Source organism: Bactrocera neohumeralis, chromosome 4 (genome assembly GCF_024586455.1).
Source record: "Bactrocera neohumeralis isolate Rockhampton chromosome 4, APGP_CSIRO_Bneo_wtdbg2-racon-allhic-juicebox.fasta_v2, whole genome shotgun sequence".
Lineage (NCBI taxonomy): Eukaryota > Metazoa > Arthropoda > Insecta > Diptera > Tephritidae > Bactrocera > Bactrocera neohumeralis.
In genome coordinates this window covers 51,532,879-51,644,009 of record NC_065921.1, presented here as the reverse complement: position 1 = coordinate 51,644,009, position 111,131 = coordinate 51,532,879, and the positions used below count along the sequence as shown (strand labels likewise).

The following is a 111,131-nucleotide window of genomic DNA, read 5'->3' as shown; positions in this document are numbered from 1 at the left end:
GGATGGCATACCAAACAAAGCTCTGAAGGAAGCCATAAGCTCAAAACCTCGAGTATTCGCTAAAATGTACAACGCTTGTACAAAGGAAGAGGTATTCCCCGACTCTTGGAAAGTACAGCGTTTGGTTCTGCTCTCAAACCACCTGAAGAACCTTCATCGTACCGGTCTCTGTGTATTCTCGACACAATGGGTAAAGTGTACGAAAATATAATAACCGCTTGGAGATAGCAATCCAGAAAGCCGGTGGATTATCAGAGAGACAATACGGCTTTAAAAAAAAGAGATCCACTATTGACGCACTACGAGAAGTCGTCGGCAAGTCGGCACAAAAAGGTACTGCGCGCAGATTACCCTGGATGTCAAGAATGCGTTCAACTCGGCAAGATGGGCAGACATAATCAAAGCCCTGGGTGAAATACGGGCCCCTGAATACCCCATAAACATAATAACTAGTTATTTGAAAAACAGAAGGCTGATTTTTGATACGGACGAAGGCACCAAGAGCTACTCTATCTCGAGTGGTGTACCCCAAGGCTTAGTGTTAGGCCACTATTATGGAACCTTATGTACGACGGGGTGCTAAGAAGACAGCAACCAATAGACGTGAAACTAGTAGCTTATGCAGATGATCTCATGGTGGTAGCAGTGGCCAAACATTTAGCCGACTTGAGAAATAAATGTAATGAGTGCTTATATGGTCTACGCCAATGGTTCTCTTCTGTGAATCTGAAACTGCCGGGGAGAGTGCGAGATAACCTCGCAGCCACAACTGAAGTATCTGGGAGTAATATTGGATTCTAAATTAAAATTTAAAGAACATCTGGAGTATTCTTTCGCGAAGGCAAACAAAATGTATAATACCCTATCGAGAATGATGACCAATAGAGGCTGTGTGCGTTCTAGCTGGCGATTCTTAATAGCGAAAGCAATGAGTATGGATACAGGCAATGGATATAAAAGCGTATGCTAAACAAATAATTGCAGTGCATAGGCTTTTTGCAATTCGAGTAATAAGTGCTTTCCGGACTATATCAACCGACGCTGCTGAAGTATTAGCCAGCATGCTGCCCATTGACATCCAGGGAGACGAACTCGAGCGTTTATATCAGATATCAAAGCCTAAAATAGTATCGGCAAGGACAGAGGAGAGCAACAAGAGCACTAAAAAGTGGCAGAAGCGGTGGAATTCCTCATCCAAAAGGCACAGGACTCACTATATCGGATATCCACTCGTGGATAGACAGACGACAGGGGGACTTAGACTTTTATCTGACCCAAATACTTAGTGGACATGGATGCTTCAGAAGCTACCTTTTAGATTCCACAACGACATTAGTCCGAACTGTCCGACGTGTGCAGAGCATATAGAAGACTCTGAACATGGATTATTTTACTGCCCTCGATTTTCGAATACGAAGTGTGTTCAAAAAGTATCGCGACAGTTTGCTGACAGTTTTCTTCGATTGCAGGGGTGTGGTGCATCATGAGTTCTTGCCACAGGGAAGAACGGCCAATAAGGAATATCACCTGCAAGTTATGCGCAATAACAAAACAAAAATTGGCTTTTGAACCACGATAACGCCCCTGCTCACACATCGTTGCTTGTGCGTGACTTTTTGGCCAAAAACGACACACTAATGATGCCGCAGCCACCGTATTCCCCAGATCTGGCCCCCTGTGACTTTTTCTTGTTCCCTAAACTGAAGAGGCCCATGACGACGTTACGCTTCTCTTGACGAGATAAAGACGGCATCGAAGGAGGAGCTGAAGAAGATAAAAAAATGATTTTTTGAAGTGCTTCGAAGATTGGAAAAACCGTTCGCACAAGTGTATAATATCTCATGGGAATTACTTTGAAGGGGACAAACTAGTTATTCATGAATAAACAAATAATTTTTGAAAAAACACAAAATTCGCGATAACTTTTGAACACACCTCGTACAAGGGAAAAGCTAAAAACCTCACTCGGTGGTAGTTTTACGGTAGTTAATTTAACGACACTCATGTGTCAGTCGACTGATAAATGGAAAGCTGTCAGCGAAGCGTCAGTATTCATAATGACCAAACTGAGATCTTTTCAACAGACTAGGTGTCCGCCAGTCCGCGTAATAGAGGAGACTTAACTGTCTTGTCCCTCCCACGAAGTAATACTTAGCCGGTGGTTCCGTGGGTGAGTCTTGAGCGTGGAGTAGGTTAGATTTAGCAGATTAAAGTTCCGCACTCCGGCTTTCGATGCTTCCCCCTACTATAAACAGAAATGTGCTGTCGTGGGACACCAGGTAGGAACTTCGGATAATGTAGAATCGATACAATTTGCAAAAAAAATTGTGCTTAATTTTATGTAGGTTGTCCTGATTTTTCTCTCAAATTTCGCTGATTAGTTTTTATTTAAGTACAGATAAGTATTAAGAAAACTCTACTGTCGTCCTACTGCCGTCGGCAAATATAGGAAATATTCAAGTTAGCGGGAACGACAACTGTCGGCCTGCAGTCGTGTAGTCGTGCAGCTGTCAAAATAACAGTGTCCATAAGAACGTCTGTATTTTAATATTTGACAGATGTAGTTTGCAGTCTGTCGCGCTTTATGTGTTCCGCACTTCACTCAAAACTAATTTGCATACACAATAATGTTACAGATTTTCATGCCTAATTATTTTGCAAAACCTAAAGGTAGGCTATAACTAGCGATCTTACAGTCTTTTTCTTACGGTTATTTCGTACAGTCTTTTTCTTACGGGTTATTTCCTCAAAGCCTTCTCCAAAAAATATGCAACAATTCAACTCCCCATAAACGTACTTAGTGCAAGCACAATTCTCAAGTGGTGAACACAATGACTGCGACAGCATGGCCGGCATGTACACAAGACAACACAGCTGTCCACAATATCGTTGTGGCCATACTAATACCTTTCACTTCAATGAAATTTTAATATTTTGTTCAAAGTGAAATTTTTTATGCAAAAAATAAGTAAAAATAGGCAGTGGCATAGCTACCACTGCGGGCGCCCGGGGCCAAGGATGTTCTGCCGCCCCCCTTTATCTACTTACCTACAAGTTTCATGAGGTGGTTCGAACAAAAGTGAATTTTTACAAAATTTCTTCGATATTAAGTATATAAAAATTAGGAACTAGAAGCCACGCAAATTCTGAAGTTCCAAAATTCTCACAATACGGGTTTTGAGGAAATTGATAGTAAATTTACAAGACATATTATTAAAAGCTATAAAAAAACCCCATTTTTGCCCTATATCTTGTACACTTTTAACACAATTTGCAGGAATTTTCGCCCGAATTGGAGTTTTTAAATACCATTTTTGAAAATTTGGAGAAATAAAAGTATTTGTTACATTCAAAGCATAGGGTAACTGTGAGAGTGACACGTCGCTAGACAAAACTAGAAAAGTGCATCTTTAAGTTCTATGACTATTTTTAAGAAAGATACATATATGTAAACCAAAAGATATAAGACAAATTCAAAGACTGAAGAGTATTCGAGTAACAATTAATATTTTTCATTGTTATTCAGATTATTACATTGTGAGTGTACAACTCTTTATCTTTTATAATAAATTTTGTAAAAAAATGTGTTGAAGTATTTTTATGAATATTAAAAAACAGCGAAGATCGTTTTGCCGCCCCCAAGACATTGCGCCCGGGGCGACGGCCCCCTTCGCCCCCCCTAGCTACGCCACTGAAAATAGGAAAATATTTTTTTGTTTTAAATTATCAATTGTTATTACCAATGATATAATAGAGCTATTTTATGCTTTTATTTGTAAAATAACGTCAAGTTTGTTAGAGCTGTGAATAATTTTACATTTTAAATATTAGTGGCATCACCACTCTACCTCCTCTTTCTATCTTCCATTCTACTGTCAACTCTACTGTCGTCCTACTGCCGTTGGCAAATATAGGAAATATTTAAGTTAGCGGGAACGACAACTGTCGGCCTGCAGTCGTGTAGTCGTGCAGCTGTCGAAATAACAGTGTCCATAAAAACGTCTGTATTTTAATATTTGACAGATGTAGTTTGCAGTCTGTCGCGCTCTATGTGTTCCGCACTTCACTTAAAACTAATATGCATACACAATTATGTTACAGATTTTCATGCCTAATTATTTTGCAATTCCTAAAGGTTGGCTAGCGATAACTAGCGTTCTTACAGTCTTTTTCTAACGGGTTATTTCTTACGGGTTATTTCTTACGGGTTTTTTCTTACGGTTTTACTATCACTTTTTTCAGTTAGGTCCCGCAGCAAAATTCCTATCTTCTCCAAGCCTGCCGTAAGGAACTTCGTTCCAAAAAAAAATCTATGTATGTGTATGAGAGTGCATACATATCGCCGCAGATTTTTGCCAGCCACGGAAAAATATTTTAGAATTGATAAATATTATAAATCGACAACAGCTATGTTGCCACTTTTCTCACTTCTTTCTGTGAAGAAACATCAGAAAGTTGCTTAATTTGTGATATTTAGCTTTTGCCCCCGTCGCGAAAAGAAGATTGTAGGCAAAGGCAAGCTCTGGGAGATGTAATGGTGATTGCTTTTATGAATGAAGCGAGTTTGCCGTTGAAAATACGTTTGCGATCATGAATGAAAATGTTGTTATTGTGTGTTTTTCTACAAATTTGTGGCTCAGCTGATGCTATTTGAGACAATTGTTGTTTTTGTAGAACAATGTTTGTAATTTTTGCTGGTGACATATCTACATGTGTACGCATATCTGTATGTAAGTTTGTATATGCATTATTTGTGTGCCAATGTCATGCGAGCATATTTATGTATGTATATATGAGCAGCGTGCACATGATATTATTGATAAGTGATAATATGATTTGAATTCGCGAAAGCGAACATAAACACATATGGTCATGATACATGTGAATATATGTACATACATACATAAGTTTTGAATGATAAAATATACGATTTATGTACATTTATCACTATTGTAATATATTTAATTTTGTTAATATATTATGATAGTTTGTTATAAATATACATACATATACGTATAACGAAGTATACACATAAGCATGAATATATCAAACACAAGAAATAATTAAAAAATAGGCCTTATTTTCACATTGTTGTTTAGAATGGTTCGCAGAACAGTTCCCGTTTATGAGATTTTTCCATTTTTATTGCTCACTCAACCAACCCGCTCTAATGTACACGATTGAAGAAATTGTTGGTAAAATATGTATTTTTTAAAAATTTTCATTTAAAACATAATTAAACAAGTAAGGAAAGGCTAAATTCGGGTGTAACAGAACATTTCATACTCTTGCAACTTAGGTAGGTAGGAGTGCAGCCCTATCGGGCTCATTAGCACTTGATGTGCCAGGACAAAAACCAAGGAAATACCTTAAGAAGTAAAACGTCAACCAGAGAATCGGAATCCAAGCAATTTTATATATACATATTTTTTTTTATTTATACTATGTATTACTCATACATTGACCGCCATATTTGGCATAAAGATTGCTAGAGTAACGAAAATAATTATACGTAGTATGAGAATTTGGGTAATTCATAGACCAGTAATTCAGCTGATTTTGACGAAAATGTGAAGATATTATATTAGGTACATATATAGCTCATAGCACTGACTTAATTTTATATGTTTTGCCAATACTGCATGCAATTAAAAGTTTACAGACTAATAAAAAGCTCCCAAGGTTTTATCAGGGTTCCTCACATACAACCACCAATCATATGGAGTAAAGACAGTCGAGTGTTCGAAAATCCTTTGGTTAGGTCAAGTTTTCGCAACTATGGGCTGTCGGGTACACATATTCGGTACCCAGAGCTTTAACTGTTTTGGTTTGATTTGGACAATTTTTGATCATAAGGTGGCATACTTCAAAGGCACTGCTCGTTTACTCAAGTTACAACTTGAACGGAGGGATGGACGGACAGACAAACAGTCACTCGGAGTTCAACTCGTCTCATCATTCTGGTCATTTATATATACATGCAACGTGTGAAAAAAACTATTATACTCTGTAGCAATATGATACAAATTGCTCGCATGAACGCCAAATTAACGATGTAATGTGTACACGTGAATCATTTCAATACGTATATACTTAGGTTGTAAAGTGAACCCTATTTATATAAAAAAATACGAATACAATCTATATCGACTGTGCTATAAGTTAATTGTCTAAAGTCCTCTTCATCTTCTTCTTTACTGGCATAGACACCGCTTACGCTATTATAGCCGAGTTAACAACAGCGTGCCAGTCGTTTCTTCTTTTCGCTACGTGGCGCCAATTGGATATTCTAAGCGAACAGATCCTTCTCCACCTGGTCCTTCCGACGGAGTGGAGGTCTTCCTCTTCCTCTGCTACCCGGCGGGTACTGCGTCGAATACTTTCAGAGCGGGAGTGTTTTCGTTCATTCGGACAACATGACCTAGCCAGAGTAGCCGCTGTCTTTTAATTCGCTGAACTATTCTAAAGTCCTCACTTCATTTTAAATTAATATATTTTTTGTCGTTTCTTTAATATTGTAATTAGTCAGGAAAAATATGTTGTTTGAAATCTATTAATTTAAGACCACCTTCTCTCCAGGACTTGTAATGTCGACTCATCAGATGTTGTCATCGTCCATGCCTCTGCAACATATAGCAGGATGAGAATAATAAGTGACTTATAGAGTTTGGTCTTTGTTCGGCAAGAGAGGACTTTACTTCTCAATTGCTTACCCCGTCCGAAGTTGCACCTGTTGGCAAGAGTTATTCTGCGTTGGATTTCGAAGCTGACAATGTTGTTTGTGTTAATACTAGTTTCAAGATAGACGAAACTATCTACGACTTCGAAGTTATAACTATCAACAGTGGCCAAGTCGCAGGTGCGACGTTTGTTTGATGACAGGGCATATTTCGTGTTACTCTCGTTCACTACCAGACCCATCTGCTTCACTTCCTTACCCAGTCTGGAGAAAGCAAGAATAATGGAGCGGATGTTTAAGCCAATGATATAAATATATCGGCAGCAGCTATACACTCTTATAGAAGATTGGCCAGCTTGATTTAACTCTGCAGAACGATTTATTTTCTCCAGCAGTAAATTGGAGAAGTCCTACGATGCGGAGTCGCCTTGTCTGAAGCCACGTTTGGTATCGAACGGCTTGGAGAAGTCCTTCCCGATTTTGACGGAACTTTGGATATTGCTCAACCTCAGTTTACACAGCCATATTAGTTTTGCGGGGATAACAATTTCAGACATAGCAGACATACATACTCCTTATCAGTTCTTCACCGACGTATCTGCCCCCGCCACTTGGTTATTCTTCAAATGGGTAATTGCTATCCGAACTTCTTCATGTTTGGGCAATGGAACGTCCGCTCCATCGCCATCGATTGGAAAATCGGGTTCATCATTTCCTGGTTTTATCCTGTCAGCAGGCTGAAGAAGTGTTCCCCCCATAATTTTAGTATGCTCTGGGCATCAGTCACTAGATCATCTTTGGGGGTGCTACAAGGGTAGACTTCATTATTGAAAACTTTCGTTAGTCGTCTCATCCTTTCGTAGAATTTCCGAGCACTACCCTGTCGGCCAGTTTGTCAAGCTTTTCGTACTCACACATTTCGATCTCTTTCTTTTTTGTCTGCGAATGTGTCTCGCTTCCCTTTTCAACTCTCGGAATCTATCCCATCGCGCACGTGTTGCGACCGATTGTAACCGTGGAAGTAGTGTTTCCCTCCACTGCGACAGGGCACTCCTCATCGTACCAGCTGTTCTTTTACCTTTACCGAAAATCAATGGTTTCATTTGCAGCTATATGTAAGGAGCTGGAATTGCCGTCTCACCGTTTTCTTATACCGCGTTGCTGTTGAGTGCTCTCAGAGAGCAGGAGTGCAGTCGAGTATTAAATCGTTCGGCTGCTTACTGTGATTGCAACTCTTGATGTCGAACCTCCCTTGTGTTTTTTGACGTACGTGTTTTGCTGCACAGAGGCGGGTGCGTACCTTGGCTGCAAAAAGATAGTGGTCTGAGTTAATGTTAGGGTCTCCGAGCGTACGCACGTCTAGAACACTGAAGACGTGTCTTCCGTCTATCACAATATGATCGATCTGGTTGCCCACCCTGACGTTAAAGAGGTCAAACAAGATTTTGACATCGTGGCGGAGGTAGCGCTCATAAGTGCGCTCCAAGCGAATAGAAAATACCTTTGGTCACGTCCTTCTCTTCCGTCGGGGCGTGGGTGCAAATCAGCGATTAGTTGATGATCTTCGTTTTGATGCGGATTGTGCCTAGACATTTATCCACCGCGGTGAATGCCACGACTCAGCGACGGAGTTTCTCTCCCATCAGGCATCCGGCATCGAATTTTCGCTCCTTTATATGACCACTTTAGTAAATGTCATGTAAAGGAGGATGGAGTCATGTGTAGAAGTTCATGTAAGTGAGGAAAGTTCTCTGATTGCCATTCACTTGCGACCGGCTTTAGACTAAGTATCCTGTGGGTAGTCAAAGAACATCCTTTGAAGGCGAGCGCCACGTAAAAGACGCCCCCAAGGAACAATCCGCATCAAAGCGAAGTTATTCAACATATCGCTTATTTGGGCCCATGTCCCGATGGAAGAGAACTACGATATTACGCACATATGAGGGCTGCTCCCGTCATGATGTCAAAATCGGGATTTTTACACATTTGCATCATCAAAAGGGTGGTCTCTCATGCGGGGCTGTTTTCCTCTTTTCATTAGTAGTGTTTTTTACGTAGCGGGTCCCAAACCCAGCGCACAACTCTGGCGATGGAATGTTTCGCTTTCTCACTTAAGCTCGCCTTCAAACGGATGTTATTTGGCTACCCAGAGTGTTGTGTTTGTATTTATTTAATTATAATTCATTAAAATTATATATGTATTAAAATAGAGTATTGTACAATACCGAATATAAATGCACGTCTGTACTCGATGGTAGTGCAATCCAGAAGAAGGAAGTTGCGTTTTACAAAGTTTTACAAACTGACAGGGTCGACTATTAACACTGAAATCCAGTGTTGTACATTTTTAAGTTCATAGCACAGAGGATAGCACAGAGAGGTCTAAGGCTGGAAGTCGTGTGCTGCTTGAGCCATAAGTAAAATAATCTTTTCTAATCACTCCCAGGTGAATGGCGCTCAGACATTCCTCGTTTGTGTGAACAATTACACACTGCTGACTTTATACTGCATAAGCCTATTAATATGCAAGATAATTTAATTAAGTTCCAGTTGTGTTTAAATCTGTCTGTTTAAGTCAATATGGTTTCATATTCTGTATCGAATTAGCTATGGCCTCAAGCAGAATGAAACTTTTAATTGTTTATAACTTTTTTAAATAATAATGAATATTTCTGGTTCTGCTTGAGGCCATAGCCAGATATCTAAAGAGTAACATGCCGTTTGGTTCATATCGATAAGTGAAATAGTTTTGAAATGACAGTGTCATCCATGTGAAAAAACGTGGTTCGGAGAAAAATCAATTTAAACCAAAGGCACGCAGTAGCTGCCGCTACCGAAGGCGTTCGAGCGGCCGGATTTCCCGCAGCGCTCCTCACTCTTTTATACCTGCTTATTGGTCTTGCTGACCTTCGGGACTAATTCTATACTATTTCTACGAGTATACAGTAGCAATTTATGAAAAAAAATTTAGATTTTTTTTTTAAATTGTTTGGAGGAACCTGGCTTTAAATGGTTTTTTAACCACAAATTGAATATGAGTGTAATCAGTTTAAGCCTAAACTCCTGAATTAAAGGTATATACATTAAATTTTCGCAACAAATTTTAATAAAAAGTTTTGGTGTTGCACCCAAACTTAGCATTCCTTACTTATCTGATATAAAATTTAATCAACATCTGAAAAAATTGCATAGCTTTGAGATCTACAAACGGCGAAATTATAAAATATTCGTTACGCCTAATTTTAATTTGAGTGTAGCAGTTGCGTTTTCAATTCTCAAAACATTACATTCTTAGTCTTCCTTAGTTTTATATAAAGTTAAGTCAACACCGAAGTAAAGCATTCATCCTTTGATAAAGATGGCTGTATTATTCGCTGCGTTAACCTTCCTATACCTGCGCCAATTTTCGTAACACATATACCCGCGCACACTCTCGGAGATTTCCGTCGGTCTCACATAGGGCAGATAGTAGCAGACACGAAGTCTTACCTACTCTAAAATACGAGTTATATACGAAAATGTCCTTGATCTGTCTTAGAGGCCGAGAAACTGATCTTCCAAACGCAAAGGAGAGGAATTTCATACCACGGTCGGCAAAAATCCCCATCTTTACCATCCTCGAACGGAGCTTACGGATGCCGATACGCACCACACAGTATGGAACAGCACGGTATTAGACAGAATTAATAAATAGAGGAAAGTGAGGGAAGAAGTAGGCCCCCATAGTGGTATCCCGTACTTAAGAACTAACAGAAATATTGCAGGAAGCAATTTAATTTAGCCAATCTATACTATCTGGAGGATGGAGTCATATGTAGAAGTTCACGCAAGTGAGGAAAGTTCTCTGATCGCCATTCACTTGGGAGTGGCCAGAAACGATTATTTTACATATGACTCAAGCAGCTCACTACTTCCGGTCTTTGACCAAGTATCCTTTGGGTAGCCTAAGAACATCCGTTTGAAGGCGAGCTAAAGTGAGAAGGCGAAACATTCCCTACAAGGGTTGTGCGCTGGGTTTGGGACCCGCCACGTAAAAAATCTTACCAATGAAAATTAGCAATCAGCCTCGGATGAGAGACCCCCCTTTTGATGACGACCATGGCAAACGAAATAAGGACTACGAATTGAGGGCATGCACCTGGAATGTCCGCTCCCTTAATTGGGAAGGTGCCGCTGCTCAGCTGGTTGATGTCCTCGTAAAAATAAAGGCTGACATCACCGCCGTCCAAGAAATGCGATGGACGAGACAAGGACAGAGACGAGTAGGTCCTTGTGACATTTCCTACAGGGCCATATAAAGGAGCGCAAGTTTGGTGTAGGATTCGTGGTGGGAGAGAGACTCCGTCGCCGAGTACTATCATTCACTCCGGTGAATGAATGTCTAGCCACAATCCGCATCAAAGCGAGGTTCTTCAACATATCGCTGATTTGCGCCCACGCCCCTACGGAAGAGAAGGGCGATGTGACCAAAGATGCCTTTTATGAGTGCTTGCAGCGCACTTATGAGGGCTGCCCCTGCCACGATGTCAAAATCGTGCTTGGCGACTTTAACGCCAGGGTGGGCAAAGAAGGTATCTTTGGCACTACGGTCGGTAAATTCAGCCTCCACGACGAAACATCCCCAAATGGGTTGAGGCTGATCGACTTCGCCGGGGCCCGAAATATGGTTATCTGTAGTACTAGATTCCAGCATAAGAAGATTCATCAAGCTACCTGGCTGTCTCCGGATCGAAAAACTGCCAACCAGATCGATCATGTTGTGATAGACGGAAGACACGTTTCCAGTGTTTTAGATGTGCGTGCGCTCCGAGGTCCTAACATCGACTCGGACCACTATCTTGTTGCAGCTAAGATTCGCACCCGCCTCTGTGCAGCAAAAAACGCACGCCACCAAACAAAAGGAAGTTTCGACGTCGAGAAGCTGCAATCTCAACAGACAGCCGAACGATTTTCAACTCGGCTTGCACTCCTGCTCTCTGAGAGCACTCGTCAACAACTCGGTATAAGGGAACTGTGGGACGGCATTTCGAACTCCTTACGCACAGCTGCAACCGAAACCATTGGTTTTCGGAAAGTGCAAAAGAACAGCTGGTACGACGAGGAGTGCCGTGTCGCAGCGGAGAGAAACCAGGCTGCCTACCTCGCAACGTTACGATCGACCACTACACGTGCGGGATGGGATCGATACCGAGAGTTGAAAAGGGAAGCGAGACGAATTTGCAGACAGAAGAAGAAAGAGGACGAAATGCGTGGGTACGAAGAGCTTGATAATCTGGCCGACAAGGGTAATGCTCGAAAATTCTACGAAAAAATGCGGCGGCTTACAGAAGGTTTCAAGACCGGAGCATACTCTTGTAGAACCCCCAAAGGTGATCTAGTGACCGATGCCCAGAGCATAGTTAAATTATGGAGGGAACACTTCTCCAGCCTGCTGAATGGCAGTGAACGCACAACACCAGGAGAAGCAGAACCCGATTCCCCAGCAGACGTTCCATTACCCGACCAGGAAGAAGTTCGAATAGCAATTGCCCGCCTTAAGAACAACAAAACGGCAGGGGCCGACGGATTGCCGGTCGAGCTATTTAAACACGGCGGCGAAAAACTGATAGGGAGCATGCATCAGCTTTTTTGTAAAATATGGTCGGACGAAAGTATGCCCGACGATTGGAATTTAAGTGTGCTATGCCCAATCCATGAAAAAGGAGACCCCATAATCTGCGCCAACTACCGTGGGATAAGCCTCCTCAACATCGCATATAAGGTTCTATCGAGCGTATTGTGTGAAAGATTAAAGCCCACCGTCAACAAACTGATTGGACCTTATCAGTGTGGCTTCAGACCTAGAAAATCAACAACCAGATATTCACCATGCGCAAAATCTTGGAAAAGACCCGTGAAAAGAGAATCGACATAAACCACCTCTTAGATGGTATCATCTTCTATAAGAGTGTACAGCTGCTGGCGTATGCCGATGATATTGATTTGATCGGCCTTAACACCCGCGCCGTTAGTTCTGCTTTCTCCAGACTGGACAAGGAAGCAAAACAAATGGGTCTGGCAGTGAACGAGGGCAAAACGAAATATCTCCTATCATCAAACAAACAGTCGTCGCGCTCGCGACTTGGAACTCACGTCACTGTTGACAGTCATAACTTTGAAGTTGTAGATAATTTCGTCTATCTTGGAACCAGCGTAAACACCACCAACTATGTCAGCCTAGAAATCCAATGCAGGATAACTCTGTTACTTCGGACTGAGTAGGCAATTGAGAAGCAAAGTCCTCTCTCGACAAACAAAAACAAAACTCTATAAGTCACTCATAATTCCCGTCCTGCTATTTCGTGCAGAGTTTTGGACGATGGCAACAACGGATGAGTCGACGTTGCGAGTTTTCGAGAGAAAAGTTCTGCGAAAGATTTATGGTCCTTTGCGCGTTAGCCACGGCGAATACCGCATTCGATGGAACGATGAGCTGTAGAGATATACGACGACATCGCCATAGTTCAGCGAATTAAAAGACAGCGGCTACGCTGGCTAGGTCATGTTGTTCGGATGGACGAAAATACTCCAGCTCTGAAAGTATTCGACGCAGTACCCGCCGGGGGAGCAGAGGAAGAGGAAGACCTCCACTCCGTTGGAAGGACCAAGTGGAGAAGGACCTGGCTTCGCTTAGAATATCCAATCGGCGCCACGTAGCGAAAAGAAGAAACGACTGGCGCGCTGTTGTTAACTCGGCTATAATCGCGTAAGCGGTGTCTACGCCAATTAAGAAGAAGAAGAAGAATCTATACTAAAGAAAAGAGTGGTGGAAAAACTATTTTAATCTCCTAAGGTCAGATTGAATATAAATAAGGAAAGCAAAAGAGAAAAGTGTAAATATTTTAGCAATGGTATTGGGAATACAACGAAAGCGTCTCGACTTAAGAAAATAAGGGCACAATCGTTGCATAACATTGGACACTTTCAGAAGCCAAACTACAGCTGGACGGTACAAAGTGAAAAGCCTTTATGCCAGCTAATGAATTCTGACTTCCAAGGCAGCTCTGTGAAACCACTCGATGGAGTATGTACTAGGTAGCGAAGTAGAGACAGAGTCCATTCCTATAGACATAGTGTCTGAGATTAATGTACATTGAACGGTAGGCAGTTGCAAGCCCTTCAACTCGCGGGACTGAACGGTATATTCCCGGATCAGTTACAGCAATCCCAGAGCTACATAAAAATCTAATTAACAACCATGCTTAAAGAGGCTATGTAATTCAAATATAATTGCTCGTTGTGGAGGAAAGTAAAGGTTATATATATACCAAAGGCGGACAAAAGCTCACATACTAACTCTAAAGATTTCAAACCAATTAGTCTTTCCTCATTTCTCTTAAAAATGTTAGGAAGGCTTTTAGAGTTATACATAAGAAGTAACTAAACTCAGAAAAAATGGAAATTTCGCAGCATGAGCATTCTAAGTGAAAAGGCACAGAAACAAAGGATTACTAAAAATAGCTCAGTGGTTGCATCTCTGATACTTAAAAAGTTTCCGTTTCTTCCTATTACCACGGATTTTAGAAATCATACAGAGTTGAAGCTAAATCCGGTCCCCAGTATTGCCTTCCATCTCAGAGAAGGGAGGAAAACTCCAATGACATCTCGAGCAAAGTGTCATGCCGAACACGGCTTTAAGCAAATGGATACTGTCAGCGCTATTATGATCAGACTTCATTCAACAGTAGAGTCGCAATGTTGCGACACATAGTCGTCTCCGAAATTGAGGACCTTATCCTGGGGTAAAATAAGTCCCACATTTGCGAGGCGCTGGCAAACAAGAATGATAGAATACAGGATTACGACAAGGTTTTACCGTTACTTTTCGGGTCAGACTCCATTCAACAGCAGAGTCGCAATGTTGCGACATATGTATAGTCGCCTCTCAAATTAAGGAACTTCTTCAGGGGTAGAATTAGTCACACATTTGCGAGACGCTGGTAAACCAAGAATGATAGAATATAGGATTACGACAAGGTTTTATCGTTACCTTTCGGGTTAGGCTATGACAATTGTTACAAAAACATATTGTACCATAACCGCCATCATGTGACGTACTTATAGCATGTGAAGAAGAAGCATAGAAAAGCTCTCAAACAGTACAGGGTTTGTCCGGAAAGTAATAGGGCTGAGTCGATTTAAAAATAATGTATTGAACCAATTTGCGCAGACGAGTCACATTGTCGGTATTTGTCGCAGTCGTAGGTTTCTCATCACGGTGTTCATCAGCGACCTCAACCCGGCTCTCCAAAAAGGTGTGGTGCCACCGAAACACATCTCTTCTTGCTGAAGGAACATCTGGGTAAGCCTGCTTGATCATATAAAACGTCTGTCGCAGATTTACCGAGTTTTACACAGAACTCAATCGGGTACCTTTGCTCTAACGAATGCTGCATTTTTGGCTTGCACTACTCACAGAAACACGTCGCGCGAAAATGTTTGTCCTGACTCTCCAGGTGCTCCGAAGTACAGTCGTGGCGGAAGAAAATCAATCCTATTACTTTCCGGACAAATCCTGTGTACTAAATTGTAAGTAATACTCGTAACGTAAACACTTCTGTTGATTCATGAAATAAACTTAATTTTTCAGTTTTTGGTGAAAAAATCTCCCTTTTAATCATTCACTTAATTGGCAATTATCTTGTCAATAGACAAATATATTCAATTAAAAACATATTTTCCCGTGGCACCCTTCGATTTATTTCACTAAATTTTTTTGACTATAGGTTAATAAATTACGTTTATTTCACAAATAAAAGAGGAATAACAGCGTAATCTTCGGTTAAATCGTCCAGCTACTTCAGATTTTATGGTTGAGTGGAAATATGTATCATAAAACTTGTATATGGGATATTGATCAGTAGCACACGAAATCACTGATAAAACTCTAGAAGATATAATTTTTGTGAAAGTGAAAATTCTAACATTCTGGATTTGGTGTTTTTCTACAATTTTATAATTTACAACGAAAGAAAGGATTGCTCCCAAAACATCAATACATTTGGGAAGGCCTGTCTATATTGGCAAAACATCAAAATGTCGTGGTGTTACGAATAGGAATTAAAAAGCTGTTACAGATTTGATCTAATTTTTTTAAGCTCAGTGCATATTTTATTTGATATCAAATTCGTGTAGTTATACAGATCTTTTCATTTCCCTAAATCTGATTGGAAACCAATGAAATATTACGCTCGATATTAAAAATTATTATTTTTTTCAACTTTAGATATACTTTGTAAATATAATTCCAATATAATATTATCATTCAATAAAGAGTAATTATTTACAAAGAATAAATCGTAATATTTTATTTATGATTGAAAGATCAGTGCTTTCTAAAATATTCTCAACGATGTAACATGTGAATAAATGTTTTGTTTAACTACTTCCACCACCTCCTGATAGCTCGTCTTCATATTGTTTACGGAAGCAATCACCTACTGGGAAGAAGTCCCAACTCCTCTGTTGATACATATTCCATACATAAGTCTCCTGACCAGTGTATTCTGTATCCGGCTTATTGATTAGATGCATTAAGAAGAACATGTAATTTGCAAGATTATGCTCCTTTTGCACGTGAGTATCAAAACCGTGAGGAACTATGTCAAAGAAATCTTTTCCCATGCCACATATAAAACAATTTGATTCCATATTTTCTTTAACCGATTCAAGTTGGTCACGTAACTCACCAAAAGCATCTATAATCAAACCTTGAATAATGGCTAGAAGTATAATAATAACGAAAAAGAAGAATGTGATGTCAAAAATAATACGATAAACTTCGTAGTCATCTCCGTCGGGATCTCCAATTTCATCACCGATTCCTCCTCCTGCCCGCACTCCTTTATATAAGTGGAATACGAAACAAGTCAACATGTCATGACATTTTTTATCTACCTCTTCATCTTCTTCTTGTATGTAAAATTTGCGGAAAAAATTGAACGCAATTACTGTATAAATGTATACTACTATTGTTAGTAGCATTACAGTGAGAACAAGTTGTTTTCCGTTATGAGTGACCGATTGTAAAATGGTGCGAAGTGTTTTAAATCCTACGGCTACATCGAGTAAATGGGCTGCGAAGAAAAAGTTATTGAAGTTGCCCATCACTGAGAATGAGAAATACCACAGCGAGTAAAGGAAAGCGTTATCGGTAAATGTAACCCCTGCTTTCCATACTTGATAACGCCAATCTATATTCATTACGTACTTCACCAATCCACCTTCCTCACTCTCCTGCGCCATGAAAGCGCTTTTCTCCATTCCAAGTAGATTAGAGATTGAATCAAAGTCATATGTTTCGCTGTACTTCTGTCTCACCTTCTTTTTCACAAACTTGTCCCAATAGTTAACGGGGAATGACTTAGCAGAAATCACTAATTTGTCCCAGTGTGATTTAAAATCGTCATCTTCCGGTTGGTCTGCAATGAAGAGACCATCAAATTCTAATCGACGAGCTATCTCTTTCTCCCTCTTGAAAATGGCTAAAGGTACTTTTAAATGGTAGTAAGCAATCAGCATTGCTAGAGAGACTAAACTATGTAAAAAAGCAGCTATGCGTATGACGTGAGCCATATAGAAGAAATCTTCGTCAACATGTACTAGTTCTGGTAAGTCTTCTTCGTCGCCTGCACCATCGCCAGAACCATCTCCTGAACCTCCAGCAAATCCGGATGCTGTTAGACTACCGCCAGATCCAGAACCAAGAATAAGTTCATCATCACCTGAAGCCTCTTCATCATCACCAAAAGATGTTACTTTATAGAAGAGTAACATAAAATTTATACTAAAAGCTAAAACCAATGCAACATATTTAAGGTTATAAAAATTACGTGCGAGGAAACTAACGGCACGATGTGCGTACTGAGCAAAGTCAATTTGATTAACCGCTGGTGTTTCTTGAGCAGTTGCTGATGACTTTTTCTTAGCTTCGGCTTCAATTGAAGCCATAGCCGCTTCTTGGGCCTTTTGTGCCTCTTGCCGTTCTTGTGCTGCTTTTTTAGCAGCTTCTCCTCCTAGTAAATCAACGATTGATATTGGTTCTTGAAGTTGATACGATTCATTCTCTACCGCTTGATCAGCAGCTGTTCCTCCCTCTTCTGGACTTGATTCACCCGTTTCTTCTAATGAAGAGTTACCACTACCACCGGGTGATTCACGAACTGTTACTTTGAACTGACCATTTTCTTCTTTGTTTAATTCAAGTCCAAAAGCCTGCACTGGTCCCGGAGGTTCTTCAATAGGTAATGCTGGCAACATCTTACCAAATGTTTCCTCCTCCATTGGTGGAGCTTCGATTTCTTCCGGTGCTGGGCCACGCATTAGATTCATTAGTATTCCGAAAAGGTAACGCACTACACAGAAATTTCCGTAGCCAGTATAATAAAACATATAAAATATCATTTTGAAGAATCCAATAATAAGTTCTGGCACCGACTTGGTTTGCATTACCCCAATTTGATGTTTTATATTTGATGGACTTAGGATATGCACTATGAACTTAAGACCGTCTTTGATAGCTTGCATGGTCCGTCGTATAGGATCCCGTGCGGCACGTTCTTCCTCTTCTTCGCTCATATAGGAACTGTAAGCAGTATCCCGTTTAACATTACCACCACCATCGTCAGTTGCCATTAAGCCCGAGGCGTGTGTCATTTCAAAAATAGCATCTTCACAGAAATTAACGAAAGCTTCTAATTTTTCCTTGTCTCCACCTTCGGTGACAATTGAATAGAAGAATGCCCTCTTGGACTCTTTAATTTGTGGCTTTTCCCATTGTTCAATATTTGAGTCTTTTATTTCAAAATATACGCGCTCGATACGCTTGGAGCTGCCCAAAATCTCAATACGGCCAAGGAAGGGTTCAAAATAATTCAACACCGATCCAGCTGTCTCTAAGAATCGGGCTAAACGAGGCTCATTCGGCATATGTTCGCTCAGATTCGTTAACAATACGGCTAAATTAAAACCGATCTCTTTTGATGGCTCATGAAAACGATCAACGAAATCGCCATAGTCAATTTTGCCTTCGTGGTTACGTTCACAGCATGCCAAAAGAAAGTCCATTTCATCTCTGTTTACAATTGTAAAACAAAATAGATTAGAATAAAAATGTAATTCCATTTAACAATTTAAATTTCACTAACGGTGTGTAATTTTTAGATTGCTCCATTTTATCCCTAAAGTCTTTTGGAGTCACCCAGCCCTCATTTTTAATATCAATTTCCGTAAAGCTTGGAGATTCAATCAAATCTTTCAATTTTAAAAACATATCGAAGTATTTTAGAATTAATTCTACGTTGCCAGCCGACTCGACCAGTGTGTCCACCATTTGTTTTCCGATTGTACCTGTAATGAATCGAATATTTTATTCTTTACTATTTTCATTTAATGTAAATTATAATCCACAGTTTTTAGTGTATATATTTTTTAAGAACATGCATTCAATTGAATATATGAACATAAGGTATAAGAGGTAAAAAAGGAGGAAAATGATTCCTCCGTGGACGTTATTAAACTTTAAATGAGCATACCATTAACAACGTTTCCTTCGAGCATAGAAAGCATCATAGTAATCATGTCTTTCTGCAAATTAAGTAGCTCTTTCAATAAGTCCACTTGGCTAGAATGCTTTGACAACTTTTCTTGCATATGCGAGAAAAGAAAGAGGAAACCCCCAACAGCGTCCCATAAACGAGAATGCGCTAAAGCTTGTTGATTTAATGTACATGGACCTTGAATGACCTCAGTCAATGTGTTAAATACTTGACTTGCCACACCAATTGCTTTGAAGAAGTTAGCCTTTCCTGCCGGATCTATGATCTCCTTACTAGAGTAGTGCCAATAAAAGTCCATTATGGATTCTTGTAGACGTAGTAAGTAATCAACAGTACATATCACCACGTTGACTGTAGTTGTGTTGCCTGCCTGCGTACGCAAATAGTTTTGCCAATCTGCCAAAATATTTAATTTTTAAAATACAAATAACTTCTTTTTCTCCGGATATACTTACCTAGGTTGTGCCCTTCGCAAGTCAATTGAATGAATCGAAACAATGCACAAGTAAACTCAGCATCATGCATGTTTTTCTCGCCAGCAGCTCCTTCCGAACCTACACCAAGACCTGCACCCGCACTTGGAATGTACTCTTTGTAGCAAAAATGTTTGATTGTGTATTTAGGTTGGGGACGTAGGGACATGCGAGGTAATTATTTTGTTTGTACGCCAAATCATAAACCAGGGCCAGGACGAAGGTGTAATTGGATAAATATACAACAGATGCGCGTGTTGTGTTCAAATTATACCCGAACAATAAAGCGTATACATAATACGTATGTATATGCACAAATACAATTGATATAAAATTAAATATTATAACACCAAATGAAAAAGGAAGTGTACTACAATATATAACGATATGACGAAAAGTTAAAATAAGTAAGTAGTTTCCCACTCATAATGCATAATAATTTTAAGATTTCCGATGAAAGATAAGGAGAACAAGAAAATTACTAACCACTTGTAAATTGCACTCCTATGGTCATGGTGGAGAAAATTCTAACAACAAGTAAAGTAATTGAAAAGTGTAGCATCTTATGAGCAAAAATTACTAATATGATATATTTTGTAACCGTGCTCAATATCTAATTTTATCTGAATATTATAATTTATAATTTCGAATTTTTTATTCACATAATAAATGAAGATTAATAAATATAATATCTCAGGCAGAAGCGGCGACTGAACCGAGCTAGCGCCGATAATAGGAAGTAAACTTAGCAGAAATAAAGAGATTGATAAAAAAAATTATGTAAAATATGAGACCAATCTATTAAAATCTTGTACATATTTATAAGCCAATAATAAAGTATACTTATGTATGTTTGCACATCCGTGTAAGTAAATTAAGACACGAAGGAATTGGAAAGGTGTATGTAGGAAAGAGGTTCTTTATAAGACAACAATTTTGCACTTAATTCTGTTTTTACACGTTAGATTGGTTCCAGAAAAAAACTGTGCAAAAAGAGCATTCAATGCACTCTTAAATTTTGGATTTTTACAATTGCTCTGACCAATAAACATTGCTTGTATTCCTCTAAATTAGTGATATGAATATATATCGCAAAAGTTAAATCTGACAAATAAAATGTAAGCTAAAAAAATTGTAAATAGTGCTAACTGGAATAAAAGTGTTTAAAAAACTTAAAAATAATTATTTTCAAACCGTGTTAAATCAAAATCGTAAATCGTGTTAAAACAGAATTAGATGTATTTTCCTTATAATTTATGACAAATTTTTTTATGCAATTGTAATGTAATATTTTAGTTAACAATTAATATCCAAAAAATTTAAACAATAAGATATATTCGAAGTAAAGTAATTTGCATAAACTAGTACTACTTCTACTTTTGTTATTATTTTGAACTTTCAACTTTAATAAAGGCATTTAAGATCGTTAGCTCTCAATTAATAAATGTTTTTAATAATTTTCCATTGAAAATTAATAACAAGAAGCATCACATTACAAAATGTTTGAACAAGTACATTTAAATTTCACTTTTTTTATAATTGTTATTGTTTTACATTTGTTATTAATGGTTTTCAACGAGACAGCATATCCCTCCGTTTACATATTTTTTTGGTAAGATTTCCATCTTTCGTTTCCAATTTCTAAACGTCAAAACCTCTTGAACAGTTGATGGAGTTCAGGACGTTTTGACGTTTAGCAATTGCTTTTTCACTTCCAATGAGAGATGTGTTGGGCATATATTTATCTCTGGCGCGAAGTGGCGTGCCGAATACAAACGCAAATTGTAGTTGACGTTGGGCATAGCTGATTTAAATACACTTGTGACCACGCAAAGCTTTCCACTACACTTTCTTAAATTTTTTTTCGGACTTTTTCGTTTGTTCGGCATGTTCTTCAAATTTTTTTATTTTTATACTCTCGCAACAAAGTTGCTAAGGAGAGTATTATAGTTTTGTTCACATAACGGTTGTTTGTAAGTCCTAAAACTAAAAGAGTCAGATATAGGGTTATATATACCAAAGTGATCAGGGTGACGAGTAGAGTCGAAATCCGGATGTCTGTCTGTCCGTCCGTCCGTCTGTCCGTCCGTCCGTCCGTGCAAGCTGTAACTTGAGTAAAAATTGAGATATCATGATGAAACTTGGTACACGTATTCCTTGGCTCCATAAGAAGGTTAAGTTCGAAGATGGGCAAAATCGGCCCACTGCCACGCCCACAAAATGGCGGAAACCGAAAACCTATAAAGTGTCATAACTAAGTCATAAATAAAGATATTAAAATGAAATTTGGCACAAAGGATCGCATTAAGAAGGGGCATATTTGGACGTAATTTTTTTGGAAAAGTGGGCGTGGCCCCGCCCCCTACTAAGTTTTTTGTACATATCTCGGAAACTATTATAGTTATGTCAACCAAACTCTACACAGTCGTTTTCTTCAGGCATTTCCATATACAGTTCAAAAATGGAATAAATCGGATAATAACCACGCCCACCTCCCATACAAAGGTTATGTTGAAAATCACTAAAAGTGCGTTAACCGACTAACAAAAAACGTCAGAAACACTAAATTTTACGGAAGAAATAGCAGAAGGAAGCTGCACCCAGGTTTAAAAAATTGATTGATTTAAAAATTGAAAATGGGCGTGGCCTCGCCCACTTATGGACCAAAAACCATATCTCAGGAACTACTCTACCGATTTCAATGAAACTCGGTATATAATATTTTCTTAACACATTGATGACATGTACAAAATATGGGTGAAATCGGTTCACAACCACGCCTTCTTCCAATATAACGCTATTTTGAATTCCATCTGATGCCTTCTCTGTATAATATATACATTACGAACCAATGATGATAGCGGAATAAAACTTTACACAAATACGGTATTTGAAAAATATGTAAATGACTGATAATGAAATCTCGATTATCACTTTATCATGCGAGAGTATAAAATGTTCGGTAACACCCGAACTTAGCCCTTCCTTACTTGTTTTAATAAACATAGGTAAATTAAATTATATTATCTAATTTTAATTATAGTTTTTAATTTAATACGTTTAATGGGCAAAACACGTACTAGCTTTTCTGTGCTTATACAAAAACCGATTTAATTTTTTTTAAGTAAAGATTTTGTTTATAGCTGAAAGTTTGTTTTTAATTTTTTATAAAAAACATGTCATTAACTTATTTCTAAAAAAAATATTCTATACCGCAAAATGTACCGTTATAATGTGTTAAATATTTGAAAATTTTTAATGGTAAGTTTTGCGTGGCCACAAGTGTAGATATTGTGGCGAACTCGAATGCTAGAGCAAAATCGAATCGACGATAAATTGCAAGAATTAACTAGGCAGCGATTCGTAGTTACCAGATTGTTCGAGTGGCGATGTTTTGGTAACAATCTACTGTATGAGTGCTGCCGGATTGTGTAAATGGCTTTAGTTTTTTGTATAAGAAATAGAGATAAATGTAAAGTTATTATATTGGGCGTTTTATTTAGCGAGAAATAATTATAATTATTCGAAAATAGCAAAGTTTGTCAATTTGAAGCTTATAAATGAGGTGTACCAACGCAGTTTGGCGACAACGGGAGTAAAATCCGAATTGCAGTCACGGTTACTAGAAGCCATGGACTTCCAGAAAACATTGATGTCGGGGAATATGTGTTTCAATTATATTAGAGGAATATATTATTAAAAAAACGCTCAAGATTTATCAAAGGTTAGAGACTTGAACATGTTTGTTGCTGCAATATCAACGCAAATGTCACAGATGTCATCACAAATGTTGGTACAACAATTCCAAATGTCCTTGCAGTTACAAACGAGGTAGTCAGTGTATTACGTTGTACAATTCAGAGCGCAAGGTGCACATATATCAGCACAAGTGTCCTCAAATTTGAACGAACAGAATGCACGGATATCGCAAGTGATCTCACAAATTACAGAGGTGTCCTCACAGATTTCGGAAAAGCGGGATAAAATTCAAAATCAATTAGATTAATTGAAAGGTCGTCTCCGGGAGCTATAATTAATTCGGTCAATTATGTTAGCAGACTCTGCCAAGGTAAAACATCCATCCCTTGATGGACAGTTCTGTTTTAAGCTTCAATTCGAAAGAAAGTGGCATCTGGAAATAACTGGAACAGTGAAAATAAAGTAGCTGCATTGCGTTTAAAGGATCAGCAGCGGAAATATTACAAACTATTCCAAATTGTGACTCAAGGGCTTATGAGTCGTTGATGGTTGTATTAGAGTGTAAGAAAAATAATGGTGTGGTTAAATGCTTCAATTGCGGGAAAGTGGGCATATTTCAAGTAACTGTAACCAGTTTAATAATTCAGTTGAACGTAAACGCAAAGCTGAGGAAGATCAAGTAAATCCCGCAAAACTAATAAGGCTATGCAAATTGGCGTACAGCTATACCATAGTCTCCATCACGTTCGGGAAGGACCTCTCCAATACCACATGAGGTTTCAGACAAGGCGACTCTTCAATTTACTGCTAGAGAAAGTAATTCGAGCTGCAGAGCTCAATTGAGAAGGCACAATCGTTTATAAGAGTGCATAGCTACTGGCGTACACCGATGATATTGATATCATTGGCCTCAACAACCGCGCCGTTAGTTCTGCTTCTCCATACTGAATAAGGGAGCGAAGCAAATGGGTCTGGCGGTGAACGAGGGCTAGATAAAATATTTCCTATCAAAAAAACAGTTGTCGGACTCGCGACTTGGCTCCCACATCACCCTTGACAGGCATAACTTCGAGGTCGTAGATAATTTCGTCTGTCTTGGAACCAGTATTAACATCAAAAGCAATATCAGCTTCGAAACTCAACGCAGAATAACTCTTGTCAACAGGTGCTACTTCGAACTGAGTACGCAATTGAGAAATAAAGACGAATATCGCATTTGGTGGAACGAAGAGCTGTACGAGATATACGACGGCATTGACATAGTTCATCGAATTAAGAGACAGCGAAAATGGTTTCAATCGATTGATAAATTATTTCAATGTTAAAATGTTTTAGACGCATGTAGACAAATTGCTTGCAATTCCGTACTTTTTTTTTGCTTTAACTATTAAAGTGAAATTTAACTCAATTATTTGAATTAAGTTTTAGTGATTTTAAAGTTAAATTTTATGTAAAAGAGTTTACTAAGGAAATTTTTGTATACACATAACCTATACACTCTGCTATGTAAATTTCCAATTCTCTGAAGATTGAGACTATAGCTTCTTGTATATATTAATTAAATTTAACACGTTGTTTGCTTTTTGGAAGATATTAAAGTAATATCAAAGAAATACGTGAGGACTATAGTTCTCAGTTATCATAAACAGAGTTTTTTAGAATCATTGCAAAATTAATAGTTGAGCCAAAAAGTTATTTTGTTATTATAATGCAAAATATGGAATACTCTAATGACTTTTTATTATATAACTAATTTGAGCAATATAATAATATATAAAAATATACATAGTTTTAATGTACATACCTTCTGCCTTTGTATTGCGTTCAAATGCATCCAAATCTAATACACTACATGAATTCATAAGACCTGCAATTGATGTAAAGAAACCCACATCTTTTTTCTCCTTCAGATGATTCAACATTCCCATCTGAATGTCTATATTACCACCACGGAGTATTGCTATACCCAAATTTAATGTTGTCATAACCATTTCAGAGGGCACACCTTTTGAAGCGGATATATGAAGCAGCACCATTTCCGCAACGCCACGATTTGAGAGCCGCGCTTGATGGAAGAGAAGTTTCTGTTTTTCCATTTCTTGTTCCTGCAATTTAATCAATTTGTATTATACTCTTAATTAAATGCTGGAGATATACTAAATGTATCTCAAAAGTTCTTACATAAGTATGGCTTATTACCGCTAGTTTATGTATTGTGCACTTTAGTTAGAAGCATGTCAAAGTTAAAATGTTTCTTAGTCAGTAATATGTGCACATATGAAGTTAATAATAATGAACAAATGTAGTAATATGCTGACTTACATGTATGCTTGCTCCTTCCTCATTGCCCTCTCCTCCACCCTCTTCATCGCCACCCTCTTCTTCTTCTTCTCCACAGGACTTTGCAGCGATTTGTGCGTATGACATATAGAGTAAATCTTCTTGCAAAGCTCCGCTTCGTTCGGTCATCGCTCCACGACAGAAAGTAGTAACTAGCTGCGTAAGTGGATCTGGCTTACCTTCAGACTCTTCTTCTTCCTTCTTGGATTTCTCCGATTCTTCAAACGTTTGCGTCAAGTCTTCAATCATTATCTCTTGACCTACGTTTTCTTCTTGAAGCCATTGCTCATAGTACGATCTGGCAAAAATGTTGCAGGCTCGATGTCTAATATGAGTGTAGATTTAAAAGTTTGAGTAATTTATTTTTACTAGAACGTATATTTTATAAACTGAAGAATAGCCACACGTTTTGTTTTCTGCTAACTGTCGAAGTGATATAATTAATTCACTTCATAAAAATGTAATCAAATACGCACCGTTTGTTTCAATTTAGGTGAAAAAACGTATGGCGATTCTCTAGTTTACCTTGAGAAAAAAAGACCATGCGTTTAGTTAGTTAGGTTAGTAACTAAATTTATTTTCAGTGAGTTTCAAATGCATGTGTGTGCAGAAATATTTGCATGAAAATTTGGTACATATGTACATATGTATGAAAACTTAATACTTTCTGTAAAAGTAATTTTTTTCAATAATTTTTCGATTATATTGGGGAATATTAACAAGAGGAGAAAGTGTACCTGCTCATGCGATAAAGATGTTTAGCGCGTAAGCTGGATATGACTGCCTGGCGCCGGGCCAATGTAATTTTCGAATTCCAACGTTTGCTTCTTGGCTTAGGACGTGATGCCTAGGAAGGAATTAAGGATACAATACACGGTATCAGCTAGTTAAAGCTTTGCAAAGAATACGCCATACATACACACTTTTGAGGTTAGTACGGAAAATATTAGTAAAAACAAAAAAATTGATTGAATATGGAAGACATGGATTTTTGACTTAACTATACAAATAAACTGATAGTAATGTAAGTAGTTTTTGGCATTTAAAGACATTAAGTCAACAACTCTACATTTTTCATCTACGTTCAATGTGACTGTTAGTGTATTGAGCAAGCGGAAATTGTTCTCATTTGTTAAAAACCTGGGTAGAGAATGTAGAGATGTCTGACGGAAACATGCAATAACGGCACGTTTCCTTTGTATGGATACAACACTCCTGTAGACGTTCTTGCTTTGTTGTTGGGGATGGTCAATCTGTATATATGACGAGTTTCACCACCATCGGTGTTTCAATAAATTTGAGTAATGCCATATCAGAGCAAATAAATTTTACATGTGTAGTTGATGTCGTTTCGCGAAAGTGTGAAAAAGTAATAAAAAATAAATTATAATAATGATATTAAAAAAGTGTAAAAATGTTTAAAGAGAAATAAATATTTTTGCTGGTTTAAAATTCAGTAATATTTTATACCGTTTTGTTTACTAACTAGTAAAATTGGAAACATATTTTCCTTACCATATGTAAACCGAACAGAACTTTAGCCATGGCTACTATACGGTCAACAGTTTCTTGCGTCTTGTCCTTGCTTTTATCATTTTGATTTGAAGGTTTTTCCAATGCCTGTTCATCTGCGAGTTCCTCTCTTTTTCCCAACTTTGAATACAAATAGTGTTGCCATGACATTTCATCTGAAGGATCTAATTTGTCAGGAAGTGTCAACTGATTTCGAGCAAATTCTATAACATCATATTCTTGCATTTTTTTCAAGTAGCGATCTTTGCAATGCTGTACAAGCTCCTGTTCTCTCCCAGCAAACAAATTTAAGCCAACTGGAAGCAAACGCTTCAGACAAGCTACCATTAGACTAGCTTGTACTTCTTTATCTTTGTCTCTCTTTTTATCTCTGTTCTTTTTCTTCTTCTTAACTTTACCACCTGTTACGGGTGCCCCTTCAGTAATTGCTGATCGTCTGGTAGCCGTAGGCATAATAAGCGCCATATTGTCAATTTCATTGGTCGAAATGAAGTTTTGCTCTTCCTTAAGAAAGTATTGACTCTTTGACCATATGTTAAATATTTCAGCTACATGATTATATAAATCTTCCGCTTCGGGGATATTGTCTTTAAGCCAGTGATTACGTTGCAAATCAACATATTTAATCAAAAGTGGATAAAACGAATAAATGTCCCGAACAAGAAGTTGCCAGTCTTCTTGTAACTGAGTTTCCACTTGAGAAGTGTCATCAGTGGCCGATTTAATAAAACCACGCATACTCTCTTCTTTATGAAACATATTTTCTGTCCGTTTTTTCACACGCTCGGCGAGTGGCAAAAACGGATCCTTTAGCAACTCTTCAGAAGTGTTAATAATTATTTGTTGTGTGTATGCAGCGATTCTCGTCATCCAAGGAGCATTATCATTCCCAATATTCTTTTTAATCATTTTTAAAACGTTACGAAGAAGTGAGTTCATATGATCTGCTGTTACCATAGTCACGTGATTGCCACTGGTGGGGCTAACATTATCCGGACCCTGTGCCCACCAAAACGGAAGATAGGAGCAAAGTAAAGGTAAAATAACGTCTATTATATGCGGTGCATCATTATATGTTTTTTCTGATTCAACAAAGATATCGACTTCTCCCAGAATTGTTTCTAAATTTGGCATGCAGCTTTCCATACGAACCATAATATCTTGAGCTTCTAATGAGTGGTCTGCAATGCGATTAAGTAGTGAATATTGATTGTGCTTATTAAGATGTGGTTCTAAGAAAGCGACTGGGAAACAAGAACTGAAGGCGCCCAAGCACGAGCCTAGTGCGGGCCGATGCCGCTCTATTTCGGTTCTCAAATATTTTCGATCATGTGTGAGCGTTCCATCAGTTCCTAGGTGATACAATGCCGCTAATATTTTGTACGAAGCTACTTGTATTTCGTCTAATAGAAGATCACTGCCATAATCGCAAGCAGCTAAATGGTCGAACATAGCAGTTAATGCTGGTAGTACTACTTGATTTACATAGCTCAATGAAGTAGATGTTTTTAAATGTGTGCCTCGAAGATGACTATACTTGCCCTCTTGTAAATTAAGAATCGTATTACCCAGATCATCAGCAGTTTGATTAAAAAATGTTAGCATTGATGTTCTTATAAACTCTGGACAATTTTTAACTAGTGTTTTAGCATCTATGCCCTTCACTAATACTTGAAGACACCGTACTGTGATTCGCACATCTGGTCCAAAGGCGCTAAGGCGATTACGAAGAAGTGATGCTAATTTACAAAATATAGATGCTACCATTTCTTTTTCCTTCAGAGAAGCTGCGCCTGTGATGTTTGTTGCCGTTGCCATTGCAACAAAATAGTTACGGTGTGTAGAAAAATATTTTTCCATTAATGGAAGTACAACTTTTGAGAAAAATTTTATGTCACGCGAAGCCGTTTTGAATGATGAGCGTCGGCTAAATGTGGTCGATGGCTTAAGTAGCTTCATATTAATAGTAGCTCGATCCAAATATTGAATTAATTTTTCTAATAGAGAATATGAAAATCGAAGTTCCACTGCTGCTTGTGTGGCTCCTCCTTCTCCTTCTGTAACTCCTCCTTTAGATGGCCTACATTCAAATGTTTAGATAAAAAAGACAATATTTGTTCTTTGGAATCAAATTAGCTTTTTAGTCATTCATTATTAAAATGTTAATCGAATATATGTTAACACATTCATATGTATATGCTAATTTCATCGTTGAAATCAATTAAGTAATTAAGTAATAAATTATAAATATATAATTTAGTATATATATATTTAGAATTCCTATCGAATAGTTATAATCGCATTGTCAACATATTATTAATTACTCACTTGTGTAATTTGTAGCCTTGATATTGCATATACTTCAAAAATTCTTGTGATCGTTCACGATCTTTCCGTTTTTCTTTATCTGTTAATAAGTCATAAGGAACAAGTTGAGGATGTATAACACCACCGCAAGAGTTAAGCTCTTCTTTCTTTTTCTTTGCCCATATGTCATGAGAATTCTCAGCCAAACGTTCTGCCATATTTTGCATTTCTCTACTTAGCGTTAGATTTGTCATATCTACTGGATGTGGGTTATAGTTGAACGGACTGCTTTCACTCTGAAAATCGTTCTGCTTTTAAGAAGATAGCCATAATGGAAAAACGAGGAGTTGTTGAATTTGGGTGGAGTTTCGTACCAATTGTAAGAAATTTGTATGAAAGAGTTTGTCATTGTTAAGTGATAAGTAAGTAAGAAGGACAGTTTAAAGCTATGTAAAAGGAAATATACATACGATTTGTGGTTTGGATTGACGACGAGTTGATCCACGATGATTGAGAGGAACATCAATATCTGACTGTTCAATACGCCAACCAATAGAAACAAGGGCTTTCAGACATTCTCTCACTGGATCTCGATAACGTTCACGTTCCTTTTAATATAGAAGTATAAATAAAAAAAAATAAGAAAAAACGTTAACTTCGGCTACACCGAAGCTATATTGCCCATCATAGGTGCTTTTTAAATAGCAAAAACTCTTTGAATTGATTTTGATCGACGAGTTTGAATGGCAGCAATGAACAACAGTGGTCTGATCTGAACAATATATATGGAGATACCTTGTATAATAAAAGTACTCAGCAAATCTGATGGAAAATTTGCGACTAATGGCTAAAGGTCTGTGGGGTATTTGAGGTGTCCTGATTACGAGACAGTTGCAAAATGACTGTAAACTTTTATAATCTATGTCGAATTACGCGAAGATACCTTGTCAATTAAAAAGTTTTTCATACAAGGGCTTGAACTTGATCAGTTAGTTTGTATAACAGCTATTAGCTGTTGCATTAGTTAACAATTGATGCCAAATTTCGAGTAGATATCTCGTAAAAAAAAGTGGCTACTATATGATATAGTGGTTTGGCATTGGCGGTTCCATCAAATGTGCAGCGTCGTGGAGGAAAATGACGTGTGCAAAATTTCAGATTAATATCTCAAAAATTAAGAGACTAGTGCGCGTGTATACAGATTGACGGACATGGCTAAATAGACTCGGTTCATCATGCTGATCATTTATATACATTTTATAGGGTATCCGATGTTTCCTTCCGAGTTGTACAAAATTCGTAGCAAACTTTATATTAAGTTCTGTTCCTATTCAGGGTTTAATAAAAATAGGTCAATTGATAATTCATAATTTATGAAGATTTAAATACAAAATTAATAACTGTTAACTGACTTTGAAAAAATATAAAAATATAAGTTTTAATAATATACATATGAAAACTTAAATACGAAAGTTATTTTATTAAGTACAAACTTAGAACATATGTATAATTTTATTCAATAAATTTATTTTTGTGAATGTTTTTTCCATGGTTTGGTGTTTCTCGAAATGACAAACATTTTTTAAGTTTCTGAAGATAGAAATTAAAATGACGTAAAAAAATAATAAAGTCTAACTTTGATTTACGAAATGTATGTGTATTAGTTAGTAGTATAAAAATGTACATACGTAATCACTTAACATGTTGTAAGGCTTCAGGCGAGGATGTTTTCGATCATTATCGGAACGTATCTCGCCATAGGACCATCCACTTTCTAAACGTCGACTTGCCCAGGCATCATGGTAATGTTCACTAAATTTCTGCACCAGTGCTTCGAGATCATTGTTTAATTGTACTTGTTCTGTATCAATAGGTTGGGGATCATATTGTGGCTGATCCGGAGCTCCCGATTGTCGACCATAATAGTCTTCATCAGTATTTTTCGATAAACTGTAATCAGGCGGCAATGCACATCCAATAGCAATTAAACAAGGTAATGCTTTTCCAAATAACTCCGGGTCATAATCCATATTGCTCAGGGAATCGAAAATATTAGAAAACAGAAGCATCGTCAATCGTTTTTCTTCATCAGACGATGCCCCATATGACCCTTGACCTTGAGATGAACCGTAATATTTTGCACAACGATCGAAGTGAAGAGTGAGTAGCTAAAAGTATTATTTGGAGTAAATTAAAGTTGCTGTTTTCAAGGGTTTTTGCCTTTTGCAACTAGTTGGGCACTTATACTTATTTCAGTGAATTCTTATAAAATTTAAATTAATTGAATATATACTATATATGTAGTATAGCTTAAATCGTGTGTAAAAAATTCATATACTATACTAAATTCAGTAGTTGCTATTTAAGTCTAGAACTGTGCCTAGCTTTTTGCAAAAATTGGTAACATATAATATCTATTAAAGGACAACGTACTCTTAAGGCCACGGTAGTATATTCAGATAATTTGGATACATCCACAGTCAACTTGCGCAATAGTTTCAGTAACATGGCAGGTTGCATCTGGGATGTAAGTGCCACCAAGAAATCCGATACAGCTTCTCTCTGGCCCTTTGTTAGCATACGATTTTTTGATAGTCGATATACAGTGTGCAACGTTGCGTCCAAAAGGCTAGCATAATTTTCGGCCTCATTGTAAAATTTCGAATGTTTTATAAGTAATGGTAGTATAGAATTACCAATGTAACGATTCATCGAAAGGGCCATGTCACTTTCCGACCCATCACTCTTATCAAGAATAGTGGCTGTTCGTAAATCAGGTAAAAATGCATCTTCCAATAATCGGTAGAATAAATCTTGTGTTTCTATACCATATACTCGTTCTAAAAATAGAACAATGCTTTGTTTATTGTTTGGTAGAAGTCCGGACGGCATATCTGATTTTGGTCTCTCTTCTCCTGGTGGTGTTTGTGTCAATGTGAATTTTAAACTGAGAACCCCTTGAAGATCTTCCAGTGGGACCAATGATCTCAAAATAGCTCTAGCTCTAAGCGATTCATTTTTTCCTTGTTCAATCACGGAGGCATCTGGAGCACATCTTCCAAGAAGATCAACAAGCGTACAATAAAAATTAAGAATCGCTGCACCAGTATCTATATAGTCTTCATCTTCATCTCCCTCAGGCAATGGATGTGTGAAATTTAAACCAGCAATTGTTCCTTCGGCCTCATTTTGCATGTTGCATCTATCAGAAATACGCTCTGACATGCGGTTAGCTTCCACTATTGCGCGGAATAAGCCTTCCCCTTCTCCTCTTAGAGCCGGTCCTAAACATTCTGGACGGCGGATAAGAAGACGAATGACAAGGTTTGCGTTCTCTTCGACGCTTTCCCCGTTTACCCATACACAATATCTTAGGAAGTCTAAGTAACGTTCACCTTCTACTGGATCCCATCCCAAGTCTGGATAGCCTTTTTCAACTAATTCTGAATTGCTTTGCAGTCCGCATCGCGACAAATAAACGGCAATTTTTTCTAAATAATGTTCTCTTAGTGCTAGAGCCAGTTCTGTATTTTCCATCAAGCTAGAATATGCTACATCTAATGGGGTTGAACCACGTAAACTGGGTCTTGCCAGTAGGATATTTGCGTTGTCTAATAAGAAGTCAAAATGGTCAAACATGGCTTTCTGATTTTGACGACCTGTACGACAAAAGTAACAAAGGAAGCGACAACATCCAACCACCATTTCATGAGATGTGTCTTTTTCTTTTGGGGGTGCGCCTTCTACCCCTTCCGTCTGGGGGGGAGCATCACTTTGTGCTTGCGCTCGTCTTCCTAATGTATTCATCATAACTGCCATTACGTTCTCGTGAATTCTTAGTATTCGTATAAGATCAGGGTGTTGGAAGAATGTAGCATTATTTACCAATTTCCAAAGACGTTTTCTCATAAGCTCCTCCTCTTCTTGACTCATTTGTACCGGAAGTAAAGCGCGAATTTGACTTAAACCAACCCACATTTCAGCTACGTCCTCTCTAGCTCTGTTATTAATAACGTAGGTTTTACCCAGAGCTCGAACCAATTCACCCACAGTATCATATTGGCGAACTAATAAGCTGAACATCTCACGTACAAGCTTCGGGTTTTCTATTTGCGATTCTTCAGCCCAACTGACAATAGTTTTTATTAATACTTTTCGAAAAACTTCTTCTGGAGTTTTCTTCTCCGGTTCCTCAATTTCTTTAGGCCCTTCCTCTAGTTCTTTAACAGCATTTATAAAATTATAAATTTTTGTAATTGGTCCCGTTTTCACTTCTTCAATTGCATTACAATCCACTTCATCGGGTTCTTGCAGAGCATTAAGAGATACCTTTTTCATAAGGCTATCATGAAAATCATACAATCGACTTCTTAAATCTAAACCACATGTACAATTTTCTTGATCATCAGACTCAAGATTTTTAAAGCACAGTATTTGATTCATCTGCTCTCTAGGGGGACAACGAAACTCTTTAGTTTTTTTTGCAGCCACAGCACTTGGAAGATCCGACTGCTTTATTTCAATGTATCGCCGGAGCTGATCGCCTTGCAAATCACCAACAAAATCATGAGAAAATGATATGATACTTTCAACCCTATGCCGCAGTTGTATGTCGTAAAGGTGGTGAAGGAGGTAACACATTTGAAGCTTAGCTCCTTCGGCCATTTTCATCGTCAACAGGCCTTTCCGATGTTCATCTTTGCCGTCTGTCAAATAGGGGTGTTAAATAAATATAAAAACAGTTACAAGTTTCTCAAACCTTTTTCAAATGTGATATCCCATGTTTCAGGATCAATCATAATGAGTAGCTTTTGTACATCCACATCCGTAAGAACGCCAACTAATAATAATCGATCAGTAAGCTTAAGAAGTGGTCTTAAAAAAATAATCAATCGGTTTATCAAAATAATGACATACATATATTGATGTAAATTGCTCCCTACTTACAAGAATAGATTCTCATTAGTCCAACCAATTGGATCACGGTTGTGAACTTGATTGACTTCAACTGCTTCTTTCAATGCCTCCATTACAAACTCTCTTACTACTTCAAGTGGAAATTTCGGAGAGTACAGTTGATCGATGTTGGGTATTGGTTCACTGGAAACACTTGGTAAACTAGATGTATGGCTATATACTGGGGGTCTTCATAACCAATTTGTGCGAATGTGGATGTGATTGTATATTGCATATATAACATATAAAAACAGGAACGATGCTCGTATTGACATACATAAATAAATGTATATATAATATATACATAAGTATATACATATGTATTTTATTGTATGCAAGTGCAAAAGTGCGTGATGCGAATGCCCATGAAAGAAGGGAAAGAACAATATAGAACAATCTTGGGATTTTGTAATAAGACTTCAAATATACTATGCATATATGATTATAATGTTAAAGTATCAGGTAGTTATATAAAAACCCAATTTTTGCATTATGTAAATTAATACGTTAAATAAATAACTTGTTTCCTTTGCTCGATCAATTCCCAAAAAACTATTTTTCATTTTTTTTTTTCGATTTTCTTAATGTGTCACGTCGTGGTCTGACCATTATGGAGAAACTATATACCTGGATAACAAGCCAGGAAGAGGGAGGAATCACGTGACATATGAAAGATAGGTAACAGCTATTGTTCTCCTTTTTGAGAAAGAATCACTACTCAGTCTATCTTTATCTTATCTTTAAATACAAAACGGGAGAGACTGCGTTGAACTTGATTGGAGCAATGTAATATTTACAGATGTGTTAACGTTTGCATTGTCCAACTTCCTCAGACTTGGTTGGCTAAGAAAAGTATGAACATTTATTCAAAGGAATGTTAAGCATCCACAAACGGCGCATGTTTATGTATGCTTCTCTGTTCATGGATTTGGGGGTTTGAGGTGCTTCACAGAAAACATGAGCGCTGTTAGAATAATATATAATATTGTTATACTTTTTACCGAATTTAAGTAAAGCTATTAGTTACGGCAAAAATAACCATGATTGCATACTGCAAAAAACCAATGATCAGGAACATAGAAGCAAACTCTTAACTCAATGGAAACAGGAAAACCATATTGTTACATTAGATTGGCCATCACAGTCATCAGATGCTAATCCAATAGAAAATATTTTGGCATTAACGAACGCCAAAATATCAGAAACACATTTAACGTCAAGAAAAGATTTCGCTCGGCTAATCCAACATAATGGGTTATAATTAAAAATCAGCACTAATTTTATTTCAGCGTAACTCAAAAGATACTATTAACAGAAAGCTTAGCTTTTCCATGTAGTATAATTATATTATTTTAAAAAATACAAAAATAATGAACTTCGAAATACGGACCATTGTCAGAAACCCTTCTTAGTTTACTAACTTAGGATACTTGAGCAAACACGTTGTACACCATTAGTATCAACTTCCTTAAGGCACTGCCGGATGCGACGTGTCAGCTGCTTCAAATTTTGAGCCTTCTAACCATTTGTATATACTAAAGCTTTGACTTCTCCAAAAAAAATCCCCAATCGGTCGGCATTGAGTTAAGTTTGTCGGGTTCTTCTCTTTACGCACAAAGTACGTGTTTTTGTTGTCCAATGGCTCCAATGTCGCATTTGCATAATAACAAGTGGCTTTGTCCGGCCAAAATACGATTTCATCGTTTTTATGGTGTTTATGTATGAGAAAAACCAAAATTTTGTCCAAACATTAATTGATGTACGTCTTATGATTTATTATCAGTCCATTTGGTTTAAAGAATGGCTCAGAAATACCCTTTGGAGAAACTATTATGTAGAGCATAACTTTGGACTCAATTTTTTTTTTAATTTGTATTTTATCCCGGCAGGCGTTATAGAAATATCGTATGTGTAATAAACATCGTTGCCCGCCATTTGCTGCCCGCTGAGTGAAAAGTAGCTCTCGTCATCCAAAATGGATGATTTTCCACTCAATTTCTTGCACATCCACCAACATTGTGATTTTACTTGACTTATCTGCTCTTCGGTGTACCCTGGACAACGCTGCTTTTTTCTGGCTTTAATGTTACGTCTATTTATTGTTTTGCAGATATATGGCTGTGAACATTCGAATTTTCGTTCGGCTTCGTTTTGACTAATGCAATCCTTATTGCTGAACGCTGTCTTCAGCTTCCGAATGTTTTAGGGCGTCATAATAGTCGGCTTTCTTCCAAAACCCAGTTCCTTTTCTATTTTTAGAGTACTTGATCTGGATACTCCTTCCAGCAAAAAATGCACGCACGTAAACTTTTTTCCAGCGGTTTCATGTTTTTAACAAAGATGTACAACGCGGTCGCGGAGGTGTTGCTGCTTAGAAGACATTTTAAGCACTAACTGAATTTGTAAGCTGTTACGAATTTCACGTCAGAAATATGACGCAATCAGTTTGCTAATTGCGTAATATTTGCATTTGAAAAATAAAAATAACAAAATAGCAGACTATTAAAATGAGTGCAGATTTTTAGTTATAACCCGTTACCTGGAGGTCGCTTTCTGTGAAATGCGCGGAAAAATTAGTTGCAAGTTGTCATCAAAGATGTCAGACTATCATAGACAATGGGAGATTGGAGCAAATGTTGAATTGACGTAAGCTACATATAACAAAACAATGATTTTCTATAATTAAAACATTATTTTCAATAAACGCTCTTTAAACTTTGGGAATCGAAAACGTTATTTTCTGTACGCATTCTATACACAAATAAATAGTTTGGGAGTCTTTGATGCACATTTTAAGGAAAAGAAAGTTTTCGATTAACAATTATTATATACATATATGTATATATATATAATATTGTTTCATACTTCAATCAAATAATGCCTAAATATATTATCGATATATATTCGGACCATACAGAGCCCACTAAGTTGTTCACTTTAACAAACTTGCTTAAGTTTTCAGAGGCATTAAGTTCCTTCAGACTTGATATGAGTTACGATAAGGACTTTAGTTATGTGTTTTAATTAGCTGGTCACTCGAGTTATTTTCATTTGTAAGGTGCTTGGTGGGGTACAATGATGTTTAATTTATTTTAAACTTGGGAATACCAAAACTTAATAAAACTTTGTTTGTGCCGTTAAGAGTTGTTTACTTTGAGTTTTCAAAAGCATTAAGTTCCTTCCAGACTTGATATGAATTATGATAAGGATTTTAGATTAACTTAATAAAATTTTCTTTGCGCCGTTTAGTGTTTTATAGAAATGCCAATTGACAAATTGTTGTATAAATACCAATAGCTTATTTCTTTAATAACTCCAATGTCTTATGGTTGTATTGTCTTTGTATGTTCACAGATTTTCCGATAACGTGTCGAATTATGTCAAATAGAGGGGCAGTTTAAAATTTTGTTTGTTTTACATTCTACATAAGATTACTGATGAATCATAAGTTAAAAGTTAATACTTACGTAATATCCGTCATTCGCATTTGGGGGCGCACCGACTCTGTTATAAGTGAGCGCAACGAGTGGCACATTTCATCATCGCTGTATAATTCTTTTAGCTCAGTGCCAAGTGGAATTATGTATTCATTCTTACATACTTCCATTGTAGTGGCATGTGACTCCAAGTGAAGTGCAATTAACAGGTCATAAAATCCTTGTCGAAGAGGTCCGCTCATGTATTCCGACCTTATTGCGTACAGAAGCTGTTTTTGGTCAACGTGCTGACAAAGAGCATGAGCAGCGCGATAGTTTGACTGGTAACAAAGTGCAGCATATAATGTAAGGGTATGAGCATGAAATGATAATAATTTGTCCATTTCTATTAACTCCAAAATGTCAATGCAGCGATCTTCTTCGGGTATGTGAAGGGCAAGCATTGATACTGGATCTTCGCATAACATAGACCAACCTCTTATATCGGAAAGTTTGAGAGCGTGCACTTGCAGAGCAGTGTTTGGAACACGTGCCCATTGATGAGGCCGGAGACACTGTACCTTAAGGCGAGGAGGAGACTGAGGATTAATATGCTTATCGCTTGTAGGGAGAACAGCAGCAGAAAGAGGTAAAGTTGTAGATGTACGCCCCAATTCAATCTGTAAAATTTCTTTACTCGTTGCTTCCACAAATATTGCTGGAAAAAGCTTTGTGTCTGGTTCCATCATCCAGCGGTGAGCAGTCTCTTTCCCCTCACAAGTGAAACGAATAATACCCGTCGAGGTGTCCACAAAACATCCAATAAACATTCCCTACAGTTGTAGTGTTTCATTATATTTTTGCATTGTTAATATTCACATATTATGTGGTATAGTACAAAAATTATATCGCATTCTTACCTGAGAGGCGCCTTTTCCGGAAGAATCTTGCGTTACTTCATTAAAAAGTTCATCAGCTCTTACAACGTAGCAACTCTGTCTATCAATACGATCTATAATAACTTCATATTCGTCTTCAATAACAACGGAACCACATCGTACTTTTGATTTGTTAAACTCCTTACTGTGAAGATGATATTGTGTTGTAACCCAACCGACATAGACATGTGTTGGATCTTGTCCAGGAAATATCCGAACACCGTAAAAGTATTCATTTATTAACTTCAAACACTCAGTGTCAAATAATTCGTTGCCAGATGATTCTATAGTTGGTTGCCCCAAAGTAGTAGAGGTCAGCTGCTTAGGGCCTTGTTGAATTGGAGAAATCGGTATATCGGCCTGTAAATGTGTCAATATACGTATGTTTTGAAGACATTATGTTAGTTAAAATATCCGTTTTATTTAAAAGCTGAAATTACATACATTATTCAAGCGAAGAGTTGGTGTTTTTGTGGATAATTGAGCATTTACAACATTGCGACCATGTGCAACAGTATTTCTACGTTCGAGTGATGTTTCTTGGAATGTGCTACCTGTTTTATCTCTACTTTGGTCCCGCGATTTCTTGGAGAAAAATTTAAAAGGGCTTCGACCACGTTTTTTCTTATCATCAATTCCTTCATCAATTCCATTCAATCCATTAATACCGTTTACCATATCAAACGCAGTAGATCCTCGCATGTCGGTCGCCACGTCTGACTCGAAAGTTATATTACGTGTCAAGGAACTTCGACGAGGTGGTCTTGCGGGACTGCGTGCCAATTGTTCTTCTGATTCCACCGCGTCATCAAAATTTTGATGAAGACCTTTAATGTCGCTCATGGTGAAGCCACCTTTCAACATATGATCTACGTTAGCAGCAGCTTGTTGTTGTTGTTGAATAGCTAAATCTTGAGCTTCGCGTTGTAATTGATACTGCCGTATTTTAATTTCTTCCCATCGACGAGTCTTTTCTAACTCAGTTATAAATTGACTCATGCAAGTAACAGGCAGAGAAAGTCGTAAAAATTCCCAATTTGCCTTTTCCATTGTTTCAAACGTATTATGAGATATTTTCAAATGTGGTGGGGTGTCTGCCCCTCCTGGGATACGTGTAACATCTATTCGACAGTCAGGCATTTCTTCAGTGTTTTCGAAAATTGGTTGATCTTTGGTGTACCAATGAGTTACTGGGCGACGCATATTACTAAATTAATTTGAACATGAAGTGCAAACTGGAAAAATAATTAAAATAAACTTCAAACATACACGCAAAACGGCTCATAGCCCTCCTGTAGGCCACATGTAGTAAAAAACTTCAGCGAGTCCACATCTTGCCCATATATTAAACGTGCTTTTTGTCCCACACCCAGGGTGCAAGCAGGTACAAATCCTACTCCTTCTGCAGACACCTCTGCAAAAGTTGTTTCACCACCTAAAGCGTCCATAAGAAGTTCTCCGTTAAGTGAAAAACCTGTGTACGACAATTATGCGCATTATTAATCCTATTAAAATTATTGATATTAATAATTGCAAAGATTAAAACGCAAAACATTTTTACTGCATACAAATGCAAAATAATATTGCGATCCACAATAATTAATATTAAAAGAGCAAAATAAAACAATTGTGCTATTAATATATTTACGAAAGTTAGTTGGTCAAATGCATGAGCGGTTTGTTGTACATGTTTAGCACCAGTCGAGCACGAGCATCCTTAATTCAACTCACCTAAAACACATTCCCCAACATATAGGGCTCAGAGATAGCCTTTTATTGTAAGTGTTCTTTAGTGGAGAAAATAAGAGGTGAATGCGCCAATTTTTTGACAAAAAATTATGTAGTTGATAGAGAGTTTCAATTTCCTCCACTTAAAGTACTCTTTAAATTCATACAACAAATTTGTAAACAGTGAAAAATTGTTTCGTTGGTGCATAGTTCAGTTGGTGTATATAAATATCTTATTATTAATACGAATATTTCATTTCAAAAAGCAGCGATTTTTTTCGTTCATCTAATTACCTATAAGCAGCATGCGGTAAAACTTAAATTAGTATGTTTAGTAGTCAAATACTTATACATAAGTATCTAAATACAGGTTTTTGTGATAGTTTAGTGTAACTGTAAATGTTTAGCTTCAATTCATGAAATATTAAAATCAAATTTTTAAAATTTGACATAAATATAAAGTGCGCTGCATTACACATTGTTCAATTTTTATTCCTCTAGAGTAGAACTTTAATATAATTGTTTTCTAACTGGTTTTTACTTTCTATTTTAGTCTTTGTGTTTTTAATTTCTATAATTGATTGAGTTTAAATCGAAGATGTAAGCGATAATTCTACCACAAAAAGAAATCTCACATTTTAAAGGTTTTTCGATTTTCTCTTTGGGGTAGAATATAATACGAGCACGTCTATACTTTCAATTACTTTTATGACGAGTGAATAACTAAAGATTATGAATTGAAAGTCAATTCTTTAAGTTTCTTTGGTAAGGCAGTCCTTATGTTGTATTTATTCAACAATGTGTTTAATTCTTTGCGTTGTGTCGCCATATAAGGAACATATATTTGGACCATTGATATGACCCCCTCTTTAATATGATCCTTTTCATTTTAATACCAGGATAGCCAAAGATAAAGGTGGTTTACTAGTATATTAAGTAAAGACGGGAGGCGAAGTATTATCATAATTTTGAAGTTATAAGTAACTTCCACAAATTTATGATGAGTTTCCTCGTAATTGGTAACAATATTACATTCCGATAGAACTCGTACCGGAATTATTAGGGTAAGTATCGATGTTGTTTCGATTTTACTGTTCATTTTTGTGCGTGGTGAAATTTCACTGACATTCAAACGAGTGTGTACATAAAAATTGAGGTTAGGTTTGTTTATTCAACATTAGTAGTAACCAATTTTGCGTATAGAACCCGAGTTTTAACTTGCCCTCGTCTTCGGAACCCGGCGATTCCCAACGATAACAGCTGGTCCGGAAACGCCTGGAAATCAGGCACGGAAATTTTCCCGGCTCTGTCGGGAAATGTTCCCGATTTTTATTTACATTTTGTAAAAAAAAAAATATTCGGCCGGGTTCGAACCCTAGGCTGGGGAAGTGACCTGCCAGCTTAACCACTACGCCACGGGCGACTTTGAAATGTAGATCTCAAATATGATAGACCTTCGCTAAGCTGTTAAACCGGTTTGACAGACAATGAAGAAAATGAATCTCCGAATGGAGGAATGCACTTCGATAGGGACTGATGAATTGTGGTCATGCTGTCAGATATGGGAGAAGTCAACGAAATTCGGAATGAAGCAAAAAATGCTGTCATGACTCCGTGTTTCTCGCACAAACTCAACAACAGTATTTCAAAGTCAGTGAAAGTACGATTAATCGAAAACGTTGCCAGTGCCATACGAGAAGACGACAAATTCTTAAAGAACTCATTTCCAAAACGTGTGACTGTATTAGCAAAGATACTTGGTGAAAAAATTGTCCAGTTGTGTGAAACAAGATGGGTAGAGAGACACCATGCTGTCCTTCAATTTGTTGCGAAGTTGCCGTTGATCATCGAAGCTCTGTCAAAAATCAGTGAGTGGAAGAACAGAGAAACAGCAGGCAAAGCAACAATTCTCATTTGCAAGTTCGAATTTATCGTCGGGTTTCTCTGTCTCAGCGACATTCTATCGCTCACCCATTCGCTCAGCGTAGTTCTTCAAAAGGAAACAATGATTTGGCGAAGGCATTAAAAATGATTGGGATGTTGCTTGCCACGTTGAAAAAAAAGAGGGAAAAAGTTGATTAAATATTCCGATTGATTTATTCAGAAGCCAAGCAAATGGCGGGAAAACTCGATATTGACGAAGCGAAACCGAGAACATGTGGTCGATAAACGAAACGCGAAAATTACGACTTGAGAACTTGCGAAGATTGCTACAGGGTCTCTGTCTATATAACTCTGCTGGATACCATCAAAGAAGATTTGGAAGCTAGTTTTACACAAGAAGTTTTGGATGGTTACCAATTGAGTGTGTTGCTCCCAGAAAAAGCAAGTCTTTTAAAAGAAAACGAAATCGATGGTCTAATCGGATGCTTGATAGAAAGATTCGGGAGTCTTCTGGATAATGAAAAACACGTACAAAAATTGAAATTCAAAGGTGAATTAAGCTACTGGCAATGTCACTGGCAGCAGCAACAAAAAATTGAAGGCAGCGAAATTCCAACTTCTGCACTGGAAACATTAAGAAAATGTGATGTCGACATATTCCCAACAATACACACCTATCTCCGACTATTCTGTACACTTCCCGTAACAAACTCGAGCTCTGAACGTTCTTTCTCTTATCTTCGCCGCATCAAAACATGACTTAGGACGACCATGCTTCAAGAAAGACTAGTTGGATTAGCGTTGCTTCATACGCATCATGACATCGAAATCACCGCCGAAGAAGTCATCGAAAGATTCGCAAAACTTGGCAGTCATCGTTTTGCGTTATGAAACACGCAATGTAAAAGGATTTTTCTGTTTGAATTTTTAATAAAATGAGCCACTATGTAATGCATGCATATGGTTGACTTTTCGATTATAACCACTTTGTTTACCTAAAAATTGGAATTGATAATTTTTGTTTCATAATTTGTACTGTATTTCTCTCGCAATAATAAGTTTGAAACCCAAATCGAAGGATAAATTCAATTCCCCCCCCCAAGAATAGTCTCTGGATTCGCCACTGGGTATGTACTATATATGTAACCGTACTTAAATTATGAAAAGCTTGAAACACTAAATATGCACTATAAAAAAGGCCCTTTTTGAAAACACAATAGTTTTATAACATGTGCATTGCAAAATATTCATTAATTTGTGGGTTTCATACATTTTATATATACTTTGTGGGACAAATATCGTTGTGCTAAAAGCATTACTACTTTCTAGCATATTAACAATCGCATAAAACTTTGTTAACTTTTACTCAGAAGACTCATCAGTTGTACTTTCCAATATGTATTTTTTTTAGTATAACCTTCTTTTCTTTATTTATATAATAATGCCCTTACCTAGTATGGGATTATGTTACTTGCGATTCTATGATATAACATTTGTACACTGATAAAGCAGTGTCAAATGGTTCTGCTTATTGCTAAGTAGTAAGGAGTGGAATGCATTTTCCAGAAACAAGTTATTACTTCATAAAACAGCTTTTGTGTAGGCAAAGGTATGAATATTAGGATTTATTCATCTGATCAATTGGGTATAATGATGTTTAGTAGATATCAAAAAGCAAGGTCATGGACACAAAAAATGTAGTTTCTTACTGATTGTGTGGTCGGCGAGATCTAAGAACACGCCGACAATATCGCCATGCCCGCATTGTTTACCAAAAGATTCACAGGTGCCACCAGCAATTTTTTCTTCCTAATTAAGTTAAAGTTAATAGAAATACTTATATAAATTAGTAGAATAAAAGCGTATTAGGTAAATAAGAATATTAATAAACTAATGAAATATTTGGACATTCGTTCAACTGATTTCTGACACCATTGAATTGAAGCTTTATACGAGGAAAGTATTCGCTCTAAATATTGTATACCGCTCATTTGAATATATTGTATGGTAGTTGTAATTAATGAACAAAACAGCGGAATGAAAAACGCTTATTCTGAATTTATTGGCAACTTGTTTAAAATCCTTACTGATGGTCCTCTCCAAGGCATCGATAAAACAACCAATAACGTCGCCTTCCTCATACCGAACACCAAAGTGTTCCACTGATCCGCCGTGCATCTTTGTCACCTATAAGTTTTTACATGCGTACATACATAAACATGTATACACACATATATATGTTTATGATACATGTGCATATATATAGTTAATAATAGCATAATGAATATAAAAGTAATAAATATATGTATTTCACATACCTTGTCAGATTTTTTAACACATTTTTTTAGTACTACTAAATATTATACAAATACACAGATACCGGTGAAAGTTTCCAAAACTGTTATACTTCCTCTCTTTACAATTTATTTTATATTACTTTACATTAGGGAAGGCCACTCGTCGGCGAAAAAGCACTTCATATATAAACAAATTCAAATAATCTTTAAGAACTACTTATTTATTGCCAAAAAAATATGCCTTCAACACAAAAAAACTTGAGATCAGTGGCGGTGGTACGACTCTTTTAAAAGCGATTTACATTTAAAATTGTATTGAATTGAGGTTTCCAAAATATGACCAACTAATTCAATAGGTTAGTTAGTGTCAAAGTAAATCAAAGCCAAGATAATATTAAATTAAAAATTCTGCAAAGGTAGTTTTACGAGCATATTTACCTTACACGAATTGAAAATAGTCAGTAAATTTTGAGTAAGTCAAGTCGTTTAAACTATTATTAAATTTTGTTGAATATAAGAACATATCGTCCCAAGTTTTATATTTCATAAAACATGTATATTAAATAATTAATAATGCATATACAGTAGAATCCCGATTATCCGAACATCGATTATCCGAATATCCGATTATCCGCACTCCTTCGTCTCGGTTCTAATTGTCAATTTAAAAATGTTTTGACGGCGCATGACGATTTTAAAGAAATGACAGAAACAATGAAAATTCTTAGCATTAGTGAAGGGTGCGATGAAGAAAATATTAAGGAATGGCTGAACTGCGATAATGAAGACCCTGGATTCCAAATATTAACTGATGAAGAAATCATTGAGGATTTGAACAATAACGAGAGAGAAGATGAAGAAGAGACTGAAACTGGGGATGTATATCAAGTACTTTTGAAGCTCTTTATATTGCGTTTAAGTGGTTTGAAAGACAGGATGTATCGGATCCCATACAGTTGTTACAATTGAAACGCATCAGGGACTTGGCCGCAATGAAACGATGTGATTCTTTACATCAAAGACCAATAACAAGTTATTTCCAACCAAAATTTTAAATTACATAGGCATTATGTAATACATTGTTTGTCGTTATTGCTCGGTTTTTATATATCGTACATATTATCTAAACTACACTTGTAAAGCTTATTATATAATAAAACTTTATTATAATTTAAATATTGTTTGATTTGCTTTGAAATCGATTATCCGGATTTTCGATTATACGGAATACCCCTGGTTTTATTTGATCCTCATAATCGGGATCCTACTGTATACAAATGTTCACAAATTTCAATTAATTTTTAATTAATAAAACATAAGATTTTGTATATGTCCCTGATATATATGCTTCTTAATATTCATAAATATACATATGTGTCTATAATTTTGGTTGGTCCAGGAATGAGATTTCTATTTCCACTAAAACTCACGTTATGCCCGTCAAAAGCCCAACTGGAGTCGTCGCTGCCCAACATGGTCCCTGGATGACAGTCTGCTCTAGCCCATCCTACACGCATTGGACCCGCTGTAAGAACCTCAAACTCGAAGTACCATTTTCCAGATGTGACGGCATAATTCCGTTCGACGCGATAAGTGCGAAAAGCAGCAAATTTTAATCGTTGCGCCTCAGCTAATAATCCCTCATTGCCTTCACCTGTTGGTGGATCTAACATATATCCATAAACCAAGAGAGTACGTACTGTTTCAGAAGCGGTATCACGATTTGCTTTTTTAATGGCTTCATCTACTTTTGAGTAAGGCACCAAGTGTGGGCTGCGGTGATTTTCGGAGTCTTCATTGAGTCCATAAGTCCAACCTTGTTGGATTCTCTCGCGAGCCCATAAATTATGTGTATTTTCAGCCAACTGGTCTACTAATTCCTCCAATTTTGGAGAAAGTGTGACTGCACTGAGATCTAAGGGAGCAGGTTTGTAGCCATTAGCCTGCATAAAAATTTCATTTGGTAATCGGATGGGACGAATACGGGCAGGCGGCTTATCCATAGTAATATAATATCCAAGAGCTATTATGGTCCTATGAAAGAAGAAATTACTAAACAAAAGTTCTAGGGAAGCATAATATACATTACTTAATATACTATTCAGTTTTCAACAAACATCCTATTTACAAATGGGTCTTAGTCGTTTTCGTTGTTGCTTGAATACTTTTCAAATAACTTTATGAACACATGTTTCAATATTCAAAAAGTTTGAAAGGATTAAGTTTGGAAGCTACCGAATATGTTGAAATATACAATACTAAAGGGGGAAGACATAATTTTGTTCGACAAAATTGTTAGTAGTTTATTACTACATTTTACCTTAATTTTACGAAGATATAAGGTATTACAAAGTTCAGGGGATACAAAACCGGTTTTGTCCATTTTTACCACCACAACACATTAATTAGAAAGACTAACTACTACTTTTGGTAAAAAGATACCGCAGATCAACAAAAAATATTGTTTGTTTTGAGCATGGGTCTTACCTAATATATTCTGATTATATATGATCTGACAATTACAAACTGAAAACATTTGCTTTTGAAGCAGTTATAGCGATTTGATCATTTTTGATTTTCACTGGAAGTTGCCATAGTATTTGTTTGCACATTACAGAGGATTAACGAGTTTTAAAGTATGATTTAAGTAAAAATTTCAAGATTATTATTTTCTCTCTCTTAATCTACCTGTTAAAAATCAAGACAAAAATTTGGCTGTACCAATGCCGATAATTTGGAGGGAACCAGGAAATCATCTATCAAATATTTTAAGAATATTTTTCCAAAGCTTTCAGTGGCAAAAATAAAAGCCGGATTCATATTTGAAGTAGTAGGTTGCATGTTGCATTCTCATTTAAATAAATTTAGAGTGCATTTGAGAGCTTATGAGGAAGAACAAACAGAACGCTTATATCAAGATATAATGTATTTTAAGAGACGTTATCTGACAGTATACAGTATTGGGTCAGCAGATATTCAAATTTTTACTCATTAATCGGATGCCAGATAGACGGATGGATTGAAAAACATCTGGAACTTGTTTCTTTGTTTCACCACTATGGGGGATGAGACGATATTTACAATAAAATATCTTTTATTTTACCACTTTCGGTGCTGCTAAGTCTAACTAGCGGTCAGTCTCCCATTGGATTATAATTTTTAATTTTTTTTCACAATTCAACATTCGTTAGTTAAGTTTAATTTAATATTTACTAAGTTATTTATATATATATATATAGACTTCTTACTTAAGTGTTTGCACCGCCAATTGACTATCGTACCGACGCTCTGGTAAAGGTAGTTTTTCAAAATGAGTAAGACATGGATGTATTCGTTGGTAGTCATCTCTGTGCTCTCCCCAAGACCAGCCTGCTTCTATTTTGTTCAGTGCCCACATTTCATGGATGTTTTCTGCTAGTTTTTCCTTTATGTGATCCACAGAGGAAGGAAGTGCGACACCAGAAGTGTCAACAGGGTTAGGTACAAATGCAGTGTCATCTTCGATTAGCCACGGTCCGGCTAAAACATTTTTATTTAAGTTTCCAAAGTAAAAACAAGGATCCAAGCTTAGATTTTGATGTGGCATCAAACACTGAACTAATGGGGAGAATCCCAGAGGTGGGGTAAATTTTAAACGGCCGTGGTCTCCACCAAAAAGAAAGCGGCAACTAAAATTCAGTATAAAATAGAACAGTTTATATGTACATACATATATACGTATTACTTGTTATTGAATGGAAAATATGGGTATTAACATGAGTATACTATGTGACTTTTGTTAGGACTAACCTCAACTTTGAAGAACAACTCATTACAGGGAAGAACATCCCATCCAAATTAAAATCCTTGAAGCAACCGCGAACCTTGCTACCGTTAAAAGAAAATGTAATAATAGGTATTGAAAGATCTATAGTAACGCCAATAACATCTCCTTTTCGAATATATGGTTCCTGGGGTAAGTCGTTAACAACCAAAGTTCGACGACCACCCGTCCATAAATGGGCGCCGTCAAAACCGAAGGAATAAAGATCATCACCTACACCGTTTCCTCCCCACTTTTTACCACCACCTGGGTAAGGAACATAGCCAGAGGTATTAGCCCATCCAATTCTCAAATGCGGCATCATGTGAGTAGTTTGTTCAATATGATCCATAGTGACTTCGAAGTACCACTTTTGGTACATCGCAGATCCATCTACTTGACCAACAAATATATTCGGACGTATGCTAGAAAAAGTGGAAAATGGATTTTTTCAGATATTAGTTAGTCTGAATACGAATAAAAATTTAAGAAAAATCACCTGGCTACGTGATCCACAAGCTGCGTTTGCAATAATAAATTTTTTCCAGGCAACAGAAAATCGCATATATTATTTTGGGATGATCTAACCGCCACTCCATTGCCTACGCACAGTGAACATAGTACGTCAAGAACTTTGGGATCTCGCCCATGTTTTTCAAGTAAGGAAATTATTACTTTAATATGTTCATCGCGCATCATGTTCAGTGCTTCTGGAGAGTCAATAAGAACACAGTGCAACACATCCAACATGCCGGATCCTTCACTAGATGCTTGTGAACCTAATCGTGAAAATAGCCAATTTAGGCGGTTACTGTTGGCAAATTGCGCACAATTAGTATGATTTCCTTTAATTATTGCTGCCAATAGTTGATAAAGATATGTCGATATTAGGTCCCAACTTTGACCAGTCTCATCACCCGCCAAAAAACTGGCCAAAAATCCTTGTGAAGTGATTACATTAATTTTATCAATAGCTTCTAATATTAGATTTAGAACGCCTTCTTCCTGAAAGAGATCCTGCCGATTTCGAAGTGCTCGAAACCGATTTTGCTTCTCTTCGTGTTCTGAAATTTTAAATAATAAATATACATACATATGTATTTTTATAGAGTTTTGAAATTTAAATGATATAATTTTAACTTAAATGAGAAACAAGCGGAGAAGGGCTAAGGGGTCACTGGTGTTGAAAACTTTATATTAAAAAAGTTAGGAATGGCTAAGTTCGGGTGTACACGATCATTTTATATTCCTGCAACTCGCAAGGATTACAGACGGGAAAATGCTTTCACGAACTTTGAAATGGATGGATTAACGATGGGCTAACACTCAGATGTAACCGAACATTTTATACCCTCGCATCTTACAAGATTCCAAATTCAATAATATACAAGTTATCGCGAGGAAACGACACACCCTAATTCCCGTCGTAATAAGAGCCTACCACTCTGCACATGTCGCTAAGTCAGCACATTTTGCGTGAGAACATTAGCCAAACATCAAAGTAAACAAACACCATGCACGAGGCGCAAGGTCAGCAAAACGTCAGCAGAGGAGCCACAACGCGATGCGGGTTGGTGGCTTGAGCTAAGTTAGGAATAATTTTAAGTGGCACTTTATGCTTGACAACTAAGCCGAGATGACGGCAAATAAAATAATTTTAAAATTGAACAATACATTTGAATAATTGGCGCCCAACGTGGGGCACGCGAGTGAAAAGTTTAATAGAAAAATATAAAGTTCTTAACTCGACTCGTGTGACTACGATAGCTGGCTCACTTAAAATCAACAACAATCAACTACTTGGACTCAACGTGGACTTTAAGAAGAGACAACCTTTGGCCCGATCAACTAACCGGAAGAACCTGAACCTAATTTTAATCTATTCAAATCCAATGGAAGGGTAAGTGAGATGCTCGTTTCCTGGAATAAATATAACAATAATTGTGAATAAAATAAAGGAAAGTGACAGAACAAAAATTAATGAGTGAAGGTCTGGAAGACCTTTTTAGAAATTTAAAGTTAGGAAGTCAGAAAGCAAATATGAACACAGAACAAATAAGCGAGTTAATTAAGGCGGAAGTTAGAAGTGCTTTGGCAGCACAAAGGTTGGAGTTCGATAGGAAGTTATTAGCAATCCAAAACCAAGTGACGGGCAGCAGGCCAAAGGTAGAAAAATATTTAAAGGTATCTGTAAATCCACTAGTGACATGTGACATAACGCTTGATGCGATCAAATCACTTCCCGAATTTCATGGTCACATAGGCACATATGTGTCATGGCGCGAGGCGGCGCATAACGCTTATGAACTGTTCAAAAGGTACGATGGCAGTGAACGACACTACCAAGCAGTTACCATTTTGAGGAACAAAATAAGAGGGGCTGCCGATGCGGTCCTCTCATCGTTTAGTACTGTGCTTAATTTTAATGCCATTATAGCACGTTTAGACTTTACGTACGCGGACAAACGTCCCGTATATCTTATAGAGCAGGAATTATGTACCTTAAGACAGGGTTCTAGGTCCTGTCTGGAATTCTACGATGAGGTAGAAAAGAAGCTAACGTTACTAGCTAATAAGACTATAATGTCTTACGAGAGTAGCGTGGCAGAAATTATAAACGAGAAATATAGGACAGATGCCCTAAGAGTTTTCATTTCCGGCTTAAGGAAGCCCTTATGCGACATTCTTTTCGCTTCACGGCCGTCTGACCTTCCGTCTGCTCTTGCTTTAGCACAGGAGGTAGACTCAAACCATGAGCGGTATGCGTTCGCGGCCAATTTTGCTGCCAGGAACGTCGAGGGCAACCACATTAAAAAAAATAATAATATAATTTCAAGCCAGAACAACCATAGGACAAACACTTATGATCCACCCTCAGCTCATAAGAGCCCACACTACTACAGTAATAGGCAGTACAAACCCGGACATGCACCTCATTTTACGGAAAATCAAAGGGTAAATAACGGACGTGACAGCGACAGACTAGTCAGAGCGGAACAAATGGACGTTGATCCATCCTCATCGAAATTTAAACACCAATCGTTTGACAGAGACCGAGGTGCCTATCAAGGAAACAGTAATAGAATGCAACAGGGGTATCAACAAAAACGTCCAGCAAATTCTGGACGTTACACAGGACCAAAGATCCAACGTGTTAATCATCTGGAGGAGGAAGTTGAGCCACAGAGTGAATCATTGTACGGTGCAGAAGCCGAACAAGCGGCGGATGACGTAAGTTTAGATCAACTTAATTTTTTAGGGGAAGGTCCCTCCTACCCTGGATTTCAAAGTCCCTAGGAGGGAAAGAAGTGAAACTCCTTATCGAGGAGTTATATGAAACCAACACCGGCTTTAAGGACACAACATTTCAGGGACACATTCTCTGTAAAATCTATTCACGGGGTTACTTCTATCATGGAAAAATGCTACATAAAAATATTTGGTGTAGTGGCAGAATTTTTCATCTTACCGGACTTAATATCATTTGATGGCGTGATTGGGCTCGACATACTAAACAGGGTCCATGCGAACATTGACCTTAAATCGAACACAATAAATCATGATTTTGGTGAGGAGGAAATCTTCTTCATTTCCAGTCATGACGTAAGCCATCTTAGGCTTCAAACAAATCTAGTACCAACAGACGTTAGGGAAGATTTTTCTAGGATGATCAAAAGGATGAATGGGGTTTTTGCTGACCCCAATGAGGCATTACCGTACAATACAAAGGTGATAGCAACAATTCGAACGGAGGACGAAACACCAGTTTACTCAAGATTATACCCGTACCCACTGAGTGTAGCGGATTTCGTGGACAAAGAAATTAAGGACTTGTTAGCAAATGGAGTTATCCGGCCATCAAGATCACCGTTTAACAACCCTATATGGGTGGTAAAGAAAAAGGGGGTAGACGAAAACGGACAGGCGAAGCAGAGATTAGTTATTGACTTTCGGAAGCTCAATGAAAAAACTATCGGTGATAAATACCCAATTCCCGACATAACAGGAATTCTTTCCAATTTGGGTGGTAGTAAATACTTCACCACTTTGGACTTAAAATCTGGTTTCCATCAGATTAAACTATTGGAGCGTGATAGGGAAAAAACAGCTTTCTCTGTCAAGAATGGCAAGTATGAATTTTGCCGGTTACCTTTTGGATTAAAAAACGCGCCGAGCATCTTTCAACGCGCCATAGACGACGTATTAAGAGAGCATATTGGGAAAAGCTGTTTTGTCTATGTAGACGATGCTATTATTTTTTCGGAAAACAAACAGCTGCATCTGAAAGATATAGAATCAATTTTAAATGAATTATTTAGGGCTAACATGAGAGTATCGGTTGAAAATTCCAAATTTTTTAGGACTGAGGTCGAATACCTGGGGTTCTTAGTTTCACAAGGAGGAATAAAAACGTGTCCAGACAAAGTCGACACAATACGAAGTTTCCCTGAGCCCACCACTCTAAGGGGACTCAGATCATTCCTAGGTCTAGCGGGTTATTATAGATGTTTTATAAGGGATTTCGCTAGAATATCAAAACCATTGTCGAGCATCATGAGAGGCGAATACGGTCGAGTTACTGCGTCCCAATCAAAAAAAATCAGAATTGATTTGACGGATGAACAGAAAAAGACCTTCGAAACAATTAAAGAAATTTTAGCGTCAGAGGATGTAACCCTGACGTACCCAGATTTTAACAAACCATTCGATCTAACTACTGACGCGTCGGCTCATGCTATAGGCGCCGTCCTCTCTCAGGAGGGCAAACCGATTACCATGATTTCTCGCACTCTGTCCGGGAGCGAGGAGCATTACGCTACCAATGAAAGGGAATTGTTAGCTATTGTATGGGCATTGAAAGCTCTTAGAAACTACCTGTACGGCGTAACAAAACTTAATGTTTATACTGACCACCAGCCGCTGACCTTTGCGGTTTCGGATAGGAATCCTAATTCGAAAATTAAAAGATGGAAAGCCTTCATAGACGAATGCAACGCAAAGCTAATCTACAAACCAGGAAAGGAAAATGTGGTGGCAGACGCTCTATCTAGGCAACATATAAATGCTTTAGATAACACGAGCATCGAGACAATTCATAGCGAGGAATCATCAACCCATACAATTGAAAGATCGGAAAAACCGGTAAATTGCTTCCGCAACCAGATTATTGTGGAGGTAGGTACAGAACCTCAAAGAAAAACTTTTATAATTTTTGGAAAAAAGACAAGGCATATCATTTCTTACCGAGAAAAAAAGGATTTATTAGAACTTTTACAGGAGGCCGTAAACACAACAGCAGTAAACGCAATACACTGCGATCTGCATGCACTTGCACAGTTTCCGCACGAACTGGTCGAAATGTTTCCAACAGTTAAATTCAGACATACGGAGAAATTCGTTAACGACATTACGAATCCGAATGAGCAGCAGGAAATTATCGCTGCTGAACATAACAGAGCGCATCGAGCAGCGCAGGAGAACACAAAACAAATTCTAGAGGATTATTTCTTTCCAAAAATGGTTAAACAATTTGTGGGAAATTGTCGAACTTGCTCGCGGGCGAAGTATGATCGGCACCCAAAGAAACAGCTTATCGCTCAAACGCCCATACCAACATATTGTGGAGAAATTCTTCACATTGACATATTTTCTACCGGGTCCAAGTTCTTCTTGACGTGCATCAACAAGTTTTCAAAATTTGCGATAGTACAGTCGTTGAAATCAAGAACGATAGTAGATGTCAAACCACAGCTCCTTCAGTTACTCAACATGTTTTTCGGTACTCGAATAGTTTATTGCGACAATGAGAAGTCGCTGAATTCACACAGCATCAAAGCTACATTAAAGAATCACTTCAATATCGACATTGCGAATGCTCCACCACTACATAGTACATCAAATGGTCAGGTGGAGCGATTCCATAGCACACTAATGGAAATAGCACGATGCCTTAAACTTGACAAAAATCTTGATGATGTTGAGGAAATTGTCCCTTTAGCTACGATTGAGTATAACAGGTCCATTCACACAGTAACGGGGATGAAGCCCCTTACCGTATTTCGTTCAATTAGAGATGACAACCAAATACCATGCCGCTTAAGAAACGCACAGGAAAGAGAACTAACAACTCATAATAAGAACAGGCAGGATAGGGAGTTCCCTGTTGGAGAAAAAGTACTTGTTAAAAATAACAGGAGACTAGGCAATAAGCTTACGCCTCTTTATACTGAGGAAGAGGTGGAAAAAGACTTGGGTACAACAGTTTTAATAAAAGGGAGAAGGGTCCATAAAGACAACCTTCGTTAAACTTAATCTAGAACCTAGGTGTTTCTAATGATAAACAATTAACAAAAAAGTTTCATATATGTTTTTAGGATTTACAAAAGAAAGAGAAATAAACACCGGTCACCTTTATGACATACTTCTGGCTAGAAACAGAGCAATTATTACAGAATTAAATAACATTATAACAGCTGTCACTTTCGCCAAAATTGGGGTCTTAAGTCCCATTCTCTTAGACAGTAACGAAATAAATTTCATAACAGGAGACGAGCACTTCACTGACCTTACCGTGGCCGATGTTATGGCAGTGGCTAGAATTAAGATATTACAGTATAATAACATAATTTACTTTTTAATAAGATATCCGATTCCTATGTTTAGATGTAAGAAAATTACTATTTTACCGGTAGCTCATGGCCACCAAATCCTGCACCTTGAAGAATCCATCTTAGCCAAGTGTTATAACCATACCGTAGCCGTAAAGAACTGCAGCGACACAACACCAACGTTTTGCTTACCATCTCCGACTACATCATGCGCTCTGCAACTACTGACTCGCAACACCGCTAATTGCAGTACAACATTTAACAACCTCACACCAATTTCACCGATAAGTGACGGCCTTGTTGTCATCAATGACCAATTGGCTGTCATCGAGGAAAATAATGAGGTCCCTATTACGGTCAACGGAACATACCTCGTGGTCTTCAAAAACAACGTGAAGATTAATGGTACGACTTTTTATAACGAAAATTCTACATTGCCTCTAAAACCTGAAACTCCATGGGCTTCTACAATCAACTTGACGCAGCACACAGAAATATTAAGCGCTTCTTACCTTCACCATGTGAATCTAGAGAATGTTCAAAGGATCAATCACCTGCAGAGATCAATCCATTATGGCCACGTTACAGGTTTCTCAGCCTTTGGTGTCTTATTAATCATGGCATTCACTGTTTACGTCCTTCTCAGGATAAGGAGGACCAAGAGAGAGATTATCATAGCCAAATCCGTTGAAGCTGCAATTAAAACCGCTTCTTTGAGGACCGAGGACGTTCCCCATTTAGAAGGGGAGGAGTTATCGCGAGGAAACGACACACCCTAATTCCCGTCGTAATAAGAGCCTACCACTCTGCACATGTCGCTAAGTCAGCACATTTTGCGTGAGAACATTGGCCAGACATCAAAGTAAACAAACACCATGCACGAGGCGCAAGGTCAGCAAAACGTCAGCAGAGGAGCCACAACGCGATGCGGGTTGGTGGCTTGAGCTAAGTTAGGAATAATTTTAAGTGGCACTTTATGCTTGACAACTAAGCCGAGATGACGGCAAATAAAATAATTTTAAAATTGAACAATACATTTGAATAATTTACATATCTGACAGTCTGAACGATACTTTGGTTAAAAGTTTCGAAATAGAAACTGCTGTCCAAACATTTGGAATCTTGAGGCTTGAATAGATTTCGTCCGGCACTACTCCAAGGAATTATTCTCGAAAAGTTTTATAACAACATATAGGTTGGTGATGAAAGCATAAAATGGCATTTAAAATTGCCTTGCAGCTGTGATTTTTGTCTGATTTCCCACTGCAATGTAGGGATGTAAGGTTACATTCACCTACGTTTGCTTAAAATCAATCCAGTAGGTTCTTAAATTTATGTTATTATTTTAATTATTTATTAAAATGTACTTTATTTCATTATTAAAAGTGGTTTTAAATAGAATATGAGTGGTTTCATAATTAGCCTTTTGAAAGTATTCTGTCAAGAGAAGCTCAAACCATCAAGAATCAAGATTTAATGTCAGTGCATATACTTTTATGCAACTGCCGATATCTGCTCTTTATGTATCTTCGATAAACTTGGACGCTTGCTCGTTTTTTGCTATTTTATGTCTCCGGTTTCTCTTAAAATTTGCACTCGGTTGGTCACATAAAGACATTTCGAACAACCATTTCAGATCTTCCCAGTTTGAGGGCAATTTGCGGATTGGACAAATGTTGTGCATTAAAAAAAGTGACTTTTTTGATTTCCAAAGCTGCTTACATTTTTATTATCCAAATTGCTTTAGTCGACTGCGTTTTTTTCCGACAACACGAAAATGAATAAAGAAAATAAAATTGTGGGGAGTGTGGATGAAATAAGTGAGTTTTTTTCCATAATTTCATTTAATTATAATGGGGAAAAATGAGGTGTATAACATCAGCGTAGTTACATAGACGTCTCGAAGTGTAACCAATTCTTAGTAATGATACATAGAGGTTGATACATATAACATTTGTTATCAGAGAGCTATTAAATTAAGTCAAACCAATGTGGTGGACAAACCTTTGTGTTTGTAAAAAGATTTTTGCTTTGCAAAATTTTATTTTGGAAGTTTATTCAAACTATCAAATAAATTTTTAACTCTGACTAAAAATCAGAAACTAAACTTATTTTTAACAAAAATATGAATTTGAACTACTTTAAGTATGAACTTGACATCGCATCGGCATTCTTAGCTATTAGCAATTTATGTTAACAAATTTTGTAGAATCCGATTATTTTGTCTCCGTTACGTTAAGGGATCGTCTCAGTGTAACCCACCGAAAAATCACTGATTTCGCGAATTTTTTGAAATGTTGAAATTAATTAATCGGTAAGTTTTTTTTTTTTTTATAAATAAATACTACATTCAAGACGAATACAAAATTAATTTTTTATGCTTATTTATTGAGTGTATATTAGTTAAATAAATTGTTGAAATGGCACGTATAAAAACTTATTTTTTTGGGTTTAAAAAAACTACAATACAGTAATTAAATAACTTATTTTAATAATAATAATGCCCGGTTTCACAGTCCCTACTTAAGTTATCCTTAAGTACTGAAAATGGGAGACTTAAGCAGTGCTTAAGTAACAGCTGATTTTTGTTTTGAATTTTCATTTATTTGTCAAAAGAAGAATAATAAGAAATAAGAAATTATTTTGTGTGAAAAAATATGGAATCGGATAAGGATTTTCACCAGTTCCAATTGCTGCTCCAACTGGCTAGCGCTGAAATTCGGGGTTCTTTTGTTGTTTTCTTCCATTTTCGATATAACTGGAAAGTTATGTATTGCCCGTTATAATTTAAATATTTCAAACATATTTTTTGGATGACATTTGTAAAACATATGTTGCACATAACGTAGCCATATATCATAATAAAATTTTATAGAAATTAAGCATTGACTGTGAAACGCAAACGACTACTCGGTCTGCAACAATGCTTAGCTCAGATTTTATTTGGGTACAACTTGAGCATGGACTGTGAAACCGGGCATAAAACTTTTGTAAGAATTGCAGGCAATTTCTATCTTGAAATTAATTTTCTGAATACTTTTGTGGGGCATTGTATCTGTCATTAATATATGAGGTGGCAATAAATGCGTGATACATACATATATACGTACATATGTATTTATTTTCTGTTGCATAAAAATAATGATTTCATTGATATTACTTACCCATGTCATCTTCAGGCTGCGAAAAGTAATTGATTAAATCCTCAAGGCACATGACCATTTCGTTTAAGTTTACTTTTTGAAAGAATATTGAATGTCGTCGATTAGATTGTAGTGTTTCCAAAGCACTATAATTATTAAAAAGTTAATATTTAAATTTTTGACATATATTTTAGCCGGATCTACTTTTAAACTCCGAATGATATGCACTTAATGAATGCAAGAAAGTTGTTCCAACTTATGCAGTATTAGACGGCTTCGATTCGCAAAGGGAATTGAGCAAACTATATGAGAAGCTCAAATCAATGGGGTTTGTCCCGAAAGTAATAAGACTTAGTCGATTTAAAAAAATGTATTGAATCAATCAATACTATTCTTTAAAAACTTTTAAAATAGGCTCTTTCTGCTTGGATGCAGCGCTGCCAGCGCCAAGCATTGAAAGCGCAACGGAAGGTATTCTCCGGAATAGCATTGAGAGCCGAGGTGCATGCTGCTTGGATCCCCTTTCATCGGCCTTTTCAGGAAAGGAAACAAAAAAGTCCGGGGGCCACATCTGGGCTGTAGGCGGCTGCGGGAGCGTTGTGATGCAGCCTTGTTTAGGTAGCGGTTAACAAGAAAGGCGGTATGAGCAGGGGCGTTGTCGTGGTGCAACTTCCAATCGGCTGCGATGTCTTGTCGGACCCGATCAACCCTTCTTTTGAGTCTCTTGAGGACTTCCACGTAAAACATGGCGTTGACGGTATGCCAAGGAGGAACAAATTCATGGTGAACGATGCCTTTGCACAACTCACTGAAACACGTTGCGCGAAAATGTTTGTCCTGCCTCTCTAGGTGCTCGGAGAGGACTAACCAGCCGCTGGTTCGCTAGCTAGGATCGCGCTCTACCGAATCCAGTCGTTGCGCGTACGCTTCGAAGTACAGTCGCGGCGGAAGAAAATCAGTCCTATTACTTTCTGGACAAGCCTTGTATGTTACAAACTAAACTTATTTTCTGTTGCATGCACAGTAGTTTTAAAATTCTTAGTAAGGAAAATTTTGTATAGCGTTAAAAAACGTTATTTCTGTTTTCTATAAATTACTTTAATTAATTTATGTCTTATGTTTTACACATACAAATATTACTAATTCAACTCGTAAACTTGTTGCTGATTTTATAAGTAATTTTTTTGACAATAGAGCAGAAGTGAGCAGGGAAATGGCGAATCGAAGGCAGCTATTGATAAGTAGGTAATATAACAAACAAATGCTGGAATTTGAAGAAAATTAGAGACATAACTTGCGAAATTAGTTTTAAAATTTACATAATTATTAAAATTATCGTTTCCACGGACAGACGTATTAATACACATATGTATATAACACTGTATCTATTTCGATTAATTTTACTGCGGTTAGGTGAGCAATGCTATTATTATTTGTTGAACAACATGCGAAAGTATAAAAATCAAATCAAAACATGATAAAAATTAAGTAGAATCAGTTTTGAGTTAAACTGTAAAGTTAATACCACGATATTAATTTTGTTTTCCACAATTAAACACTTAATGATTATAAAATGCACTACTATAGTTACTTGATGAATTGTGTAAAAAGACTACTGCATTTTCGAATAACCCGCGCAGTTTTGGATTCCTCTTCTTGAGATCGTGAAAAATCTAAACAATCATCCATTTTTCCCTCTTCATGGAGAATTGCTTGTTTTTCTTCCACTTTGCCGACACCCTTTTTCTTAGTTTCATAGCTTTTGTAGCTGAGCCATAGGCTGGACTCACAGTGTTGCACAATAACAGTGGTATCACCATACTTAATGATAGGTACACCGATAACTTCTAGATCTTTGTCCTCCAGTACTTTTTTCTCGTCGTCTTTTTCCTGTCTTAAGCAGAAAGTCGTTGATGCAATAGATGCTTCCTCTTTTTTCACCTATTCAATAAAAAAATACAATTTATATATCAACGAAAGCATAGCGTAAGGCTTAGCTAGCTACCAAAACTAATTCGTTATTTTCGTTCACACCAAGATATCGTCCAGTGGTAATATGACGTATGCGCATTGGATGGTACCAGTTAATAAAGCCACCGGTCCATTTAGTGCGTGCCAATTCGAGACGCCATAACGAACGAGCTTGCGACATTACTGAGCCACCCTCATACACAACAATGCTGAGGTAAAAAGTATTGTTGGAAAACAGTACGCATATTTATAAAAGAGTTAACAAAATATAACATTTAGAAATTACTTTTGGCCTGCTTCACGACCCCATGTACTTGGTATAGTTAAACATTCATCACCGCCATGAAAAAATCGTAAAACATCACCGCCAAAAACATATCCAACATATTTAACTCGTGATATACCAGTACCATAAGGTTGAACCGACCAGTGTGTTACATGAAAACTGGCGTTAACAATTGACTGTTCGTTTTCTTTAGTGGTGTGCTATTGATTAGAAAATATAATAGTATTAAATAGTAAAGGGTTTGTTTGAAGTTAGGTATATACCAAATATCGTTCGGTGGCTACAGAAACTAAAATTAGATCATCACCCACTCGTACTTTCTCGCCTTCAGACCTTTGTTTACTTGCAGGATGTACTGTCCACCAGCAAGCCTCACCTTGGCTATGTTCTTGCAATCCAACGTCAAAAGACAGCTTATCGTTTGAGGAAGAAGTGGAAAGGCATGCTAGGTACTACCGAAAATTAAAGAAATTAATATTTAAAACTAACTGTTTTATTGCTACTTTTTAAAATTTAACAATGCTGATATACCATTACGTGCAGTATTCTTACCATATCACTATTGTGATGCCGCAAAAGTATAGCATTACCATAAAGCAATGTCCTGTGACCAGAACCAGTTCCTTTTCCCTGGAAGTAAGCAAGGCAAGTGCGAGCATTCATGTATAAAAAGGCTATAAATTACGAATCAAGCAATAGTACACAATGCTAAAATTGTATGCAAATGATACATATGATTAATTTCTTAAACACATATTTATGTATGTATATATATAAATTTCGTAATAATTGAATTGAAGAAAATAGAATAAGGATACTTATATAATCAAAAATAATCGGACGCACTTTTCACTTTTATAAGATGGATGCATCTACAAGGCTATGACATAACATATGACGAATGACGTGGAGATAAAAAGTATGAGTTTCACCAATTAACACCGACTATTTACATTTCATGCAACTATTTTTTCATAAATGTTTTATATTTTTAGATTGTTTTGCTAAATAGAATTACTGTTAAATGCCAAACTAAATTACAACTATTAAATTAAAATACATATGTAAGTAAAAGTTTGAAGACACTGCCTCACTGTCAAAAATTGGATTAACAACATGCTACGATTACTTGTTACTTATGTGGCATTGGGAAATAATCAGATATTAATACAGCTTAATTTATTTCAAGTATACGGTTTCTTATTAGGAGTTTACTTCTTACTTAGAGAGTCAGAGAGAAACATTTCACTATTGAAGCCCTTTGAATTAAACACACAATTTCTGTCCAGCTCTATGCCGTCGAAAACTTTGTATAGTATACTTTGTTGTATATGGTATATGACAATTATGTGTTATCAGTAAAACAGAGATCTCAAATTGCGTAATTTTAAAAATAAAACGTTGGCGTAACAATATTTGAGTAACTCCATAGTAGGCACAGGAATGGAGGTCAAAGCAATGAAAAAAGATGGTGGACGACATAAAAGAATTATAATTTATCGTTATTTCTATTTGAAAGTGGAAAAAACTTTCAAGCTGGATCGGGGAAGGTTTAGAAATAAAAAAAAACCTGCACGATTAGGACTCTTTTGGCGCCGCGATTTGAGGGTATAATCTGAAAGAGGATGATCTCTGGATTAAAAAATGCATACACATATACCCTTCTGAGACTTATAGTTTACGAGATATTTGTATTTAAAGTTCCACAATTTTGTATGCAATTCACTCTCATTTCATTTTTATTTACATGACATGACAAACAACAGAGTTGCCGCATATTGTGTTTTGAAAAAATTATTAAAAAATTTTCTGTTTAACATATATAGAGAAAGCAGTACAAATGGGTTTTGTATCTTATGTTATTTGATAAATAAAGTCGGTCCAACACTGGGGTGTTCATAGTTCTCTTGTGTCGAACTACTTTCTGTACTGACGGTCATCGGTCCAACACTGGGGTGTTCATAGTTCCTTTGTGTCGAACTACTTTCTGCACTGGGGCCTTCGGCATCGTCAAGGCTAAATACAATTTAAGTTCGTAAATCGTTAAAATGTTAAATAAATTTTTGATTATTTTATCAGGAGACAAAGTATGGCAACACTGCTATTTGTTATAAATGTAAACATATGTAAACTCTTGAAAGTTTGAACTTGCGAAATAGTTTATAAGTATATTTATTTTCTTAAAAAATACACAATTAGGGTAAATTTTGGATATATTTGAATGTGTACAGTGTAATTAAATATACATATATTAATTGAAAAATGTGTGAAAAGTGGGTTAAACATAGCCAAGTAACGAGCATTACTTTTACAAATTTTTGAACTTTAAATAGAAATATCTCGAAAACTATGAGTCTTAGGAGGGTATATGTGTATAAATTTTTTAATCCTGAGGACCTCCTCCATCCATCCGTACCATCAAATTGCGGCGCCAAAAGAATCGTAATATTGCCAAAAAACCGTATGCTTATCGTGAGGAAAAGTAGGAAAATTGGAAAATTCCAAAAAGTAACTTTTTTTCATAAATTTTTTTTTTCAATTGTTTTTGTTTTGGTTTTTAATTATTTGAATCGTTCAAATTTGTCGTTTGCTTTCTTTATCCCAGCTATTCAAAAAAAAAAAAAATATTGAAAATTATTCAGTGAAAACTGTATGTATGTTTCACACAAAGTGATCACATACAGACTGAAATTTGTTACGATGTCACAAAGAGGTCGCTCTACTATCGGTCGGCGTTCTTTTTGGCATCATCATACTTGTACATTGGCAGCCCAAGGCACATGACCGAGTACTCCCAGTATGCGATGACATACATACGTGAGGAATTATGGATCGCAGTCAATCAGCAAGCGATCGTCACGATGTCACAGCACGACTTTTCAAACAACAGTTGCGATGTTTGACGGACTTTATCGTGAAGCAACGTATTTGCTAGATGTACTCTGTTAAGTGGCAAAAGTGAGGTGTGCCGCGCGCACATATTCTTCTTTGGATGGTGGTTCCACCAGATCAAATTGATGAAATCATTTCTGCGGAAATTCCTGATGCAGAGAAAGGTCCAGTATTATACGAAGTGATGAAAACCAATATGGTTAATTTACCATTTCGGTTTGTATGTCTGACAATAAATGCGCGAAACACTATCCACGCGCTTTTCTTTCGGAAACACAAACTGGAAATGATGGATATCCACTCCATCGGCGTCGCCCACCAGACGATATTGGCAGAACATTCAGCATTCAATTTAGAAGAGTTCACATTCAAAACTCATATCAATATTGAGTATTGCAGTTTTGTGAAATCGATAAAATACGTTTGTAAGTACGTCACCAAAGGAAGCAACATGGCGGTATTGGTCTTGAACGATACGGTCGATACGTGAACTGTAATAAAGCGCTTTGTAGGATATTTACTTTTGCAATTTATGAACGTTTTTCGGATGTTGTGCGTCTCGCAGTTAATTTGGAGAATGTCCAAAGACTGTATTTCAACCCAGAGAATACAGTACAGCCAGTGGAAACACCGCCAGCAACAAAATTAACATTGACGAGTTTTTTCTCAACTTTCGTCAGTGATCCGTTTGCAGGAACATTGCTCTATTCGGAACTGTACTGATATTATACATGGAATGCATCGTCGAACAAATAGTTACACAGAAAGCAAGGCCAACCAGTAGATGGACATCCAGGTATGTTCTCAACTAATGCATTAGGACGAATTAACACAATCCACCCGAAAAAACAACGATTGCTTCTACCTTCGATGGCTATTGATTAATTGACACGGTTCAACTTCATTTGAGTCATTGCGTACTGTGAATGGTACGGAGTGTGCAAGTTTTGGAGAAGCAAGCCAGCAATTACAATTGCTGGAACATGATAATTGCTGGAATCAAACGATATACGATGCGATAGCTACTTCGAATGCAAATGAAGGTCGCACACTTTTCGCGATGATCATTTTGATATATCAACCTTCAAACCCGCGTCAATTATGGGATACCAACAAAAATGACATTGCCGAAGACATTTTATATCCTATTCGCTAAGAATTGGAAATGGGTCAATTCCGGTTGATACTTCCGGTGGTTTGATATCAATTCCATCTGCCGTTTATTAACCGTGAATTATCGAGTGAAATTTCTAAATTCTTTGGAGAGGCTTGGTATGCCTCCGCATCATTTGCGTCTCAAACTTGGATCTGTCGTCATTATGTTTCGCAATTTTCATGCGCCGAAACTGTGTAATGAAACCCATTGATTGTGACGCAGCTATCGAATACAATGTGGCAGAATGCTTGATTCTACGAATTCCTTTGAGTTCTAACGATTTACCATTTCAGTTAGAACGTCTTCCGTTTCCAGTGAAAATTGCATTTGAGATGACAATCTACAGGACACAAGGATAGTTGCATAGTGTGTGGCATAAATTTGGAAATGCTATGTTTTTCACACGGCCAGATATACGTGGCGTGGTTACTAGTTGGAAAACCATATTTTTTGTACACCGGAACAAAAACCAAAAAATGTTGTTTATCAAGCTGCGTAACATTGAAAAAAAGAAATGAAATGTTAAATTCAACTTTGTTTTCATTTCAAAACACATAATTTCACGCAGGACAACGGCTGCGTTGTCAGCTATTAGTCCAATAAAAAAATAAATAACTTTTATTCTTAAAGTAGTCTCTTTATTAGTCTAAGTAGATGGAACAAATCATTAATATAATGTTGTCCTTGATCTCCTAGCATACTCATATAAATACGTACATGCACTTATTTGCCTCCTTAAATGAAAATTGACTTTATATCTGAAACCAAACCAAAATTATGATATAATACAACACAGACCTACAATAATTTAATACCGCTAAAAGGTATGCATTATAATACATTAAGTACCGTGATAAATTCTTGATTCTTTCTTTTTTACTGCTACATGCATATACTAATTTAATTAAAATTTTTTTTAAAGGTTAGATCCTTTCATTTTAGAATAATCGTAATACTTCATCAAAAACTGTCTTCACTTTTTAAACTAACTCTTCGTAATTTTGGCAAATCATTCTTGATTCGATGGTGTTTTTAAGTAATTAAGTTTTTTTATTTAATTTCTAGATCATCGCCTCACTAATTACAGTTGTCTTGTCATATATTTTGTTACAAAGTTTACAATTTTTATAGCGAGGACAATTCGCAGAAAAAGTGCAATGGATACTTATGAGCAAAAAACTTTAAATTTTGAAATTGCTTGGGTTCCGCACTATTAATCATTGATGACAGAAAGAGAAGTGGTCGTTCTGGAAATCAATATCAAGACTTTTGTGAAAATGAGGTTAAAACTGGGGTAAAACTTAACAAGCGGGATGTTTTAAAAAGAGTCGTAAAGCAGTTAACCAATAATCCCTTCGATGGAGAACAATATTACTGGTTTCATAAATGCAGAAGGCTGGCCATCTGGAAATCAAGATTTGAATCCATTGTACAAGTATACAGTTTGTGCTCAAAGTTTATTAATACCCCACAGAAATTTCTGAAAACATCTTTAGGACGAAGAGCGTCATCAGTAACAATAGAAACTGCGAGTGCTGCATTTTAAAATTTTAACCACTTCGTATGACATATTGTAAGCTATAATAGTTATTTAACCAAACTATGACATAACACTATCGACTCCAAGCAAACATTTTTTTAGACCTATGCATTGAATATACTTGCATATATATTTCTATAATTTACAACATTTGGTTGTGATTTTGAATTATTTAAATAATATTTTAATGAAAGAGAGTAAGAAACTCATTTGAACGGAAAAAAACGTTGATTTCTGTCGATATGAGCTGCCGACATGGAAAATAGTACGATAGAGTGCCACTCATGTTTTCGATTTACTTCGAAGACTATTTGCAACATTATTTCTGAAACATGCGGGAAATTTGGATATATACATGTACATATAAGTACATGGACATTTGACACTGTAAATAAATATTGGTAATCTTCTGATTAAGGTTAATATAAACGCAATTCATGCTGTCACATATACTAAGTACTATATTTCTCAGAATGCTGACTTTTAATTTAAAATAACCTATGATTTGAATACTTTCAACCAATAAAATTTTTGTTTAAAAAATCCACTTAAAATGCTAAATACTTGGTTAAATTTTAGAATATTTCCAATTTATATAAAATTTTACCATGACCTGCACCATTGAAGTAGTTGTATTGGGAAGAAATTTTTATTAGCATTATTTTATCACCAGATGAAGTTATTGAGGAAAGTGCACATGCATACCGAACATAAAAAGGAAGAAAAAGGTAAAATAATTAAATATTTATGCAAATGAGATAAATAATGTAAATAAAGTAAATGACTTATTGATCTTAAAACAAAAGTTAAATTTTATATTGCTTGGATCATACATATATTTTATTTTCTATTAAAGCTAACAAACTGCGTTGAAGCAGCCATTTTAAAGTAATGTTATTTTATGTGAAAATGAAAGAAAGTAACGTACGTAACGGTAATAGTAACATTTTTTTTATTTTACGGAAGTTGGGTGTTGTCACATAGTTATATGTAGTATTCTTGATATGGTTTTAAATAGCATCTGCAGGAATGTTCCCTCAAGTGATTTTAATTTCTTCACATCACCACAAGTTCGAAAACATTAGCATTGAAATTCGTTAGATTAATTTATAAAGAACTGCTTCGCTTACGTAGTTTTGAATAATACCGTGCCCCTGAAACATCAGTCTCAATTAGTTTATGAATTATGTTTTAGTACAATGATAACTTCTGTTTTGAGTTTTTAGTTTTCTAGCTCCGGGTATCACGAATCTTTAACGTTATAATAGTTTTGTTCACCTAACGGATGTTTGCATCACCAAAAAATAATCGAAATTAATGTGGAATATTGTATAAATAAAAGATCAGAATGACAAGCCGAGTTGAAATTCGAGTGACTGTCTGTCCGTTCTAGCGACAACTTGAGATTTCTTGATGAAACTTCCTACATACATACAGATACATCATACATGTGTTCCTTCCATCCAATGGAGGTTGGTACTAAATAGGCCTGGCTCTGCCCCAAAATAAGTTTGAGGTAAATATCTCACAAATCATTTTAACTTAATTTCCTCAGAACAAAACTTTGACTGTATTAAAATGTATGTAATCTCATTATAACCACACCCTTTATATAGGTTTATTGAAATCAGTTTAAAGTGCGATAACTGACTAAAAAAATAAATACGTCAGAAGCATTTCACAATTAGGATGGAAGGGATGGACGAAATCGTAATACAACCACGTCTACTTTCCATATAACAAAATTTTAAATTCTATTTTTTAGAGATCGTTTTTTCCTTGCAAATTTGTGTTCTGGTACCTAAAGTGGGTAAAAATGGTAAATTCTAGTTTGATCAATCTGTGAGTTATCTTATTAATCTAATGATATGACATAATGATTTTGATATTGCTATGTCATAATGTCAAAATTGGATAAAATCGGGTAATACTACCCGTAGCCCCCTATTTACCCAATATCAAACTTCCCTTTGGATCTGTATCGTATATAACGGTTAACATGTAAGATACCTTAAGAAAATTTACTGAACATATATACTGGATATACATTAGTTTATATCACGTATACTATAAACAACTTTTTTTATTGCATCGGATTTTCGGTTATGTCGGTGTCTAATATATTTAAGTTTTGTCAAAAGTTAATGCAATCCTAGCTCATATATAGGGGATTTAGGGATTTCCATTCATTTTGTTTTCCAGCGATTATGTCGGTCAATATATGCCATATTTTATTGACATTAAGTGCGAAATTTTTTTTCTTACTTCCCAAATAGCACAATTTTAGATTCCATTTGGTTCTTTCACTTTCCAGTACACAAATTAAGAAGTAATTCATATTGTGGGGTAAAACCGTACCAAGGGAGGGAGAGAGGAAGGAGGCGTTGGATTTCGAGGTTGACATTGTTGTTGGTGTTAATACTGGTTCCCAGATAGACGAAATTATCTATGACTTCGAAGTTATGAATGTCAACAGTGACCTTAGAGCCAAGTCACTACGACTGTTTGTTCGATGGCAGGAGATATTTCGTCTTGCCCTCGTTCATTGCCAGACCCATTTGCTTCACTTCCCTATCCAGTCAGAAATAATGGCGCGAATGTTGAGGCCAATGATATCAGTACACTTTTATAAAAGATTGTATCTGTTCGATTAAACTCTGCAGCTGGAATTATTTTCTTCAGCACTAAATTAAAGAAGTGCCACGATGGGGAGTAACCTTGTATAAAACTACGTTTGGTATCGAACGGCGCAACCTCGGTTTACACAACCGTATTAGTTTTGCGGAGATACCAAATTCAGATATAAAAGCAGCTCTTTTTCGTACTGTCAAAAGCAGCTTTAAGATCGACGAAGAGCTGGTGTGTGTCGATTCTCTTTTCACGATTTTTTCCAAGATTTGAGCATAGTGAATAGCTAGTCAGTTGTTGATTTTCCAGGTGGTTCAATCAGTCTGTTGACGATGGACTCCAATCTTTCCCACAATACGCTCTATATAATCTTATATGCGATGTTGAAAAGGTTCACCCAACGATAGTTGGTGCAGATTGTGAGCAGAGCACACTTAAATTCGAAACTTCGAGCATGCTTTCGTCCAACCATATTCCACAAAGAAACTGATGTATGCACCTTATAAGCTCTTCGCCGCAATGTTCGAATAAATCGGCCGGTAATCCACCGCCCCCACCGCTTTATTGTTCTTTAGACGGGTAATTACCATTCGAAGACCATGAAGACATGATTAGAGAATCGGGTTCACCATCTCCTGATGTTATGCCTTCACTGCCATTCAGCTTGCTGGAGAAGTGTTCCTCTATAATTTTTGTATGCTTTGAGCATCAGCCTCTAGATCACCTCTGGCGGTTCTGACAAGAGTATGCTCGATATGTTAAATAACTTCGCTTTGATGCGGATTGTGACTAGACGTTCATCCACCGGGGTACTCAGCGACGGAATCTCGCTCCAACACCGAATTTGCGCTCCTTTATATGGACGTATATCTTGGACGGCGGTGATGTCATCATTTATTCTAATGAGGGCATCAACTAGCTGGGCAGTAGAACCTCCCCACTTAAGGGACCGGATATTCTAAGGTCATGCTCTTAAATCGTAATCCTTAATACGTCTTCACTGGTCGTAGTCAGAAAGGGGGTCTCTCATTCGTGGCTGTTTTCTTCTTTTTATTGGTAGTGTTTTTTACGTAGCGGGTCTCAAACCCAGTGCACAACCCTTCTCACTTTTGCTTGCCTTCACACGGATGTTTTTTGGGCTACCCAGAGGATACTTGGTTTAAGACCGGAAGTCGTGAGCTGCTTGAACCCTCTGTGAAAGGATCGTTGCTCGCCACTCCCAAGTGAACGGCGTTCAGATTACTTTCCTCGCATGTGTGAACTTCTACATGGCTCCATCCTCAAGCCCCTAGGTACCGAATATGTAGACCCCAGTATCTATAGTTGATTTTTCACCGAAAGTATGAGTCAATATATGGGATATACAATTGAAATTCAGAGAGAATCCTTTCCTGTCGATAGTAACTTTTTTTCAAGAATTTTACTGCATGTATCGGCCAATATTTTAGTTATCTCAATGAATATTAAAGAACTTGTTTTTGCATAACAGTGTATCTTTGTGCCTAGAATAAATAAAATTGGGCTAAAATTGGACCTAGCTCCCATATAACTAATATCAGCATTTTCGAACATTTTCATGTCGGCCAGTGTATGAGTTATATATAGTATATGCATATATAAAATTGCTTGGATTCCGATCCTCTAGTGGACTATTTACCTCCTAAGGTATTTCCCTTTCGGTTGGCTCCGAACTTAGCCCTTCCTTAGTTGTTTTTAATATAAAGTTTTGCAGCACCTGAAAATATTTCCCTTTTTGTGAATTGCGAGAGTATAAAATGTGAGATTACACCTGAACTAAACACGACCTTACTTATGATATTAATATTATGCGCTTGCGATTATTACATATGAATATATTTGTAAAATTGCATGATCTTGCCGGACATTCGACTGGGTCATTTCTCGACATTAGCGAGGTGTCAAGCATTGTACGCAATGTGTCTATGTTTAGATGTGAAACATGAGGCGGCGCATCGCCTTGTTGGAAATAGAAATCGTCCGCGTCAATTTCATGAAATTCCGGAAAGAACATCGTGTTATAACCTCAATAGAGACATTTTTGTTTTTGACGAAGCCAAAAATTGGCCTCATCTTAGAAGATCGTACTTTGCGCGATAATCTTGAACAATTTTCAAGCATTATATCAAATTGAAAAACGTGGCATGATGAAATGGCAAACCATACTGAACATACTGACAAAATAAATCAAATTTATCAAAATATGTCATCCTTATTGGTAGACGCGTTATAATGTAATAAGTTTTCAAAACTCACAGTTTCTGATCCAGACGCAGTTACTAATTCTTGCAATGCTCGAACTGATAGTGCCTGCTCAATTACGAAAACGCATTGGGATAGGTCTGGCGGAATATTTTTTGTCCGCTATATTTTCCAAAAAACAATGGCGATTACCAAATCCTTCAGCTGCTAAACAGACGCGTTCACCAGTTGCGGTACATGAGAGACAAACCATATCTTCCTGAAAATGATACGTGTTTTAATATACAATTATTAATAAATTATAAGAGAAAAATAATAAATAATTATAAAATGAATACTTAAATAAAATAAAGACTTATCAGGTAAAATTAACGCTCAAATGTAATATTTGCACTAAATTTTATTGATAGCGTGATGCTACATACTTCGCTTAGGGGTACATTGAGTAGATGTTTTACACATGTCACAATAAGTTCTCATAAACGGAATTGAATGAATTGAATTTCTACTCAACATCTTGCACGGAAGGATTTTCCGATGACAATGAAGAATTCTGTAGAATGGTTTTTCTTTATTATTGGCTATTACTAAATTCTTGCCGTTCTCCCTCCGAATATTAACAAGGAAGAAATTGGTGTTCTCATTTAGTCATGATGAAGTGAGGCGATCGTTGTATTTGCTACTCTTGTTCATTTTCGTGTAGGGATATTCTACGCAGTCCTTCTCCTCGCTGTTTGCGAAAATTTCTGCTAATCGATGTGTCACAATATAATCCAACTCAGACCGTGTTTGAAATCAAATCACAATACCGACAGCAGTAATTTCCCGTTGATTATTAAGTTAAAACGTAACCCCAGTTGTATCATCAGTTGTCAAACTTATTTCTTATAAAATTTTGGGGAAACATCTGTTTAATGTAAGCAACAACGAAAACTGAGTCTTCGCTAGAATCAAATAGGCATTATTTGATATTGGGGCGTTGCGGAGGTAACTGTTCAATGAACAGCCACGTGCGAAGGTGGGGTTTAACCGACTTATTAACATTCATCACGCTGTCATACTCATGTATAAATAAGTTATATTATTAAATAAGTTATATTATTATATCATATTATGTCAACTCTACGACCTTTGGAGTTATTGGAGTAAATATTGCAGGACTTTGCTGTGCTGTAAACTTTGTACTCCAATTACTCCAATAGTTAAGGCAATGCGAGTATTGGCTTTTAACATTGGATTCATTGTGCAAATCTAAAATAACAATCTCTTAATTTTCACCAATACATACACAGATAAATGTATTTAGACAAGAAAATATTTTTGAAATTTTTCCTTAACATTTTCCATACGTTTTTCAAACAGGAAAAACGCATCATTTTTATCAGGTTATCTCGGCTGTGTGAATTATTATTATTGTGTTTATTCATTATATGCCGATACAATGATTCGAGTTGACAACAATATAATTGAACGTAACCTTATCCTAGTATATAACTTCTTCTTCTTAATAATTGGTCTTTGTTCGTCGAGGAGGAAAAGTTTTCAAGGATTTCGAAGTTGCTTACATACCAAAGAACTCTTACAATGATGCTTGAAGTCATAGATTGATAATTTTGGAGGATTTCAGTGTAGGCTGTACATTTAAGGAGTATGAAATCCGTCAACCAAACTCTTTAGAGTCGTTTCCTTCAGGCATTTCCATATGCAGTTCAAAAATAAAAGAAATCGGATAATAACCACGCCCACCTCCCATACAAAGGTTATGTTAGAAATCACTAAAAGTGCGTTAACCGACTAACAAAAAACGTCAGAAACACTAAATTTTACGGAAGAAATGGCAGAAGGAAGCTGCACCCAGGCTTTTTTTGAAATTGAAAATGGGCGTGGCGTCGCCCACTTATGGACCAAAACCATATCTCAGGAACTAATAGACCGATAGCAATGAAATTCGGTACATAATATTTTCTTAACACCCTGATGACATGTACGAAATATGGGTTAAATCGGTTCACAACCACGCCTTCTTCCCATATAACGTTATTTTGAATTCCATCTGATACCTTCTCTGTATAATATATACATTAGGAACCAATGATGATAGCGGAATAAAACTTTACACAAATACGGTATTTGAAAAATATGTAAATGACGGATACTGAAATCTCGATTATCACTTTATCATGGGAGAGTATAAAATGTTCGGTGACAGCCGAACTTAGCCCTTCCTTACTTGTTAGTTTTAAGTTTGCCTCATTTTCTCTATATTTGCGTCTTCCAAGTGAGTCTTCTGTCCAAATAAAATCTTAGGTATTTGATAGTTTCACTTTCAGATATTGTAGTAAAATGGCTCTACGGAAGGACATTTTCGGTTCTAATCTTCTATGTCAATGAATACAACTCAGAAAATGCTAATTTTTCTTGGATATAATATTCACGGTTACTTAAAAATGACTTCATCAGTAGATAGTAAGGCGCTGGAAGTCATTTTTCTATTAAGTAAACCTGGATGACATACTTTATCGAATGCTTGTTTAACATCTAAAAAACCCCTGCACAGTAGTGCTTGCATTTGAAAGCACTCGTGATAATTTTAACAATTCGATGGCCCTGCCCAGGTGTTCCGTGTCCCCTTCTAAACCTAAACTGACATTCGGGTAATATATTTCGATCATCTAAACAGGAAACGTTCTCTAAAACTTTAGGGAATGTCGCCAGTAAGCTAACTAATAATTATCTTAGCATATTTCCATTGACTTGGGTAGTGGCGAGTTGAAGAATAGAATCTATATACATATATAGTATAAAAGAAAGATGTTGTTAGTTACACCATTTATAACTCAAGAACGGCTGAATCGATTAGGCTGAAAATTGGTGGGGAGGTAGCTTAGAACTAGGGTATGGACATAGGATACCTTTTATCTCTTTATGACAAAGTTTAATACAACTCAAAAATATAAAAATTATATTTCAAATAATAAGCATTTGTTCAAAATTCATGTTTGTAAGAATCATTTGAATATTTCATTTCTTCAAACAAAAAAAAAAAACAATAACAATAATAAAAACAATAAAAAAAAACTTAAATCTATATATGTGACCTAGTCTACGGAAAGGGGGCTTAGGTGTCAAAAAATCAATTTTCACTTTTTAGTTGAATTCGGATGGAAGATGAGATGCTTTTTCACGTGATAGAATCCAAAAAGTCATAACTTGTTTGAAAGTTCCCTAAAAATGTAGAGAAAGAAGAGTAAAAATACAAAATAATATAATTTTTTTGTAATGAACAAAATACATTGAATTATAAGCTATAAAGACATGATTATACACTAGAAAAACGTATTATGGGCCAAAAATAATAATGCTGAGTAGTTTATGTATTTTTCTTTGTTGTCGTTTTCCTTGAGATCTTTTTACGTGTTGATCCTGAGGAAGATGGACCTGGTTCCTCGTCTGGTTTGAGAACATCTTCACTAGTTTTTGCCTTCCGTTTCTTCGATGCCTCATAACTTCTGTATCCTGTCTCTGTCCATATTTCTTCCGCCCAGCAAGCTTTGCGTATACACTTTCTAGCTTTTCGTTACTCATAATTCCACCTTCGATGTGACTTAGTATCACTAAATCAAGTTCATTTTTCGACATCTCTAAACAATTGTTCCGCGTACTCTCGATCATTTCCCGTGGTATCAGTGTATGACATCTATTATTACAACAATCTTTTGACAGAAATTTTGTTACCAGCTCCTCCTCCTTTACTTCAACAACAGACAGGTCAATCTTAACAAAAGTTTGTTCGGTATCATCTTCTGCCTGAGAGATACATACTTCGTCTTCATCATAATCGCTCTCTTCATTGTTTTCATCATCCTTTTCATGGAAATATTGTGGGTATACGGCACTGAACTCCTCATCAACACTCATGTTTCATTTCATGCGAAATGCGAAGACGATAATCAACAGAAACACTTACACAAATGTGATAACAGAACATCCGGAAAGAGAAACGAATGAAAACAAGACAACAGCAGCTGCGCGGTATTAGAGTAAACGTCACTTCTTCAGTGTTACTTTTTTAAATGTTCCACACTAGCAACTTACACGATGAACTATGTATAATAATATTCCGACCAAAAACAACACAAAGGCGAACAATTAATGAGATAACGAGAAACTGACGAAACGAGTTGTTTATTTTTAACAGCTGTTTCCCAGAAAATACGAACAAAATACGGTGGAGCGCTGCACGTCTGGTTGCACGTCTGGTTGCTTAGAAGGTTGAGGTAAAAAGGAATGAGTCATCTTTGCGTGGTTGTAGTGTTTGCTTTCTTCGATTTCGTAATGGCCGACTTGTTGAACTGTCATTTTGCTTAATGGCTGGTGAGCGAGACTCGTTGTTTGACAGGGATGGCAAATGAGTGCTGTCGGCCACCACATCCACTCCCCTCCCAGTGACTTGGTCTGAAGGAGAAATGCACGAATTGTTTGGGTTGGGTGGTGTGGGTTTTGGGTTGTCTGTTAACTCAATGTATGCTGGCTTCAGCATGTCGATTGAGACTGTTTTGTCTGCCCCATTGATCCTGATAATGTAGGTTTTGTCGTCAACACGCTGGATGACTTCATGGTGGCCAGTGTATGGTTGTTCCAGAGGCTTCTTGATGGAGTCTACTACCTTGAAGACGTGGGTGCACGTGTCAAGGTTTTTGAATAGGAACAACTTGTGTTTGGTGTGATGAGCTGTTGGTGTTGGCCTGATTGCTTGGATGATTTGCCTGTATTTCCTCACGAATGTTTGTGGATCAGCTGGTGTGCTTGTTGTAACGAAGAAATCACCGGGTATGCGCAGTGTAGTCCCGAAAAGCATTTCAGCAGGAGATGCTTTCAGATCTGGTTTGTATGCGGTTCGGAGTCCTAGTAGAACTGACGGTAGCATGTCCGGCCAAGGTGTCTCATTGTTGCACATGAGAGCCGCCTTGAGTGTGCGGTGCCAACGTTCCACCAGACCGTTCGATTGAGTATGATACGGTGTCGTTCTGATACGATGAATGCCCAGCATTCGTGAGAGTGAGGTGAACAGTGCTGATTCGAATTGCAGACCTTGATCAGTGGTGATTGTCAAAGGTGTACCGAATTGACAGATCCAGTGAGTGTAAAAGGTTGGCGTGTTAATCAACTGTCGCAGCTGTCATGTTGCGCAGCTGTCAAATGCGTAGATGATTGGTTTGTGGTCGGTGAAGATGCTGAAGTTTCTTCCCTCGAGAATGTGCTTGAAAAACTTGATGGCAGCAAAGATGGCTAGAAGTTCACGGTCGTACGTGGAGTATCTGGTCTCTGCTGGACTGAGCTTGCGGGAGAAAAAGGCCAGTGGTTGTCATGAGTCCTTGTGTCGCCGGATCTCAAAGAGAGGATGGCGTTTGGTGCGAGGAAAGCCAGGCGCGTGGCTTGGATGACACTATTCTTGCAGTCTTGCCAGGCTTGATCTGCAGAAGGTGTCCACTGGATTTTAGTGTTGTCCTTCTTCTTGGCATGTTTGAGAAAGTCCGTCAATGGTGATTGGTTCTGGGCCGCTTGAGGAATCACTCGCCGGTAGTAGTTGACGATCCCCAGGAAACGACGTAGATCGCTGACGGTTTCTGGCTTTGTGTAATCGGCGATTGCTTGCGTGCGTTCGTCGGGTGGAGTGTAGCCGTCTTTGTTGATGGTGTACCCCAGGTAGATGACTTCAGACTTGCCAAACTGGCACTTCTTTGGATTGATGGTGAGATGATGTGCGCGCAGGACTTCAAAGATGGTGGTGAGATGTCGTAGGTGCTGTTCGTGGGACTGAGAGTAGACAATCAGATCGTCTATGAAGCAGGCCACGAAGTCCAAATCTCTGAGGATGTTGTCCATATGCCTTTGGAAAGTCTGCGTGGCGTTGCGTAGTCCAGGTGGCACCATTCTTCTTGGGCACCATGTGGATAGGGCTGGCCCATGGGTTGTTGAGTTAAAAAGGAATGAGTCATCTTTGCGTGGTTGTAGTGTTTGCTTTCTTCGATTTCGTAATGGCCGACTTGTTGAACTGTCATTTTGCTTAATGGCTGGTGAGCGAGACTCGTTGTTTGACAGGGATGGCAAATGAGTGCTGTCGGCCGCCACATATGTATATAAAAAAAGTTGTTGTTAGTTACACCATTTATAACTCAAGAACGGCTGAACCGATTTGGCTGAAAATTGGTAGGGAGTTAGCTTAGAACCAGAGTAAGGGCATAGGATACCTTTTATCTCTTTATGTCAAAATTTAATACAACTCATAAATACAAAAATTATATTTCAAATAATAAGCATTTGTTCAAAATTGATGTACATATGTAGGAATTATTTGAATATATGTACATATGCGTACAATTTTAAAAAGATTCTTCCTCGAAAATAATACAATTGCTAATTATTTGGAATAGTAGAAAAGAACTGCAACCAAATATGCAGTGAAATATGTATATTAATACTGGCTCAGCAATCAGTCGTTGAGTATGAGGACCGGCTCATCATGTGCAGTCCGATAAAATGACTGTCGATTGGACTCCAGTGGGAAATGCTGGAACTATGTTTCTATTGTCACACACCGACGCAAAAATTCGGTTTTATTACGATTAAAAAGCACTCAAACACTTCTCGGAATCAGTTATTCGTTGCTTTTGTTGGATTATGAACTTGCGAGGCTTCCACTTTGCACAGAGCTTTGGCCTCTTTAGAGCACCATTGTCCTCGGTGCTCATTTCGCCAGTCTCCCTGAGCCCAAATTCCGTATTTCCCCCCAAAACGCAGTGCTTTATTAACAAACGAAATGCTTTGTGATCCACTTTGTTGTAAACTAACATAAGTTGCTTCACAAAAATGCTGTATCTCATTAACTAATAGTTATAATCCAACTAATAGAAATCATATATATGGTATTTAGTAGTAGTATTATCTATATATCAGCCACAGTGAAGCGTAGACGGGTCCTCTAGTTGTAGATATAAGTGGGCGGTCTGATACAATTGTGAGGTAGTTGTCAAACAGTAAGTCCATCAAATTTATCAAATGCAGGCAACTTTTTTTATTTTCTTAATCTCTCTTCTTTTGAGGAAATAATGCCGCAAAGATCCTCAATTGGATTCAGGTCCGGACTTAGAGCTGGCCAATCCAATAACGGGATACTTTTCGACTCGAGAAATGACTTATTTTGTTGAAATATCCAGTCTTCGCCATGAAACACTTCCGCAAATGATACATATAAGTTTACATAATACAATTACAATAATACAATCCGGGCAGGTACAAAGCAAATCGGAGACTTTCCTACTGAGCTAGAAGCTGCCCATACCATGAAAGATCCACCACCATGGTTACGCCTATAGCAAGTCTGCCGGGGATGCCTTGGTTCACGCCAATATTTCTGATTTCCATCTGGACCATCCACATTCTCATCACTGAAGATCACTTTTTTAAACTCATTTTCCTAAAACTTATATTTTTCGAAAAATGCAAGACGGACCTTCTTATGCCGGAGTAGAAGTTTTGGAACCCGAACTTTGGCATCATATTTCAAATACAACGCCTATCGGCAAATCTGTTGTACCCTTTGCCTAGTTATTGGCAATTTCAATTGTGCCTTTATCTACCCGCAACTCAAAGTTTTAGTCGCAGCTAAGGCTCAGATATGATGCTTAGTCGCGCACTGACTTTTGGAATCGCACCCTTCCGATTATTTTGGGCGCATTTTTGCAGGTTTTTTAAATAATTAGTAATTGTGTTTCAGTGACGATGGAGTTGTTTCGCTATTTCACCAACTTTTGCACCACTCTCAGACATTGTCTCAATCTGAGTCTTCTCCTTAGGACTTAATTCGGCGGAAATAGGCATTTTCGCGAAAAATCATAAAAAAATAAAAGTATTGCCAGCAAACTGCAACAAATTTAAATTTAATTGAATTAAAAAATCAAAATGTTACTATCTAAATCATTTCTTACGGAGAGATCCTACCCAAAATGATCAATATTGCACAAATATAAATTTTCTATTGAATGCGTGACTTTATTTACTTTGAAATCATAACGGGACTACAGATTGAAAGCAGAAAAGAAATACAGTATATATGTACACACATGGAAAAGCACCACAAAGCCTAAGTAAGAAAGCGTGCATAGTCAAAGAAATAATAAGGGAATTAGAAATAACTGTACCATCAATAACAATGTTTGCACAAATATCAATTTTACAATACATCGATATGCATACATTTAATTTGAATAGCGGGGGCTTGTATATTTCCTAATTTACGTTATCTAGTTTTCTGAATTTAAGCGTTTTCTGCCAGTTACTGACAGACAGGTGGTTAGCATTTATAAATTCATATTCTTTTTATGTACATATGTACACAAGGTCTGTGGCAAAAGAAACAGAACTTTTTAAATATAACTGTTTCTGCTGGCGCCACCTATAGGTGGATATATGAAATAAAAAGTTTGATCTCTTGTTGACATTTCGATTCAATTTTTCAGACAATTCAAGATTCAATTTTAAGACAATTGGATAACTAAAATCGATGTTATCGATCAAAAAGTGACAGCAGCTTTTGGTCATCGGTCGTAAAATGCATTTTGAACAAAGAGCAAATATAAAATTTTGTTTTAAACTTGGGAAAACGTTAACTGAAACATTTCAAATGATGAAAAAAGATTATGGTGATCAGTGCCTATCCCGTAGTAATGTGCATGAGTGGTTTAAGAGATTCCAAGAAGGTCGTGAGGACCTCTGTGACGATCAGAAGTCGGTCGTCTTCAGAAGTCAAAAACAAAGGCAATGCTGATTTTTACGATTCCGAGGGTATTGTACACCGAGAGTTCGTCCCACCTGGCCAAACGATTAATGCTGTGTTTTACCTTGGTGTTATGAAGCGTCTTTTGTCACGCATTCGTCGTGCTCGACCACAATACCGTGCGGCAGAGTCCTGGCGCCTGCTACACGATAATACATTTCAGCTATCTAAAAGGCGACGACCGATATTCTCAAGAGCATTCCGAAAAATGATCTTAAACACTCATTTTAAATTCTAATTGACCTGGCTAAACGCTGTATGGAAGCACAAGGAAACTTCTTTGAATAGAAAAATATAACTTTTGAAAAATATTAATTTTTTGTTTTTTTTTTAACAGTCCTGTTTCTTTTGCGACAGACCATGTATATCTATATGATTTTTTGGTAAAATGCGACTCAGAAATTAACATTATACCCATGTTTTTCGATTTAGGGAACACATTTATTTCATTATTGTGATTGGAAAGCCCATTAGCATTCCATGTGGTTATACGAATATCTAAGTACAAACATAGTTTATTTACAAGAAACATTATTATGTAAATTACTTATTTGTTTAACTCCTTTTTCTAGAAATTTTTCTATTCTGGACAATGCATCATCTTGACAGTTATGATTTTCTGCGGCCGAACTCTTTACGGAAACGTTGGATGATATCGCTTACCTTTTCCCCTGGTTTTATATTAACAGCAGCGTTCCCAATATATTTTAAATTGTAAATATGCGCATTACTATTATCTGGCTTAAGATCAATGAAAAATTGTTTAATACAAGTAGTTCCTTAGTAATGCGACTTTTTATGTTATTGACACCTCGAACATCATGTCCAAAATCGGCTTTAATTGTTTTCAGTGGCAAAGTACGATGAAGATTTTTGATTACAACACGAAAAGCTCTGTCTTGGATTGGTAAAAAAATATGAAACTTAATATGTATTATAGTTTCTCATCATTTTCATTAGTTCTCTATACAGTAAAAGTTCTTTATTCGAGGGGTATATGTTCCATAAATATGCCGCGAATACAGAAACCGTGAATACGGGATGGTAATTTATATGGGATTATAGGGGATATGTTCCTAGGTGACAAAAAAAACAAATAGGTATATAAAAAAATTATTTAATTGAAGTTTTTGATCATTTTAATTAATTATCTTAAGGCTTAGGCAATGGTTTGAATAATTTTGTAATTTTTTCTTGCTTAGCAGTTTTCAAAAGCTCCTTCAATTCAGACTGATACACAGCAGTCGCATTAGCAATTTGTCTCTTAAAAATTAGACTTCGTTCCATGGACGGATCAATATTCATAAGGAAATCGCAGAGCTCATTTGCCATTCTTAAACCTTCACTAAGATTTTACAAATTGAATGTCACGTTTCCAGTGCTTGTTGAAGCCACTTCTGCAATAGGTTGTGAATTTAACATTTCCTCCAAGTCGGTTTCAGTCAAATCTTCATCTTGCGATTCAAGCAATTTCTGAATGTCACTTGATTCTATCTATTCTCGTCCTATTCCATTCGCGATTTCGGCTATGTTTGCCGTCAAAATTTGAGCTTGCACAGATTCTTCGTCGTTTTCTGCAGTCAGAGCAGGCCAGAGTTTTTTCCAGCATGACTTCAATGTGTGTGGCTTCAGTTCTTCCATGGATTCTTTTATGTTTACGATGCATTTTGCTATGTCAAATTTCTTCCAGCATTCCATAACATTCATATCAGGATTATATTCCATATTATCCAATATGATTTTGAAAGTTCGTCTAATGTAATAGAGCACTAGGTTGAAGCAAAGCCGTCGTGTTGGGAGGTAAAAATGTCACTTTTATATTTGGATGCATAGTTTAAAGTTCGCGAGGATGACCTGGTGCATTGTCCAAAACTAGGAGCGCTTTAGAGTCTAAATTCTGTTTTTTAAATAAGTTTCAACTTCAGAAACAAAACAATTCCGGAACCAGTCACAAAAAATAGCGCTTTTAACCCACGCTTTTTTATTAGCACGCCAAAACACTGGCAGGTTGTCTTTGTTTTGATTTTTTAAAGCCCGAGGATTAAACTATCTGTAAAGCATCAGTGGCTTAATGACACATTCTCCAGATGCATTAGAACATAGGAGCAGTGTAACTCTATCCTTTTCTGCCTTAAATCCAGGAGCAGACTTTTCGCTTTTAGAAATTAATGTTTTGTTTGGCATTCTCTTCCAAAATAGGGCAGTTTCGTCTGCATTAAATACTTGCTCAGGTTTGTATCCTCCATCAGCTACTAGGTTTGCAAATTCTTCTGGATATCGTCCGGCTGCAGCAGTGTCTGCAGGTGCTGCTTCTCCAACGATTTTGATGTTATGCAATGATTGTCTCACCTTAAATTTATCGAACCAACCTTTTGATGCTTGAAATCCTCCATCTGTACATTCACCACTAAAACTACCATAAGGTTCTTTAAAATGAGCGTAAAGACGCATTGCCTTCTCCCGGACCATTGAACCACTCAGGGGCACCCTTTTTTGGTTGCGGTCTTCGATTCATAATGACAACGCCACTTCCATTTTTTCTATTGCTGGATCATGAACAATTTTAGCTGACATTGAAGTTGAAGCTACAGACGACGTTATTTTATCTTCGGATTTTTTTATCGATCGTACAGTTGATTCGTTGACAGTAAATGAGCGTGATATGGACAGTGTTACCAACTCTCAAAAATATTTATCCCTAAATTTGAGTCAAAAACCCCTAAAATCGCCTTAATTATTAAGTTGTCCCCCTAAAAAATATTTACAGTAGACGCTCTATAAAGTTACGCTTTCGGGAGTAGCGTAACTTTTAAAAACGGACTTTTAGAGGTTTGGTTAAGAGATTTGTAACCAATAGCCAATGATAATATGCATTTCCTACTACACTAATTTGAGGGGAAGGAAACTTTTAAAAACGTAACTTTTTAGAGCGTCTACTGTAAATATAAATACATAATGATGTAGAAATAATATGTTGTAATATGTTTCAAAAGTCTTTTTATTGTAAATTATTTAATATATGAAATATGTATTTCTTCTTCATCTGAAGATTCACATTTTTTGAAATAGTACATATTAACATTTTATTGGATGGATTAAATATTGTACACGATCCACCATTTCGATTTAATGTAAATCGGACCATCAAGATGCTTTGCAACATTTTAATGGATAGTCTACTCCGCAACTTATTTTTTATGACATTACATATAGACGGAGAATGCACGTTCTACACTAGCGTTTGAAATTGGAACAGTGGCAAATGCTAATCCGAATTTTGAGATATTTTCAAAACGTTTACAGCCAGCTGCGTCACAGTGATTATACACTTCAAAATAAAAACCAGCTGAAGAAGAGGTATTTGTCCATATTTTATTGCTTAATTGGTGCCACTCAGACTCGATGTCATTTTTTTACCATATATGTACATACTTATATGAGTTCGCTGAATGTAATTTAATATTGGTTTTATATCGGGTTTGACTTCAGATATAGCAACTCTTGGGTGCAAATCAGCAACAGTTTTCAACAATGATAAATTATCCGGAAGCCTTTTCTGATTCTGCTTGGCCAGAGAACATAAAAAGGTCTTGCATCGTTCCCTGACATCCAACAGATCCTTTTCCTCAAGTTCTTGAGATATGGTATGAAAGTCAAAACCAAAATACATTGAAGCTGTATGCATCAGATGTTCCTGGAAATTATATTCTACCAGTTCAGAGTCCACCAATTTTTCCAATTGGGAAGGAACAACAAGTCGTTTAAGCAAATTTTTTTATAACAAAAACAAATCCTCAAACAATTTGAAAGGTTCAGCATGATTACTTTGAAAAAGTAAGTTTAATTGCGTCACATGTTTTTAATTGAAGAGTCAAAAAATCCCTGAAAATACCCCTAAAAATTTTAAACCCCTAAAAAAATCCCATCTCACTTATTTACCCCCTAAATCTGGGGGGAAAACCCCTAAGTTGGGAACACTGGATATGGATGCAAATGACTCTACAAGGCGTAAGCGATCAAGCATTTCTATTTTCACTTTAAGCGGTAACACAGTTTTTTTCTGGGTCTGATGGCTTAACCGCTAGTGCTATATACATATATAAATTGTAATTGTAATTAAATTACCTTTTTCAATTTAAAAAAAAAAAAAAAAAGTTTTTTTCTGTGTTGAAACTCGTTTTTCATTTTTTTTAGTTGACATTATGAACTAGGAAGAGTGCAGTAGAGACGTGTTACTCGATCACAATTTTTGTAACTAATGTGAAAGACAAAACAATAAAACACGCAAAGCGGCTTTTACTATAAACGGAACAACAACATTTAAAAATTTATTTTAATTTTTTCGCCAACCACGATACTTATTTCTCTGAATATGATCTTAGCAACTTCCCAACATATAACGGAACTTTTTTGCGTACCGTTATACAAATGAACAGATAATTCGGTGAATTTATTTTCTGAAACGTAGTTTTGCTATGCAGTGGCTTAATTATGTGAGCACAAGTGTACTTTATTTATTAGGTATAAGGTTGCTTTCATTCAACCGATCGCGGCGAAGGCGGCTTCTATCAAAGTCCTCGGCGATATCATTTAACAACATTACTTTAGGCTAACTTGTAATAAGATCTATTTTACTTTTTTATTAGTCCATTTGACAAGAATATTGGGTTGGATACCTATTGGAATAATTTTATTATTATGTATGTACTTAATAGATCCGCGAAAATGTTTAGTCGCGAATATAGAAATTGGGTCCCATTTTTTTAATCCGCGAATAGTGAAAACGCGAATAAAGGAAGCGCGAATAAGGAGCTTTTACTGTACTTATCAACCGACTTAACCATGATCTTCATCGTCATCATGTTTTATGTTGTTCTTTATGCTTGCCCGCGATCGCACTGCAGGAACTTATTAGTAAGTGTTTTTATCGAATAAACGGTGTAAGCTTTAATGTTTTTTTTTTGTCTTTTGAGTTCTATTTTTTGATTTGTAAAAAAAAGAAAAACCTGATATATGTATGCTCTCAACTGGATTATAATATGAGTAGCAAAAACTAAGAACACCGAAGCGAAAGTAAGAAAGGAAATGCACGCTGGGAGTTCATCTAAACTTATTTACAAATTCGTTACAAAGAATCGCCGTTTTGTTACAAGCAAAATAGTATAGCCCTTAAAGGTAAAGATCAAGTTAGCATTAAAGATATGTTTTCAGTGCTTATATATGTTTTTTAGAAAGAAAAGACTTTAAGTTTTAGTTTTAAGTTTACTAGAAGAAATTAGCATCATTTGTGGCATATGGGAGCGGGCGAAACAACTGAAAAAATGCTGTACGTGAAAAGTTAACAGTCTAGGTTACTGTCAGCGTTTCATTCATTGTTGTTTCTTATAGAAATGAAAATACATATTATATATGTAAAAATATTTTAAGCTAATACATGTGTTATAATAACGAACTGTGTTCAATAACAAAAACCATCACACAAAATAGTTCCTATTAATAATATAAAAAATTTAGTAACTGGATTAACTATATAATATGTCCCGTGCACCAGTGTGATAAAACAGTATTAGCTAGAGATAGGTTAATCAAGAATATGAGCATCGGTAAGCACTGAATTAAATTAAATTCGAAAATAATAATATTAATAAAACATAAAATTAAAATTTTATGCTGGATTATGTTTAACATACTATGTTTTTATACGTAAAGTTTTTAGGAATATTTCCTCATTGTTTTTAATTTTTCGTATTCTTACCGTTCGCAGAAATGAAACATCATCCTGCTCGGAACCTCCTTCGGCTTCAGCCATTGTGGTGCTCGGTCAAAATTACTATTCACCATGAAATGCAGTGCACCTTTCGATAATGATGTTATTTATGTTAGCCTCTAATGTTTTTTTGAGAAAATCTCAGAATGCTTGAAGTTAAGCGTAGAGGCGCTATTTCAAAATTGAAAGCTGTAAAGAATAATAAATGCTTTATTAGAAACCCTTTTATCTGAAAATTGTATAAACGTGTTGCACATAAAAAACTTTTGCAATTTGTCCCCTCATACAATAAAAAATATAAAAACCATGTAATGATCGTTTTAGTTCTTATTTTGATGATATTACGTAGATGAACAAAAATTTTATGGTGGACATATTCCTGTTATCGCTCAATTTGTGAAAAGACTTGTTCATATAAATTTAGAGTATATACATAGTTACTATATGATATGATATATATAGTTTCTAGATATTAATTTTATGGGACGATGAATTTATACACTAATATCGGATTTCCGTGGTATCTATACTTAATGACGATAATTTGACAATATTACAACTATGATTGTTTTCTTTTCTATATGTATATGGCTTTATTTCGCATTGTTTCTTGTGTACATAAACCGTTGAAAATAACTAAGAGTACTTTTCTTCACCTAGTGGTTGTTTGAAATATCGAAAATATATAAATATCTTCACCTTAAATGCAAAAAACAAATATCATCAAATTAAGATTTAATGCATATATCTCATAAAATTCTAAAGCTATATAAATTAACGAAAAATAATAATGAATAATGAAAATAGAATTTGTAAAATAAGATACCCCCCTTTTTATAAAATAGGATAATAACTACTCTTACTCCCATACTACGTTTCATAGAAAACTATTAAAAGTGTGAAAACTCTTACAAAAATCAAAATCTAAATCGGTAATAAATTCTACATTGGCATGGCGCCTCCAAATTTAGACCAATTTCAAGCAAATTAGGTACATAACAGTAGCTTCATTTATAATATATCATATTATTTCAGTTTTATGGAGTAGACAACGCTTACACAGTCGTTTGTTCTTATCGCGATTTAGCTCCAAGGCTTTCCAAGAAGAGTGATATGATTAAAACAAGCACACACTAGTTGTTAAGGAAATACATATTGTTAAGGAAATTATGTAATGTGACATACAATCAATAGAACTAATTTCTTATTAGAATCAGTCCTTGTCAAGGTCTACTTCTTCCAATTGCGGCCATAAAAAGTTTGTTATCATCGATCTATGCCGCTCTCCATTGACACTAACGGTGTCACCAGCTTAATTTCGAAAGAAGTAGGGATCGATGATTCCAGACCAAAAACGATATCAAACTCTCAATTTTAGTGAATGTAATGGGTGTTTATGAATTATTTGTGGATTTTCTTCGCACCAGAATCGACAGGGACAAAGTGAGCCTCCTCGGAGTAGAAGATTTAAAAAAAAGTCGTTATCATTTTAAAATTAGCTTCTAGAGGGAATTCAGGACCTGAATGGCAATGCAAGGGACGGTGTAGATGAGAACCAGTTCCTCATTGAACCGACCCTATAGTGCTCGCAGGTATAGAGGTTGTCCAGGTGAACCTGCAATACAGGAGCCATGGGTCCACAGAGGAGAGGTCAGGGGCCTCAACTTGGACTGCAATAACGTAATCTGGGATCCCTGCAGTGGGAGACCCCTAGCATGTATAGTAGTTAGGAGAAATATTGATTACTTTTGTATTTCAGAATTCCTAACACTGGGCCTGGCCGCTGTGCAGGTCAGGGACAACGAAGGTGCGGACTTCGTCATGGCAGCGGCCTATTTTCCAGGAGACACGCATACTACGCTTCTAAAGGCTGTGCAGGGCCTGGTAGATTACTGCAGGAAGAACATACTGCCTTGGTCCTGGGGTATAATGCGAGATTGCACCACACTGAATGGGGGTAGTACGGACTTTAATGCACGAGGTGAGTCTCTCCTTGAATTTATTGTTAGTAATAATAAGTATTGAGAATGTGCATTCGACTAGTAACAGGAGGAAGTGCTAGACATCACCCTGAGTGACTAACTCATGTCGGGGAAGGTCTCACAGTTGAAGATGTTGTCAGAACCTTCGCTGCCAGATTACAGGATCTTGAGATTCGGGCTCTCAGCTTTAACGATTAAAAAATGTGACGGTACTTATACGAACAGCGCAGAGGAGAGAGCCACGGCACTCTTACGTGCGCATTTCCCAGAGACAATAGAGGAGGACCAGTTTCTACCTGTCATCGAACATAAGCCGTCTCGCCTAGATTGGATAGTCGCACGGAAACTGTTTACTGCGGACTCAGTCAGATGGGCTACGACCTCGTTATCTAAATTCAAGTCCCCGGGGGCGGACGGCATCTTTCAAGCACTTCTGCAACAAGGAAAACAGGGTCAACTACCTTACCTTGTTTAGCTGATAAGAGATAGCCTGGCGCTGGTGTATATCCCTAAACCATGGAGGATAGCAAAAGTGATCTTTATACCGAAAGTGAGAAGGAAGGGCTACTTACTGGCTAAATCCTGATAACGTCACCCCTGCATGCGAATCAGCATGCTTACAGAGCAGGCAGATCGACCAACACTGCTCTGTACCAGCTATCCTCCGAGATACAGAGTTCGCTGGAAACTGGGGAGGTAATTTTATGCGCCTTTCGAGACATTGAAGGTGTATTTGACACATCTCACAAGAGCGTGGCAAGGGCACCGGTGCGCAGATGGATAGAAGCCGTACTGCGCACCAGAATATCTGATTAGGAGAAACCAGTATTCGTCTCAGAAGTACAAGATTATATCCGTTGGGAGGAGTGCTATCCCTCCTGCTGTGGAGTCTCGTAGTGGAGGAACTACTGGTGTTGCTAACTAACAATGGAATCCGCAGGGGAAAATTTGGGGATACTTTTTGCGATATCTTACGAAGGGGACTAGGCCTGGCCAAGGGTTGGTTCTGAAGCGTTGGACTAAACATCAACCCAAGGATTATCAGATGGTTGTACACCATGATAGTGCGACCAATTATCACTTATGGAGCAGTGGCTTTGGCTCCGAAAGCCTCGCAGACAATGGTAGGACTTCAAATAATAAGCTGCAAAGGCACCCCCGTGACTGCATGTCCGACGCGGCACTTGAAGTCTTGCTCAATTCGCTACACCTAGTAATCGGTCAAGTCGCCAAACACACTCTGCTCGAAATTACAGCAGAAGGGTTGGGCAAAGGTAAGGTAATCTCTTTCCAACGTATAAACGAGCTAAATGGCGTCACACTACTGGCTCTTCTCCCTACGGATAGCATTACCAAATTCAAAGCGATCTCTGCATACGAGATAAAAACGCTATTAGTGCAAGAGTGTATAGAACGACTGAATAGTCTATCAGAACGTAACCAAGTGCACCTTATTTGGGTGCCAGGTCACAAAGGTATAATCGGGAATGAACTGGCTGATGAGCTTGCCCGCTCTGCAGCATCCAACAACATGTACCCTTCATAGCGGTTGGTCCCCACATCATAAAGGTGCTGCTCCATAATGATGAAACAGTGTGTAGGGAGAGGCATTGGCAACAACTCGCAGGCATGCGCCATGCTAAGATGGTTACAACCTCAAAAGCTTTAAATATGTAATCAATTTCCCAACGAAAAAACCCAGACTACTTGTCGCCTTTTACACTGGCCATTGCAAGCTCAAGGTGCACTTATTTAACATGGGCCTAGCTTCTTGTGCAAATTGCCGGTTCTGCGAATTGGAGTTTAAAACGCCACAATACCTGCTGATGGACTGCACAGCAGTCTGTAGGCGCAGGATTAAGGCCCTTGGATCCATGTTTCCAAATAGGGATAGCATCGCCTCAATAGCACCTAGCATTGTATTGGAGCTCGTTGAGACGTTGCGAGTTAGGAGAGGGCACAATAGACCCTAGGTCGCGGTACAATCCTCATTTACTTATCTAATCTAAACTAAACCTTGTTGGTGCGTATATCTTTCCATGATGAAATTGTAGATATTACTGAATACAACGAAAAAATAATTTCAGACCATGACATATTAAATACCATAACACTTAGAAATCATATCATCCCTATTGGAAAACCCGGCACTATTAGCCACTACTAGCTATAAGAAGAAGAAATCGCTAAGATAGATTATTTCCTCTCGAAAAAAGCGAAAAAGTAAAAAACTGAAAATTTGCACAAATTAGCAAAGCAAATCTAAATTTTAATAATCACATCATATGAACACTTCAAAATTAATTCCTAGAATTATAGTTTCACAATTTCGTCTCCTTCTTTACCTTCTTTACTCGCGGTTATAGCCAAGTTAATATCAGCGCGCCAGTCGTTTCTTCCTTTCGCAATGTAGCACCAATTGAAAATTCCTAGCGAAGCCAGGTCTTTCTTCACGTTTCGGTGTAACGTCGACTCATCAGATTTTGTCATCGTCCATGCCTCATATAGCAGGATGGGAATAATAGGTGACTTATAGAGTTTTGTTTTTGTTCATCGAGAGTGGACTTTTTTCTCAATTGCTTACTCAGTCTGTTGTTGGTTTTAATAAGTTAAGACTGTGAACAGTGACCTGGGAGCCAAATCGCGAGAGCGACGAATGTTTGTTTGATGATAGGAATGTAAACAAAGTATACGCTTCTTTATTCAGACTGGAGTAAGCAGAACTAACGGCGCAACGATATCAATATCAGCGGCGCAATTTAGCAGCTGTACACTCTTATAGAAGATTGTTCCTGATCGATTAAGCTCTGCAGTTCGAATAATCGCACGATAGGGAGTTGCCTTGTCTGAAACCTCGTTTGGTATCGGACGGCTCAGAGAGGTGCCTCCCGATCCCGACGGAGCTTTTGGTAATGCTCACCGTCAGGACGCTACGCAAGTGAGGAAAGTTCTCTGATTGACATTCACTTAGGAGTGGGTGGCGCACTTGGTTTGGGACCCGCCACGTAAAAAACTATAGAAATGAAAAGAAGAATACACCCTCGGATGAGTAACCCCCTTTTGATTACGACCACTGCAGACGTATTCAGGATTACGATTTAAGAGCATGACCCTAGAATTTCCGGCCCCTTATTTGGGAAGATGCCATTTCCCAGCTAGTTGATGCCCTCGTTAGAGTAAATGATGACATCACTACCGGCCAAGAAATGCAGGGCAAGGACTGAGATGAGTAGGTCCGAGGGAGAAAGATTTCGTCGCTAAATACTGGCATTCACTCCCCTGGATGAACGTCTAGCCACAATCCGCATCAAAGCGAAGTTCTTCAACATATTGCTGATTAGCGCCCACGCCCCGATAGAAGATGTTACCAAAGATGTCTTCTATGAGCGTTTGGAGCGCACCTATGAGTGGTGCCCCCACTACCAAGTCAAAATCATGCTTCGCAACTTTTACGCCAAGGTGAGCAAAGAAAGTATCTTTGTCACACCGGTCGGTAAATTAATGCCGGTATTCTGCTTGTCACGATTGTCTCATGTCTCTAATTGTCACAATCGTAATTTAGTGACTCTGTTAGTCAGGAGTCGCATTTTGCTATTCTGGCAGATACAGTATATTACTATACAGTATACTACTATTACTATACGGAATACCGGCCTAAGACTGCAGAATGAAGCATCCCCACATGGGTTGAGGCTGATCAACTTCGCCAGGGCTCGAAATATGGTTATCTGTAGCACTAGATTCCAGCATAAGAAAATTCATGAAACTATCTGGCTGTGCAGCAAAACACGCACGTCAACAAACAAAAGGAAGATTAAACGTCAAAAAGCTGCAATCACAACAGACAGCCGATCGATTTTCCCTTCTGCTCTCTAAGAGCACTCATGTTCAACTCAATAAAAGATACCTTTGGAACGGCTTTCAGCTCCGTACGTACAACTGAGACTTGAGAGAGAGGAATTTTGTAGACACACAAAAAGAGAGATCGAAATGCGTGAGTACGTAGAGCTTGACAAACTGTCAGATAGAGGTAATGCTCGAAAATTATATGAAAAAATGCGGCGACTGACAGAAGGTTTCAAGCTCGCAACTTACATTTGTCGAACCCCAAGAGATGATCAAGTGACTAATACCCTGAGCATATTGAAGTTGTGGAAGACCATGGACCATGAAGAAATTCGAATGGCAATTACCCGCCCAAAGAAAAACAAAACGGCGGGGGCGGTTGATTACCGGCGTAGTTATTCAAACACGTCGGCGATGAACAGATAAGGAGCATGTATCAGCTTCTTTGTAGAATATGGTCGGACGAAAGCATGCCCAACGAGTGGGAAAAGCCTCCTCAATATCGCATATAAGGTCCTATCGAGCAATATTGTGTGAAAGATTAAACCTGCCGTCAACAAACTGATTGAACCTTATCACTCTTACATATTCTAAGTTAATCGCCGAAGGCAGAATTAGGTCTACATACATACGTTCATTATATGTCATGCCCGAATAAAGCAGAAGTCAGATCGTGTGACATTAAGCACTATTACGGCATTCACAGACAGACTGTTTGTTCTTATCGTTCGGATGTATGTATGAAACGTTATATCTATCTCGATCGCTTAAATCGTTACAAATAACTGCTAGGAAATAGCAACCTCAATAAAAACCAGTTATATGGAAAAACTTGTAACAAAATTTATGTTTCTTGCAAATGGGATTATACTGTAGCGGACAAAAAAAGCGGAACCCTTAGTTGTAGTGACTTTAAATCGATATAGTGTTAACAAATCAAACTTTATTATTCAAGACGCTTTTATTTATATTTCTGAGTATAGAGATGGCTGTAAATAAAATGAATTGTGGAAAAAGTCTAAAACTGACTAAGGTTCATAATACCACAATTTTGGCTTTGCGAGTGCAAAACTTGAGTGTACGTAAAATTAGTGGTAAAATAAACTTTAGCAAAACAACTGTCGGTGCTTTCCTTCAGAAATATGCGAAGACTAAGTCTTTAAAACGCAAAACGGGTTCCAGACGCCCGAAGAAGACTACTACCAAGGATGACCACCATATTAAGCAGATTAACATTCAGAAAAGATTTAAAACAATTAAAGACATCAGAAACGAAGTTCAGGAATTAAATGGAACCGAAATCAGTCCGCGAACAGTACGACGGCGCCTCCAAGGAGCCGGACAAACTGCCTGTCGACCTGCCAAAAAACCACTATTGAGAGTAAAAATGCGACAAAAACGCCTCGAATGGGTGAAACTGCATAAAACCTGGACCAAGGAAGATTGGAGAAAAGTCATATTTTGAGATGAGTCTAAAATTAACATCTTCGGCTCAGACTGAATGTCGTACGTTCGCAGAAGAGTTGGTGAACGTTTCAGTAATGAGTGTGGGAAACGTACTGTCAGACAGGGGGGAGTCGGATGATATGGGGGCGTTTTTCCTATCATGTTGCTGGATATTTGGCTTTGATTGATGGAAATATTAACGCCATTAAATACCAACAGATCTTACAGGAAAACCTGGTCCCTTCAATTCAAGAGCACTTTTCCTATATGGACAACATAATTTTTCAGGATGATTCTGCGCCATGGCATCAAGCCAAATCAGTAAGTCACATTTTTTTATGTTACATAACCTTATTAACATTTCATTTTTACAAATTCATGGTTAATACACATTTTAATTTTTTCAGATAGAAAAGTATTTAGCAGAATTGGGTATTTTATCACTCGACTGGCCTGGGAACAGTCCTGATATAAACCCCATAAAAAATCTTTGGCAAGAGACCAAGGACTTTGTTAGAACTTGACCGAATAATTGAAGACATCTGATATAACGGTATACCGCCAATTGATATAACGGTATACCGGCACAAATTTTACAGTCGTTAGTTGATTCCATGCCCGAACGACTAAAAACCGTGATAAAAAACAAAAAGGCGACACGAAATATTAAATCAAGACATTTTTATGTCTCTATTGTTATTACTAATTAAAAAAAATCGAGTTTTATTGCATCGCAGTTTGGTTTTGAGAACATTTTTTATAAGTATCATAGTAAAAATTTAAATATGGGAAATATTTTGTTTCGGCTTCTAATAAAAAATGGAAATATTTATTTTGAACTAAATTATTTATTTTTCTTTCGAATACTAATATACATCAAGTTTCATGAAAATTTTTTTATATAAGTCAACATTTTTAAATAAAATCAAATAATCACACATTTCTAAGGTGTCCTCTTTTTTTTGTCACTACTGTAATTTATTTTCTCTATTTCTTTTGGTTCTTTTGCCAAAAATGTACATATGGTAAGCCCGATTTTTTGTTAGTATGCGAACTTTTTTTATTGTGTGAATTAATAGAAATGAATAAAAGGTTAAATATTATATTAAAACTATATTTGCAATAATAAGTACCTAATAAATATGTAGAAACAATTTAATAAAGTGTTAATATATGAAAAATGCACAGTAGAACAGTAACACTTTATATAGAACCGCACATCTAAAATTATTAAATTTATGAACTTTAGATACAAATCACCCAAAACCCAGTTTTACACAAACATTCTAAATCTGGATTATCTCTAAGTCCCCCAAAATCAGTCCACTCCAATTTAAAACCCGAAACAGGGTCAATATTTTCTGAAATTTACCCTAAATAACTATTAGGGTGGAATACCATTTTGATATATGCCATGTAGAGGTGTGTACAAAATATAATGGGAATTTTAAAATTAAAATTTCGTGACTTCGAGGAGTTCAATTGTAAAACTTTTTTATTTGGGGTACTCACAACTTGTCACAATGCAAAAATCATAAATTTTTACACTTGTTTAAAAAAATTTTTGCTGGATTACATAAACATTACATTAAACAGTTTACGAAATTCTTAACGCTATGTTTTCGACTCGTTATAACTTATAACTTTATGAGACTATATGAAATGCCTAATTATGTTGATATACATGGTCTTAAAGTGTCATAAAATTTTCAGCTTCTTTGTCTGTAGCAGCCTCTAATTTTAGAAGTGCTTTTATGAAGTTGGCGATTGTTTGGATCCCAACAAACGAGTTTAAAAAGTGTTTCGACGATTAGAAGAACCACTGGCATAAGTATATAATATCGAAAAGGGACTATTTTGAAGGCAACATCATTAAAGTAAACGAATGAACAATTTTTTTTTTCAAAAAACAAAAATTCCCGTTAGTTTTTGAATACACCTCTTAATCATACTAGGTAAATATAAAAATAACACTATATCCCCTCTGAGCAGTGGTCACAATAATTTTCGATAATACGAAAACACTTTTCATCTTTTAGTATGGATAATTTTAATTGCATATATCCCAACTCTTTGTAACTAGTTAAATACATATCTGCATCATTTATAATGTCTTTATTTTTTATTTGTAAGAGTACATCATACACAAACTGCCGGCATTACAACGGATGTAGTAATACATATACTGTTTTAGAATACCACATGGTTATTTTTGTATTTTTTACTAAATGGATTATATGTATACATTTATATATGTAACAATATTTACACTTCACTGTTATCCCAATTTACAATAAATTTATTGGTTCAGAATCTTCTAATTTGTAATAATTATTAGTTTAACAGGTTATATGTCTGTAGCTATACTTCAAAACACTAATTTCTTGTTTTGCGAATTTTTTAATGGATTTTTTGGTATACATATACAAGAATGCCTATTCTCATCAATCTTTATAATAGAATACATATGCAGATGTATGTTGAAATACATACATATGCACAAATGTTTGTAGGTGGGTTTGTATGTATTTATTTTGTAGGCAAATGTGTAGAATTCGTGCAGTTAAAATTAGCGTCAATAAAGATTGCCGAACTTGCCCGAACTTTTAAGAGCACGCTTTCACAATAGCAAACCGACTTCCGTCTAGGCTAAAAATACTTTGCAGTTGCTGCCTGGGAAGTTTTTCACTGAATTTAAAATTTGAATACGGTTAACACAATTTCAATACACTTTTTAATAAATATCAAATCAAAATTCTTGTGATATCAACTTATTTTACTTTATTAGGTTTATTTTGTGACAACACGTTTATTTATATATATTTAAACTTTTGATTTAACGAAATTTTTTACAAAATATATTGTAAAAACTAATTATTTTCTGCCCTACCAACACTTCACCACAGTCGAACGGGATTATAATTCACCACTTGTCGTGTCGATAATTCTCTTCAGACTGAAAATAGGAGCAGCAGCACAACGATGAAACGAAAAATTTCATGAAATCAGAAAAACGCCACAAACTACATATAATGAAGAAAAAAACAACTCTCTCAAGCACCTTAAAAATTGGAAATTCACAACGCTCAGGCGACTGCAGTAAAAGAGTAAATAAATTTAGCAAAATAGGAAAATGTCCTACTCTCTTGTAATGTTCTCTTATATGAAATAATGGCGAGCTATACAATAATGCCAGCCAGTTCAATTGCTTTGACAATACTTTTATAATACCGCTCGTCTTGCTTGCTATCAAGAAAATACCAGCAAAATTTGGCTTTAGAATAGACATGATTATTGCGAAATGTTTAATTTTAGATGAAATCGTGAATGGATTACAATAAAATTTTGTATATTATTGGCTTATATTGAAGTTTATAGGCTCACTTAGTTTTATTACTATATTTCACTTTGCTTCAACGAAAAATATATTAAATCCATCCTTAAACATGCCATAAAACTCAACTGAAGAGGCTAAAATGAGTTGATGTAAAAACGTCAACCAGAGGATCGGAATTAATTTTAGTAGGATGATTTAAGTATCAGAAATTTTGACAAACCTAAACGGTTTAAAGACAGTGTATGTCTTTACTATATATACGGTATATTGAATGTAGAAAAGGTCCGGGCGAATTGCATTTTGATATTGCTGAGGTATATTTGAAAACATATTTTCAAGCAATTTTTTTTAAGTATATTGTGAAATGATTTTTCAAAACAATTTATTTTGCTAAATTGGTAGGACTGCCCTTAATTACTTTGCTAAATATGAGCGCGATTTGTCAACCAGTTTCTTTACATCAGCTGCTTAAGTTGGTACACCCCAGTAGTGCGTTGGGATTTTTACAATGGATAAAAATATCGAACAAAGAATTTGTCTAAAATTTTGTATTTCTATTGTATTTGTATTGTTGTTGGAAAAGGCTTATAGTGATAGATACAAATTTATCAAAACACAAGTCTACGAGTGGTACAAGTCCTTCAAAAACGGCCGAGAAATCTTTGAAGACATACCTCGTTCTGTACGACCTTCGACCTGAGAAAAATCGTCAAGCAAGTGTTAGAGAGATGGCAGGAGAGTTCGACATCTTTTGCAAGTCCTTTCGAATGGTGTTGGTGGATATTTTGGGTATGAAATGCGTTCTTGCTCGACTCGTCCCGATAAAGCTGATTTTTTTTCAAAAAGAATAGCGTAATAGGTCTCTTTGGACATGGTTGATCGAATTCCGATCCCACATTCATGGAGAGCATTACTGATGGTCAATATGGAGTTCTATTTGGCCATATTGAGACATGGGGGTGAGAACATCCGCCGAAAACGGCCGGAATTGTGGAAGAACAATTCATAAATTTTACAATAACTAATGTGCCATCGCATCGAGTCACGATTGTGACCGAAGTTAAAGGCAAAAATGCAATGCATACTATCGATCAACCACCGTATTCAGCAGATATGACATCGTGTGATTTTTCCCGAAATTGAAATTTTTTCTATATTTGGTAATACCTCTCACATTCACATAATTAGTTTGTTGCCCGTTCTCTCCAAGTTTGAAAAAGTATTGCTATCCAAATTATCTTCTTTTCTCCACGAATATGAAACTATTCATAATTATCAATTCGATTTTCTCGATAAACATGGTACTATTATACTAGTCCATCGAATCACCAATGAGATCAAAGAGTAATGCTCCGACGTAGCCCAAGCATTTGATAAAGTATATTATGATGGACTCATACATAAAATTAAAATGACTTTGCTCAACAGCTTTCGTCAGTTATTCGTATGATATGAAACACGAGATTTACAGTTAAAATTAAGGAATTTATCTCAGAGGAGTATCCAATTATGGCTGTAGTTCCTCAAAGCAGCGCAAAGTACCCTCATCATTCGCAGATGACACCGCTATTTTATGTCAAAGCAAATCCCCAGTAAATGCCACAAACACTCTAGAAAAAGCCAATATGGATGTATGGTATACAATTATGGGGAACAATATACAATTTACAATAAATTAATTTTTGATCAACAAAAACAAATTGTTTTATAATCCCGAAATATAAAAGGCAACCTACTTATACATATATTATATTCTTATATAATATGAATTATAAAATGAAAGAGACATACAATAATAAAAATAAAAACTATAAGGTTTTTATAATGTACATAAATCATTGATTATTTTAAACTCTGGAATATGTAGAACTCTTAAATTTTCCCAACTGAAAATTTACATTGCTGGCAGTGACTCAGCAAAGTGCCGAACGCATTTGAGAACGTTGAAACTGACTGCACAGCAAGTAATTTTTAATTACCGGATATGCTCTCCAAGAATGTTCGTAGACTGTGCGTTTGGAAGATTAGCACAAAGATTCAATATGTTATGACTCATCAACAGTCGACTCTATTGTATTAGCTTGCTAGTAAAGATCCATTATTTGTGTCTAATCGAAATGCGTTATTTCCGATATAAAATATGGAACTTTGCTTCCTTTACCAGCAACAATTTCAGTTGCTGCAGGTATTTTTAAATTTCCTTTCTCTAAATCGTTATATAAAAATTCAGTCTGGTAAATAGTGTTGCCAGAACATAAGTGGCAAGTGGCAGACAGCGTCGAAAATCTGAAAGCCAAAATAACACTACGCTAATGAATATCATGTAGAGTGAACATAATGAGTTTGCAGCGTTTGACTTGAGTATAAGACCTCAGCTGCAAAAATTATCGACGAAAGCAGAATATCTACTAATGACTGAATGGCTTAATTACACATGCTAAATTGAGGTATCTAAAGAAATCGTCCGCAACCCCACTTAATAGTTTTTTTCGAAATAATTCTTAGTAAAATTTTCGTCAGTAATAATGTCAATTTTATTCAAAACTGTATCAAAGCCTAAACCTCATTATGAGAAAATCTTCATCCATCGTTAAGTTGCGGTCATAAAAAAATAAACTTGGTGTGTGTATGGTGTGTATGTAAGAATTACTTTTACATAGATTTCGGTTGATCGGTTTAGTTTCTACCTTTACTTCAATTATTGATCTTTGTTGTCCACAAATAAGAGTTTCGCGTCCTCTTGTAAGAGGTTTTTTTATTTTTTTCTTAAAACTTTCGTTAAGTAATTCTTGTACTTTATGAAAGGTAACGAAAATAAAAACTAGTGAAACAGTGTCCAGGCATGAGAATGTGCGTTTGTTAAAGTGGAATTTGTTTTGAAAACCTAACGTAAAACTTGGTTCCTGATATTTTGTCCAGTAAAGAGAGGGGACCGCTTATTGGAGGTGTCTGCAAGTAGAGGTTTCACTTTATAGATATTTATTATGTTTTGCAATTATAATACATAACTGAATTCTCCATAATTCTCAAGAAGCTGTTTATGTTAATAAAAACAAGTAAGGAAGGGCTAAGTTCGGGTGCAACCTAACATTTTATACTCTTGCAACTTGCAAGAATCAAAGCGAGGGAAATACCTTAAGGTGAAAACCGTCAGTCAGAGGATCGGAACCCAAGCAATGTATATACAGTTGAACTTTCCTAACTCGAATCACCATAATCTGAAATAAACTTCCAGTTTCAGAGACTTTGAGTTATGGAAGAAGAATTGTATGAAATTTGACTTCTATTGCCATTTCAAGAGTTCGAATTATGGATGTTCATAACGATGGAGGTTTTTTCCAAGTGCTATGATGACTGGAAAATTCGTTGACATAAGTGTATTGCAGCGGGAGGGTATTATTTTGAAGGAGATAAAATGGACAGAATTCACCTTTCAATTTAATCACAGTAGTATGTCTATTGTCTAATTTTTGTAACTTGTAATAACTTTCATAGTTTTATGTTTGAAAAGAAACATTGTCGATGTAGGTAAGTAAGTTTGTATTAAGAACTACTTTTCACTTTTTAGTTTGAACTCCTTTAAAAGTGCGCTTTTTAGTTTTATACTCTTGCAACATGTTCCAACAGAGTATAATTTGGTTCACCTAACGGTTGTACGTATGTAGCTGGAGTGTTTTCATCTATTCGGACGACATGACCTAGCCAGTGTAGCCACTGTCTTTTAATTCGCTGAACTATGTCAATGTCGTCATATATCTCGTACAGCGCAAAGGACCATAAATCTTCCGCAGGCTTTTCTTTCGAAAATTCGTAACGCTGACCCTTCACATGTTGTCACCGTCTATATAATATTCGAGAGAAAGGTCTCTGCACCATATAGCAGGACGGAGATGATGAGAAACTTCTAGAATTTGGTAATTTTTCGTCGATCGAGGACTTTACTTCGCAATTCTCTACTCAATCCGAAGTAGCACCTGTTGGCAAGAGTTAGATTTTGAGGCTGCGTTGTCGTTAACGCTAATTCTATTCCAAGAAGACGAGTTTACACAACTGTATTAGTTTTTTGGGGACACAAAATTCAGCACAGCAGTATAAAGGCACTTCCTCTTCCTGCTGTCAACAACAGCTTTGAAATCGACGATTTTGATTTTCCAGGCCTGAAGCCACGGTTTGTTGACGGTGAGATTCTTCCTTTCACATAGTACGCCTCATAGAACCTTATATGCGGGCAGAGCACACATAAGTTCCAAACGTCGGGCATGCTTTCGACCAACCATGTTATACAAAGAAGCTGATGCATGGGTTTTTTGATCCAGAGACAGCCAGGTAGCTTGATTTCCTGTGGTGGAATCTAGTTCTAACCATATTTCGGGCACCGTCGAAGTCGATCAGCCTCAACTCATTTGGGGATGTTTCATCATGTATGCTGAATTTACCAACCGTTCTGCCAAAGATACTGTTGAAGAAAACCACGATCTCTTTCTAAGAAATGTGAAATCGGTTTGCTTCATGCATACATGCATAAGCTACAGTGACAATTTAGAAAAAGAGCTGAGAGAGCAGAGAGCAAGTGGGAGGATCAGCAGTTTTATGGTTTACTCTTCTCTAGTTCAGTTAGTTAAATTCATTCTTTAAAAAGACTTAGAACAGACATGTTGTGCAGAAGTGAAAAAGTAAAAATAAATATATTTAAATAATAAAACATGATGATGATGGTGGGTTTTTCATTTAAACTTTGGAAGAATTTAAGGTTAAATACAATAGATACCTTTTGAAAAACCTCAAGCCTTTTTGAGACAACTTATTTAACTGGGAATGCGTGAAAAATTGCCTGTACCGAAAAGTATTAAATAAACGACCGCTCGCGAATGTTCTTCTTACACAATTGAATTCTTTATTTCAGGAATTTTATGACTTAGCCTAAATCTTAACCTAACGGCTTAAACTAACGGGACGCGTAAGTATGTTTTTATAAAAAAGGGGTAAGTAGAATTCATTTCGTTACATTATAGTATGGTGAGTATATAAAACAGTATTATTAGGGTGAGTACTTTATATAAAATAAACTTTAACATCGTTGTTGTCCTGGCTCAACGGTGCTAGTGGACGCGAGTTGAGAATGGCTTCTACTTCGGCTAGTTGACAGCTATTCTGCGGTAAGAAGAGCGTTGCCGAGTGCGCGAACTACCAGGTGTTTAGCGGATTTCACCGCGCCTCCCATAATCCGCCGAAGTGCGGTGCCCTGGGTGGTATAAAGGTGAAGCTGAATCCTTCTTATGCGGCGAATCCCTTCACTTCCGTTGACTGAGCTAGAAATGCCTCTTTCAGCTCGCGCAGCTTGCGGTCGGCGCCGACGAAGTTGGTTGCATTGTCGCTGTATATTTTCTGCGGAATCCCTCGGCGACCAATGAACCTTTTTAGGGCAAAAATAAATGTATTCGTTGATAAGTCAGAAACCAATTCTAAGTGTACTGCTTTGGAAGTAAAGCACACAAAAACTGCAATATAAGTTTTCACGGGTGGTCGACCACGTATTTTTAACGTTGAATATATTGGACCACAAAAATCTGCGCCACATATAAGGAAGGGTCGTAGCGCTCGAAGTCTTTCTGATGGCAAGTTTCCCATAATTTGGGTTTGAAGCTTCGGCTTGTAATGAAAGCAGTGTGTGCAGTTTCTTACGGTTCTACTGCATGCTTCTCTTGCATTAATCAGCCATATGCGTTCTCGAAGAAGCGCAACCAGCGCTTTTGCTCCAGCATGGTGATTTCGAAAGTGCAGGAACCGTAAGTAAGTCGTAACGAAGTGCGAATTTTTATGAAGTAATAGTGGAAATTTGGCATCGTATGGGAGAGGTGCATTTAAGAGGCGACCTCCTACTCGGATTAATTTGAATGATAGCGACATATCCGAGTACTCATGCAAGAACGGATTTAGTTTTTGCAAGTTTGCCGGTAGCGTGGTGCCCTTAGTCAGTTTTTGGATTTCATTTGCAAATTCCGAATGTTGAATCACCTGAACAATTTTCAAAAAACACAAGTGTAATTCGTTAGATGTCAGATCCCTACCCTCCGTAGGCACTTTTGGTCGTCTGATCCATCGTAGTAAATATGCGACCACACGAAGCAATTTTCTATGAGAAGAGAATTTTTCAATGAGGTCCAATATTGATTTTTTCTCAGTGGTCGAAATTAATGTGAATGCATTTTTCTTCTTCTCTAATGCTTCGTCTTCTGGTGAGAGCTGGAAGTGGGTGTTAATTGGCCATAATGCAGGGTCTTCTAGGAGGAACTGTGGACCGCCAAACCATATCGAATTATTTAATTCGTCCACGTTACAACCCCGAGACACTTGATCCGCAGGATTTTGTTTTGTTAGCACATGCCGCCAATGCACTTTGTCAGTCAACTCTTGGATTTCGGACACTCTATTTGCGACGAAGGTTTGCAATGAGGAAGGATGTGTTTTTATCCAATGCAAAACAATTTCGGAGTCTGTCCAAAATGTAATTTTTTCGAAATGTCGATTCAACATAGGCGCAACTTTTGACCATAATTTTGAAAGAAGATGTGCTGCCGAGAGCTCAAGACGCGGAAGAGATTTGGTCTTCAGCGGAGCCACTCTAGACTTTACAGTAAGCAGCATACATGTAATACCACTAGCAGTTTGGCTTCGTATATACATATATGCAGCATCCATACGTTCTTATTGAAGCCATGTATTTGGCAGATGGCACTCGACTCTACGTTTACGTAACGAGGAATGCTAATTGTTGAAAGTTGCATAAGGTTGGCTTTGAAATTCTGCCAGCTAGTGTCGAGGCGCAATGGAATCGACTCATCCCAATCTAGTTTTTGAATCCAAAGCTCTTGCAATAAGATTTTTGCTTTGGTAACTAGTGGGGCTAATAATCCAAGAGGATCGAAAAGGCGAGCTGAAACTGATAAAATGTTTCGTTTAGTGGCTCGCAGATCATTAAAATTGTCATCTAAAACAATTCGAAACAAATCCTCTTTCGGCAACCAATGGATTCCCAACGTTTTAGTGGAATTTTTGTCATTGAAGCTTAATTACTTTTCAGTGCAATTACTGTCGAAAAATTTAGGGTGGTTCGAAATCCATTTCGTTAAGGTGAATCCGGCCGAGTTTAATATTTTAATTACCTCACTTCTCAAAAGATCTAGAGACTCGAAATTTTCGGATCCTGTTAATAAATCGTCAACATAAAAGCGTCTTTTAATGGCCAATGAACCGAGTGGATATTTCATTGTATTGGCATCACTGAGCATTTGCAAACACCGTGTTGCGAGAAATGGAGCAGGCGCAGTGCCGTATGTTACGGTGTTAAGACGAAAAATTTGAATTTGCTAAGAAGGATGATCTCTCCACACAATAAGCTGACAATTTCTGTCTTCTTCATGCATAATTATTTGACGGTACATTTTAGTAATGTCCGCTGTTAGTGCATACTTATAAAAACGAAGAAGAGTTGAGTATAACTCTTCTTGAATGGTTGGACCTACCATCAAAAGTTCATTCAACGCTATTTGAGTTGAAGATCGACTCGAGGCATCAAATACAACACGTAATTTGGTTGTTGTACTCTCGGGCCTTAAAACGCATTGATGCGGAATGAAGTATTGTGGCTCCCTCGGGATCTTATTGTTTGTTGGGCTCATGTGACCCAGTGCTTTATATTCATTCATGAAGTCCAGATACATTCTACGAAGTTCTGGATCTTTCAATGTTCTCCTCTCCAGGGCCTGAAACCGCCGAACTGCGGTTTTATAGGAGTGACCGAGTAACTTACGGTCAGTCTTAAAGGGCATTGTAACTTGAAGCCGTCCTGAAGGCAATACGTCAGTTGTGTTAACGAAAAATTGTTCACACTCTTTTTGTTCTGGTGTGAATTTGTTGGCATTTATTTCTGAAGGAAGTTCTTCCAGAGCCCAGAATTTTTGGACTACGGAATCTATAGACGTTAATTCGTCTTCAGTTTGGCATAATGTGCTAGTTGCTTCGGGAGGAGGACTAAGACTGCTGACATATTTGCCAGACACGATCCATCCCAAAAGAGTTTTCTGTAGCGTTGATTGATTAGGGCCAATTTTAATTTGGCCGACCGCTAACAGATCGAAAAAGGTTTCTGCACTCAATAAGATGTCAATCTTTTGAGATGTGTGGAGTTCTGGATCCGCCAATTCAATATTGTACAGATTTTTCCAACCATTAACATTAATGGTATGGTCTGGATGATTAGCCGAAATACATCGCATAATCCAGAATTCCGCCGAAAATTCATAATTATTAACCCGCGACTTAATAAACGCGCTTAATTTGGCTCCGACCTTCGTACTGGAATTTCCAATTCCTATAATATTTAAGGTCCTGTTTTGACGACGAATCCTCAGTTTTTGGGCCAAATCCTCTGTCATAAAATTAACTTGTGATCCTGAGTCCAGTAAGGCTCTTGCAGGTAGGTACTCTCCACAGCTGGTCCTCACCAGAATAACTGCTGTTGCCAACATTACCCGATCAGGCATGTGTAGTTGTTGTTGGTTGCAGATGAACTTCAGCAGCAAAGGAAATATGGTAGCTTGTCGTAATCCAGCTGTTCTTCCCACTTTGATCGGGTGGCAGAGTCTACTTTTGTCATGACCATGTGTATGATAATCGCATTTGTAATTTGTTTGTCATCGCCCAGCGATAGCAATGAATCATACACAGCCGACACTTCATCGATCATCGCTCGCAATGAGGGTGCCGATGGTTTTTGGATAGTTGCCAACTCAAAATGTTTCGAAATTGTATTGAAAAATATCAAACATTCATTATCGTAAACTTTTTTGAGGCTTGCCAACGCCTTCGGATAATTTTCATCCGACATTTGAAACGATTTTACCGTACCCAGAGCCTCTCCAGATAGACAATTAACCAGATGGTTAAATTTTTCAATATCTGGGATATTTGGATCATTGTGGACCAAACTCTCAAACAAACTCATAAAATTTTTAAATTCTGAATATTCTCCCTTGAATTTCGGCAAATTCATTTTTGGGAGCCTTGAGCTGTGAGAGGTCACGAAAAATGTGTCCGCAATAGACGTTCTACTTTTTGCTAAAATTGTTTTAATTATAGATTTTGTTTCTACAATTATGTCCTCTAACTTCCCTCGGGCCATGTCGTCCTTATCAATCTCTTCAATTTTAGATTGACACTTCATCAACTTTTCACTGTGTGAGTTTAATATGTCGAGACGACATTCCAACTTAATTGGATCTAACGACATGGTTTTTTCCAGAAGACCCGTCTTTATACGTTAAATGCTACTTTTCACCACCGTCCTTTGACGCTTTAAAGATTTTAAGCCGATCAACTCCTTAATGGAGAGAGGTTGGCGATAGTTGGCTTTGGCTTGCTCATTTTTGATTGTCAAAATTAAATTTTCAAAAGAGAACGATATACTATAGGTTGGCAACAGATATAATAGGAATCAATTACGAAAACGAAATAAAAAATATCGATTTCCAATTATACGAAAGCCTAACCGATAATATTCGTAATGAGCACAGTGGTTTCTGCAAACAAAAAGTTGAAACCTGTGTGAAAACACACTGACCAAATTGCAAAATTTTTTTTTTGCCTTTGCAAATTATTAAAAAATCGCACCTTAATGTTTATTGTATAAGAGATAATATAAACGCTACCGCAAATCGTTTGATCCCTTTTATTTATGTCAATATATGCATGTATATAACGTAAGTATATACACGTTTGCTTTTTGCCAATTATTAAAAAAATCGCACCTTAATGTTCAAGTGAAGCGATCATAGACGCTATCACGAATCTCTCTATCCCTTTTTCTTTTACGTCAATATATGTGTACGTATGTACATATATACATACGTGTCCAACTATTAGATTTGTATAATGTGCATATATGTATGTAGGAATTCTCACCTGGTCAGCCCCTTTTCCAGTAATAAAACCAGTGTTAGGTTTGATAAAATGATTTATTTAGAATTAAGTAGTTAAAATAGTTTAAAAGTAACTTTTTTACAATCTTAAGGTTTTAGGTCTTCTTTTCGCTGAGGTGTAACTCGTACTGCCCGTTCGTCTTTTCTTTCAAAAATGTCCGAGCCGTCGTTTCTCGTGTTTCGTTAAGTCATTGTTTTCTCGTCAAGTTTAAGGTGAGTACATTGTCTTCGTCAGCTGTTCGTCACCCTACAACCAGCACTACATTCGGCCGTCCTGATCTCATTCGCCCCCGAATGAGTTGGTCCATCGTTTCATATATTCTGCCACTGTAGATGTCTTTCCCGGCCCTTCATGGTCTCCTACTTTTACGACCTCATACCGCCCATGGTTGAATTTCTTCACAACTCTATATGGACCCAAGAATTTCGGTTTTAATTTTAGTCCACTCCCGGATTGCGTTCTTTTAATCGCCACTAGATCGTTCGGTTCATAACCCGTTTCCTTTTTACGCCGCAGATTGTACGACCTGCGATTCTCCTGCTGAATTTGCGAAATATTTTCCATAGCTTGCTTCCTTACTAATTCGCGATCTTCGTTCAACTCACCTACTGCTTCATCATCTAAGAGTTCTTGTAGCTCTGGTATATTGGCCATACGCATGTCAAGTCCAGTTAATATCTTGAATGGTGACTGCTTTGTACTTCGCGGAGGTGTGTTGTTTATAAACTGTTGTACGCGATCTATGTGTTTGTACCAATTTGTAGGTGTCTCTGTGCACAACTTTGATAACATGGGAACCACTACCTTGTGCATCCTTTCTACTTGCCCATTTCCCCGCGGCACTCCTGTGGTTATAAGCAAATGCTGAATTTTCTCCTCCTGGCAGTATTCTTTGAACAAATTCGAGGTAAACGTAGTCCCCATATCAGAAATGATGCGCTTTGGGTTACCGAATATAGCTGCCTGCTTCTTTAGCCTCTCTACTACTGCTTCTGTTCCTGTATTCTTGCCGACTTGCCGGTCGTCTCCAGTGGTCCAACGTGGTCAATGTGATAGGTTCCTAAAGGTTTGTCTTCTTTATTTATCGTATTTAGAAATCCCTCTTTTTTCCCACTCTTGGATTCGTTAACGATACATTCGATGCAACTTCGTACTATCTTGCCTACTTTAGCATTGGCTTGAGGAATAAAAAACATCTTTTCTAAAATATCCTGGGTTTTTCTTATCGAAAAATGTCCCTGTCTGTGCGCCATTCTAATGATTTCATCCTCCATAAGAACTGGTACTACTATCAACTCCTTCTCAGGATTCTTAAAAAGGATGTCATATTTAACATAAAAGTCCTCAAACTCGTCTTTTTCTCAAATTCTGCGAACTGCTTTTGTCCATTCGTCTTTGAGTTGTGCCTGCTTAAGTTGATACTTTAATGAGTCTTCTAACATCAAACAATACACCCTACTCAGCGCGTCAACGTGTGCCATTCTAGTCCCTGCCCGGTGCTCGATTTCGTAATTGAAATCTTGGAGAAACAACGCCCATCTCGCAATTTTTGGGGGTATATCGTTTCTCCTTAGGGTCATTGTGAACGCGTTGCAATCAGTAATGATCTTAAATTTTAGTCCTAATAAGTATATCCTCCATTTTTTCAGGGCCTCGATGAAAGCTAAAACCTCTAGCTCGTACGCTGGGTAATTTTCCTCCACCGGCTTTGTTTTCCGGCTCATATATTGCACCGGATGCAGTTGTTGGTCAGTTGGATCCCTCTGCAATAACATACCTCCATACCCATACTTACTGGCATCATTATGGACTTCCGTATACGCGTTCTGGGAAAATAGCCGTAATACTGGCGCTTTCTGTAACTGAGCTTTAAGTTGCTTAAAAGCTGCAGGTTGTTCTTCTCCTAATCTGAAAACTACATTAGACAAATCCAATGTCGTGAAAACTCGACCCCCTTGCAGTCTATCTAAGACATCGTCCATTACGACCATTGGAAAATTATCCCTTATTATCTTCTTATTCAGTTGCCTGTAGTCACAACATAAGCGCTTTCCTCCATCTTTCTTTGGAACAACAACAATAGGCGAAGCAAAGTTGGAGTTGCTAATTTGTATTATCCCGTCTCTTAGCCATTCCTCAATTTGCTTATCAACAAAGCAACGATCTTCAAAAGACATTCGCCTAGGCCGCTGGTAAACATCTACTTCATCTGACAACACAATTTCCATTTTTACGGGTGATACACATTTACCTGTCGTTGTGTATCTGTTTACTAAATTTGCTACATTCTTACTCTTCTCTTAATGCTTCACATCTATTGTCTTTATTTCCTCTAATTCGTTCAAGCTCATGACATCGAACTCTTGTATCCACTTTTCTAGTGTAACTGCTTTGACTTTGGAATCTACCTCAACTGGTTGCGTTTGATTATTGTTAACCTCCGGCTTATAAGATAAACTTTTATTTTTAAAAACAACTTCCTCTGCTGTTAAAACGATATCAACATCCTTCAGAATAGCCTTTCCTATCTTCCCTGCGAATTGAATATCATTTTCTTTGACTATATGAAAGGTGACAGTTAGCGATAGTTCATCTATGTACATGCATCAAAGTTTCAAAGCTGTCTATGGCAAAGTTTCAAAGCTGTCAATGACATTAGCACAAGCTTCCTTCGGTCATTAGTAAACTTATTTCCGGCCCCACTTAATAATAACGTATCGTATCGAATCAAATTTAGTGAACATCCTGAATCAATAAGTGCCTCAAATCTAAAATCGTTAACCATGACCGTCTTAAAATGTAAGTCATCCCGAACGCTATTTATAAATGGTTGAAAAATATCGTCCCTCAACATGTTGACCGTGCTCGGTTCTTTCTTTGGGTCATTCGTTTTTTTATCTTTACTCTTGCATTCGAAAGAGCGATGGCCCAATTCGTTGCACTTAAAGCATTTGAACTGCTTCTGTGGACATTGCGCAGCTATATGCGTTTTATCTCCACACTTAAAACACCTTCTAACCGATTCCTCTTTTGGCTTTACCATTGATAAGTTACTCTCTTTCCTAGATTCATTTGTGCCGACTTTACCTAACCCTGCATTAGATTTTCGTATCCTTTCATACACTTTTATCTGCTCTTTTTAATCGTTTGTATTCTTTGCTTGATACAATAAAGACTTATTAAATCGTGAATCCAGAATCCCCTCAAAAAAATAATCAATGACACTGGCCTCGTCTAGATTAATTTGTTTGCCTATTTCCATTAGGCTATATAAATATTCACGTAACGTTTCATTCGAGTGTTTAAGCCTATTTTTCAACAGCTTATGAACATCTGACGAACAAAGCTTAGCACCGAATTCAGTAATTAACGCTTTTTTTAAGTTTAACCCATTGCTTACATTGCTTTGACTTCTAACGAAAAGCTTGGCTGCTCCACGTAGAAGCTGCTTGCCATAAACAAATCTTTGCAAATCGTTCCACTTTACTATATCTGCATTCAACTCGAATTCATTTACCCAAAACCGAATATCTACCGACCCTTCACCAGTAAATGAACTAACACAATCACCTAAATCTTTAAGAGTAAATAGCTGTCGCCGCACAAAGGACTGGGAAGACTGTAGAATGTTGCATTCTTGAACGTCATCGTATACCGACCGACTCAACTCATCATCGCTTGGCACATTTCGCGACAAGCCATAGTGCTGCAGTAGCCTGTCCTGAAGTTCTCGTTTTTGTCCAGTAGTCGAAATACCAATTTCTCTCAACTTGTCTTTCAGTCCATTAACTGTCAAAGTCATTAAAGTGTTTAAGTCCATCCTACCAACTAATATTTAGACCTTGTTGTAACAGGTATAAAAATACAGATGCTTATAAACTAAAAAAAAAAGTTTATCAAAAGTTGCTTAGAATATGTGCATGCGTATACATAAATACGTATATAGTTTAAAATACTGCTGGCGATCACTTATATTACTCGTAGTTTGAATTTAATAAATGAAGTGTTTATTATTTTCTATATTTCTGTCTTTTTACTGCATTATCTATAGCGTAGATATTATTCTCACTGTTTATGTTCTTCAATTGTTTCTTTTCTTTCAGTTTGACTGAATCTAAGAATTTATTTGTATTTCGACGAATAGTTAGTTTGCCACTTCTTACTCTTATCTTCCTTTCGACTACTTTAATATCAACTTCTTATATCAACCTTCTTTAATAATGCACTTTCATTATTCTTTATGTTTCTATTCCATTCAATATTGCATACTACATATTTCTTTTACATTTAGTGTCTGTACTCTTACATCTTATTTTATGTTCTTCTTTCTTCTTCACGTTTCAACTTGCAACTTTTTTTTTCACAACTATTCTGCATTGAGAATTTGCCTTCTTACAATTTATTTCATGTACATCTTACTTCTTGCTTCTTGCTATACACCTTTACACTTCTCTATTTCTCTCAAACCGTAATCTTTAGTACGTTTGCAGTAGTCATAACCAAAGGGAGTCTCTTATCCGAGGTCGTTTTATTCTTTTCATTGGGGATGTTTTTTAGTTAACAGATCCCAAACCCAGCACACAACCCTGAGGAGAAATGTTTCGCCTTCTCACTTTAGCTCGTCTTCAAACTGATGTTTTTTGGGATACCCAGAAGACACTTGTTCTAAGACCGAAAGTCGTGAGCTGTTTGAACTATATGCAAAAGTATCTTTTCTGACCCCTCCCAAGTTAATGGCGTTCAAAGAACTTGTTTCACTTGTGAGAACTGCTACACATGGCTCCATCATCCACATGTTCCTTGGCATAATTGTAAGGCAGAGTTCGAAACGCAGTGGTGTGACACTG

At 37.0% G+C, this 111,131-nt stretch overlaps 1 protein-coding gene across 1 annotated transcript; it reads right to left on the bottom strand.

The window, feature by feature from the left end:
- Positions 1–15,796: 15,796 nt before the first annotated feature.
- Positions 15,797–95,988, bottom strand: LOC126754488 (ryanodine receptor). The gene is given in 33 exon segments (XM_050466496.1): positions 15,797–18,791; positions 18,865–19,066; positions 19,252–19,671; positions 19,731–19,865; positions 25,252–25,552; positions 25,770–26,112; positions 26,525–26,634; positions 27,303–29,400; positions 29,649–29,935; positions 30,098–30,235; positions 31,316–31,795; positions 32,061–34,333; positions 34,387–34,502; positions 34,575–34,772; positions 38,051–38,832; positions 38,920–39,297; positions 39,382–40,144; positions 40,207–40,411; positions 44,259–44,358; positions 46,277–46,880; positions 48,095–48,514; positions 48,636–49,073; positions 49,148–49,712; positions 58,421–58,545; positions 59,991–60,340; positions 60,405–60,579; positions 60,657–60,856; positions 60,920–61,108; positions 61,209–61,286; positions 71,147–71,248; positions 71,250–71,351; positions 85,684–85,884; positions 95,860–95,988. Coding segments are annotated over 32 exon segments (15,426 nt in total). The 5' UTR covers positions 85,738–85,884; positions 95,860–95,988; the 3' UTR covers positions 15,797–16,096.
- Positions 95,989–111,131: the final 15,143 nt, after the last annotated feature.